We start from the raw sequence: 144179 nt of genomic DNA on the forward strand, positions 1-144179 counted from the left end.
ACATGTATATACAATCAGTCCATGCGGACAGATCTGAAAGAAGTTATGATAATGATGATAAGGAGTGGCGACCGCAACAGAGTAATTAAGTGGCTAAAACTACAGTTGTCAGAGCATGACGCCAGCTTGTCTATTTGATGCGCGTCGTTATATAATGGAACGTTTATTCGAATGCACAGTATACCTTGGCACATCCACATTTTCAAGGTATTACCGACCCCTTTTACACCTTTGATTTCTGATGCGGAAGTAACAGCTGAGGAAAGATGCACGCCAGATCCCAATTTCCTCCAGCCACACGCACAAGTATAGTTACATAATGCCGCGCATTGCCTGATTAAAAGACGTTCCTTGAATGCATATTATGACCTGGCATAGACGCACTTTCAAGGGCTTTCAGATGCATTTGAAACATTAAATTTTGGATGATGGATCGTGAAATTATAGGTGCCGTAACACTGACGGGAGACGTGCGCCAGACCCCCGACTTTACCCGCCATTAGCGCAAGTGCAGTTGCATAATGACGCGCATGTCTTGACTGTCTGAGGTGACACGAATGCACGTCACACCTTGGCACAACCGCACTTTCAAGATGCATTTTAAATCTTTCATTTTGGATGAAGGATAATGAAATAATAGCTGGCGGAAGGTACGCGCCAGATCCCCGTTTTTTACCTACCAGTCGCACAAGAACAGTTACGTAATGACGCGCATTGCCTGATTATCTCATGTTCCTCGAATGTCCGTTATAATTTGGCAGAGCCGCACTTTCAAGGGCTTTCAGATGCATGTTAAACATTAAATTTTGGATGGTGGATCGTGAAATAGCTGCCGTAACACGGACGGGAGACGCGCGCCGGATCCCGGACTACTTTACCCGCCATTAGCGCATTTACATAATGGCGCGCATTGCTTGACTCTCAGACGCGACTCGAATGCACATTACACCTTGACAGAACCGCACTTTCAAGGGCTTTCCACCACAGTAAAAGTTTATATATTAAAGACTACAGGCGTTGCTTTTATGGCTTTATTCCAATTCATTGCAACTTTAGCTCTGTCACGTATATTGATTCCTGTGTAGCGCGAATGTCTAATGTAGCACACCAGCTTGTTACACATTTTCAGAATCCCACATGAATCACCTTGCAAATGCTTTATAGTTGTAAATATTAACGACGCCGGTATAGCCGGTGAACAGATTCATCTAAATTCAGCCAATCTATATCACCTGCGGTATTTGTTGCATTTCGCACATTAATACCCATATAGCTCCACCACTAAATGCGCAACGTGTGCGTGTTATACACTGTCTGGCACACGCTTTAAATGGCTTTCAAACGCAGTATAGAAATGCATTTTCTGAGGTGAATCGTAAGAGTGGTTGCCATTACATCATGACCGGACCATGGTGGCATTGAAGTTCAACAAAATTACACAAACCATCATGTCGGAGATTCAATCTGGACTGGTTACCAGGGGCAGCATTAGAATTAAAATTTGCATTTTTGGAGGGAGCGTTGGATCGGGTTTCCAACCATGTATAGCATGCATAGATATCACAAAGTAAAAGGCTTCCAAAATACAATGGCGCGAGCGACTTCCACCGGAGGCTGGGTGGAAGAAAAGGCTTCCACCGAGACTTCTGTGGAAGAAATTCAGACGGCCTAAAATCACAGAAAGCTTAAATGCTCGGCTATACATTTGCCAAAAAAGAAACGGAAAAATTCTACGTGACGCGCAAGGGTCACGCTATCCAACGACATGCAGGATGCGCGTGTAAGGCGGCGAATGCAGTTCCCAAGGGAGCCGTGCTGAAATAGGTGATACAATCTGGGTGGATCGTAGCTCAACAAACCTTAACCCAGTAAAATCACACAGTAAATTCAGTTCAGTTTACATGTGACAGCATCACTACTGCAAGCGACATCAAGCCATTCATAATCGTCATCACGTGGTTCCCACCCAGAACACTCTCCGGAGTCTTATCATACTAGTAGTCCATATTTGTGAACGCTATTACCCGGGATATCGGTATCTGTCTTTATGAAGCCGTTATCACCCACCTACGTCACAAATTTACAGCTGGTTTCTGAGTGCCCAGTACGAGATTTGGGCAAAGCCTACCGATCCCAGATCAAACTGACATGTGCCTGCCTTTGTCATACAGAAAAACCACAACTACCAAGCTGATCAGTTTCAGGTATTTGACATAGCTGTCAACTAGTTTATTCGATAAACAACCTTGGACTTTATGGTCAGTTGATCCAGGCATAGGAGAAGAAGCCGTTCTGAAGCAGGAAGGAACACTGGTCTCGGTGGTAGAAGCTGATCACCGTCGTTGTCGCCCCCAGCAGGGCTGTGTTGATTTTCGTCGGTTTCCACGTCCTGGACGCTGGTTCCCGAGGTCCCGAGGATCAGTGGAGGCCGACACGTCGTACTCTCCCACTTGAAAGAACACAATGCCCTGAAAAGCTGCATCAAGGGCATCCACCTCTGCTTTCATCCGAGCGACTGTCGCCCCTCCGATCCCACGCTCGGTAGTGAGGATGCCATGTCGAGGGGGACAGACTTGAACAAGTCGCCGCACGAAACTATGCTCCAGGATGGCAAAGTGCAGTGGCTTTGAAACAGCAGCTTCAAAAAGTGCGCAGGCCATGACTTGTATGAGTTAGCCTTCACGAACGATTTCTGACAATGAGAAATAATATCTGACTGCTAAGTATATATAGCCTGGGTCATTGATAAGTGTTTGTACTGAGCTCTGCATTGAACTCACAGGATCAATCGTTCATGGATTAAGACCTGTTGTTAGCTTAAGCCTGACACGACTCACTCATCTCGTTGAGTTATGGGATAAAACAACGAATCAATGAAACTCACGGATTAGGCATTACTATCAGAGCCAAGCTTGTGTGTCCCACCCCAACAAGTGCTTCTGCAAACATGACACCAGTCACGGCACAATTCCAAACAATGTCGTGATGTGATGTGATTGTGTTTGTCTTGTGTGAGGGTGACCTTTAGTAACACTAAGAATCACAAAGGCAGTGTCTTCGCTTTCTCTCCAGCTGGAATTAAAGACAATACCAAGGCTACATTTCCATGCAACATCAAACAACTTCCATACAACATCAAACCATCGTCGGCAAACATGGAAACACGGAGTACGGATCACACCAGCTGGAATTAAAGACAATACCAAGGCTACATTTCCATGCAACATCAAACAACTTCCATACAACACCAAACTATCGGCAAACATGGAAACACGGAGTGGAATTAAAGACAATACCAAGGCTACGTTTCCATGCAACATAAAACAACTTCCATACATCATCAAACTATCGGCAAACATGGAAACACGGAGTTGAATTGAAGACAATACCAAGGCTACATTTCCATGCAACATCAAACTATCGGCAAACATGGAAACCCGGTATTAAGGATCACACCTGCTGGAATTGAAGACAACACCAAGGCTACATTTCCATACAACATCAAACAATCGGCAAACATGGAAACCCGGTATTAAAGATCACACCAGATGGAACTAAAGACAACACCAAGACTACGTTTCCATGCAACATCAAACAATCGGCAAACATGGAAACCCGGTATTAAAGATCACACCAGATGGAACTAAAGACAACACCAAGGCTACATTTCCATGCAACATCAAACAACTTTCATACAACATCAAACCATCGACAAACATGGAAACCCGGTACTAAGGATCACACCAGCTGGAACTAAAGACAACACCAAGACTACGTTTCCATGCAACATCAAACAACTTCCATACAACATCAAAGCATCGGCAAACATGGAAACCCGGTACTAAGGATCACACTAGCTGGAATTGAAGACAATTTTTCCGGTCACCTTCACCTGGTAACATATTGTCAATGCCTCGGCCGACCGACTGACTTTGTAGACCTTGATGCAAGTATAGCATTTCACTTGTGTCAAGGGTTACATCACCTACCCATTTGCACCTACTTTGTTTATTTCGCGCTTTTAGTTTTTAATAGTAGTGTTTTTGTTTTGAGTTGGTAATGTTTGAGTTTCGTAGTCACCTTCTCTCTGTTGGTATAATTTTCACGTTAATTTAATGTTTTTGGTTTGGGGTTAGTGTTTCAGGCGCGTTACTTTTAGTTTGGCATTTATCTCCAGTTTTACGTTCTGTCATTGTCAGTGTTTATTATTCAGTTATACACACCGCGGTATTCATGGTTTTAGCTTTAAATTTATGTCATTTAGTTTTGGGTTAGCGGTTTAGTTTTTAACATTCTCGGTTATGCCATTTAGGTTAATTCGGAATGGGTTAGTGATTTAGTGTAGAGAGAAGGACGCAGACTTCCCGTTTTAATTTTATGTTATTTTGATTGGAGGTTAATGGTTTGGATTAGAAGGGAACAGTGTTAGGTTGTTCTTTTAATTTAGCATGCACCATGATAACCATAGCTCACGAATTATTGAATACCCATACAATTGCCGTACATAATGGACAGATACCTCAAATATGTTAACACAAATGTATCATACAAATCATGAAACTTGGAAGGATACAACTTTCATTCCAAAGTCTGATTGCTGTGAAGGCACACTTGAGTCGACGTAGGAAGGAGGTCGTGGTTCTTCAAGTACTGTTGGCAGTTGAGCTGCTACACGTGAACGACACATACTACAGTTTACATCAACATACATAACAAAAGGTCACAAAACGCCAATAGCCGTCTGGCATGTCATGCCGTCGCATCTACCCATCAAGTAGACGTCTCACGTAAATAGCTCTAGACACTACAGCAGTAGACCGCTCATTTCCCATATGCCACACCTTAGGGAATCGCAAAGATTTGACACGGCAAATCATGAACAATTACAGCACTCTCCTCTCGGGATCGGCCCCTCGCCTGCTATGCAACACCAGCATGTCGCTCTGCTTCCGGCACTATCACCCATCTCTAGGCAAAAGACAGCAGAGTCTACACTTGCTCACGGGCAAATCAAGACTCGAACGGGTTTGCCTGTGCCAGCTACCGTTTGGCCAGATTTGAAAGGGCATTCATATGCATTATGGACATTTAGGATCGCAAAAACGATATAAAAATTATCAACGAACTTAACTTCCAATTACCGATCCGTTGAAACGGAAATAGCATGCGGCATTACATACGGACAGCTATAGACAACATTGTAGACGTGCATGTTATGCATCGCCAGAAACCCCATGGAAAGACCTTTCAAATGAATCGTAGAAATCCAAAGAGGGACAACGAAATTAGAACTAACATGCGGCATTACATTAAAAGTCGCATCAGGCATGTAGACATTATTAACCAACGAATCATACGCTGGTGGTGTTGGCGACGCACAGGACACGCGGCATAATACGCAGACGTTTGCATCTTGACATGTCCGTGGACTTTGTGTTTTGCATTTGAAAGCAGAGGATAGATAGAGAAAAATTTAGCTGAAAAAGATATACTATATTAGATATATAAAGAAATGTATGCTTGAACCAAATATCATGAAATAGGCTTTTGCGGAACCACAGAAACGAAACATCGTTTTAAATGCATTGCATTTGAAATGACTTTTATAGCGCAGAACGGATGTAGAAAAATATAGCTGAAAAAGACATAACACATTAGATACATAAAGAATTGTATAACTGAACCAAATATATGAGCTATTTGTGTTAACCAGCACTCACCACGTGGAGGTTGCTCTTTTAAGAGTGCCACCTTTCTTCTCCTGCACCATTCCCACAACAGCAAGTTCGAACAGCGAACCTCTTGACTATTGCTGTATAAACCTAATGGGTCGAAACTGACATTAGGTTATGGAATTACAGGCTATAACCTACTACTTCTATCCTACGGTTTTGGTTTGATCTACTCTCTGGTCTAGTGTCATGTGGCTTTTCCTGCACCATTCCCACAACAGCAAGTTCGAACAGCGAACCCCTTTACTACTGCTGTATAAACCTAATGGGTCGAAACTGACATTAGGTTATGGAATTACAGGCTATAACCTACTACTTCTATCCTACGGTTTTGGTTTGATCTACTCTCTGGTCTAGTGTCATGTGGCTTTTCCTGCACCATTCCCACAACAGCAAGTTCGAACAGCGAACCCCTTTACTACTGCTGTATAAACCTAATGGGTCGAAACTGACATTAGGTTATGGAATTACAGGCTATAACCTACTACTTCTGTCCTACGGTTTTGGTTTGATCTACTCTCTGGTCTAGTGTCATGTGGCTTTTCCTGCACCATTCCCACAACAGCAAGTTCGAACAGCGAACCCCTTTACTACTGCTGTATAAACCTAATGGGTCGAAACTGACATTAGGTTATGAAATTACAGGCTATAACCTACTACTTCTATCCTACGGTTTTGGCTTTATCTACTTTCCGGTCTACTTTCACCCTTCCCTTCCCCCTACTTTCCATGTTTCTCCATGTGTTTCTCACCTTTTGGGCTTTATGAGCTTGCCTTTACCTTTGCTTTTCCCTTCCCCCTACCTTCAGGGTGTTGGGGCTAGGGCTGGAGCTGGATGGAGGAATCTGTTGGAACTGACGCCGTTGCAGATTCCTCAGCGTTTGATGTACCCGCAGCTTGTTGGATAACATCTTGCACAAAAGCACACTCACTAGCAGCATGTAAGGGAGTCTTCTTAGCGTAGTACCCATTGACAGTCTTTTGGTCATGTGCAAGATAGTCACTGGCCATCTTACGTTTTGCAGCATCATTGGGATGCTGCCTTGTCACTTCAGTCTCCAAAGCTTTCCGAACATCCGTGGCCGTAAATGTCCTCCGTTCGTTTTCCAAGTTGGGTTTAAGGAAACCTCTTGTCCTCTGATAGCGGGCCAACTCGAGACACACGTTTCCCACTTCAGTGCTGTCCACTCTCCTGAAGAAAGGCGATTTGTCCGGTAGAACATGTCACCACGCACATATTGGCGGTAATCCCTGAACATGTCGTAATCTTCTTTGGACAAGCTTAGGGTGACCAGGAAGCTCACGGACGTCTTGTGGTCCATGAAAGAAAGTTGGTACCTCCCGGCAACACACCGTGCCTTATTGAAATCTGCCAACTTCATACACGACGCCACTGAAGGTCTTTGGGCATGTCCAAGTTGAATTATCCCACAAGACAAGTACTGCATCATCAGGCGCTGATCTTTCGTTAGAAACTTAGAAACTTGGCGACACGTGTCACCAGCATTACGCCCTGCTTTCTTAAGAATATTGGTTAAATATTGCTAAATCCCTGAAAGTGTTGGCTCACTTTCAGGGAACCCATCGTATAAGCCAGTGTTTGTAAGATTAGCCCTGATTGTGTTTGTAATTATACCGAGTACCACTTCTGGTAGACCCAGTTAAACCAGCACTGGTACTCGGCATTGGATTACTAGTTGAAGGAGAGGCTGCAGATGCGTCCTCTCCTTGAATTGTGTGGCCAAAGTGTTTTGTTGACACTGTATGTGCCACAAAATGTCAATTGACACAAGCTGTATAGCAGTATAGGACTCGCTACGGCGGCGAATTTGGGCGTGTATGGCGTGTAGACCAAGAGTAGAACTACCAGGATAACATTGCTTTAAATGCGCGATGCCTTTGTAATATGTCTTACACTTTTGACAAACGACCGATATGTTTGTGGAAGGCATACTTTATTATATTGCTGGGACACTTACTTTCTGGGAATGATTGGGCACTACAGAAGAGGGTCTGGATGTCACAGTCTTGGACAAATTAAGAAATAAACTGCTCAATACAATATGTCTATTTAGGCAATAAACCTACTAATGTTGAGTATCAGTTTGATAAAGTGAGCAACGTAAATGACTGAAAAATGCAGAAATTAAGAACAAACGAGAAGAAATAAAAGTAAAGTTCACTTGCCAGGTGATTGCCAACGCTGACTGGTAGTGATCCACCAAGACAGTTTGTCTGTGATGATGAAACTGCAGTGAAATGCATTCCCTTATATTACCATGTCGCGGTCAGACAACCAATGGAATGGTTTAGATGAAGTTCACGTGGCCAAGCCGGATGTTTCTACGAGGGAGGAGGAAACTGGAAATTGTCCATCTCCATTCCATGCGTGATGTCCATTTGGAGGGGCATGAGCATGCCAAAAGGTGTGAATTGCCCATGCCAAAGAAATTTTATACACAAAGTTGAAGTCAGTGGGGCGACGAGGTTTAAAATCACGAAGTAGCGGCATGTCAAAAGGAAGTGACCCAAGCTGAGTGATTATAACCATAAGAGAGCAAGGCAGGTGACGAAATTACACTTGCTGATAAGTAGCATCTCCAGGGTACGGAGATGTGAACACAGACGAGTGATATACAGCTAATCAGGTAATAATTAAGTTTACAGGAAGGGAGAGAAGAACATGTATATACAATCAGTCCATGCGGACAGATCTGAAAGAAGTTATGATAATGATGATAAGGAGTGGCGACCGCAACAGAGTAATTAAGTGGCTAAAACTACAGTTGTCAGAGCATGACGCCAGCTTGTCTATTTGATGCGCGTCGTTATATAATGGAACGTTTATTCGAATGCACAGTATACCTTGGCACATCCACATTTTCAAGGTATTACCGACCCCTTTTACACCTTTGATTTCTGATGCGGAAGTAACAGCTGAGGAAAGATGCACGCCAGATCCCAATTTCCTCCAGCCACACGCACAAGTATAGTTACATAATGCCGCGCATTGCCTGATTAAAAGACGTTCCTTGAATGCATATTATGACCTGGCATAGACGCACTTTCAAGGGCTTTCAGATGCATTTGAAACATTAAATTTTGGATGATGGATCGTGAAATTATAGGTGCCGTAACACTGACGGGAGACGTGCGCCAGACCCCCGACTTTACCCGCCATTAGCGCAAGTGCAGTTGCATAATGACGCGCATGTCTTGACTGTCTGAGGTGACACGAATGCACGTCACACCTTGGCACAACCGCACTTTCAAGATGCATTTTAAATCTTTCATTTTGGATGAAGGATAATGAAATAATAGCTGGCGGAAGGTACGCGCCAGATCCCCGTTTTTTACCTACCAGTCGCACAAGAACAGTTACGTAATGACGCGCATTGCCTGATTATCTCATGTTCCTCGAATGTCCGTTATAATTTGGCAGAGCCGCACTTTCAAGGGCTTTCAGATGCATGTTAAACATTAAATTTTGGATGGTGGATCGTGAAATAGCTGCCGTAACACGGACGGGAGACGCGCGCCGGATCCCGGACTACTTTACCCGCCATTAGCGCATTTACATAATGGCGCGCATTGCTTGACTCTCAGACGCGACTCGAATGCACATTACACCTTGACAGAACCGCACTTTCAAGGGCTTTCCACCACAGTAAAAGTTTATATATTAAAGACTACAGGCGTTGCTTTTATGGCTTTATTCCAATTCATTGCAACTTTAGCTCTGTCACGTATATTGATTCCTGTGTAGCGCGAATGTCTAATGTAGCACACCAGCTTGTTACACATTTTCAGAATCCCACATGAATCACCTTGCAAATGCTTTATAGTTGTAAATATTAACGACGCCGGTATAGCCGGTGAACAGATTCATCTAAATTCAGCCAATCTATATCACCTGCGGTATTTGTTGCATTTCGCACATTAATACCCATATAGCTCCACCACTAAATGCGCAACGTGTGCGTGTTATACACTGTCTGGCACACGCTTTAAATGGCTTTCAAACGCAGTATAGAAATGCATTTTCTGAGGTGAATCGTAAGAGTGGTTGCCATTACATCATGACCGGACCATGGTGGCATTGAAGTTCAACAAAATTACACAAACCATCATGTCGGAGATTCAATCTGGACTGGTTACCAGGGGCAGCATTAGAATTAAAATTTGCATTTTTGGAGGGAGCGTTGGATCGGGTTTCCAACCATGTATAGCATGCATAGATATCACAAAGTAAAAGGCTTCCAAAATACAATGGCGCGAGCGACTTCCACCGGAGGCTGGGTGGAAGAAAAGGCTTCCACCGAGACTTCTGTGGAAGAAATTCAGACGGCCTAAAATCACAGAAAGCTTAAATGCTCGGCTATACATTTGCCAAAAAAGAAACGGAAAAATTCTACGTGACGCGCAAGGGTCACGCTATCCAACGACATGCAGGATGCGCGTGTAAGGCGGCGAATGCAGTTCCCAAGGGAGCCGTGCTGAAATAGGTGATACAATCTGGGTGGATCGTAGCTCAACAAACCTTAACCCAGTAAAATCACACAGTAAATTCAGTTCAGTTTACATGTGACAGCATCACTACTGCAAGCGACATCAAGCCATTCATAATCGTCATCACGTGGTTCCCACCCAGAACACTCTCCGGAGTCTTATCATACTAGTAGTCCATATTTGTGAACGCTATTACCCGGGATATCGGTATCTGTCTTTATGAAGCCGTTATCACCCACCTACGTCACAAATTTACAGCTGGTTTCTGAGTGCCCAGTACGAGATTTGGGCAAAGCCTACCGATCCCAGATCAAACTGACATGTGCCTGCCTTTGTCATACAGAAAAACCACAACTACCAAGCTGATCAGTTTCAGGTATTTGACATAGCTGTCAACTAGTTTATTCGATAAACAACCTTGGACTTTATGGTCAGTTGATCCAGGCATAGGAGAAGAAGCCGTTCTGAAGCAGGAAGGAACACTGGTCTCGGTGGTAGAAGCTGATCACCGTCGTTGTCGCCCCCAGCAGGGCTGTGTTGATTTTCGTCGGTTTCCACGTCCTGGACGCTGGTTCTCCAGTCTTCACGAAGGTGGATATTTCTAGACGTAAGTTGGCAGTGAAATCCAGGTCCGACTGGGACGGATTGGGAATCACATCCTTTATATCTCCGAAAAAGGCGACAGCGTCCCATCCATGGAAGGCGTATCGTCGGTTCCCCTGAACAGGCTGTGAGGGCCACTGTGTTGCAACGTATCTGTAGGTGAACGACTTGAAATAACTGTCAGCAATGCCTGCTACAACGTCAACTGGACATATCACTCTCAGATCAGAGGTCAAGTCCGACAACTGCAGTTTGGGAGAGCTGTGTTGTGATTCCGGATAAAGCTGCAGTATTTTGTTTGGAATCTCACTCCCAAACGGGCCCAACTGTTGTATCACCTCAGACCTATATTCGCCCCACGTGGTCATGTTGAGCTTGTATTTGTCCGTCTCTTCAGCCACATTACCTGCCGGAAATATACATAGTGATGCATTTGTTGGTTTTTTCTCACTACTTTATTGATCGTCAGACAAACCCATTACTATCAGGTGTATACATCTCGAGGGCAATACAGTCTGATGTTCGCCTCGAGCCGGGAGGTGTTCATCAGACCGTATTACCCGAGAGAGAAGCATACAACGTGCTTATCTTACCGCAATGTTAAACGTATACAATATAACTGACATGTAAACAAAATGGTTCCTACCTCTCGACTGGATCTGTAACACCAGTGAAACATATTTTGACAAGCTTACAACAGCTACGAAAATGGTTAATTACGTTTAAGTGAAATGAGTAAACGATTTTATGTATAAAATAGCTTATACAAGGCAGTGAAATTGGGTAAAATAAACGTGTAGACAGTGAACTCAAAAAACAACTACAAGTAATCAAACAACGTTAACTCTGGCACAGCACTTGTCATATAGTGACGCCATACAATTGTTAGGAATACAATTTCTCGGCGGAGAGTTTGGCGGTTACCGTGGCAGCGGGTAATATTTTTTTCAGTTGCCATCCCTCCTAGGAGGGGTGACACGGGTGACACGGAAACTTGTTAACGCGACATTGACCAATGAAATTAAAAGGTCACATGCAACGTAAAACACAACTTTGCAGATTCTGGTACCTTCCGGTATGCACTTACCGAAACAAATCATAAAAAATGCCAATTCAGCCTATAAAGTTGAAAAAAACCGCGATGAAGCAAAAGCCCGCGAAATCGGAGTTCAAACGTTTCACTAAATTCCCCCCAGCGCTTGGGGGAAAACTGGTTCAATAGCTGTGCTGCGCTGCGTCCATAACGCATGCGCAGTGAATAGGTTCGCGGAGCTTGAAACAGTATGCATGCCCAGCGTCTGAGGTCGTGAGCAGTAGTCTAATCTTGGCTGTGTTCACAAACAAGTAAATAATTTACTCGTTACGTAAAAAAAACTTTTTGGTTGTGGTAAGCAGTCTCTGTCACAAAGAAAGCTCAGTGTCTGGTTTATTCACACCTATATGTCTGTCTACCTGTCTGCCCGTCTGCTAAAGACAACATGCAATACACAGCTTCAATCATTGACCACGTGCAATTTGAACTTAACACCAATCAGACTATACAACATAAAGAAAATAAGTTGGTTTATGACTCGTGCACCCGAGTCCCGTGTCTGCCACATTATGTAATTAGGCACGTGTGATACACATGCTTTTATGTCTGTGTGTTGCAAACAAACTACATTCATTTTTTTCGGATGACTGGATCTGACTGGTGCAAACTCTTGTCAGTTACAAGTGCTTTGTACTTTGACGAATGACAGATTCCAGCCACGCAGTAGTCTACCATCTCTACTGACATGATTTTTGATTGGATCGAGCGCAAATTCAGAGAACATGTATTTTCCAAACCCAACATCTCTATATACATTCTTCATGGATAACGACTTCCTTTAGTGTATATGATTTTGTTTGACAACAGTATATGAATCCATACTGAAACGACGCATCAAGTACACAAAAAGAAGTTGTTAGCCATAAAGAATCTTACTTTCTTGTGACTCGCCATACTTCTAAAATGCCCATCAAACAGATCATCTTTCTGTACACACAATGAACCCTCAGCATATCAGCAAATGAAACTGCCAATCGGCGGCCGTCGTTACACTTGAGTGCATATCCACCCGCTATGACTGGGTTCGGTCTCCCGAGGGCTTCGTTTCGGGGGCAGTAAGCCCAAGTACAAAATATTGCACTTTTGAATCGCGATTGTACGCTTATAATTTTGTTTATTTGTTTTTTTTAAAAAATGCAGCAATGTATATTATATGTCATGAATAAGTCATACATGTGTTTTAATTATGTTTGATTTTTTTGGTTGCATGTGACCTTAAAGTATTTTACATTATGGTAATATAATCCCAACTATTATACATGTTACATTATAAACATGGCTGACCATCGCTTAGTGGAAAGCGCTGTTACATAGCAATCTAACAAACCAAACTCACCGAAGACAGTTGGCACATCGACACCTTTCCCTTGTTGCCAGGCAACCATAGGTGGTTGAGGGACCACGTAACCTAAACACAAACATTGCACATGAAGAATTCAGAGACAATGGCAATGAGAGGTTACCTCCTTCACCACACCAGTCACAGAATACCGGGGCCAGCACCTGGCACTGAGTATTCCCCAACGAAAAGGTACGGGGAAATGGGTGGTTAAAGTTCACAGTATAGCAGAGCAGAGCTTTAGTATAGCAGAGCTTTAGAATCGCTGCCCCCCCCTCTCTCTCTCTCTGTCTCTCTCTCTCTCTCTCTCTCTCTCTCTCTCTGTCTCTCTCTCTCTCACACACATCGCCGCCACATAGCTGGAATATTGCTGAGTGCGGCGTAAAACTAAACTCACTCGCTCTCCCTCACACACACACACGTGCGCGCGTGCGTATGTTTACCGTCAACGACAGCCAGGGCACCGCTAAATCTTCCTTTGGTGGGTAGGTTGCTTTGATCTGCCATTGCCCAGCCCGGGTATACTGTCCAGGGACTGTCCTTGAAGATCTTCTCCACGCTCAGATCTAAAAGGCACTGGATGTCGGCGCACCCAGTTGTTGTCAGGAACACCTGGTTGTCTCGTGAGGCTTCTGATGACGTCTTGTTCAGAATAGCAGAAGAACTCATTAACCACGCCCGATGAAATAGCCCAGCTGCTAGTGGGGACGCCAAGAGAGCATAAATGCTGGTTCCACCGGAGCTTTGTCCAAAGAGTGTGACCTGATGGAAAAGATAGTGCCTCACTATATCAGCAGGACAGACTGCCTCAGGCCAATGCAATTCCTTGTAATAGTTAAGCTTTAAAATCTTACATTACTGGTCAATGTTTGTTGCGATTAACTAGATATATTGTTTCAGCTGTAAACACCAGTTTGTCATGGAAACATTTACCTTGCCTGGGTCGCCCCCAAAATTTCTGATGTTAGACTGAACCCACTTCAAGACCTGAATCTGGTCCATAAAACCGTAGTTCCCAGATGTTCCTGTCTCGGATGCCTTGCTGAGGAGGTCAAGGGTCATAAACCCCATTGGCCCAAGTCGATAGTTCATACTGACAAACACAAATTGTAAATCCTTAGCCACCTCTGGATTGGGCGAGTATCCGACCATACTGCCATTTCCGTCCACGAGGTCACCTCCGTGGATCCACACCATGACAGGCAGACTGCCATTTCCGTCTAAAGATGGCGACCATACGTTGAGATATAGACAATCTTCGTTTCCAACCGTTTGTGTAAAATCTGTATCATTTATAGGTTGTGTACATTGTGCCCCGAATGTCGTCGCATCATAGGTTCCCGACCAGCAGGTGCCCGTCGAGTTACTCAGAGGTACTGGGGCCTTCCATCGGTTCTGGTTTACAGGCGGCTCAGCGTAGGGGATTCCTTTAAACACGTTGACGCCTTGTTCCACACTTCCTTTGACGAGACCGCACTCTGTCATGACTACATGGCTGGTGGTTACTGCAGTCAGGGGTGCTCCGTGTTGCACTGGACCTCCTGTCGTTAGGGCAAGCCTCAAAGCCAACAGTGACAGCAGCGACAACATCATATCGTCTGAAACATATCATTTTGTTACTCAATCTGTCGTCAAGGTGACGTGCAGGAGCCACACGATTTTGCTTCACGAGCAAAAACACATGATAGACACATGATTATTATACAAAGTCAGTTGTACACTAACGGCACGGAAAATATTGAAGAAAGTGATGTTCAAATAATATCTTATACAGAGATATAACTTGAATAACGTAATATCACCTTAGTCTATGTCGAATGTAGAATAAATTGTTATCGCATTGCGAGCAGCACTAGACATCTACCTTTAGTTCAGGACACCGTTGGCGAGTGGGGTGGCCCGGATTCCTTTCCAGTCGAGATACCAATGAATGAAGACGATTGCCTCAGTGTCGATGACATTATGTATCATGGATCATAGGTGCGTGTCAAACAAAGATTGGGCAACTCTGTGAACCAGTAGATCGTGCCAGGGGAGTTATGTTCACTGGCTACTGTCACGTGCACGGTATGTGTTGTATGTCAGTTTACTGCGTGCTGAGAACCCATGAGGTCACATGTCGCGGTAGTTGATATAAAATGGAACAGTTCCATTTGAGATAGCTCTCCGTGCAACGTGTTTCTCAAAATAAACAAGCTGACATCGACAAATCTTCGTCTTTATTTGGTTCACCTGTGCCTTTAATGTACACAAGACATTTTTAAAAGCGTATTTGTTTACACTACATATTTCGGTTAATAGATTTACATAGTGTTACTACTTCGGTTCCAAAGAGGGTCACAATAGGATGCTACTTGCTATGTACGGGGGGATGTCAATACGTTTTGAGCCTTGAGCATTTTTCATACCCAGTTGTCACAGCCTATGGTACGACATTGAACCTCGGAGTGTAGCTGATGTGCTATATAAGTTTTGGTATCCTACTCTCAGAAGTTATTGAACAGCTCACATTGAGAGAAAGAGACCCCCCTCACGGCAGTGGAAATGAAGAAAATTGAGTATAGAGCAGTAATTAAGTTTTTAGTTCTCGAAGGAACCTCGGCGAAGAACATTGAAGAAAGGCTCTCAGCAGTTTATTGGAAGTCTTCCCTTTCATCTGCTACCGTCAAACGATGGGTCATTGAATTTAAGCATGGTAGAGTGAGTCTTGAAGATAACCCCCGTCCATTTCACCCAACAACAAGCACTTGACAGAGTGCATAGACTTGTGTTGGAGTTAGAGGAGACCACAGACATATCACACGGATCCATCGAGACAATTCTTCATGAACATCTCGTCATGTCTAAGGTGTGTGTCTAAGATGGGTGCCAAGAATGCTTACAGATGAAATGAAGCAAACAAGGGTCACCATAAACAACTCCATAATAACCAGATACAACACGAATCCAGAAGATTTTCACTTTAGACTAGTAACCTGTGATGAAACCTGGATCCACCACTATGATCCAGAGAGCAAACAAGAATCCATGGAATGGAAACATGTCACTTCTCCCAGGACCAAAAAGTTCAAAGCCTCCAGATCAGTATAGAAGGTAATGGCGACAGTCTTCTGGGATAGCAAAGGCGTCATCCACATAGATTACTTACCAAAAGGAAGAACAATGAATGGGGAATATTACGCTATCTTGTTGAGGCAAGTGCGACAGTCAATCAAGGAGAAGCGCCGGGGCAAGATCAGACGTGGTATTCTTCTACATAAAGACAATGCTCCAGTACACACCTCTCGCGTTGCAGCAGCTGCTGTCCAGGAATGCGGGTACGAAATCTTGCCGCATTCCCCCGACTCTCCAGACCTGGCACCAAGTGATTACCATCTGTTCTCAAATCTCAAGAAACACTTGCGTGGTCGTAAATTTCAGGATGATAATGAGCTTATTGCTACTATTGAGGCTTGGTTTGAGGACCAAAATGGCGCCTTCTACAGAGATGGCATCAGCGCCTGGCAGAAAAGATGGAACAAGTGTCTTGACTCACAAGAGGACTATGCTGAAAAATAAATGTGGTTCATACCAATATTTTGTGTTTTTCTATGCAAGGCTCAAAACGTCTTGACATCCCTCGTATCGTCAATGAACATGACATATTGCTTCTTTATTGTCATGGCTGAACACCACAGACAACTTGTTCAGTTGCATTCATCTTCATCACAGATTAGTTTTTGTTTTGTCTCATAGATTATGATTCAGTTGTATTACTTCTTTAATTTCATAGATTATTTGAGATGAGTGCCACGCGCAAGACACTGTACATGTGGTTAGTCAGTGAGGGACAGCAGTGTTATTCATTGTGTGACACTGTTCCCAATGCACGACACTGTACATGTGGCTAGCCAGTGAGGGACAGCAGTGTTATTTATCATGTGACACTGTTCTCAATGCACGACACTGTACATGTGGCTAGCCAGTGAGGGACAGCAGTGTTATTTATTATGTGACACTGTTCCCAATGCACGACACTGTACATGTGGCTAGCCAGTGAGGGATAGCAGTGTTATTCATAGTGTGACACTGTTCCAGATGCACGACACTGTACATGTGGCTAGCCAGTGAGCGACAGCAGTGTTCTGTATTTGGACTCGTGCTATATTTATACATGTATTTGATTTCGACAGAAAGAAGATAAAGGCGCAAGAAGGAGCGCTGTTTCATCCTGACGTATTGATACATTTGTGTCATGGCAACGTGCTATTTTAGAAAACAAGTGTTAATTATATCACATTTCGACGTTGTTTGTTGTTGTAACCTGTTTTTTGTGGATTGATACCTGGTTATAACTTGTTAGGTTAACTTGGGAATCGGCACGAACAACGTATTACTTGATTTTACTTGCTAGACAGGTGCTCGAGATGTTTTCTTCTCGACACAGATACACTTCACTCACCTGCAATAACACAACTACTACTCTGGGTTGTGGTAAGTTTGCAGTCATTGTGCATTTTCACGCTCATGGAATATTCTACATAACATTTGGTGCTTGCTTGAAAAGGGACGAACAATATTGACACAGCATTTTTATTTATTCAGAAGTTTGATTAAAGGGTTATCTTGAACTAACAGCTTGTTCAGATACGGGTATTTTGTAATGTATTGTATGTAGGAGAAGCTTCCGTTTACCGAAGGGTTACCAATTCCTGTATTCTATCAACAACCGCGGACTTTATGGTCAGTTGATCCAGGCATAGGAGAAGAAGCCGTTCTGAAGCAGGAAGGAACACTGATCTCGGTGGTAGAAGTTGATCACTGTCGTTGTCGCCCCCAGCAGGGCTGTGTTGATTTTCGTCGGTTTCCACGTCCTGGACGCTGGTTCTCCAGTCTTCACGAAGGCGGATATTTCTCGGCGTAAGTTGGCAGTGAAATCCAGGTCCGACTGGGACGGATTGGGGATCATATCCTTTATTCCTCCGAAAAAGGCGACAGCGTCCCATCCATGATAGGAATATCCTCCGCGACCAGGGACAGGCTGTGAGGGCCACTGCGTCACTACGCATCGGTAGGTGAACGACTTGAAATAGCTGTCAGCAACGTCTGCTACAACGTCAACTGGGCACGTGACACGTAGGTCAGAGACCAATTCCGAGTACTGGAGTTCCGGTGTGGCATTGTGAGACGCAGGGTAGAGCTCCAGCAGTCTGTGTGGTATTTGACTCCCAAATGAGGCGAGTTTTCGTGTGATTTCGGACCTGTAGTGGTCCCAACTCCATGATGCCACGTCACGTGGTGCCCATCTGTCCACTTCCTGGCCAGTGGTACCTGTAGTTAATAACAATAAGTCATCTTCTACAGCGAAGGTTATTGAAAGGTTATTGGTTATTGACCTGGGGGGAGAGGGTGGAGTCGGAGCAAATGAGGAAACAGGTTGAGGGGTGAGGAGGTAAGACTTCTTTCTGTACTTACTGAAGATGACGGGAACATCATTCGCATGCCTTGTGTGCCAGGCCGTTAGAGGTGCGAGGGGGATCACGTGACCTAAAACGGAAACGAAAGAATGTGACGAAGTGGAGTATCTGAGAAAGTGTGACACAGACGATGCTGACATGGCCTGAACATACCATCAACAACCGCCAGAGCGCCGTCGAAAACTGCCTTAATAGGGAGGTCTGTGATGTCCGGCATTGACCATGAAGGGTAATCTGCCCAAGGACTTGCCCGCATCACGTCTTCCACGCTTAGACCAAGGAGGCAGGCAATGTCCGTGCAACCAGAGGTCTTCAGAAATACCAGATTGTCTCGTGAAGCATCTGATGACGTCTTGTTCAGTATGGCTGAAGCACTCATCAGCCAGGCGCGATGAAACAGACCTTTGGCTGGGGGTGAAGCCAAGAGACCAAACACACTGGTACCACCGGAGCTGTGGCCAAATAGTGTTACCTGAAATAATGTGTTCCTTATTGAGCAGTATTCAGATTATAACTTGTTGGTTATCTGAATTATGTTACAATTTGTAGAACTTACCTTGCCTGGGTCGCCCCCAAAATTTCTGATATTAGACTGAACCCACTTCAAGACCTGAATCTGGTCCATAAAACCGTAGTTCCCAGATGTTCCTGTCTCGGATGCCTTGCTGAGGAGGTCAAGGGTCATAAACCCCATTGGCCCAAGTCGATAGTTCATACTGACAAACACAAATTGTAAATCCCTAGCCAGCTCGGGACTGGGGGAGTAGCCACGTATACTGCCATTTCCAAACACGAGATTGCCGCCATGGATCCACACCATGACAGGCAGGCTGTCACTTCCGTCTAAAGATGGTGACCATACGTTGAGATACAAACAGTCTTCACTCCCAGATGATCGTTTGTAGTTATCAAAGTTCAGTGGCTGCACACACTGTGCCCCGAATGTAGTCGCATCATAGGTTCCCGACCAGCAGGTGCCCGTCGAGTTACTGAGAGGTACTGGGGCCTTCCATCGGTTCTGGTTTACAGGCGGCTCAGCGTAGGGGATTCCTTTAAACACGTTGACACCTTGTTCCATACTTCCTTTAACGAGACCGCACTCCGTGATGACAGTTGCTCCAGATGAGGGCAGTATCTGCCCTATGTGCTGTGAGCTACCGGTCCCAGCAAGGAAAATTAAACTCACTAGTGTTACTGGGACACATCTCGCGGCCATTGCTTTAACTGAATATAACAATATGTCTAGTCATCAGAATGTGAAAGAAAAACTTAGAGGGTCGGGTTGTTAAGGACGGCGACAGACCAATAGGGATGTCTTACCAGGCCGATAGCCCGTGTGCCTGTTGACTAGGTTTACAGTACTTATTTTCGTTGTTGCTAGGAGGTTGGTGAATGTAGAAGTTGCTACAATCAGCCCACTGTATATAGTTTGACAGCCTTGTGTATATTTCCCTGTGACAGAATAGACTGACAATGCTTAGTATACAGTATATATATGTCAGGGTCATCACTTGCGACACAGTGACCAACCCTCCATCTATATACTCCATATAAATATCGAAGCGTCACACATGTATCATTTCAATATTATATACTTGATTATATTCTACTAAATAAAGAATGGTGGACAACTATAGGGGTGTACAAGAACGTATTAATACCATTGCCATTTCAGCACAGCAATATTGGAGACCATAAAAGATGCTGTGTAACACAGGTCTGGGGGGGGGGGGGGGGGGGGGGGGGGTAATCCGTGTGTCTTATGCCATGTGACACAGGTCTGGGGTAATATGCGTTTCTGATGTCATGTGACACAGGTCTTAGGGTAATCCGTGCGTCTGATGCCATGTGACACAAGTCTGGGGGTAATCTGTTTGTCTGATGCCATGTGACACAGGTTTGGGGGTAATCCGTGTGCCTGATGCCATGTGACTCGGGTCTGGGGGTAATCCGTGTGTCTGATGCCTTGTGAGACATGTATGGGGGTAATCCGTGTGTCTGATGCCATGTGACACAGGTCTAGGGGGTAATCCGTGTGTTTTGTGCCTTGTAACACAGGTCTGGGGGTAACCCGTGTGTTTTATGCATTGTAACACAGGTCTGGGGGGTAATCCGTGTGATTTGTGCCTTGTAACACAGGTCTGGGGGGTAATCCGTGTGTCTTGTGCCTTGTAGCACAGGTCTGGGGGGTACTCCGTGTGTTTTATGCATTGTAACAGAGGTCTGGGGGTAATCCGTGTGTTTTGTGCCTTGTAGCACAGGTCTGGGGTAATCCGTGTGTTTTATGCATTGTAACACAGGTGTTGGGGTAATCCGTGTGATTTGTGCCTTGTAACACAGGTCTGGGGGGTAATCCGTGTGTCTTGTGCCTTGTAGCACAGGTCTGGGGGGTAATCCGTGTGTTTTATGCATTGTAACAGAGGTCTGGGGGTAATCCGTGTGTTTTGTGCCTTGTAGCACAGGTCTGGGGTAATCCGTGTGTTTTATGCATTGTAACACAGGTGTTGGGGTAATCCGTGTGATTTCTGCCATGTGACACAGGTCTGGGGTAATCCGTGTGTTTCTGATGTCATGTGACACAGGTCTGGGGGTAATCCGTGTGTCTGATGCCATGTGACACAAGTCTGGGGGTAATCTGTTTGTCTGATGCCATGTGACACAGGTTTGGGGGTAATCCGTGTGCCTGATGCCATGTGACTCGGGTCTGGGGGTAATCCGTGTGTCTGATGCCTTGTGAGACATGTATGGGGGTAATCCGTGTGTCTGATGCCATGTGACACAGGTCTGGGGGGTAATCCGTGTGTTTTGTGCCTTGTAACACAGGTCTGGGGGTAACCCGTGTGTTTTATGCATTGTAACACAGGTCTGGGGGGTAATCCGTGTGATTTGTGCCTTGTAACACAGGTCTGGGGGGTAATCCGTGTGTCTTGTGCCTTGTAGCACAGGTCTGGGGGGTAATCCGTGTGTTTTATGCATTGTAACACAGGTGTTGGGGTAATCCGTGTGATTTGTGCCTTGTAACACAGGTCTGGGGGTAATCCGTGTGTTTTGTGCCTTGTAACACAGGTCTGGGGGGTAATCCGTGTGATTTGTGCCTTGTAACAGAGGTCTGGGGGTAATCCGTTGTGTCTTGTGCCTTGTAGCACAGGTCTGGGGGTAATCCGTGTGTTTTGTGCCTTGTAACACAGGTCTGGGGGTAATCCGTGTGTTTTGTGCATTGTAACACAGGTGTTGGGGTAATCAGTGTGATTTGTGCCTTGTAACACAGGTCTGGGGGTAATCCGTGTGTTTTGTGCCTTGTAACACAGGTCTGGGGGTAATCCGTGTGTTTTGTGCCTTGTAACACAGGTATGGGGGGTAATCCGTGTGATTTATGCCTTGTAGCACAGGTCTGAGGGGTAACCCGTGTGTTTTATGCATTGTAACACAGGTCTGGGGGGTAATCCGTGTGATTTGTGCCTTGTAACACAGGTCTGGGGGGTAATCCGTGTGTCTTGTGCCTTGTAACACAGGTCTGGGGGTAATCCGTGTGTTTTATGCATTGTAACACAGGTCTGGTGAGTAATCCGTGTGTTTTGAGCCTTGTAGCACAGGTCTGGGGGTAATCCGTGTGTTTTGTGCATTGTAACACAGGTCTGGGGGTAACCCGTGTGATTTATGCCTTGTAACACAGGTCTGGGGGGTAATCCGTGTGTCTTGTAACACAGGTCTGGGGGTAATCCGTGTGTTTTGTGCCTTGTAACACAGGTCTGGGGGGTAATCCGTGTGTTTTGTGCCTTGTAACACAGGTGTTGGGGTAATCCGTGTGTTTTATGCATTGTAACACAGGTCTGGGGGTAATCCGTGTGATTTGTGCCTTGTAACACAGGTCTGGGGGTAATCCGTGTGTTTTGTGCTTTGCAACACAGGTCTGGGGGTAATCCGTGTGTTTTGTGAATTGGAACACAGGTGTTGGGGTAATCCGTGTGATTTGTGCCTTGTAACACAGGTCTGGGGGGTAATCCGTGTGATTTGTGCCTTGTAACACAGGTCTGGGGGGTAATCCGTGTGTCTTGTGCCTTGTAACACAGGTCTGGGGGTAGTTTTTGCGTCTAATGCTTTTTAATACTTATTTGATGTAATCTGCGTGTCTGATGCCTTGTGACATCTGCGTGAGGTAATCAGTTATCTGATGCCTTTTTGACACCTATGGGAGGTTAATTTGTGAGTCTGTTGCCTCGTGACATCTGTGTGAGGGTAATCTGTGTACCCGATATCATGTGGCACCTGTATGAGGTTAATCCGTGATGGTTTGTGACGACTGTGTGAAGGTAATGTGTTACCTGATGCCTTATGACACCCATGGGAGGGCAGTACGCGTGCCGGATGGCATGTGACACCTGTGTGAGAGTACCCTCTGTGCCAGATGCTATCTGACACTGGTCTGGCGGTAGTCTGTGTATCTGATGCCATGTGACACCGGTCTGGGGGTAATCTATGTGTCTGGTGCCATGTGACACCTGTGTCAAGGATGGTTTGTGACTCCTGTGTGAATGTAATCTGTATTCATGATGCCATGTGATACCTGTGTGAATGTAATCTGTGTGCTTGATGCCATGTGATACCAGTGTGAAGGTAAGCTGTATGTCTGATGCCATGTGACACCTGTGTCTGATGCCTTGTGACACTTGTGTAAAGGTAATGTGTGTGCCTGATGCCATGTTACACCTGTGTGAAGGCGGTGTGTGTGCCGGATGCCATGTGACACCTGTGTAAAAGTAAATTGTATGCCTGATGCCATGTGACACCTGTGTGAAGGTAATCTGTGCCCCCGATGCCATGTGACACCTGTGTTTTGACGTGTGTGGCAGCACTGTAAAGGGGAAAGCAGCATTAAATGTCCGAATGTGAACATATTCCAGAGTTACCACATTTACATCTGACCTTCGATTCTTTAAGTGGGAAAATGTCTTATGAGCCCAAACTTCTACTGGCGAAAAAGAAGAGGAAAAGTACAGCATGACAACATTTTGGGACAATATTTTAGGCAGTTACCTCAATGGAAATGGATAAGGGGAAATGATATATATATTTTACAGTTGTATCGGTGAAAAAGGCGACCATGACATTATTTCACAAGAGCAAAGCTTTGTTATCTGATCAATCAGAATTTCAATGAGAACTGTACATACTGGACGTGGCTGCAACATGCAGTGTCATTACATGAGCATGGAACAAAACTCTACCACAGTTTGCAAGTATTTTGCAAGGAAGAGAACTTTAAGTTTCCTTTCGGCTACAAAGAAGACCAAGGTCTGTGGACAGTCAACTCATTTAAATTGTTGCAATTGAGTGCGACCTTTCAGCGTAGGCAGTAACGCCGTTATCAAGGAAACAAAACAAATAACTGAAAAAAGAAGAATATGGTAACTATAAACATAGTTGCATAGTGGGTGCAGTTGTTGGGATTAGAGACATTCTGATAGATAAATATTTTCTGTTTTGACACTTTTTCATGTAAAGAATGGTGCCATCTAGGGGATACTCTCCTTACAGAAATAAATAGCATACGCTGTTCAGCAATGACAATATGTTTTATGCTAAGTCTGAGACATTTGGTTTGATATCTGCCCCTTTCAATATCATGTTTTTTCGTTATAGTGTATTGTGTCCTGCATCGAATTGAATATTAGTCATGTGTCACCGTCCACTTCTTCACCTTTAGTGTCCTCATAGGGTTGTAGTAAAATGGCCGAAAGGGACAAAATTTGAAATGTCACATGGACCAAAGAAAAGTCGAAAGGCCCAAAAGAACCATATAAGTCAAAAGGGGCACAGATCAAATTCTAAAAAGACCATACAAACTAGTGTAGGTGCGTGTGTGTGCGCGCGCGTGCCTTTGCGTCTCTCTCTCTCTCTCTCTCTCTCTCTCTCTCTCTCTCTCTCTCTCTCTGTATAATGTACATATACACTATAATATACGTACTTCAAATCATAGGCGGATCCCATTCGTAACTACCCGGGTCATTCCGGCAGGTTACGGAAAGAGGCGAGTAGTTACGAATGAGGCGGATCCCATTCCCCCACCCCTGCCCCGCCCCCATCCTACAATTTATAAAATGACAGTTGAAAAGGGGTGAAAATGGAGTGTGCGCACACTCTTTCTCAAGAGTGTAATACTTCTCCGAGTAACTGTGCCTCTCCATATTATATTGCTGAAGAATAATGGGCTATAGTCGTCCATTGTCAAAATGTACCGTCTGATTGTGTGAGTTTGAGGATGGACTAGACCCAGGCATTTTTAGCGGTCTGAAATGCTTGTACTAGAGTTTGGTCCCTTGGTGGAATTCCAAGATGGCTTCCTAGCACCGCGTAAACAAAAAGGATTACTGAACGCTAGGACTGTGTTTTTGACGATGATAGTATCATGAATAAGAACTTGAAAACTCGGGTTGCTGCATCTTTGAAGAATACAATCGGACGACATGTCGGGGTTCTTCCTGTTGATCCAAGACCATGCGCGACAAGGAAAACTCCCACAAGGTGAAAAACACTGTTTATCCTTGTAGTCTCCTGTTACGAACGTTTGGACATCTTGCGAACATCCACAGTCATCGCATGGAATGTTGTAAAGGACGTCACTCACTTATGAAAGGCACTTTTATTTTTAACACAAGTCATCATCCGAATATTTACTATTGCAAAAATGGCGTAAACGCATGATCCAAACATTATTATGGACAATATCCACAAAGTCAGCACTATTTACTTTTTTCTTGATAGAATCAAAGTCTGTCACGCGTCTTATCCATGCATAATAATTTCAGTCCTTTACTGATATAAGTAGCTGACAATAATCTGTGATATGCAATTGAACTACTACAGCTTGTGAAAGTATAGCGTACTTTTAAAAAGAAGAATTTAAAAAATACGCCAAAATGAAAAACATGGAACGTAAAGAACATACTAAATTATTGCAAATGATATTAGATTTCTGATAGATGTATGGAGCTTTCATATACACTCTCAGTCAGGTTCATTCCCAGGATATGATGCAAATTACTGAAAGAAAAAAAAAAAATGTATATACCATGGTGTAACATGTTTTCGGTGTAATAGCACAAAAGATGATCATGAACATTGTTGCGTATCAGTACATTATCAAAACTGTCATTCCGTAAATAAATATCACCTCACCTTTTATAAATTTATTGTTAAAATGTTCTGTCGTCCACTGGTTTCCAATGCAACATACATTTTGTGTCTTGTCCGCAAGCAGGAGCGCTAGAAGTGACGTAACATGTTTTTGGTTATGCTACTTGTTATTGCATGGGGTATGCCCTTGTATGGAAGTGCATGTGATGCATTCTTCTCCACAGAAATCAACAAATACAATGCATCATTTTAATTAAAAGCCAAGCAAACTGGCAATTTTTTTCTTGATTATTTTAATGTTTTTTTTTTGTGAAATTTGTAAAAAATAAACATATTTACAGATAAGTTATTCAATCATTTGCACATTCATTCTTCTTGTCTGCATGGCGGGACAATAAAATGTGTTATGTCTGCTCAGTATCGTATCAATGCAGTAGTATTTTAAATGAACCCAAAGGTCACATGCCTGGTACGAATTTAACTTCTCCTACACGAAAAAAAATATATGTAAGAGAGATCCATCCAGTGTTCAATGTCTATTTTTATTACGTCTGCAACATTCCATTTGAACCATGTGATATTTATGTTGCGAGCATTATTTCAAAAGTTATGATCACATTTATGAATGTTTTCAAAGTGCATTACGTTTTATGTTAGAATTTTTGTACTTTGAGAGAAATTAGGCCACAACTTCTGTGAAAGCTGAACAATTCAAACATTTTGTGTTCCAATTGTGATGGAAGCTTCTGCACATGAGATGGTGTTTACAGGTGGCGCTGTCATCTCATTGTCTGCAAGAAATTACGGGAAAGGAAATACCCTGAAAACGTGGTTACCCTGAAAACATGGTACGGCATGGTATTGTCCCAAAACTTAACAAACTATACAAATATCTTTAAAATGAAATTGTGTTCATATACAGGATCCTGAAATAAAATGCACCACTACTGGTGATATTTAGTGCAATAATACTGAAAACTCCCAAACGCTGCTATCCATACTCAATGGCAATGTGTATAGAGGTGGCAGGGAACTGACAGGAGCACAGGCTTAGTAAGTCAACAGTAGTCTGATGTCACAAGGCACTATATTCTCCCACCTGTGGTTTGGGTGACATATTGTCACAAATTATGTCATAACGTATTGTGATGCAATGTGTACTGTTTGTGGTAGTGGATTCTAGGCCCAAATTTACATGTGCTCTGAAGGTCCTGTATATTTCCATTCACTCATGTGCCATAGTGATTATATGTGCCACAAAAATACAGTGCAAATGTACTCAAGTTTGTATTTCAAGATATTTTGTGTCAATTTACAGACATGCATAGCATGGATTTGCATCATTATTTTTTTTTTAAAAAACCAAAAGGCAAAAGAAAGAGTTCAAGCAAAGAACACACCAAGTATGTCAAAACATAAAACAACGTGGACCAGCATGCAATGGTTAAAAACTTTGCTACTGTAAGCGAGAATTTTGTGTTTAAGACATGATGGGTGATCCTAACGTTAAGAATGCTGCCATTTACAAGACTTTTGCTTCTGAAATGGAAGACAGAGGTTGATGTGCTCAGTTAGAAACAACTATTGTCTGTGTAAAATCAATTAAAAACAAGAGTTGTCCAGGTTATTCCTGTTACAAGATCTTTAACAAGCTCAATGAAACACGGTTCACAGACCTGCTTCTTGACCACTTCAGGAGATTGATACATTCACAGGAAGATAGTTGATTGCGATGGACAACACAATAATAATAAAGGTGAAATGAGAGGTATTGTGAAGATGACAACAGAGATGGCTAATGAATCCGTGAAACAGCAAATGAGAACATAGCTTATTCTGGACAGTGACAGACAATGTAAAGCCACCAAGTGTCATTATAAAAGCAAACAGTAGGCATCAAGTAGTTTTTTCTTCTGTTATGTCTGAATTTTGTACAACCAGTCATGCCATTGAAGACAAGTATGTGGACATTGAGAAGAAGCTGAAGACAGAACATTACCACGTTTAGTTCCATATGATGCAGATTATTTGCGAGTCATTGTACCATGTGGGGAATAATACATAGGTCTTAGGCTAGACAAACAAATGCTTTAACTTCTGGGCTACCTCATCGCCCATTAAGAAATGAGAACTCATCCTCAAAGATATCATTGTTACTTTAAAGATGAAGATTTTAGTTATGTAACCCATTTTGTATAATTTTTAAAGATAAAATGATACATTGGAATTCATTGACTTGTCAACACTGTAAACATGATGTTATTGAGAAGATATGACTGTTATTAAAGTCAGGATAAACATATTCCGTGTACTCAAAACACCTGAAAAATATAACAGCAGTATCTGATAAGCCTGTCACTGACAACTGGTGCTCATTTACCAAGCCATTTTCTCAGGGAAAACGTAAGTCCTCAAACATTCAAAGTAAATTCTAAATTTCCATGTTTTTAATAGTAGTATAAGTGTTTTATTATTGTATGGCTAAACCCGTGAAGGTCCCGGGGTAGAATAGGCCTTCAGCAACCCATGCTTGCCATGAAAGGCGACTCAGCTTGTCGTAAGAGGCGACTAACGGGATCGGTGGTCAGGCTCGCTGACTTGGTTGACGCGTGTCATCGGTTCCCAATTGCGCAGATCGATGCTCATGTTGTTGATCACTGGATTGTCTGGTCCAGACTCGATTATTTACAGACCGCCGCCATATAGCTGTAATATTGCTGAGTGCGGCGTAAAACTAAACTCACTCACTCACTCACTCACTATTGTATGGCTAGATTTCCGAAATTGCTGACGGCTGAGGGGATGATGTAAATCCAGGTAGCAAAGGTACTGTAAGTCCCCATGGTCCCTAGTATGGTGATCTACCTTCAGTTGTTGGCAATCTATAGCCCAGTTTTATATTGTATTGTCTACTATAGATAAATTGTTTTAGGCATAGCTACTAGTTTTACATTCATTTCTGTGATGTTCTAGTTGTTTTACTGTCCTTCGTCGACAGATTTTTATAATATTCATATATTCCATTTTAATGTTACGTTCCCGTCACGATATGGCTGAAATATTGCCGATGTGACGTTAAATTTTAACTCACTCACTCACTCACTCTCAGGGAAAATGGAAATTTGAGAAATGTTATGGAATTTCATTCCATAATGTTGACTGGATTTGTTGAAGGTAGTTAAAGCATACCCTTCCTTACCTGCCCCAAAGGGTTGTAAATGGGTGCCAAACCCTACAGATTGTATAGGGGTGCCAAACCCTACAGATTGTATAGGGGTGCCAAACCCTACAGATTGTATAGGGGTGCCAAACCCTACAGATTGTATAGGGGTTTCAAACTAAAAATAAATGAATGACAAGTTACTTTAGACTCTAATTGTGTCAGATGTGTCTTTAAGCTGTTACATTCCATTTTATCATTTTGTATCACTACCCATTATTACTGCCTCACATCTCTGTCTGGAATAGATAATTATTGTAAATGCTGACCAGTGCTCACAAGCAAATCAAGTTAAAAGGCTTTTTAAGATATGTTGATTATTTGAGGGCATGTCCAATGTTCTATTTCAAACAAACTTCATTGCAGGACGTTTAGTTTTCACAATGTTTCTATGTTACTTAATACTTACATTTATTTATATATTTATTTGTATTGCAGTGGTGGAGTAGTTGTCAGGAGGACAGGATCATGCACATCAGCTGCACAACCAGTGTCACACACGTCATCCCTCATCTCCACTAACCTTGACCTTTCTGATGATGAGGAGCATGACAATCCCAAGTTTTCAAGTGTTAATAATTCAAGACTTGGATCTTCAAGATCTGTGCATTCCCAGTTTGGGTCAGCGAGAAGTAGGTCTTCACGGATTGGGTCATCCTCTGCTGGGTCATCGCGCGCAGGGTCATCACGGAGGGCCTCTGCGGGCACAAGGTTGCACACATCAGAAGAGAAGGAAAAAGATGATCGCCCCAAAAAGACCATAGAACCTGGAGAAATTGTAACTATCCTGGCAGTCATCTGACAAACATCTTCTGATGTTTTCATACCTCATGAACTTTGAATGATGATTCTAATTTGTTATGAGATGATATTCAAAATGTGGGTTAGGTGTGACTAGGGCTACTTGTGATATGGGTTAGGTCTGACATGAGCTAGTTGTGACATATGTTGTAACAATGGCAAGGTGTGACAAAGGCTAGTTGTTAAAAGTACTAACTGTGATATATGCTAGGTGTTGTAACAGTGGGTAGTTGTAACAGGAGCTAGTTGTGACATGGATTAGTTGTGACAATGACTGGTTGTCACATGGGCTAGTGGTTGTGAAGGAAGCTATTTGTAACAGCTACTAGTTGTAAGCATCATTTGCATATTGTAATGTAACCTGAAATGTAAGTCTCACTGCTGCTTGTACTGTGACAGTTGGAGCAGTGTCAGGAACAAGACTACAACCGGGTGTACGAGATCAGCCTCCATGGCGAGGCCTTGACCCATGTGTCTGACCTAGAAAAGGTAGGTAACTCTCGCCACAGCTCATACTAGTGGTCAGGAAGGTGATGCCATGTTTTTACAAAGTATTCAAACTTATGTCACAAACGTTACTTTGTAATTTCATCAACTACATTCACAAACATTTATTTGAGAAATGATATCTTGGGAAAGAGCACTTTCCCAAACTTTTGTGTTAGTGACAGTTTTGAAGCTATGATTTATTTCAATAAAGATATCTGTAGTTTAGGCAGTGTTTGAACCCATAATCCAACTCCCTGCCGACCCATTCCCTGCTGCCTGGCGATTTCTCCCTGGTCCTCCCCAGTCTAAGTAAACTTAGTCTCAGTGTATTTCATTACACTACACCACTGAGTCTAACAAAACCTAGTAGAACAGCGCGTCAGGTAACCTTTGAGCTGCTTATAACCGTCCAATCAAACGTGAGACGGTTAAATAGATTTAACCAATCAAACAAAGGCTACTATTTAGGGATCGGAGGGACTTTCAAAATATTCAGGTTACCAACACAGATCTCTTCACAAACAAAAATCTGTATATAGCACAGTTATTCGACCAACTGTATATACGCTTTGGGGGTTCTGTTGACATGGTTACCATTAGCCAATATTTCCACAAGATGACATCCTTGAATATTGCCAGAAACACTATTTTCAGCAACTGTTTACTCACCGTTGTCATGGTTGTAACGTGTGCCGTGTGCATCACCCTGAAGGAAGAAGAAGAAGAAGGGTTTATTTGTATAAAGGCCATACGACCCATAGAACAAGATGGTACAATAGTGATTTTGGTTACCAGTTTCATGAAACAACGCTAACAGGAGCAGAATAAACATGTTCTAAGTACTTGACAAAGTTATTTATGATATTAATGTCTGATGATGTACATATGCTATGGAGGGAATAATAGTATCCATGGACCGTTTTTGGAATGTAACGGCGACGCATATCCTCATAGCGTTTACAAATATAAACAATATGAATTTCATCTTCGATACTTTTACAGTGTTTACATAACACAATGTCGTCATTGGAAGAGGCAATACTTCGTCTAGTATATTTGATACCAAGTGCACTAGATCCTGATCTGAATAACGTGAAAAGACGTTTAGATTTATTACTTATGTTCAATGATAGATATTTTTCACAGGTCAGCAGCGATTTATGTGATTTGTAAAACAACAGCGAAGGAGCATCTAGGGAAAGATGCCACTCTTGCATGGAGCAGTTGTTAATTCTTTCGGTAAACATATATAGAAACATTTTTGTATCGCCAACATCTTGGGAAATCCAAGCAGTACCAAAACCATAATGAAATAACAAATCACTGACGTGACGCGCCCATGTTGCACGTTTCCTGAATTCAACAGATAATAGGAATTGATAACATTGATATGGATATCTACTTGGATGCATTCTTAATAATCTCAGCCAGTATTTAATACATTTGACATAATAAACATTGCTTAAGGGTGTCCTCCCACATTCCCCATATGCAACAACATTAGATGATCTGTAACTAATCTGAAGTAAGAATTTGCAAAATTTTCGATGGATAATTTCAATACTTTCTCTCTTTTTAAAACCCCATATCTCGGCACCATATGTTAGAATTGGTACAATTTTTTTATCAAAGATGTACAATCCTTCTGAGGGTGACATGTCGTATCGTCTTATAAATGACTTGATCGGCCACAGTGCCTTATTAGCTTGATCGGATAATGTCTTACATGCCCTAGTCCAAATCAGTTTTGGAGTTATCATAAGTCCTAAATACTTATAAATATTGACAGTTTCCATCTTGGTACCATTATGAAACCATTTTTCATGTTTGGACAATGGGCCACCCATTTTAAAGACAATAATTTTACTTTTATCAGTATTAATATCCATGCCCCATTGGTGTGAATATATATGTAAGACGTCAAGGCGACGCTGTAATCTTACGACAGTATCGGCAATCAGAACCAGATCATCTGCAAATAAAAGAGCAATGATATTCAACATATTTTCAGAGATAAATATACCATCATCAAACTTGATTTTTAATATCGATACAAGTTCATTGATATATAAAGAGAATAGTACAGGACTAAGGACACAGCCTTGCCGAACCCCACAGGCGCTACCAAAATATTCAGTTAATTTCTTACCGTACTCACAGATTACAGTGGCCTTGACATTAGTATACATATTTTCAATCAACTTGAAAAATTTACCGTGGATCCCATTGTGCAAGAGAACATACAATAGTTTAAACCTATTCACCATATCAAAGGCCTTACGAAAATCTATGAATGCAACGTATATCTTCCCATTTTTGCGTGTTAAATATTTCTGAATGATTGTCTGGAGAATAAAGATACTGTCCACAGTCGAATGGTCAGTCTTAAATCCACCCTGATATTCTCCAATTATCTCATGAAGTTCCAAGAAGTACTCCAACTGTTTGTTTAGAACCGAAACAAAAATTTTGCTCATTACAAAATAGCATTCGGAATCGTTCGGGTACGAACCTTTTTGAGATAAAAAGTTCAAAAGATATGTGCGAATGTCCACTTTGGCGATTTGGTAAGCTGTGTTCTCATTGGTCAATCTCAAAGGTTACCTGACGCGACCACTCATAAGGTTTTGTTAGACTCAGCGGTGGAGTGTAACGAAAAGTACTGAGGATAAGTTTACTTAGACTGGGTCCTCCTCTTCCTCCTCTGGGACATTTCTCCCTGGTCCTCCCACTTATTCATCCAGGTCATTTTACCTTGTTCCCCCCTACCTCCACCCCCCACCCTTCCTCTTCCAGGCATTTTTCCCTGGTCCCCTACCTTCCTTCACCAGGTCATTTCTCCCTGTCCTGACGCTTCCTTCTCCTGGTCATTGCTTCTTGTCCCTGTCCCTCTCCCTCAACATGGCATTCCTGTGTGGCCCTTCCCTTCCTCCTCCAGATCATTTCTTCCAGGTCCTCCCTTCCTCCTCCAAACCATTTTCCCCTTGTCCTCCCCTTCCTCCTCAAGGCCATTTCTCCCTGGTGTCCCCTTCCTCTCCAGGCCATTTCTCCATGGTCCTCCTCCTCACTGGTCCTCTACCTTCCATCTCCAGGTCATGTCTTCCTGGTGCTCCCCGCTCCTCCTCATGCCATTTCTCCCTGGTCCTTCCCCTTCTGCCTCCAGGCCATTTCCGCCACGGTCCTCTTCTTCCTCTAGGCCATTTCTCCCTGGTGTCCTCTTCCTCCTCGAGGTCAATTCTCCCTGGTCCTCAACTGTCCTCCACCAGGCCATTTCTCTCTGGTCTTCACCCTTTGTCCTGTAGGCCCTTTCTTCCTGGTCCTCAACCGTCCTCCTGGTTATTTCTCCTTGGCCATCTCCCTTATACTGGCATTTCTCCAAGCTGCTTGCATTTCCTCTCCAGGTTGTGTTTCCTTGGTCCTCCCCGACTCTCATCTCCAGATCATTTTCCCCAGGTTCCCTTTACGTCCTTTCCTCTTGTTTTTATACCATACACAACTATAAGGGAGAATTAGACATTTTCACATGACAATACATGTAAGAATGATATATGTATAGGAGAAAACATGCCTCCAAGGTTTTGGTAGACAATGTAAAACCAGGGGCAGGGACTTCCCGACCCTGATGGTTTTACATTGTCTACTAAAACAGAGGGGAAGTGTTTTTAAAAAAAAACAAAAAAAAAACGTCAATGATGGGTAATTACAATGTAGTTGATCGTTTAATGAAGCTACATAACAATAACTGAAGTGCACGTAAAATCAATTTTATGACAGTAACTATAAGTAGATAATTTAACCCCACAACCTTAGTTGGCCCGGTGGCATCTGCCTACAGATCTGTGACTTGCGGTTCCAATCCCACTTGCAAAAACATTTGTGTTGTGTTTAATCTTAAACAATAATTTTCAGTTGATTTCAAACACTCATATATCATTTGAATGTTGATGTTCATATAGAGTTAGGAAAGATGACTGCCCAAAGTGAAACCTGGGAAGAGGTCTTACTAACAGTTACTCTGGGAAAACAAGAGATGACCTAATATATAGTGAGAAGCACACTTTAGGTTTATATTAAGTGTCCAAAGAGTTGGGAATATGACCAACAGGACCATTTAGAACAGGGTCCAACAGGGCCAGTTGTGGGGATCAGGGAGCAGAGTCTATTATGTTCTTGGTTGTATTGATGTATTTGAAGGTTGTTTTGTATTCCTTTCAACAGTTCCGGAAAGTTCGGGTCCTGGATTTGTCCTGCAATCACATCAGAAGAATAGATAATCTGGAGTTCAATCAAGTAGGTTCTAATGATCCATGTACACATTTGTGCTTATTTTGTCTGTTTCTACACAGATAGGTGACATTAAGGTGAAACATAGATTCATAATTACAAATAGTTGACGTTACTTACAAGCAACATTAAGGTGAAATATGTTGTCATTCCACACTGAACCAGATTCCCATGTACTTAAGACTCCTCATAGCACCATACTTCTCAGTATAAAAAGACTCAACTCTAGGATAGAATTTCCCTTTAAGACCAGACTCCACTGACAGAACACTCCATGACACTCCAAGACCAGACTCCTCCATGGGATCATATGTCCTTGTGGGGCCAGATTTCCCTGCAGATCCAAGCCCCACAGTAGGACCTTACTCCCTTGCAGAGCCAAACTCCACATTAGGACCACACTCAACAGTAGGACCACATTCCCCTGTAGGACCAGACTCCTTTATAGAACCAGACTTGCCATGGACCCGACTCCCCTGTAGAAGCACAAACCCCCTGTAGAATCAGCCTGCCCCACAGAACCACACTGACAAGTAGAATTAGACCCATGTAGACTCCACAGTTTGACCAGACTTACATCGGATGAGACTTCCCGGTAGAGCCAAACTCCACAATAGGACCACACTCAACAGTGGGGCCATACTCCGCTGTAGAGCCAGACTCCACAATAGAACCACACTCAACAGTGGGGCCATTTTCCGCTGTAGAACCAAACTCCACGGCACCAGACTCCCATGTAGAGCCAAACTCCACAATAGGACCACACTCAACAGTGGGGCCATACTCCTCTGTAGAACCAATCTCCACAGCACCAGACTCCCATGTAGAGCCAAACTCCACAATAGAACCACACTCAACAGTGGGACCATACTCCGCTGTAGAACCAAACTCCACAGCTCCAGACTCCCATGTAGAGCCAAACTCCACACTAGGACCACACTCAACAGTGGGGCCAAACTCCACTGTCGAACCAAACTCCACAGCTCCAGACTCCCATGTAGAGCCAAACTCCACAATAGGACCACACTCAACAGTGGGACCATATTCCGCTGTAGAACCAAACTCCACAGCACCAGACTCCCATGTAGAGCCAAACTCCACAATAGGACCACACTCAACAGTGGGACCATACTCCGCTGTAAACCAAACTTCACAGCTCCAAACTCTCATGTAGAGCCAAACTCCACAATAGGACCACACTCAACAGTGGGACCATACTCCGCTGTAGAACCAATCTCCACAGCACCAGACTCCCATGTAGAGCCAAACTCCACAATAGGACCACACTCAACAGTGGGACCATACTCCGCTGTAGAACCAATCTCCACAGCACCAGACTCCCATGTAGAGCCAAACTCCACACTAGGACCACACTCAACAGTGGGGCCAAACTCCGCTGTAGAACCAAACTCCACAGCACCAGACTCCCATGTAGAGCCAGACTCCACAATAGGACCAAACTCCTACAGAACCAGACTTCCCTGTAGAACCAACCTCCACAGTGGAATGAGACTCAAGAGTAGGACCAGACTCCTTTGTAGAACCAGATTCCAACTCCACAGTTGGACCAGACTCCCTAATAGGACCAGACTCCATAGTAGGACCATGCTCCATAGGACAGGTCAGACTCCCCTAGAGAAGCAAACTCCTCTTCAGAGCCAGACTTTCTTGTAGAACCCACAGTAGGATACAGCTTCCTGATAGAGTCAGACTCCCCTGTAGAACTAGACTCCCCTGTAGAACTAGACTCCCCTTTAGAACTAGACTCCCCTGTAGAACTAGACTCCCCTGTAGAACTAGACTACCCTGTAGGACCAAGCTGATGCTTTTGACTCAGCTGATGCTGGCTTATCTTCTGTTTTTCATTCCAGGATTTACGCGAACTGAAACTTTATGGGAATCAGATTTCAACGATTGAGAATCTTGACAAGTAAGTTGATGTGTTAGATTGTCATAGACTGCATATGTAGGCTGATATGAGAAAGTCACACAGTGTTCAGCAACGGTGTCAGAAGCTACAGTAAAATGTCAAATTATCTCTACTGATTGGCAGTGTGACCACTTATCCTACTCACAGGGCAGTCTGGAGAAAGCATTGTGGACCTCTGCTTGGTAACACCTGTGTGTGTGATACTGTATGTGCGTGTGTGCATGAATGTGTGCATGCATGCATATGTGTGTTTGGGTAGTCTGAGTTTGTGAGGGTAGTTAATGAATGTTTGAGTTGTTTGTGTGTGTTAGTGTAGGTTGTGAGTTTTATGGTTGTTTGTTGTGTCTGCCATGTACGTTAGTGTGTGTGAGGGGTGCCATTATAGAGTAAGTTCATCATCTAATTATGAAATGAATTTACCATAATTATCAATCATCATGTCCTCAAATACTCAAGCACATGCATTCTATGCCATTACTATCAAAAATGGCAACTGTCCCTCCATGATTATATGTTATCAGTTGTTTTTTCCTTCAAGCGGACACCACTTCACCCAAATCCGATTCATTTGAAATCATTTTCATACACACGAACAAATGTGTTCAAATATGTTAGGAATTGCATGTCAGTGTGTTGTCAGCATCGCTCATGTTGTCCATTGTTATGTATTGTATACATATAGGCATACTTTTCATATGTCCTGGGAATCCATCGACTGCTTATTATTATTAATAGCCATTGTTCATTTTTCATTTTATTATCTTTTTTTTATATCTTTACAATCTTTTTTAAACCTTTGATACACCAGTTACTAACTTCTTTAGCCCTTTGATACACCAGTTACTAACTTCTTTAGCCCTTGGATACACCAGTTACTAACTTCTTTAGCCCTTGGATACATCATGCACTAACTTCTTTAGCCCTTGGATATACCAGTTACTAACTTCTTTAGCCCTTGGATACATCATGCACTAATGTCTTTAGCCCTTGGATACATCATGCACTAACTTCTTTAGCCCTTGGATACGTCATTCATTGACGTCTTTAATCCTTGCAGTCATCACTCACTAACTACTTTATCTCTTGACATTTACTCACCTCCTATGAGAAATTTTATCACATATCTAACTAACTTTTTTAACCCTTGGATACATCATGCACTAACTTCTTTAACCCTTGGATACTTCATGCACTAACTTCTTTAGCCCTTGGATACATCATGCACTAACTTCTTTAACCCTTGGATACTTCATGCACTAACTTCTTTAGCCCTTGGATATGTCATTCATTAACGTCTTTAATCCTTGCAGTCATCACTCACTAACTACTTTATCTCTTGACATTTACTCACCTCCTATGAAAAATTTTATCACATATCTAACTAACTTCTTTAACCCTTGGATACATCATGCACTAACTTCTTTAACCCTTGGATACTTCATGCACTAACTTCTTTAGCCCTTGGATACATCATGCACTAATGTCTTTAGCCCTTGGATACATCATGCACTAACTTCTTTAGCCCTTGGATACTTCATGCACTAACTTCTTTAGCCCTTGGATATGTCATTCATTAACGTCTTTAATCCTTGCAGTCATCACTCACTAACTACTTTATCTCTTGACATTTACTCACCTCCTATGAGAAATTTTTACACATATCTCTATGATATATCCATGCCAAAAATCCAAACTGGAAAATGGAGGAACGAATGAATGGTCCAGCAATTTATTATTTACAAGAGAACATAAATGTTCAGTGCTTCTAACAGAAGCAAATACTGGGATGGCACTTTGCAATATCCTTTAGTATTGCTATGAAAAGATCTTCATCTTCATGCGCTTTGCTTCTATATGAATGTTGACAGGTAACCTGGAAGGTGTGCCTCTTTCATTCCAAATTTCTCTAACATTGTCTTCACTTTTCGCCAGTCATTTTCTATGCTGTTGGTGCAAGGACCTGTCTCCTTATCAACAAGTGATGCTTCTGAGAGGTTAACTGTGCCATGCAAAAATTTCCCTCTGTCAGTTCAGGTATGCCCACCAACAATCACTCCAGATAATGGATCTGGGAATTACCTTCAGCAGTATGCTGTCACTTTGTTCAGGAACACAAACCATGAAAACCTTTTTGTTACTGGCTATAGTATATTTTCTCTTTGCCAATTTGCTGTCATCAGTTTCTACAAGGATTCCTGTTCCTTCTATTGTCCTTCTATCTGGCATCAGAGTTAGTTCACACACCTGCCTGCAAACGTCTGCGTGTGAAGGAATAGCAACTTTGTGCTGTATGGTCTTCAAGGGCGTCCCACGAACCCGGAGGTAAACAAACTCTAGAATTTCTTCCAGTGTCATGCTACTCTTTCCAAAGAGTGTACCCACTCTCAAGCTAAGTCGCTTCTCTGGTTTGTTGTCTCTCTTCTGTACATGGCAGTAATATTTTCTTCTGATACAGATATATGTCCATGATTGTTGACATTAGGACCCAAGTCCCAACAGAAATCAAGTGTGCTCTCTTTCAGGAAAAATATGTCCAGTGGATAAAATGAGATACTGTTTTCTGATAACTCCCTTTCCTGTCATTCGACACTTGAACAGGTATGTTGGTCACAGCGTGTTGCTTCTTTTCAACAATGTTCTCTTTCACTCATATTACCCTTTCCAACGGATGTTTCTTTACTTTGACGAAACAAAAAGAACAAAATCCTCAAAGTAATCATCTAGATGCACTATGACCTGCAATTTCCTGGTGGCCTCAGTGGGAACCACCTTCAGACACACACAATATCTAAAGAAAGCATGTATTTATTCCGAATGCCATTCTGATATAATCAGAATGTTACGGAAGTTATTTATAGATCAGTCTCACAACGCATGACTAAAAGTTCCAACAGTGATATATTATTTGGCCCTTGTTTGCTCTGTGCCAGTGTGTAAGGTGAGATAGTGTGATTGTTGACCATATATACATGTGAATACATTACTAATCTTCCTTTCAGTTGCAAGTGTGTGTCTGGGAGGTAATGAGAAGCATGAGATGGTGAATAAAAGCGGTTGAAAGGGTGAGAAGGAAGGGAAGAAACCAGGGAAGCTTGGAGGGAAATGAGATCGAATCTTTTGCACAAATTCACTTTTCTTTCTTTCTTTCTTTCTTTCTTTCTTTCTTTCTTTCTTTCTTTCTTTCTTTCTTTCTTTCTTTCTTTCTTTCTTTCTTTCACCCACAAAAAACATGCTCCACTTTCTTATATATTCCCCACATAATAATCCCTCTTTAGTATGAACTCTTGAGGTGAATGCATCCAATAGCGGCTCCTTGTGAGGGCTCTGTGTGAGGGCTCTGTGTGAGGATATGTGGTCAGTTCGTATAAATATGTAGTGAATGTTGTCTGTGGTGTTTCTGTTTTAGTCTCAAGGAACTTTGCAGTCTACAGCTGCAGCACAACAAGATTAGATCAGTTGGTGAGTATCCCATTACCTCTGAACTGTCAGCTGTACTTCTGTTTGTGTGTGGCATGACACTGTGCAATCCAGCTCTACCCTTGATTTGTATGTGTCATGACACTGTCCAACCAAGCTGTACATTTTGTGTGTGTCAGCTGTATTCACGATTTGTGAGTGCTATGACACTGCTTTTGCACCCATTCACCATGGGTGCTGCCTCATCCCTGTTTCATTTACTTCTGGATTACAATACCTGCTGACCTTACAAAATGGACTGGTAGGTTGTGAACATAAAGTGAGGGAGGTCGGCCTGATGTGAGGGAAACAAAAAGTGAGGGAGGTCTGCCTGATGTGAGGGAAACATACATCTGTGAGGGAGGATGGCCTGATGTGAGGGGAACATGAAATGAGGGCGATCGGCCTGATGTGAGGGAAACATAAAGTGAGGGAGGTCGGCCTGATGTGAGGGAAACATAAAGTGAGGGAGGTCGGCCTGGTGTAAGGGAAACATAAAGTGAGGGAAGTTGGCCTGATGTGAGGGGAACATAAAGTGAGGGAGGTCGGCCTGATGTGAGGGAAACATGAAGTGAGGGTGGTCAGCCTGATGTAAGGGAAACATAAAGTGAGGGAGGTTGGCCTGGTGTGGGGGAACATACAGTGAGGGAGGTTGGCCTGGTGTGTGGGGGAACATACAGTGAAGAAGGTCGGCCTGGTATGTGGGGGAACATACAGTGTGAGGTAGGCATGGTGTGTGGGGGAACATAGAGTGAGGGAGACTGGCACTCGGCTGACTGTGTTAGGTCATCTAGTTCCCAGTAGGGTGTTATATTAAAGCATGTATTGTCATCAACAAGTCTTAGCTTACGTTTGACAAAATACCAAAACCCCATATGAAACTTCAGCAACATTTAAAAAACAAACTTTGGAACAACAAATACACTTTAATGTTTGCGTGAGGTTGTGCACCAGGATTCCTGTGCTGTTCTCTTGCTAACACTGACAGTCGGTCGGGGAACTGATGTTGGCATTTTTGTAAGCCTATGAAGTGCCATCACAGTCGGTCGGGGAACTGATGTTGGCATCTTTGTAAGCCTGTGAAGTGCTATCACAGACGGTCGGGGAACTGATGTTGGCATTTTTGTAAGCCTATGAAGTGCTATCACAGACGGTCGGGGAACTGATGTTGGCATCTTTGTAAGCCTGTGAAGTGCTATCACAGACGGTCGGGGAACTGATGTTGGCATCTTTGTAAGCCTATGAAGTGCTATCACAGTCGGTCGGGGAACTGATGTTGGCATTTTTGTAAGCCTATGAAGTGCTATCACAGTCGGTCGGGGAACTGATGTTGGCATCTTTGTAAGCCTGTGAAGTGCTATCACAGTCGGTCGGGGAACTGATGTTGGCATCTTTGTAAGCCTATGAAGTGCTATCACAGTCGGTCGGGGAACTGATGTTGGCATTTTTGTAAGCCTATGAAGTGCTATCACAGTCGGTCAGGGAACTGATGTTGGCATCTTTGTAAGCCTGTGAAGTGCTATCACAGACGGTCGGGGAACTGATGTTGGCATCTTTGTAAGCCTATGAAGTGCTATCACAGTCGGTCTGGGAACTGATGTTGGCATCTTTGTAAGCCTGTGAAGTGCTATCACAGACGGTCGGGGAACTGATGTTGGCATCTTTGTAAGCCTATGAAATGCTATCACAGTCGGTCGGGGAACTGATGTTGGCATCTTTGTAAGCCTATGAAGTGCTATCACAGTCGGTCGGGGAACTGATGTTGGCATCTTTGTAAGCCTGTGAAGTGCTATCACAGACGGTCGGGGAACTGATGTTGGCATCTTTGTAAGCCTGTGAAGTGCTATCACAGTCGATCGGGGAACTGATGTTGGCATCTTTGTAAGCCTATGAAGTGCTATCACAGTCGGTCGGGGAACTGATGTTGGCATCTTTGTAAGCCTATGAAGTGCTATCACAGTCGGTCGGGGAACTGATGCTGGCATCTTTGTAAGCCTGTGAAGTGCTATCACAGTCGGTCGGGGAACTGATGTTGGCATCTTTGTAAGCCTGTGAAGTGCTATCACAGTCGGTCGGGGAACTGATGTTGGCATCTTTGTAAGCCTGTGAAGTGCTATCACAGTCGGTCGGGGAACTGATGTTGGCATTTTTGTAAGCCTATGAAGTGCTATCACAGTCGGTCGGGGAACTGATGTTGGCATCTTTGTAAGCCTATGAAGTGCTATCACAGTCGGTCGGGGAACTGATGTTGGCATTTTTGTAAGCCTATGAAGTGCTATCACAGTCGGTCGGGGAACTGATGTTGGCATCTTTGTAAGCCTGTGAAGTGCTATCACAGTCGGTCGGGGAACTGATGTTGGCATCTTTGTAAGCCTATGAAGTGCTATCACAGTCGGTCGGGGAACTGATGTTGGCATTTTTGTAAGCCTATGAAGTGCTATCACAGTCGGTCAGGGAACTGATGTTGGCATCTTTGTAAGCCTGTGAAGTGCTATCACAGACGGTCGGGGAACTGATGTTGGCATCTTTGTAAGCCTATGAAGTGCTATCACAGTCGGTCTGGGAACTGATGTTGGCATCTTTGTAAGCCTGTGAAGTGCTATCACAGACGGTCGGGGAACTGATGTTGGCATCTTTGTAAGCCTATGAAGTGCTATCACAGTCGGTCGGGGAACTGATGTTGGCATCTTTGTAAGCCTATGAAGTGCTATCACAGTCGGTCGGGGAACTGATGCTGGCATCTTTGTAAGCCTATGAAGTGCTATCACAGTCGGTCGGGGAACTGATGTTGGCATCTTTGTAAGCCTGTGAAGTGCTATCACAGTCGGTCGGGGAACTGATGTTGGCATCTTTGTAAGCCTGTGAAGTGCTATCACAGTCGGTCGGGGAACTGATGTTGGCATTTTTGTAAGCCTATGAAGTGCTATCACAGTCGGTCGGGGAACTGATGCTGGCATCTTTGTAAGCCTATGAAGTGCTATCACAGTCGGTCGGGGAACTGATGTTGGCATCTTTGTAAGCCTATGAAGTGCTATCACAGTCGGTCGGGGAACTGATGTTGGCATCTTTGTAAGCCTGTGAAGTGCTATCACAGTCGGTCGGGGAACTGATGTTGGCATCTTTGTAAGCCTGTGAAGTGCTATCACAGTCGGTCGGGGAACTGATGTTGGCATCTTTGTAAGCCTATGAAGTGCTATCACAGTCGGTCGGGGAACTGATGTTGGCATCTTTGTAAGCCTATGAAGTGCTATCACAGTCGGTCGGGGAACTGATGTTGGCATCTTTGTAAGCCTATGAAGTGCTATCACAGTCGGTCGGGGAACTGATGTTGGCATCTTTGTAAGCCTGTGAAGTGCTATCACAGTCGGTCGGGGAACTGATGTTGGCATCTTTGTAAGCCTATGAAGTGCTATCACAGTCGGTCGGGGAACTGATGCTGGCATCTTTGTAAGCCTATGAAGTGCTATCTTTACTTTGTAATCTACTCCATCTATCATGGCCAGGCATGTATTTTCTGGGCTCAAAGCACTGACAGTACTGTAACCACTGCCGGACACATTTGCAAACCTTGATGCCATGTTTGTTTACACTGTAAAAGTAGTCCACAACATTTGCATATGACCTCTCCGATTTGCATTGATATCCATATATGACCCCAAATGGATACCGAAAATATCCGTTGGCTTTATCCTGCCGCGAACACTCTCCATTGCATGATAAGACCAGATAATAGAGAGATAGTGCCTGAGTATTAGACAAAATGCATCCCAGAGTAGCTCCAGTTCAGTTGGCTGATTTTCTTCTTTGCAGGTCGAGGTCTGTGCAGCCTCAAGAAGCTGCGTACACTGAGACTCGACAGCAACCACCTGCTACGTCTCGAGACAAGTGACCTTGTAGCATGTGTTCAGATCACTGTGCTAGACATCAGCTCCAACATGCTGGACAACCTCTCCGTAAGGATGTTTGCAAACATGTAAACTCTCTCTGGTCATGATTCTTTACTGAGTCTCAGTCTGAAGTCATCTAGGAACTTTCCACTTCAATAGCAGACCAGCTTCCTAGTCTGCATTTCTATAGGGTAAATCTGCTCATCTGTATAGCATACCTTGAACTACCTATATATATAGCAGGCCGTGAACTACCTGTATACACAACAGACCTTGAAGTACCTGTATATATTTCAACCTGTGACAACCTGTATTTATTGTTGGCTTTGATTTGCCTGTATGTTTGCTGGCCTTGAACTACCTGTGTCTAAAGCAGGCCTTGGACTACATGTATATATTGCAGGTCTTGAACTATCTGTATATATTGTGGTCCTTGAACTACATCTATATATTGCTGGCCTTTAACTACCTGTATATATTGCAGGTGTTGAGCTACCTGCATATATTGTGGACCTTCAACTACCTGTATATATTGCAGGCCTTGAACTACTTACCAAATCTGGAGGAGCTCTCTGCCTCCAACAACCGACTTCGCAAGGTTACAGATATGCAGCGATGTAAGAAGCTACAGGAGGTGGATCTTTCTGGAAACAGGATCTCTGATCTCAGTGGTCTTGCAGGTCTACCTCACTTACAGGTGAGATACTAGATGCAATTTGCTATAGATGTAGAACTGCATTATGTAACCCATTGTTTTAAATGTGAATATCTCCATGGAGGTGCAAGTACTTAAATGATATTGTTTGATTTTGATGACTTGAAGGTGCATGAGATGATGATGTTGTATTGATGTTTGTGACTGACAGATGATGGCAGTAGAGACAGATCTAGTTGCTTCATTACAACATTATGTTACGCTTAAAACCTACATTATGTCAGACTTGGTATTTGAGTTTATAAGGAAACCTGCTCACAGTGACTGCCTAGCTTCAGACCTGGAATTAGCTGTGAGTTTCACTTTCAGATTCACAGATCTAGCAAAAAATGAATTGAAATCCAATTTTATTGCGGGACTGGTTATGTGATCAGAAAATCACATGGCTTTGTTATAGGCTGCCTAAACATTCAAAGAAGCTCTAAATACAGTTCAAGGATTTGATGCCAGATTTGAGCTCGAATCTGAATTTCAACTGTGTAGCAGTGCCCCAGAGAAGATTGATTTATTCAAGGATAGGAACCTGTAATTCAGTGTAATGCCGGAAGCTTTGCCATTGGAAATGTTCTCCTCCAAGATGGAAAACCAGCAGCATACACCTCCAAGGCTTTCATCCCTACATAACAGAAGGTACCTGTACAAAGTCCCCACTACCTGCATACATGAGACAGCACACAGTGATGCTGAGCTAGTGTCATGAGACCTTACCATCACATACCAACGTGAGACCTCACCATCATATACCAACATGAGACGTTACCATTGTGTACAGTCATGAGACCTTACCATCATATACCAACATGAGACGTTACCATTGTGTACAGTCATGAGACCTTACCATCATATACGAACATGAGACGTTACTGTTGTGTACAGTCATGAGACCTTACCGTCATATACCAGCATGAGGCGTTACTGTTGTGTACTGTCATGAGACCTTGCCATTGTGTACAGTCATGAGACCTTACTGTTGTGAACAGTCATGAGACCATGAGACCTTACCGTTATGTACAGTCGTGGGAACTTACGGTTGTGTGCGGTCTTGATAGCTTACGGTTGTGTATGGTCATGAGACCTTACCATTGTGTACAGTCATGAGACCTTACCATTGTGTACAGTCATGGGATCTTACCATTGTGTATGGTCTTGATACCTTACCGTTGTGTATGGTCTTGAGACCTTACCATTGTGTACAGTCATGAGACCTTACCACAGTGTACCATCGTGAGATGAGACCTTACTGTTGTGTACAGTCATGAGACCTTACTGTTGTGTACAGTCATGAGACCATGAGACCTTACCATTGTGTACAGTCATGAGACCTTACTGTTGTGTACAGTCATGGGATCTTACCATTGTGTACAGTCACGAGACCTTACCGTTGTGTATGGTCTTGAGACCTTACCATTGTGTACAGTCATGAGACCTTACCACAGTGTACCATCATGAAATGAGACCTTACCGTTGTGTACAGTCATGAGACCTTACCGTTGTGTACAGTCATGAGACCTTACCACAGTGTACCATCGTGAGATGAGACCTTACTGTTGTGTACAGTCATGAGACCTTACTGTTGTGTACAGTCATGAGACCATGAGACCTTACCACTGTGTACAGTCATGAGACCTTACCGTTGTGTACAGTCATGAGACCTTACCACAGTGTATCGTCGTGAGATGAGACCTTACCGTTGTGTACGGTCTTGAAACCTTACAGTCATATACTGTCATGAGACCTTAAAATCACACAGTCATGAAATCCGGCAGCTAGAGAAAGGTAGGTCCACTTTTGGGCTGATTCTAACATCTGTCACACCTTCTGGATAACCAGACAAGTCTCTTGTTGTTCCTCCTTGATGTTTTCCTATATCTTATGTAGAAAGGTTGGATTGGTAGATAAACTTTTTTGCCGTCTTCTATGAACTTGCGAAAGCACAGCAAATAGAGTTCAAGAAATAGGCAAGGGATCTGGTATTGCCAGATCTCTCCAGGATTTGTTTTTCTTGGATGGAAAACAAGACACAGGGAGACTTCTCCAGCAGGGTCTTGAAAACTTCAGCCATGTTGAAAGTTGTCTTTGTTTGTGGCTCGGGGTCTATACTACCTCAGATTCTCTTATACCTGGCTTGCGATATATGGTATTTCCTACTCCTTTCCCAAGGGTACAAACAACCTGATCAGATGTTGTTTTTTTTGTATCATTACACCTGCAATATCTCGAATTGGAGTGCACTTCCAGCGGAATTTATAGAAACATTCTTTGTCCTCCGGAACTAGATTTGCACAAAATGCTGCCTTTTTTTTGTGGCTGTGGGGGGTTGCAGTGGCCTTTTGGAGGTTCTTAGGCCATGGAAGTGAAAGGCACTGCAGGATGATTTTCTATATTGTGATGCCATGGAGGTGAGGAAAGCCTGGAACTTTGATGTTCTCAACTGCCCATCCTGTTTTTGTATGAGTGGAAGTTTGAATGTCTTTTTATATTAAAGGTCAACTGTTTTATTTGTCCAGCTTGACACTTTCAGGGAGATTTGTTCAAACTGTTTTTCTAGATTAGGTGTTTAATTTGTATGACATCTGTATTTGTATGACATTTATGTGAATCACATGCCTCAACCAATCAAACATTTATGTGAATCACATGCATCAACCAGTCAAACATTTATGTGAATCACAACCATCAACCAGTCAAACATTTATGTGAATCACAACCATCAACGAATCAAACATTCATGTGAATCACATCCATCAACGAATCAAATGTTTATATGTGAATCACATGCCTCAACCAATCAAACATGTATGTGAATCACATGCCTCAACCAATCAAACATGTATGTGAATCACAACCATCAAACATACATATGTACTACATCCATCCACCAATCAAACATACATATTCACAATGGAGGATGCTAGCATCTACTCAGTAGCCAGAATGTGGTGCATGGTGGATCGACAGCTCAGCAGCTATAACCCTCACCCTAATGGTGGCTTTAGTTTATCAGTTCAGCAGCCATGATCCTCACCCTAGTGGTGGCTTTAATGTATCAGTTCAACAACTATGAACTTCTCCCTGATGGTGGCTTTAATGTATCAGTTCAGCAGCTATGACCTTCTCCCTGATGGTGGCTTTAATGTATCAGTTCAGCAACTATGACCTTCTCCCTGATGGTGGCTTTAATGTATCAGTTCAGCAGCTATGACCTTCTCCCTGATAGTGGCTTTAATGTATCAGTTCAGCAGCTATGACCTTCTCCCTGATGGTGGCTTTAATGTATCAGTTCAACAGCTATGACCTCCCTGATGGTGGCTTTAATGTATTAGTTCAACAGCTATGACCTTCTTCCTGATGGTGGCTTTAATGTATCAGTTCAGCAGCTATGACCTTCTTCCTGATGGTGGCTTTAATGTATCAGTTCAGCAGCTATGACCTTCTCCCTGATGGTGGCTTTAATGTATCAGTTCAGCAACTATGACCTTCTCCCTGATGGTGGCTTTAATGTATCAGTTCAGCAGCTATGACCTTCTCCCTGATAGTGGCTTTAATGTATCAGTTCAGCAGCTATGACCTTCTCCCTGATGGTGGCTTTAATGTATCAGTTCAACAGCTGTGACCTCCCTGATGGTGGCTTTAATGTATCAGTTCAACAGCTATGACCTTCTCCCTGATAGTGGCTTTAATGTATCAGTTCAGCAGCTATGACCTTCTCCCTGATGGTGGCTTTAATGTATCAGTTCAGCAGCTATGACCTTCTCCTTGATGGTGGCTTTAATGTATCAGTTCAGCAACTATGACCTTCTCCCTGATGGTGGCTTTAATGTATCAGTTCAGCAGCTATGACCTTCTCCCTGATAGTGGCTTTAATGTATCAGTTCAGCAGCTATGACCTTCTCCCTGATGGTGGCTTTAATGTATCAGTTCAGCAGCTATGACCTTCTCCCTGATAGTGGCTTTAATGTATCAGTTCAGCAGCTATGACCTTCTCCCTGATGGTGGCTTTAATGTATCAGTTCAACAGCTGTGACCTCCCTGATGGTGGCTTTAATGTATCAGTTCAACAGCTATGACCTTCTCCCTGATGGTGGCTTTAATGTATCAGTTCAGCAGCTATGACCTTCTCCCTGATGGTGGCTTTAATGTATCAGTTCAACAGCTATGACCTTCTCCTTGATGGTGGCTTTAATGTATCAGTTCAGCAGCTATGACCTTCTCCCTGATGGTGGCTTTAATGTATCAGTTCAGCAGCTATGACCTTCTCCCTGATAGTGGCTTTAATGTATCAGTTCAGCAGCTATGACCTTCTCCCTGATGGTGGCTTTAATGTATCAGTTCAGCAGCTATGACCTTCTCCCTGATAGTGGCTTTAATGTATCAGTTCAGCAGCTATGACCTTCTCCCTGATGGTGGCTTTAATGTATCAGTTCAACAGCTGTGACCTCCCTGATGGTGGCTTTAATGTATCAGTTCAACAGCTATGACCTTATCCCTGATGGTGGCTTTAATGTATCAGTTCAGCAGCTATGACCTTCTCCCTGATGGTGGCTTTAATGTATCAGTTCAGCAACTATGACCTTCTCCCTGATGGTGGCTTTAATGTATCAGTTCAACAGCTGTGACCTCCCTGATGGTGGCTTTAATGTATCAGTTCAGCAGCCATGACCTTCTCCCTGATGGTGGCTTTAATGTATTAGCTCAGCAGCTATGACCCTCACCCAGGTGCCCACCTTCTAAATGACATTGTGTAATTATAGCTCAGCCACTGCTACTACCAAGACAGTTGGTAGTCGAGACTGGTAACTGTGTGTATCTCTCTGATAAGTGTAAATTGGAATGGCTCTATATTTGTGATTACACTTTCTTAGTACAGGTTGGGGTTGAGTCCTATCTGAGATTCATACTTATGACCTCTGAATGAGACACCTGATCGCCAGCACACCATTTACAGACAAGTACACAAAGTCCATAGTCTAGCTGTCAGACTCACATTTTGGTGGAAGTCACTGTCTCTGAATTAGTTAGACAACTCACTGTGTGCTGGTACTCAACCCCAAAAGTACTAGAATCTGTACTTTACTAAAGTGTAATTCTAAATTTTACATATGTTAACACTTGACCACTTTCTAAATGGCATTGTGTAATCACAAAGCAGCATGTTGTGAGATTTTGTTATTGGTGCTGATCATGTGTTCTTTGTATTTTGAACCAGTGTTTTATGCAACAGAGGTGAGAATTTATATAAAGTTGGTACCTGCCACATTCTTTACATACCATATAGTTTGGTGTTGTAATGTTAACATTAAGGAACTTCATACATGCCAGTAAATAAATATATTTATTACAGCATTTCAGAAGCCTGAACACCCCATATTTCTGCCCCATACAAAAATATTGATTCAATCTGCGCATTGAAAAAACATCATTGGTGATATTGGTGCTAATGGGTAGGGTGATGAAAGAAAAAAATGTTTGTTTGCTTTTGCTGATATTAAGACGATATCATGTTCTACCCATTTTCAATGAACAGTGAAAAAGTACTCTGAATTATTTGTGTTTGGAAACTATTTGCATTGAAATGTCATTATGGGACCATTTTTCATCCTTATCGACTTGACCACACCTTCTAACTTAACACAGTATTTGACTTATCATTTTAACATCTAATTTCCATTGTTTGCACTAGTTGTCCAAAATGTCCAACTGGTTCTGCAGTCTAAGTAAACATAGTCTCAGTGTTATTCATTATACTCCTTTGCTGAGTCTAACAAACCCAAGAAGGAGATCTTGTCAGGTAACCTTGAGTGACCTATGTCCAATCATGGCTGAACAGATTTAACCAATCAGACAATGGCTACTGTTTAGGGTTTGGTGGGACTTACAAATTTCCCCAGTCACTGACACTGATCCCTCAAGAAACGCAAACTGTCATCCTTGAATATTGACAAAAACGCTATTTTCAGCAACTTTTACTGTCTGTTGACAGTTCTGTAGCGTGCTTCATGTGCATCACTCGATGTAAAAGTTCAAAAGGTATGTGAGAATGTCCCTTTTATGAATTTGGTAAGTTGTGTTGTGATTGGTCAGTCTCAATGGTTAGCTGACATGACCTCCTACTAGGGTTTAGTACACAAAGTAATGTGTGTAATGAATAATACTGACACTCATTTTCCTTTGACTGATTTGTTCTGTAAACCTACTACTGAGTCATTGCCAGCAAACAGTAACACCTCCAAAATATCAGGATATAGTTGTTCACTGTTTGCCTCTATGAATTACTTAATTTTATGATTAATTAATGAAGAAGAAAACATGAATAGGACTTAGCAAACACCCTTGCTGCACACCCAATGGGCACTCAAAATAGTCAGAGCATTGCCCATTGATACATATTGCAATTGCCTGCAATGAAATAATATGGTCAGATTTAGAATAAATTTCCTGACACCAACTAATGTTTCAGGGATTTTATCTCTAGTGTTTAATGTTTTTGTTGAGGATAGATGTAAACAATGTGCCAGTACTACTCATTAGAGATATGTCTTTCTCGGACGTGTAGCAACACTTCACAAAAAACATGATCTTGATGTTGTTTCAGATACTTGATGTTTCTAATAACCAGCTAACCAGTCTGCGCAGTCTTGGAAAACTCAGGTACATTTCATAGCATAGACTATCATGGTGTCTCCTGGCATGCCCAGGTATAGTCTACAGGTAACACACCTGTTGTCAGCTGTTTTACACCTGCACGTAACCATTCTTCAAAACAGTCAAACAAATCACATAGTAGTAATAACTGATGATGTTGGTTTGATGTTCCTACTTACAAAGATTTCCAGTTATTGAAGTTGTTTGAGATGTACACTTACTTGTTTTGTTTCAAATATCTGAGTCCTGATGTTGTTTCAGATCTCTGAGTACTGATGTTGTTTCAGATCTCTGAGTCCTGATGTTGTTTCAGATCTCTGAGTCCTGACATTGTTTCAGATCTCTCAGTACTGGTATTGTTTCAGATCTCTAAGTACTGATATTGTTTCAGATCTCTGAGTACTGATATTGTTTCAGATCTCTGAGTTCTGATGTTGTTTCAGATCTCTGAGTACTGGTATTGTTTCAGATCTCTGAGTTTGATGTTGTTTCAGATCTCTGAGTACTGATATTGTTTCAGATCTCTGAGTACTGATATTGTTTCAGATCTCTGAGTACTGATGTTGTTTCAGATCTCTGAGTCCTGATGTTGTTTCAAATCTCTGAGTACTGATATTGTTTCAAATCTCTGAGTTTGATGTTGTTTCAGATCTCTGAGTACTGATGTTGTTTCAGATCTCTCAGTACTGATGTTGTTTCAGATCTCTCTGTACTGATGTTGTTTCAGATCTCTTGAGGACCTGAATGTGTCCCATAACAAACTGAGTGAGCTGTCCTACTTTGGCCAGATCCTTCCTCGACTTCAGATTCTCAATATCTGTGATAATTCCTTGGACACCTGGCAGGATGTGGTAAGTGTCCCCTTATTTGACTCACCATGCTCACCTGACTCACTTGACTTACCTGATGCAGTTCTTGAAAGGAATGTAGGAGTCATCCTAATATACCACCTGACAAAGGGGCAAAGAATAGCCCAGAAACGTCGTGATAACAATAAAGAAGAAGTTGACATCCATAACATTTTGTCATATATTGACTTACCTGACTTACCAAACTTACACCAAAACTCACCAAATGTAACAGACACACTAAACTTACTAGACACTTTAGACTTCAGTTAGTGTATGTGCTCCCATGGTGACTTCTGTGTGTGTATGTGAGTTCCCATTGTGACTTCAGTGTGTCCATGTGTTCCTGTTGTGACTTCAGTGTGTCCATGTGTTCCTGTTGTGACTTCAGTGTGTGTATGTGGACCGATTGTGACTTCAGTGTGTGTATGTGGACCGATTGTGACTTCAGTGTGTGTATGTGGACTGATTGTGACTTCAGTGTGTGTATGTGGACCGATTGTGACTTCAGTGTGTGTATGTGGACCGATTGTGACTTCAGTGTGTCCATGTGTTCCTGTTGTGACTTCAGTGTGTGTATGTGGACCGATTGTGACTTCAGTGTGTGTATGTGGACCGATTGTGACTTCAGTGTGTGTATGTGGACCGATTGTGACTTCAGTGTGTGTATGTGGACCGATTGTGACTTCAGTGTGTCCATGTGTTCCTGTTGTGACTTCAGTGTGTCCATGTGTTCCTGTTGTGACTTCAGTGTGTGTATGTGGACCGATTGTGACTTCAGTGTGTGTATGTGGACCGATTGTGACTTCAGTGTGTGTATGTGGACCGATTGTGACTTCAGTGTGTGTATGTGGACCGATTGTGACTTCAGTGTGTCCATGTGTTCCTGTTGTGACTTCAGTGTGTGTATGTGGACCGATTGTGACTTCAGTGTGTGTATGTGGACCGATTGTGACTTCAGTGTGTGTATGTGGACCGATTGTGACTTCAGTGTGTGTATGTGGACCGATTGTGACTTCAGTGTGTGTATGTGGACCGATTGTGACTTCAGTGTGTATGTGTTCCCATTGTGACTTTACTGAATGTATATGCAGTGTTCACGATAGTGTTTCAAAGTAACAGGACATGAGGTCCTGTTACGTTTCAGATGTCGTCTGACCCACTGAAAATTCACAGGACCCACAGAATTCAGTTAAACAAATATTTTAGATTTGAAATTATTAACAGTATATAATAACAAACATAAGATTTGTAAACAGCAAACAAGTGTCACATGCCACAAATAACTTCACACAAAGACATTGTGAAATATTCAGTCAGACACTGGGGCTGGCGGGTTGGTGATTTCTGTCTGACCACTGGCAAATCTGCCAGATTTGTCAGAGGGTCAGACACTATTCGTGAACACTGTATATGTGTTCCATTGTGACTTCAGTGTGTGTATGTGTTCCATTGTGACTTCAGTGTGTGTATGTGGACCCATTGTGATTTCACTTAGTGTGTATGTGTGTTCCCATTGTGGTTTCAGTGTGTGTGTGTGTGTGTGTGTGTGTGTGTGTGTGTGTGTGTGTGTGTGTGTGTGTGTGTGTGTGTGTGTGTGTTCAGTTGTGACTTCAATGTATGTACATGCGTTCTCACTGTGACTTCAGTGTGTGCATGCATGTTCTCATTGTGACTTCAGTGTGTGCATGCATGTTCTCATTGTGATTTCAGTGTGCATTTGTGTGTTTCTATTGTGACTTTAGTGTGTCTATGTGTGTTCCCATTGTGACCTCAGTGTGTGTATGTGTGTTCCCATTGCAACCTCAATGTGTGTATGTCTGTTCTAATTGTGACTTCAGTGAGTGCAAGTATGCTTCACTGACAATTAAGTGAGTTTATATGTGTTCCCATCATGACTTCAGTGAGTGTAATATTGTGTGTTCCCATTGTAGCTTCAGAGAATGTGTGTGTTTTCCATTGTGACTTCAGTGTGTTTATGTGTTCCCACTGTGACCTTGGTATGTGTATGTGTTCCCATTGTGACTTCAGTGTGTGTATGTGTTCCCATTGTGACTTCAGTGTGTGTATGTGTGTTCCATTGTGACTTCAGTGAGCGTGTGTGTGGTCAAAATGTGACTTTAGTGTTTGGATGTGTTTCCGACTGGGGCTTCAGTGTAATTATGTGTGTTTCCATTGTGACTTCAATCTCTTTATGTGTGTTCCCATTTTAGCTTCAGTGTATGTGTGTTCCTATTGTTGTTTCAGTGTGTGTATGTGTGTTCTCATTGTGACTTCAATGTGTTTATGTGTTCCATTGTGGCATAAGTGTGTGGATATGTGTCCTTATTGTGATTCAATGTGTGCATATGTGTTCCAGTGTGACCTGGGGATGATGAAGGAACTTGTGGAGATCTCTCTGAGTGGAAACCCAGTAACTATGGAGGATGGAGAAATGCCCCATTACCACTACACAATACAAACAGTGGTGCCTAACATAGAGGTTGTGGATGGGGTAGGTTCATCCGTCTGTATCATTCTATTATATGGTCTCTGTTCCCAGTAGGTCTTTGATTACAAAATATATATGTTTTGTTCGTTAACTTCCAGGCACATGTGAAGCGCCAGAGTGTAAAGTCTGCTCCACTCATGCGACCAATGTCGGCATCTAGCAGTAAGTAGAACACATCTTCACTACAATGTAATACCCATGTAATAGTGATGATGATAACATTACACTCGTTTACGATGATAACATTAAACATGATGTCTTTATGATGATAACATTATACATGTTGTGTTGCTGATCATAACATTACACATGATGATGATAGCATGACACATGATGATGATAGGATGACACATGATGATGACAACATTACACATGTTGATGATAGCATTACACAGCATTACACATGTTCACGATAGCATTACACATGTCGATGATAACATTACACATGATGATGATAGCATTACACATATTAATGATAGCATTACACATGATGATGACAGCATTACACATGTTGATGATAACATTACACGGCATTAAACATGATGATGACAGCATTACACATGATGATGACAGCATTACACATGTTGATGACATCATTACACATGTTCATGATAGCATTACACATGATGATGATAGCATCACACATGATGATGACATCATTACACATGTTGATGACAGCATTACACATGATGATGATAGCATTACACATGATGATGACATCATTACACATGTTGATGATAGCATTACACATGATGATGATAGCATGACACATGTTGGTGATAGCATTACACATGATGATGATGGCATTACACATGATGATGATGGCATTACACATGTTAATGATAGCATTACACATGATGATGATGGCATTACACATGATGATGATGGCATTACACATGTTGATGATGGCATTACACATGATGATGATAGCATTACACATGTTGATGATAGCATTATACAGCATAACACACGTTCACGATAGCATTACACATGTTGATGATAGCATTACACATGATGATGATGGCATTACACATGTTGATGACAGCATTACACATGATGATGATAGCTTTGCACATGTTGTGTTTATGATGATAACATTACATATGTTGTGTTTATGATGATAACATTACATATGTTGTGTTTAAGATGATAACCTTACAAATGTTGTGTTTACTATGATAACATGATACATGTTATGTTGATGATGATAACATTACAGTTGTGTTGCTGAAGATAGCATTATACATTATGTGTTGATGATGATAACATTGTACATGTGGTGTTGGTAGTGACAAATTACACGTGATGATGATAACAGATGTTTTGTTTGGTGAAGATGTGTACATAGTGTGTTGATGACGATATCATAAGTTATTGTTACTCGTGTTGTAGTTGTCAGTGTGCGACAGATGGACACACAACTGAAGGCATATGCTGAGGAATTCAAGTCTCTTGAGAAGAGTATTGCAGACAAGTAGGTCAACTTATATCAGGATAATTTCTTCCTAACTACATACTGACGTCTTCAAATACTTGACTATGTATAGACCGACGTACACATTGTGAACACACTTCTGACATGATTCAGGATGTCGTATACATTATACTGGGTTTTGGTTATAAACTTTCAACCTGCTTAAGTTTAAAGTAACTGGCTTTTTTGTATAAAAAGACTTGGATGGACATGTAATATTTTCGTAGATTTGAGTCCCTGCGGAGTACCTGTGAGACGCTACCTGTATCAGTGCCTGAATCGACATCTAGTCTCCAGTCTCCCACCAGTTGCCGCCCAAACAGCAGAAGGTAGGTCTTGTTGCTTCCATTCATAGTGCAACTAACAAGAAACATGGAATGAACACTTTAGGTCACCAAAATAAAATTAGTATAATAACAATTAGTGCAGTAAGATATGCTGATGTTCCTTACGATACTGAAACAACAACACAGAAGTTGGAGGAATCAAACTAAAAGTGCTTTATGGTTCAACTTGCCGAACCCAGGTGCCTCCAGCCACACTCTTCGGGCGATAGGGAGAGAGTGATTATCATGGCCAAACTACTGACCATGTGCACGGGAGGGGAGGCTACTCGTGGCTGAGTTTAATTTTTATGTTCGCTTCTTTTAGAAGGGAACTTGAAGGGATTTCAGGTGTTCCACTACCTTCGCTAGGAAGAGGAGAGAAGAAATTAAGCATGAGTCAGGATAAGGACAAAATCTATATACTACTGTACTTCAGAGACTGTAACTGTCCTATATGGTGAAGTTATTGAAAACTAATTGCTAAAGCAGAATTTATTTATTATTTACTGAAATACTCATTAAACTGAATTTGCTGACATACATGAAATACTGAAACATCCTAATTATCTGAAATATTTAAAATACAGAAGTTAGTTAGTATCGTTAAACTACTACAATAAACAAACTGTTCAAACTGCTGAAACCTCTTCAAATACTGTCGATATGGTCAAATTTCTGAAAGTAAAATGAAAAAATAACAGCAAGAAAGTGTTGCAGAGCATTGCATAGGGGTTTAACAAATTATCATATTTTTAATCTACCTTATCATAGGGCTTATGCATATTACCTCAAGCATCGCTTAGAAGAGATCAGACAGTCGTTGATATGCCATTCTACCGAATGGCTACCTCATGTATCGACGAGTGTATAGGAACGGAAGTGACGTCATCTCTTTGTCTGTGCATGCACAAGGAATCCAAAACTTCACTTTTGCTTCAAGCGTCTTACCTGTCAGACGTGATTTTTGTTTGATTATGCTATTTTGCTACTTACTTTGTCTTAAAGTTGTTTTTTGCTCTGGTAGGTATGGTTTTTCTACCTTTTCTCTTATTGATGGTGAAGATTACAGTAATTTATCTTCACTTACCTGGCTACCTCGTGTTTTTGCCTCGTGGCGATATCTCCCAGTTTCCATGTTGTTTATCCATTCTTCCTTGCACATGCTGGACCCCAGTCTGTCTTCCTTGCCAGTGTGTGTTGTTGTGCACATAACATTGCTTAAATATCCGTTTGTCGCTAGTTTTTTACGCTCTGTGTAATTCAGTGGGGGCAGCCATTTTGGTTGTGTACACTATGCTGTCTCATCTATGCGTGTTGCAGCTTTGCTATGACCTGGCATTTTTGCACACTCTGCAAGGTGCAGAAGTCTGCAAAGGATCCCCACTCCTGGTGTCCGGACTGTGCTACTGGTAATTGTACTTTTGATGATCAATGCCATCATTGCTCATCTCTCCATATTCAGGAATTCAAGGCCTATCTGTTGGCAAAAAGGAAGCAATTCACTCAGAGGAAAAGGAAAATGTCGTCCCCTGCTTCATCTCTGGGATCACGGTCATCGCTTGCTCGGATGCCGGAGAACCACTCATCAACATCAGCGACTCCGGTGCCCCCATCGACATTTCCTCTACCTACTACGGAGCCGACACTTTCACCACAGCGCTCCTCGGATTCTTTCATCGATCTCTCCCACCCGGACGCTCTCACTCACCCTGAGGTGCAGATGCTTTTGAGAACTCTTTTGCTACCAAGCACTGATCCAGTGCCATCACCAGCATGGCTCTCTATGTGTCATCTACTCTTCCGACGCTGACGCTGATGCTGACGCCTGTGGCTGCTCCCTTGGATGCTTAATTTTCTACAGCAGCAATGTTCCTATGCCTGTTCCGATGCTAACATCATCGGCACCTCCATCCACCGCTCCTTTGTCAGTGCCTACATCTATACCGGCACCTATGGGGTCTTACAGAATTCCCAAGCGCATGCCTACTGCTACACTCTCTAGGTAAGTATGTTACAAAAACTTATGGAAAAGCATGCTAGGCGCTTAGAAGAGGAACGCTTCTGGTGTGATAGGCGGTCTCGCTCCAGTACTCTAATTCCCGTCTACGCTCCGCTTGGCACTGTCGTCGTTTTTGCCTTGTCAGTCGTCGGATAAGGATAGGCATTCCAGATCGCCGGCTTACTCCAAACACATACGCTGTTCTCGCTCCCGGACACTGCCATCTCACCATTCACCATGGCGTCTCAGATCGCACTCCCCTGACACTCGTCTTGGTTCTGGTGTGGAGCCTCGGAGGTTGACTTTTGCTGCTGGCCTTCAACATCAGAGTCATACAGTATCATGGGACGACATGGAGGAAAGATTCTTCTCACCTGATTACAACGAGGAGGCACCTGAGGACTCGGATGACGGGGTCACCTATCTACCTCCAGCTGCGGTGTATGATTGGATTGCTGACAGGCTCCCGGATTGTCCCTCTCCATCTCCTGGCATGGATGATCAGAAAGCTATTCGTTTTTCACCAGAATTACTGATTCCTCCGCATCCGATGGTGGCAGACGCGATTGCTTCTCTTGATGCGGACTTTGCCAAGCTATCTCTCTCTTCCACAGTCAAGGCTTCGAAGTCTAAGAAGGCGACTGTAAGATTCGCCGATAACGGGCAGCTCATGACGAATCTCTTAAATGCCTGGCTAGTTCTCCATAGAATTCATACAGAGTCCAGGACTCCAAGATGTTGGCCATTGACTCGAAGTTAAAGCGTATGCTTAAACCCATCTCAGCTTTAGCTTTGGCTACGTCAGCAGCTGCCTCACTGGGACCTCACTGAAGACAACACCTCTAGGGTGGATCATCTCTCGACGCTGTTCCAGTGGCAGGGGAAAGTATTACATGACTTGCTGGCACATCTGAGAACAGTGCTATGACTACGGCAGTTCGGCATTCAGGCTTCCTCGACCCTGTACATGGCAGGAAGAATTTATACGCAAGCTATTTAGGGTGCCTTTCTCATCATGTTATCTCTTCGATGACATGATCCCTGAGGTATATAGACAGCACACAGAGTTGACTAACACAGAAGTGTCGCTTTTAACTTTCGAAGCTCTAGGATCTGCTTTTCGTGGCCGTTCAGTCTCCAGAGGAAGAGGGAAGCGCTGTTACATCCCGAGACATGAATCAGTACGTTCAGCATAGGCAGAGGACGCGGCCGTGGTAGGGCCGACAATGATGGACAGCGCTGTGCGTGTGAGCGAACCCGGGAGCCTCCTACCATGGCAAGTAGGGGCAGAGGCAAGCGCCCCTACTCAGCTCGCTGAAGATTCCGTACCTCCCGCTCCCAGTTGTCCCGAATCTACCCACTCCTGTAGGTGGGAGACTAGAGATCTTCTGGAGAAACTGGATTTTTCTAGGGGGTCCATTCGTTACCAACATACTTCAGACTGGTAACAAGCTCCCCATTACCTCCAGAGGAAGAGGCATAATATGCATGCCCCCATTCAAGGAAGTCATCACTGTCAGCTGTATCATCTCTACATGTTTGGATGAGGCACATTCCATAGACTCGCTGAGTGCCAACACTCATGGATCCTGCGACGACAAACATTCATTGTTTGCATGCCACATTTATCAAAGACGCTGTCATTGTTCTTCCTCTTCATCAGATCTCATCATCATTTGCCATCTTTGGTGTATGTGGAGTCATTTATGAAATGACAACCTTTCCAGGGATGCACACAGATAGGAAGATTAGAGATCATTCATTGGACAGTGGCTGGCCTGTATCAGAGGGGATTCCTGCACTTCAGCAGGAAGGGTTGCCTACATGCTTCGTCAGACTACAGCTTCAGACACAGGTCATTATCAGTGTTGAACACAGATCTACATTCTTCACAGGATCATGCATACCTGCACAAAAGCATTCAGGGACTACAAACTATTCTACCAACGCATGCAGAATCTGTATACCAACATTCGCCGTTTGGAGCCAGAAGATTCCAACTTCAAAGAGGATACAATGATCTTATCTACACTACATACTTCGAAGAAGGATCAACAATTCATCTCCAAGTATCTGGCACTAACATCAAGTCGTCGTGCACCAGCAATGGAATTAACAAGATTATTTGTGACGCTTCATTGAACCCGGTGACTACAGTCACAGTCGTTTTACTGAGTTATCTATGCACGTGCTCATTCATGTATCTCCGGGACAAGCCAAACAGCAAAGTTCAGACAAGCCAGAATGCTAGCGAGGGAATCACCGACTGCACTAGATTTTACGATGATATTTTGGTGCAACAGATCTGCAATCTGATTTGTCCTTGAAAGACAACGTCTTGCACCAAATGCGGCCATTGGTCGCGTGTCAGGAAGTCATCTACAGATGTGAACAAACCTTTCAATGTTTGATTGTCTTCATGATGCAAAGAGATCTTCTTACAGCAGATTCAACATTGTTTATCTGGAGGCCTGCAGCAACATATGACAGTTCTGCTGTGACAGCCAGTCAGCTATAAATAGACGAGACATGGAGGACACCTCGGTCATAACTTACATCAACTAGTGGATGTCCAGGAGAAATACACTTTATCTCAACTAATGAATGTCTAGGAGAAATCACAGGAGAGTTTTAACTTGTCCCCCTCTATCTCAATAATGAATGTCTAGGAGAAATAACAGGAGAGTTTTAACTTGTCCCCCTCTATCTCAATAATGAATGTCTAGGAGAAATAACAGGAGAGTTTTATCTTGTCCCCCTCTATCTCAATAATGAATGTCTAGGAGAAATAACAGGAGAGTTTTAACTTGTCCCCCCTCTATCTCAATAATGAATGTCTAGGAGAAATAACAGGAGAGTTTTAACTTGTCCCCCTCTATCTCAATAATGAATGTCTAGGAGAAATAACAGGAGAGTTTTAACTTGTCCCCCTCTATCTCAATAATGAATGTCTAGGAGAAATAACAGGAGAGTTTTAACTTGTCCCCCTCTATCTCAATAATGAATGTCTAGGAGAAATAACAGGAGAGTTTTAACTTGTCCCCCTCTATCTCAATAATGAATGTCTAGGAGAAATAACAGGAGAGTTTTAACTTGTCCCCCTCTATCTCAATAATGAATGTCTAGGAGAAATAACAGGAGAGTTTTAACTTGTCCCCCTCTATCTCAATAATGAATGTCTAGGAGAAATAACAGGAGAGTTTTAACTTGTCCCCCCTCTATCTCAATAATGAATGTCAAGGAGAAATCACAGGAGAGTTTTAACTTGTCCCCCTCTATCTCAATAATGAATGTCTAGGAGAAATAGCAGGAGAGTTTTAACTTGTCCCCCTCTATCTCAATAATGAATGTCTAGGAGAAATAACAGGAGAGTTTTAACTTGTCCCCCTCTATCTCAATAATGAATGTCTAGGAGAAATCACATGCGAGTTTTAACTTGTCCCCCTCTATCTCAATAATGAATGTCTAGGAGAAATAACAGGAGAGTTTTAACTTGTCCCCCTCTATCTCAATAATGAATGTCTAGGAGAAATAACAGGAGAGTTTTAACTTGTCCCCCTCTATCTCAATAATGAATGTCTAGGAGAAATAACAGGAGAGTTTTAACTTGTCCCCCTCTATCTCAATAATGAATGTCTAGGAGAAATAACAGGAGAGTTTTAACTTGTCCCCCTCTATCTCAATAATGAATGTCTAGGAGAAATAACAGGAGAGTTTTAACTTGTCCCCCTCTATCTCAATAATGAATGTCTAGGAGAAATAACAGGAGAGTTTTAACTTGTCCCCCTCTATCTCAATAATGAATGTCTAGGAGAAATAACAGGAGAGTTTTAACTTGTCCCCCTCTATCTCAATAATGAATGTCTAGGAGAAATAACAGGAGAGTTTTAACTTGTCCCCCTCTATCTCAATAATGAATGTCTAGGAGAAATAACAGGAGAGTTTTAACTTGTCCCCCTCTATCTCAACTAATGGATGTCTAGGAGAAATAACAGGAGAGTTTTAACTTGTCCCCCTCTATCTCAATAATGAATGTCTAGGAGAAATAACAGGAGAGTTTTAACTTGTCCCCCTCTATCTCAATAATGAATGTCTAGGAGAAATAACAGGAGAGTTTTAACTTGTCCCCCCTCTATCTCAATAATGAATGTCTAGGAGAAATAACAGGAGAGTTTTAACTTGTCCCCCTCTATCTCAATAATGAATGTCTTGGAGAAATCACAGGAGAGTTTTAACTTGTCCCCCTCTATCTCAATAATGAATGTCTAGGAGAAATAACAGGAGAGTTTTAACTTGTCCCCCTCTATCTCAATAATGAATGTCTAGGAGAAATAACAGGAGAGTTTTAACTTGTCCCCCTCTATCTCAATAATGAATGTCTAGGAGAAATAACAGGAGAGTTTTAACTTGTCCCCCTCTATCTCAATAATGAATGTCTAGGAGAAATAACAGGAGAGTTTTAACTTGTCCCTCCTCTATCTCAATAATGAATGTCTAGGAGAAATAACAGGAGAGTTTTAACTTGTCCCCCTCTATCTCAATAATGAATGTCTAGGAGAAATAACAGGAGAGTTTTAACTTGTCCCCCTCTATCTCAATAATGAATGTCTAGGAGAAATAACAGGAGAGTTTTAACTTGCCCCCCCTCTATCTCAATAATGAATGTCTAGGAGAAATAACAGGAGAGTTTTAACTTGTCCCCCTCTATCTCAATAATGAATGTCTAGGAGAAATAACAGGAGAGTTTTAACTTGTCCCCCTCTATCTCAATAATGAATGTCTAGGAGAAATAACAGGAGAGTTTTAACTTGTCCCCCTCTATCTCAATAATGAATGTCTAGGAGAAATAACAGGAGAGTTTTAACTTGTCCCCCCTCTATCTCAATAATGAATGTCTAGGAGAAATAACAGGAGAGTTTTAACTTGTCCCCCTCTATCTCAATAATGAATGTCTAGGAGAAATAACAGGAGAGTTTTAACTTGTCCCCCTCTATCTCAATAATGAATGTCTAGGAGAAATAACAGGAGAGTTTTAACTTGTCCCCCTCTATCTCAATAATGAATGTCTAGGAGAAATAACAGGAGAGTTTTAACTTGTCCCCCTCTATCTCAATAATGAATGTCTAGGAGAAATAACAGGAGAGTTTTAACTTGTCCCTCCTCTATCTCAATAATGAATGTCTAGGAGAAATAACAGGAGAGTTTTAACTTGTCCCCCTCTATCTCAATAATGAATGTCTAGGAGAAATAACAGGAGAGTTTTAACTTGTCCCCCTCTATCTCAATAATGAATGTCTAGGAGAAATAACAGGAGAGTTTTAACTTGTCCCCCCTCTATCTCAATAATGAATGTCTAGGAGAAATAACAGGAGAGTTTTAACTTGTCCCCCTCTATCTCAATAATGAATGTCTAGGAGAAATAACAGGAGAGTTTTAACTTGTCCCCCTCTATCTCAATAATGAATGTCTAGGAGAAATAACAGGAGAGTTTTATCTTGTCCCCCTCTATCTCAATAATGAATGTCTAGGAGAAATAACAGGAGAGTTTTAACTTGTCCCCCCTCTATCTCAATAATGAATGTCTAGGAGAAATAACAGGAGAGTTTTAACTTGTCCCCCTCTATCTCAATAATGAATGTCTAGGAGAAATAACAGGAGAGTTTTAACTTGTCCCCCTCTATCTCAATAATGAATGTCTAGGAGAAATAACAGGAGAGTTTTAACTTGTCCCCCTCTATCTCAATAATGAATGTCTAGGAGAAATAACAGGAGAGTTTTAACTTGTCCCCCTCTATCTCAATAATGAATGTCTAGGAGAAATCACAGGAGAGTTTTAACTTGTCCCCCTCTATCTCAATAATGAATGTCTAGGAGAAATAACAGGAGAGTTTTAACTTGTCCCCCTCTATCTCAATAATGAATGTCTAGGAGAAATAACAGGAGAGTTTTAACTTGTCCCTCCTCTATCTCAATAATGAATGTCTAGGAGAAATAACAGGAGAGTTTTAACTTGTCCCCCTCTATCTCAATAATGAATGTCTAGGAGAAATAACAGGAGAGTTTTAACTTGTCCCCCTCTATCTCAATAATGAATGTCTAGGAGAAATAACAGGAGAGTTTTAACTTGTCCCCCCTCTATCTCAATAATGAATGTCTAGGAGAAATAACAGGAGAGTTTTAACTTGTCCCCCTCTATCTCAATAATGAATGTCTAGGAGAAATAACAGGAGAGTTTTAACTTGTCCCCCTCTATCTCAATAATGAATGTCTAGGAGAAATAACAGGAGAGTTTTATCTTGTCCCCCTCTATCTCAATAATGAATGTCTAGGAGAAATAACAGGAGAGTTTTAACTTGTCCCCCCTCTATCTCAATAATGAATGTCTAGGAGAAATAACAGGAGAGTTTTAACTTGTCCCCCTCTATCTCAATAATGAATGTCTAGGAGAAATAACAGGAGAGTTTTAACTTGTCCCCCTCTATCTCAATAATGAATGTCTAGGAGAAATAACAGGAGAGTTTTAACTTGTCCCCCTCTATCTCAATAATGAATGTCTAGGAGAAATAACAGGAGAGTTTTAACTTGTCCCCCTCTATCTCAATAATGAATGTCTAGGAGAAATAACAGGAGAGTTTTAACTTGTCCCCCTCTATCTCAATAATGAATGTCTAGGAGAAATAACAGGAGAGTTTTAACTTGTCCCCCCTCTATCTCAATAATGAATGTCTAGGAGAAATAACAGGGGAGTTTTAACTTGTCCCCCTCTATCTCAATAATGAATGTCTAGGAGAAATAACAGGAGAGTTTTAACTTGTCCCCCTCTATCTCAATAATGAATGTCTAGGAGAAATAACAGGAGAGTTTTAACTTGTCCCCCTCTATCTCAATAATGAATGTCTAGGAGAAATAACAGGAGAGTTTTAACTTGTCCCCCTCTATCTCAATAATGAATGTCTAGGAGAAATAACAGGAGAGTTTTAACTTGTCCCCCTCTATCTCAATAATGAATGTCTAGGAGAAATAACAGGAGAGTTTTAACTTGTCCCCCTCTATCTCAATAATGAATGTCTAGGAGAAATAACAGGAGAGTTTTAACTTGTCCCCCTCTATCTCAATAATGAATGTCTAGGAGAAATAACAGGAGAGTTTTAACTTGTCCCCCTCTATCTCAATAATGAATGTCTAGGAGAAATAACAGGAGAGTTTTAACTTGTCCCCCTCTATCTCAACTAATGGATGTCTAGGAGAAATAACAGGAGAGTTTTAACTTGTCCCCCTCTATCTCAATAGTGAATGTCTAGGAGAAATAACAGGAGAGTTTTAACTTGTCCCCCTCTATCTCAATAATGAATGTCTAGGAGAAATAACAGGAGAGTTTTAACTTGTCCCCCTCTATCTCAATAATGAATGTCTAGGAGAAATAACAGGAGAGTTTTAACTTGTCCCCCTCTATCTCAATAATGAATGTCTAGGAGAAATCACAGGAGAGTTTTAACTTGTCCCCCTCTATCTCAATAATGAATGTCTAGGAGAAATAACAGGAGAGTTTTAACTTGTCCCCCTCTATCTCAATAATGAATGTCTAGGAGAAATAACAGGAGAGTTTTATCTTGTCCCCCTCTATCTCAATAATGAATGTCTAGGAGAAATAACAGGAGAGTTTTAACTTGTCCCCCCTCTATCTCAATAATGAATGTCTAGGAGAAATAACAGGAGAGTTTTAACTTGTCCCCCTCTATCTCAATAATGAATGTCTAGGAGAAATAACAGGAGAGTTTTAACTTGTCCCCCTCTATCTCAATAATGAATGTCTAGGAGAAATAACAGGAGAGTTTTAACTTGTCCCCCTCTATCTCAATAATGAATGTCTAGGAGAAATAACAGGAGAGTTTTAACTTGTCCCCCTCTATCTCAATAATGAATGTCTAGGAGAAATAACAGGAGAGTTTTAACTTGTCCCCCTCTATCTCAATAATGAATGTCTAGGAGAAATAACAGGAGAGTTTTAACTTGTCCCCCCTCTATCTCAATAATGAATGTCTAGGAGAAATAACAGGGGAGTTTTAACTTGTCCCCCTCTATCTCAATAATGAATGTCTAGGAGAAATAACAGGAGAGTTTTAACTTGTCCCCCTCTATCTCAATAATGAATGTCTAGGAGAAATAACAGGAGAGTTTTAACTTGTCCCCCTCTATCTCAATAATGAATGTCTAGGAGAAATAACAGGAGAGTTTTAACTTGTCCCCCTCTATCTCAATAATGAATGTCTAGGAGAAATAACAGGAGAGTTTTAACTTGTCCCCCTCTATCTCAATAATGAATGTCTAGGAGAAATAACAGGAGAGTTTTAACTTGTCCCCCTCTATCTCAATAATGAATGTCTAGGAGAAATAACAGGAGAGTTTTAACTTGTCCCCCTCTATCTCAATAATGAATGTCTAGGAGAAATAACAGGAGAGTTTTAACTTGTCCCCCTCTATCTCAATAATGAATGTCTAGGAGAACTAATTGTTGTAATTGTTAAGGTTGAAGTAATTTACTTAGAATTTTCATGAAGGGATGTTAGGAATCAGTTACTTAGCAACTCTTTACTTTTGATTTGTAGTTTTCTGAACCTCACCAAGCCAAAGGAAAGAAATGATGACTGTGACTATAGAATAAACTTTTGGTGTGAGTTGAGGATTTTTGTGTCTTGCATCCACATCAGTTCAGAAAACTTTTCTACCATTGTCATATGATGCTGGGGCTGAAGAACGTTGACCATGGAGAACTTTTATGTCAAGTAGCATCACTTGTACTACCCTGTGTTGCATTTAGTGAATATTTGTGGACATTTGTCTCTTGCATATTTGACCATCAGAGTATTGTGTAATGTGTAGTATGAGATGATGGCAACGGTAGGGGATAGTATGTTTTATGTGCAGGATGAAACATGTGATTTGGCATTGACTGGACAGGCTGATAATGTAATGAGCAGACTGTAGTGGCTTCTGGTGAAGATGCATCTCCTGTTGACCAGTCTGAGACTGACCACACTAAAGTTAAGGTCAGAGAGTCGGGAAGAGTCAGAACTCATACTGAGAAAGCGAAAGTTGAAAGGTAGTGACAATTTACATTCAGTGAAATTGCCTTCAGTAAACAGTATCACACTTACTTTGCTCCCTATTATGAGCAGCTTGATTCAGAGGCAAATAGAGAGTGTGAGAGAAAACGTCATGAAGAAAAGGAGATTTCCATTCTTAGCTTCAGAAAAGTAGTTGAAAGTTGGATTTCAAATGAGAGACGTTTGTTAGATACAAGTGATAGTATGTCAAATAGGGGTTCCCAAGCTTTGGGTAAAACTACAAGTAAAACTACAACAGGGATCGGCTCTAGCTAAGGAAAAGGCAAAGTTGGCAGAACTTCTTGCAGATAAGAACATGTTGGAAGAAACATGTAAAATGAAGGAGCTTCAGTTGAATATAGAAATAGCTAAGACTAAGGCAAGAGAGAAGGTTTTGACCAGTCTGAGACTGACCACACTAAAGTTAAGGTCAGAGAGTCAGGAAGAGTCAGAGCTCATACTGAGAAAGGGAAAGTTTAAAGGTTACAAGTGTTGAAGAATAGAGAAATTGCAGCCCTTTCAGCCATAACTAAGAAGAGAAATGAACTTTCCAGATTAATGTTGAACAACGGTAGTGACAATTTACAATCACTGAAGTTTTGTTTTGTCAAGTTGATTGATTTGTGTAAACAATATTACACTTACTTTGCTTCCTATTATTAGCAGCTTGATTCAGAGGCAGATAGAGAGTGTGAGAGAAAACGTCACGAAGAAAGGGAGTGACACATGGAGGCATTTCAGTCTGCGACAGGTGACACAATGGGACAGAATGTTGCATTTGCTCTTATGACCCAGTACTTTTCTCGGAGCTTTGACAGTACATGATTTCGTCCAACATGGCCAAGCCATTTGTGTATGTCTTGTACAATCAGGCTTGTGACATGATGTTTGCTGGGTAGAAGAACCTGATGCTTCATTTCATTTGGAATCTGTGACCTGCTGAGTCTGCCACCTACTTTGAGAATTCCATTCTAGATGAATGGATCCAGCTTGTAGACTGGCCTGTGCTTCAGCACTCGACCTCGTTCAACTACACAGATTTCCTCATCAAAACTTTTGGACTGCACAAACTTCAAGATGATATTATCTGCACATTCAAGTCTCGCAACTGTGAAAAGAGGTTTACTGCTACAGATATCTGATTCAACTTCACCTTTTCTTTTCCTGATGTGAGTGTGGAGATTGTTGATGAGTTTGAGATAGATAACTACCACCCGCTTCAGACGATACCAACTGGAATAATAAATGATCAAAGTGTTAAGCCCCTCACATTCCATCTTACTTGGTGAAACGCATGTAGTTGCAGCTCTTTCCTCTTCAGTGGACTCTGCAGGACTGGGTTGTGTCAGCTTCCATTCCGATTCAGACCTTCAGAGAAATTTTGGTCCTTCAAACCAGTCAGGTTGCCCCAGTAGTTGTGCTGTGCTTGCTCCTCGAGATGCCATATCCGCTGGGTTCTCTTCAGATTCTACATATTTACAGTCTTTTGGTTCAGGGTAGTCTCTTATCATTCTCACATGATTAGCAACAAATACTGGTCATCGCTTCTTCTCACTACTGATATAATGTAGGACAGTAGTTGAGTCTGTGAAGTAGGTCACACTCTCTATATCTGTGCCAAGTTCTTTCAGCATGAGTTGAGCTATTTGAACAGAGACAGTAACGGAGGTCAGTTAGAGACGTGGAATACTGACAGGTTTCACAGGATTCAGTCTTGATTTCCCCATTAGAAAAGAGACAAGGACATTTTGCTCAGCATCAGAAAGCCAAAGATAAGCTACACAGCCGTACCCTACTGAGCTGGCATCAGAGAACACATGAATCTGTTTAGATACAACCTTACCAAATTCAGAAGGCTTCAGGCATCGTTCAATCTTCGTTGTTTCAGTTAGTTTGAGCTCCTTCAGCCAGCTTTCCCACCAGACTTCATACTTTTCTGGTATGGCATCATCCCAGTCCAGATCATTGTCAGCACACAATTCTTGAAGTATTCGCTTGGTGGGAAGAATGATAGGTGCAACAATGCCAAGGGGATCATACAGAGATGAAACCGTTGATAGGAGGCCACGACGTGTGACTGGTTTCTCAATGAAATCAGTGGAAAATCCAGATGTGTGTGTATTTACATACCATTTCATTCCAAGAGCACGTTCAGTTGGTAGTTCATCATAATCCAGGTCTTGGATTTGAATCTCTTTGGAATGATCACCAACCTGGATTGACTTCAACACTTCTCTGCTGTCTCTGCTGGGAGAAGAGACTGCTCCAAAAATATGTACTCCCATTCTATATTCCTCTAATTCAGCATTAGATCACTGTTGGGCCACCACAGAAATCTTAGGTTGTCATGTTGAGTCACTGGCACCTGGTAAAACATGGACTCTGTTCAGCTCTGAATCTAGTCAAAACACCTATCAAAGAGTTTGTGAGGTCTGGAACCTGCAGAAGTCTGTCATGCAACCATGTTCCTCCATACTTTCCGCTGCAGTCGAAAACCACACGGATCTTTGTTGGCTTTTGGGGATGATATATTCCATGGTGTTGAAGATACCAAATACTCTGTGATTCAGCTGACAGTTGATCTTGAGGTATCTTGTACGCAAAGCCCTTTTCTAGGAGATTATCAGTAAAACGTATATAATCCTTGTAGTACTGTTCATTCTTGAGCATTTTCTTTCTTTGCCATGTTGCTCTGCTCTCTGCCTGAGTTCTGTTGTTTGGACATGACATATCGAGGTCTCTAAATTGTAATGGAAGCTCATAATGACCATTGATATATTTCAGCTGTTCCTCTGCTGTCTCCATAAACCTCCTGTTTTCCCTCGAATAACCTTTCTCACCTTGTACTTTGCCAGTATCCTGCTCACTGAAGTCACGTTCGAAGATCTTCACTATAGTACTCGGGGCCAGACATTCCTTCACAGGGCTCTTTTCACAAAGGATCACTCTGTTGCATACAGGAGTGTTTCTCTCGTTACTAAACTTCATACGCCATTAATTGTCCAGCCATGTTTATACAACACTGCAAATGGACCATCCCCATCTGATGGAATCACCTTTTGAGGCTGTAAAGCTGAAGGACAGTTACTTCCAATAAGGAGACCAACTTCAAGTTCCAGGTAAAATTCAGGTAATTTACTTGCCATATCTTCAAGATCAGAGAATTGCTCGAGAAACTTTGAGTTAGGAATCTGATTGTGATTGACTGGTATTTCTTTCGCAAATGTTCTTGGAAGACAGACTGGATGATTTCCCTGATTATCAGTTACAGTGAGACCGGTTACAGCTGAGGTTTCTACTGTTTCTCTGCCATGCATAGTCTCAGTAGTCATAGCTTCAGAGTTGTTGCAGTTTTCGATGCACCAAGTTGATCTTTGAGTGTCTCTGTGATAAAGCAACCAGTACTTCCGTTATCTAGGAGTGCATAAGTCTTCACTGCCTTACTGTTACCTTGCTGGCTCACGATGACAGGTAGAATGGACTGTAGCACGGAGTCAGACTTGGTACTGTTACAAGAAGATGACACTGTTTCTGTTACGTCCTTCTGGTTGCCTTTACTTTCTTTTTGATACTTGGTGTCTGTTGAATGTTGACTGCTGAGTTTCATTTGAAAGTTATTGTCATGTAGTGCTGTTGGATGACGCTTTCTGCACTTCCCACATATTCTCTTTCTTAGACATCCTTTGATGGTGTAGTTATATCCTTAGCATCCATAGCACATGTGTTTCTCTCTCAAGTAAGTATGTTTTTAGTTCAGTGACTTTTGCTTGAATGCTTCACAGTCGTCAGTGTCATGAGACTTCCAACAGAAATGACAGGATACTTTCTTATGATCAGTGTAGTTCTGTTCGACATTTGTTGGGAAAGTGCTGGACCTTGGTTTGCTAGAAATCAGCTTGTCCTTCCTAAATTCTCTGCTTGGAGCATGTCCATGGTAAATTCAGTTTTACTCATAACTTCTTTACTGAAGATGAGCTTATTTGCTGATTTGGCTGCAAAGTCAATGAACTCCACAAGATCTTTAAATCCAATTATCCTGTTGCTTTGGATCCTACACTTGGTAATATGATCTCGCCATTTGTTCTGGAGGTATGTAGGCAACTTCTGTACAAAATCCTGCAAGTTGGGTGCATGTTTCAGGATGGTCATATGAGATATATTATTCAAAGCATGTGAACATTTGGTGAGAAAGTATGAGAACTGTTTCAACTTCTAACTATCTTCTTGTCTAATATCTGGCCATGAAAGTACTTGATTGACGTACTCTGTAGACACCTTATATGGATCACCGTATTCTTGAGCCATCAGCTCCCAAGCCTTCATATATCCCTCCACTGTTGACATGTACAAGCATCCAGCTATTAACTCCTTTGGTTCTCCCTCCAGCTGCTGGTCTAGATAGTACCATCTGTCTATACTGTTTGTGGTGTGAGGAACTATCCTGGCATCAAATGGCATCATAAATGAGCTATATGCTGTTAGGTTACCTCTAAACTTGGGTACCTGACAGGCTGTGGTAGAAACATGGCAGTTGTCATCTGTTTGTGGGTTTGCAGCAGCACATCAATCTGGGTAGACTGCAGTGTTTGCTGAACAGCTGAATCCATAGTATTCATAATCAAAGGATGGTTATCATGTATTGAAGCAGTGAAATAACTTGCAGCTGGGTTCAGACCTTGGGTCTTGTATTTTGTCTGAGGCTCTTCACTGTTAACATCATGTTCAACAGAACCTACACCCTGACTAGTGACATTGAGGTGTGAGTCACCCTGTATCTCAGATTCGATATCTGCATGAACCTTCTCTCTTGCCCTTGTCTTAGCTATTTCTATATTCAACTGAAGCTCCTTCATTTTACATGTTTCTTCCAACATGTTCTTATCTGCAAGAAGTTCTGCCAACTTTGCCTTTTCCTTAGCTAGAGCCGATCCCTGTTGTAGTTTTACTTGTAGTTTTACCCAAAGCTTGGGAACCCCTATTTGACATACTATCACTTGTATCTAACAAACGTCTCTCATTTGAAATCCAACTTTCAACTACTTTTCTGAAGCTAAGAATGGAAATCTCCTTTTCTTCATGACGTTTTCTCTCACACTCTCTATTTGCCTCTGAATCAAGCTGCTCATAATAGGGAGCAAAGTAAGTGTGATACTGTTTACTGAAGGCAATTTCACTGAATGTAAATTGTCACTACCTTTCAACTTTCGCTTTCTCAGTATGAGTTCTGACTCTTCCCGACTCTCTGACCTTAACTTTAGTGTGGTCAGTCTCAGACTGGTCAACAGGAGATGCATCTTCACCAGAAGCCACTACAGTCTGCTCATTACATTATCAGCCTGTCCAGTCAATGCCAAATCACATGTTTCATCCTGCACATAAAACATACTATCCCCTACCGTTGCCATCATCTCATACTACACATTACACAATACTCTGATGGTCAAATATGCAAGAGACAAATGTCCACAAATATTCACTAAATGCAACACAGGGTAGTACAAGTGATGCTACTTGACATAAAAGTTCTCCATGGTCAACGTTCTTCAGCCCCAGCATCATATGACAATGGTAGAAAAGTTTTCTGAACTGTTGTGGATGCAAGACACAAAAATCCTCAACTCGCACCAAAAGTTTATTCTGTATTCACAGTCATCATTTCTTTCCTTTGGCTTGGTGAGGTTCAGAAAACTACAAATCAAAAGTAAAGAGTTGCTAAGTAACTGATTCCTAACATCCCTTCATGAAAATTCTAAGTAAATTACTTCAACCTTAACAATTACAAAATATATCAATAAAATATGCAATTAACAAAACCTTCAAACATTATCTCCATATTATGCATTGAAATGTCTTATAATAACAAACAATGCTACTCACATTTGTGTCCATGCCCACAACCACATCTTGGTACAACATGGAGGCAGTGACAAGCCATGTGCTTTGAAGAGCAACACTAACAATCAAGGGAAGTAATCTGTTTTTACAATCATGATAATACTTTTAGGAAAACTAATAACAGTTATAGCCTAGCTAGATTTCCTGAACCTCATCTGAACTAAATTTTACATTGAAAATTACCACACAATTTTAATACTTCGTACTTTGCAACATTAAAAGTATAATCTTTAGTCAACAATTATCTTTAATGTATGAAATTATAAATTAATTGAAGAAAAAATGTTTTCTGCATCAACATTGGCGCTCTGAGGAAGGAGCGATTCAGGTACGAGCAACTTCATCACAGCTGAAGTGTGTACCTGTTTGTACTACCTCTCCAACTGTCTTTATGAATATTCATCTGATTGAAACGTTACGTCAGCAACTAGCATGGCGTACACAGAATGGTATCACATTACCAGAAGATTTGGAGTTCTACATTCTGGGAAGGAAACACGAAAGTGTTGAGACATGATGCAAGTCATGATACCCCAAATTCAACACACTCTATTACCACTACGACAGTAGCTGTGTTTTCTTGGTCTACTCACCTCAGTGCAGCATTTGATATGAAGGGAAAGACTTCCACTATGTTACAGTATTGCAGAGACTTATTTGACAGCGCTGAACTGCAATAGTCATCTCTACATACTTGCGTAGCCACAAGGTTGGGGTGCCCACCTGGACAACAAGTTGCAGCAAGAATTTGGGCGAGTGACAAATGCACTCTGCATGTCAACCACCTGGAGATGAAAGTTGTGATCAACGAAGTAAGTCAATGGTGGACCACATTTAGGAACAGTCTCCTCATCGACAACTCCACAGTAGCTTTCTACATAAACAGTCAAGGGTCAGTATGATCTCACAGGCAGCTACAGCTAACCTTTCAACCTTGAGACACCATCGATAACTTATCCCAGGTGCATGCAACACACATCATGGCAGACGCTATATTGCATCCTCTACAACTATCTCCAACAGAGTTGATACATCAGGTGACATTTCGACTCGTCGGGCAGACATTCGGATCACCGCAAATAGACCTATTTGCTAGCAGCTTCAACAGATACCAACATTCGTATCTCCAGTGCTGGATGCATTTGCATGGGCAACACTCACTCAGCTCTGTCAACACAAGGAGATCTGGAGTCAAGTCGATTTATGTACCAGTTTTACTTGCCCTACTACTCTCAAGCTGGAAGACTAACAATGCAGATTTAAGGCACCAGCTTCGGACTTGAATGTTGTACTTCAACATCTCACCAGTGAACACTTATGAGCCTCTAGATTGGACGTCCTTCCAACTGTTCACACAGACAATTCTGTTTCTACTCGCCATAGCTATGACAGAATGGATATGAGAATACATGCTCTGGACTCCAATCTCACTGATCATCATGAGATTACGCACTATGGATTGCAATGGGGATTTATCACCAAAACTCAACTGCCTGGACAACTGGTACAACAATTCCACATCCCAGCATTATTGACATGATAAACAAGATTTATCATTATGCTCAGTCAGAGCATTGAAAATACATCTTCATGGAACTAAGTCAAGGAGACAAAAGTTCAAGCGCTTATTCATCCCACTACATGTCTACTGAGACACCTACGGAAGTATCCCGCAACACCATCTCAGTATGGATAAGAACCAATATACTGAGGGCCTACAAAGCAGCAGGACTCGAACCTCTGTAAGCTTCCAGACCCCCAAAGGTGTCGTAGATACTTGCTCTACATGGATACTTGTACATAAAGAAGGTTTGCAACTGGTCTTGATAGAAATCTTGGCATACACTTGCATTAGACACTAGCAGGACACTAGCAGGACGCTAGCTGATCTATATTTCATCACGTTCCAGGCAACAAATGCTTCACAAGAAGACTAGTTTGACTGGATGTGTCAAGCAGATGAACACTGAAAGAACGGGACAGAACTACTGCCATTATAGTTCCTGTAGGGTAAAGTACTGGACGTACTTAGATGGCAATCAAAAGAATCTAGCATGGCCTGACCCACCGCTGTTTCTGTCGGATTCTGTACGCATAATAAGCTTGAGTCAGGATAAGGAAAACTATGTAATTTTCTGAATAAAATTGATATTTTATACTTATCTTGACTCATGGCATCGAAGCCTCCCAGCCGCCCCTCTCTGGCACGCTGAATTCCCAGTAGTTCTCATGTCCTGCTTGTGAGATTTCAGAGAGAGTAACAGGCATGGGTGGTCATGTGACTGTATTGACGGGAAAGGGGTGGTCATGTGACTGTATTGACGGGAAAGGGGTGGTCATGTGACTGTATTGACGGGAAAGGGGTGGTCATGTGACTGTATTGACGGGAAAGGGGTGGTCATGTGACGGGAAAGGGATTCGTCTGGTGGATGAGTCTATTGTATGTCCACTTCAAAAAGAAGGTAACTTCAAGGGATTTCAAGTGTTCACTATCATCACATAGAGGGAGGAGGCAAGCATAATAAGCATGTGTCAGGATAAGTATAAAATATCAAATTTGTTCAGAAAATTACATACTACAATTGGAAAAAATCTTATTTGTTCATGAAATCTTCGCATTAAGCATGACATTTGAATCATGTTTCGAAGAAATAGCAAGAATGATAAATGTACCTGATGGGTGAAGCAGTTCATTTTTTCTGCTTCAAGCTTTTCCTCAGTCAATGAGGAAAAAGTAATCTTTGTATTTGACTGGATGTGTGTGTATTTTGACATATATACTTGTTGGCAAGTGAGGGAGTGAGTTTAGTTTTACGCTGCACCCAGTAGTATACCAGCTATATGTCAGTGGTCTGTAAATAATTAAGTCTGGACCAGACAATCCAGTGATCAACAACATGAGCATCGGTGTGCGCAATTGGGAACCAATGACATGTGTCAACCAAGGCAAGCCTGACCACCCAATCCCACTGATCGCCTCTTACGACAAGCGTAGTAGCCTTTTATGGCAAGCATAGGTTGCTGAATTCCTATTTTACCCTGAGACATTCACGGGTCAAAACTGGTTGGTACTATGTAGGCTGTAGATCTATGGCACACAGTGGAGCTGCATGTCTTTTCACTCATTTCTTGGATGTTGCATTTTAATGTTGAAACAAAGATTGTAGTCTTAATATAATTCCAGCCAGCATTGCAATTTGAGGAAATGCATCCGAAAATGAAGAGGTTTGTTTGTGAAAACTTATACAACACCGAGTCTCTGAAGGACATTTAGAAGTGAAATACATAAGAATGAAGATTTTTATGGATATCAACTTCTTTATTATGAGAACACAACGTCTCAGAGTTAATGCTTACTGACCTGATGAAGGAGTAAGCATTAACCTGATGAAGGAGTAAGCATTAACCTGATGAAGGAGTAAGCATTAACCTGATGAAGGAGTAAGCATTAACCTGATGAAGGAGTAAGCATTAACCTGATGAAGGAGTAAGCATTAACCTGATGAAGGAGTGTAAGCATTAACCTGATGAAGGAGTAAGTATTAACCTGATGAAGGAGTAAGTATTAACCTGATGAAGGAGTAAGTATTAACCTGATGAAGGAGTAAGTATTAACCTGATGAAGGAGTAAGTATTAACCTGATGAAGGAGTAAGCATTAACCTGATGAAGGAGTAAGCATTAACCTGATGAAGGAGTGTAAGCATTAACCTGATGAAGGAGTAAGTATTAACCTGATGAAGGAGTAAGTATTAACCTGATGAAGGAGTAACTATTAACCTGATGAAGGAGTAACTATTAACCTGATGAAGGAGTAAGCATTAACCTGATGAAGGAGTAAGTATTAACCTGATGAAGGAGTAACTATTAACCTGATGAAGGAGTAAGCATTAACCTGATGAAGGAGTAAGTATTAACCTGATGAAGAAGGAGTAAGTATTAACCTGATGAAGGAGTAAGCATTAACCTGATGAAGGAGTAAGCATTAACTCCGAACCGTTGTGTTCTCACATAAAGAAGTTGATATCCATAGAAATCTTCATTCTTATACAACAGCAGTCCTTCATATTCGAAACAATGAAAATGTATGCTGTGGTGGAATTTCGACAACAGCACTAACTGCCATGTGACAAGATCAAACTCCAGTCTTACCTATACTTGTGTTGTTTCAGCCATGCCAGACTTAGAGAAGCCATGGACTTTGCAGCACAAAACTCCTAGAGGTGCCAAGCACAATGCTGTCCTCTTGAGCTACTGCACTCTGTGATTTCACCACAGTGACAGCCACAGTATGTTTGGCATATTTTTGTGTATTCATCACATTTGAGGAAAGTGTTGAGTGTGTGGGATCATCAGCGGCAAGATTATGGTTCAGACTTCATGTAACAAGAACATAAGAAGTCTGTACTTGGTGTCTCGGTAGATCGTCTCACATGAACTTTGAGGTCTCCATGTTTACTTGGTGTCTCAACCCACAGTGGCGTAATTGAAGTGTATATCCAGTCTCATCCAATCTGATCCAGCAATTGCCAGCATCTGGAGCTGAATTTATAGTCATATCTGACAATTGTGTGCACACAGACTAACAACTTTTATAGCACATTTGTTTTCTGAAGGGATTATGTCCTGGAGACCTGGGACTACAGAAATGTTTACCCTGCTATTTGCTGTAGTTCCTGTGAACACTGAATGGACATTTAGGTGAAACAAGATTTCATAGACATTGGTTCTACCATTTTCCTTGTGAAACTTGTGCAGGCAGTCTTCATATGTGTGTCAGTTCATTAGCTTCTTGTGATGCATGGAGCCAGTTACGTCATAGGATTTCAGTTTGTGAAATGTCACATGCATAGAACTTCCATCTATACTTGACATCTTGATGAGTAACTTTTCTCCTTCCTGAAGTAAGAGAAATGGCAGCTGAAAGGTGTGAGTGTAAACAGTGATGAATGCTGTCATGGGGGTGGGGATTCTGAAGTGATGAATGATGGCGTAATGGATGAAAGTGTTCCTACCAGAAAATATAAAATGATTCTTTCTTTTGAACTGTAAATTATAAAAAGGAAAGGTTGCACTTTTGTGGACCCCAGCTATCTGGAAACCTGGCCTAACAGACCATATTTACATGAAACAAAATACGTATGACATACGTATATATGAATCTTAATTTATCCTGAAACCTGTTTTCTCTATTTGGACAAATTAATTTCAATTACCAACAGCAAAATATATACCCTTTAGTGTCCCACTTTCTGGACAGCAACCACCATATGGACATAACAGTTATCATGAAATAACAGTGTTACATAGCTCCTGATGTAACATATGCCAGTCATGTAAAGTATTCATTGTACATCTGAATTGATCTGTGTGATTCATATATTGTTTATGGAAACTACTGATACCTTCAAGTGAGCGTCTATTGACAGAAATAGATACATGTATCATAATTATCTTTGGTATTAAACTTTCTATTTGTATAACCTGAATAATATTTGCCAACATGACTTATTGTGAACTGAATGGTGACTGATTACATTGTTCCTTGCTAAAACAATATCCAGCAAAAGGAATCATTTGGTTGATTCATTTCGTCCTTCACATATGATCATGTTTATTTGCTTGATCAGCATTGTGTAATATGGTGAGTCAAGAAGAAAGCATACAACTCATGGATAGCAAGAGTTGTGCAAGAATCTGCACTGAAACATTGCACTGAAACATTGCACTGAAACATTGTACAGACACATTGCTTTCTGCAAGAAATAGGAATTTGTTAACCACTGACATGTTAACTTTATAACTTGTCATTTTTAGATAAATGTAATGTATTATTTGTGACAAATTGATAGTATTAGGTACAATTTATTCTGGACCTTGAAGGAAATGCTCTGAACATACCTTGATATGTACTTTCTAAGTAAATCAACCGTAGATCGGGGGAAAATGTGCTCAGCTGATTGATACTTCAAGATTAGTTTCTGAGTAAATACACATGGTAATCTTAATCCCTGCTTGTGAAAAATGCCTAGCAAAGCAGGAAACACACTTAAAAGTTTGTTATCACCTGTTTGTACACCCGAGGATAACTGACGGATTATGATAATGTAGATTTTGACTTCACAAAACACTGACATGATTTCAAGTATTATACAGCAGACGTTTTTTCTTCCATAGATTTAGGACAAGTGGGTTAACAGTTGAGATTTAGATATCCGGAAACAATTAATATAGTATAAATGAGAGAATATTCAAGTATCCCAATAAACAAGGTTCACAATATTCATATCTGAAATGTGTCCTGTGAATTTTGTGTGTTGCTGTTGTTACGGTTAATAATTTGCTGTGACAAGAGGTATAAGAAATCCTCTCAAAACTAGCAAAATATAACATAGACAAGTCTGAAATATTTAATATTATGTATTGAGCAGACAAGAGCAAGATGCAGTGATTCACAATAGAGGTTTCTAGTACACTGCAACAGTGTCAAACCTAAAGTAATGGGTCACAAGCATAATATCAACTCACCAAAGTCTTGGTTTGCAATGAGAAACAGTTCTACTAAATCTTTCATGGCAAGCGGTCGGTCTTGGATGTAAGTCGATGCTGATAATCAGACGAAGAGGCAGACAGATTATTATAGGTCGATTGATGAAACAACTCCAGTGTAAAATCTGTGTGTGTGTTTCTCCCGTCAACACAACCTCGCCTTAGATATGCAGTCACTGATTCTTGATCATTCCAGAGAAAAGGCGAAGCTTCACAATCAGCTCATTTTTACCAACAGTAAAAACACACAGCAAAGGGAGGCAACTCTAAAGCACTACCTTAAAGGCATTCCGCTAAGACACTATTGACATCAGATACGAAATGTGACCCATAATAACTACCACTCAAAACTCTAAACATTTTGACCTAATAACAACCATCACCTTATAAATAATAATACAAATTACAGAAAATACACTCTCATAAGACTCTCCCCTTAAAGGAAAAGAAAGTTTCAAAGTAAACTTTCTGTTACAATCACAGCAAGATAGCTAAAAAAGATAGTCTTGTTCTTCATTTTATGAAGAAAATTCAACCGATTGTAATCAGTTCTTGAATTGAATCATTTGCAACTTAAATGCTTTCTCAAAATTGGTGCCTGCAATTAGTATGGCTTTGACTTTTTCACTGGAATTTAACTTTATCTTTTCCCTGAAAGTTTGGTAAGAGGTGATACAACATCTGATTTTGACTTTCTATAATAGCCTGCTATACCCAAGAATCTCATGAGTCCTCTCTTACACTGAGGCACTGGAAAATGCACAATGGTATGAACTGGCAATACCCGTCCGTGCCCTTCAACATGCCCTAAAAATTCAACTTGTGCCTTCCCAAATTCACATTTGGTTAGTGAAGTTTGCTCCAGTCTCCATGTCGTAATTGAAGACATCATCCATGTAAGCACAAGACGACTTTGACACTATCAAGAATTTCACATTTCACAGAATTCATATGATGTAGGTGTTGTTTCACTGGCACAGTATCACCAACGTCTATATCATGGCTAACAACATCAGTTTGACCAGACACATCAGGAAATAAATGAAAGAACTCAAAAATCAAATCTGACATTTGAACATTCTGCTCAGGGGAAATGTGATAGTTTCTGATCAAGGAGAGCTAACACATCAGAATTTCTTAACTTTGGTGAAACATTATCATTAAGGTCATCAAACTTCACATTGCTAACACTATCATCAATGTTCTCAACATGTTCACCATTGTCTTTAGTACAATCAGTAACTGAGGAGGGTGTGGCAATACAGTTAACCAGTTTGGTTTCTAACCTGTCATGATATTTCTGAATCATGTTTAATCACAACCTCTTTCGTTTGTGACGGCCAGGCGTCAACAACATATGGACTGTGTTGACTTTTGACTTTCTGTTATAGTTTTGTTTCAGTATTGCTTGTTAAACTTTCAAGTTTTGTCTGGCCAACTCACATGTTTTTGAAAGTCTGCCTCGAAATGTAGACACACAGTCTAAAAAGACTGATCTCAGGGTGGTCATTGAACCATTGTTCTTTTACATGTTTTAGTGGCCCACGCACACTGTGACCAAGTACAAGCTCAAAGGGGCTAAACTCTAAACAGCAAACAACAACAAATGTATCCCAATCCCATCCCAATCTTTCTCTGTCTCAAAACAACAGGTTGTTGATGAAACCTCTCTAAAGCTCCCAGCATCTCTGGATGATAAGCACTAGACTTAACTTGCTTAATTTGGCATGCATGACAGGTCATGCAGCCACATCTTCTCTCAAAATGAGTCAAAAGAAATGTGCCAAAATCTTCTCACATGTTTTGTCTACACACATATGACCTGCCATAGGACTTTCATGTTCCAATGAAAGTATAATTTGGGTACCACAGTTTGATGATACAATTTCCATGCTCCTCTGCAGGAACATCTGGTGACCTATATTTCCTCATCAGAACACCATCCTTGTAGTAATAACAAAATGGAACCTTGCTAACCTCCTCAAAAGAAACAGCCTTACTGGCCAACTTCTGCACTTCAACATCCCCACCCTGCGCACTAATACGCTGCTCTCTGGAAAGATTGTGATCACCACCTGACAAACTATCAGACTTATCAAGAAGACCTGAAGCGTTACTACTCTCTGAAGATAAGTCATCAATCTGTACCTCAGACAAAGAATGATCCATGAAAGTATCTGACATATCATAAATGGAATCATTCAGCAAAGAAGTCTTTGAGAAATGCCTTGAAATACACTGAACGAGTCACTGCAAAAAAAGGAAAAATATCCAGAAATTCATCCTCCAACTTTTCTGTACTAACTGAACCCTCCAGAGAAACAGTGACAATTGGATCAGCATCAACTTTAGGTCCCCATAAGATCATTACCAATCAACCAATCAACATCCGGAAGAACAGCAACTTTCACCTCACCTAAAATCAGATCTGAACTCAATTTCACAAAGTGGAGAGGAGCTGAAGAATTGTCACCTATACCCTGAAGCAAAAAAAATCTGAGTTCCTCAAGATAATGGGCCGTGGGGTAGAATTTTCTCCCATAAACGATATGAAAACAATATTTAACGATATTTAGAAACAAAGGGTGAAAACACCTTCCGAACTACAGAATCTGGGGACTTACTCTCACAAAAAAAACTCCTCAGAACCCCCTGGAAAGACAGGCTTAGGTGCAATGGACACAAAATCATTTGGGGAACCCGTAGTCTTATGTTTAAGCGGAAGTGTGTAACATGCAGAAATCAGATGGCCGGCTTTTTACGATATGCACAAACAGGATCAGAACCACTGGTAGTCTTAGGCTTAGACTGAAAAGTGTGTGACTGCTTGTGACAAAAACTTGAATCTGTTCTAACGCCACTGAGATTTTCAGCAACTTTTTCAAAATGTAGAATATTTTTGTCTACTTCTTTCTCATTAAAAGGGGGTACCAGTCTAGCATGCCTTGCAATATCAAAAGAGGAAGAATTTGACGGTGAAGAAGGGTTTTCAAGCTTTTCCAGTTCAGTTTCTCTGTCAACTTCCAATTTTCTCAATTCTATTTTTCTTTCTACCTCTGTCTCTTCCCAATTCTTTTTCTTTTTATTTCTCCATTTCAATCTTTCTCATTTCTTTTTCTATACCGAACCTTTTCAGTTCTCCCTGTTTTCTATTTTCTTCTTTTTGAATTGGTAACTGAATTTCAAGTTTCTTTACTTCCAATTGAGCTGAACATTCTTCTTGAACCATTTCCAAAACATCATGCTCGAAAACTCTCTCATCAGTATAGTCATTCAACACAATTTTCAAAATAAGAAATTTTCTCATTGCAGGTTTGGTATCAAGTTTGAGATCTGAAGATATTTGCAACAATCTGATTTGCACAATTGACTGACTGTTTCAGGTCAGGGGACAATACAAACTTCTCAAGTTCAAACAGCATTTTGCTGGTTCCACAACTGACAAAAGTGCTAAAATTTGGAATAGATTATTGATTATTATGTATTGACCAGACAAGATACGAAATGTGACCCCTAATAACTATCACTCAAAACTCTAAAGACAGTGACCCAATAACAACCATCACCCAATCGTACCCACAAGTAATGATACTTGTCTATTCACCAACAATCCATGTAATAATTAGGTTTGAGAGCAAATAAATATATCCACTTTCACATGAACTGTAAGTGTTGAATGCATGGGATTTATTACTGGGAAATGAAACATTTTCTATGGATAAATGAGTGGGTATTTCTTGTTACATATTTCGGTGTTACAGGTGAGCCACAGTAACACAGTAACATACACACCACCATCACCCTCTACTACTTACGTCAGACAGTACACACACCACCACCATCACCCTGTACTACACACATCAGTCAGAACACACACCACCATCATCACCCTGTATTAGACGCATCAGACAGTACAGCCATCATCACCATCACCCTGTACTACATACTTCAGACAGTACACCCATCACCACCATCATTCTGTACTACACACTTCAGACAGTACACCCATCACCACCATCACTCTGTACTACACACTTCAGACAGTACACCCATCACCACCATCACCATGTACTACACACTTCAGACAGTACACCCATCACCACTATCACTCTGTACTACATACTTCAGACAGTACACCCATCACCACCATCACCATGTACTACACACTTCAGACAGTACACCCATCACCACTATCACTCTGTACTACATACTTCAGACAGTACACCCATCACCACTATCACTCTGTACTACATACTTCAGACAGTACACCCATCACCACCATCACCATGTACTACACACTTCAGACAGTACACCCATCACCACTATCACTCTGTACTACATACTTCAGACAGTACACCCATCACCACTATCACTCTGTACTACATACTTCAGACAGTACACCCATCACCACTATCACTCTGTACTACATACTTCAGACAGTACACTCATCACCACCATCACTCTGTACTACACACTTCAGACAGTACACCCATCACCATCATCACCAAGTACAACACACTTCAGACAGTACACCCATCACCACTATCATTCTGTACTACACACTTCAGACAGTACACCCATCACCACCATCACTCTGTACTACACACTTCAGACAGTACACCCATCACCACCATCACCATGTACTACACACTTCAGACAGTACACCCATCACCACCATCACTCTGTACTACACACTTCAGACAGTACACCCATCACCACCATCACCATGTACTACACACTTCAGACAGTACACCCATCACCACCATCACTCTGTACTACACACTTCAGACAGTACACCCATCACCACCATCACCATGTACTACACACTTCAGACAGTACACCCATCACCACTATCACTCTGAACTACATACTTCAGACAGTACACCCATAATTGCCATCACCCTGTACTACACACATCAGACAGTACACTCATCACCACCATCACCATGTACTACACACTTCAGACAGTACACCCATCACCACTATCACTCTGTACTACACACTTCAGACAGTACACCCATCACCACCATCACTCTGTACTACACACTTCAGACAGTACACCCATCACCATCATCACCCAGTACTACATACTTCAGACAGTACACCCATCACCACTATCATTCTGTACTACACACTTCAGACAGTACACCCATCACCACCATCACCATGTACTACACACTTCAGACAGTACACCCATCACCACCATCACCCTGTACTACACACTTCAGACAGTACACCCATCACCACCATCACTCTGTACTACACACTTCAGACAGTACACCCATCACCACCATCACCATGTACTACACACTTCAGACAGTACACCCATCACCACTATCACTCTGTACTACACACTTCAGACAGTACACCCATCACCACCATAACTCTGTACTACACACTTCAGACAGTACACCCATCACCACCATCACTCTGTACTACATACTTCAGACAGTACACCCATCACCACCATCACCATGTACTACACACTTCAGACAGTACACCCATCACCACCATCACTCTGTACTACATACTTCAGACAGTACACCCATCACCACTATCACTCTGTACTACATACTTCAGACAGTACACCCATTACCACCATCACCATGTACTACACACTTCAGACAGTACACCCATCACCACTATCACTCTGTACTACATACTTCAGACAGTACACCCATCACCACTATCACTCTGTACTACATACTTCAGACAGTACACCCATCACCACTATCACTCTGTACTACATACTTCAGACAGTACACTCATCACCACCATCACTCTGTACTACACACTTCAGACAGTACACCCATCACCACTATCACTCTGTACTACATACTTCAGACAGTACACCCATCACCACTATCACTCTGTACTACACACTTCAGACAGTACACCCATCACCACTATCATTCTGTACTACACACTTCAGACAGTACACCCATCACCACCATCACTCTGTACTACACACTTCAGACAGTACACCCATCACCACCATCACCATGTACTACACACTTCAGACAGTACACCCATCACCACTATCACTCTGTACTACATACTTCAGACAGTACACCCATCACCACCATCACCATGTACTACACACATCAGAAAGTACACCCATCACCACTATCACTCTGTACTACATACTTCAGACAGTACACCCATCACCACTATCACTCTGTACTACATACTTCAGACAGTACACCCATCACCACTATCACTCTGTACTACATACTTCAGACAGTACACCCATCACCACTATCACTCTGTACTACATACTTCAGACAGTACACCCATCACCACCATCACTCTGTACTACACACTTCAGACAGTACACCCATCACCATCATCACCCAGCACTACATACTTCAGACAGTACACCCATCACCACTATCATTCTGTACTACACACTTCAGACAGTACACCCATCACCACCATCACTCTGTACTACACACTTCAGACAGTACACCCATCACCACCATCACCATGTACTGCACACTTCAGACAGTACACCCATCACCACCATCACCATGTACTGCACACTTCAGACAGTACACCCATCACCACTATCACTCTGTACTACATACTTCAGACAGTACACCCATAATTGCCATCACACTGTACTATGCACATCAGACAGTACACTCATCACCACCATCACCATGTACTACACACTTCAGACAGTACACCCATCACCACTATCACTCTGTACTACACACTTCAGACAGTACACCCATCACCACCATCACTCTGTACTACACACTTCAGACAGTACACCCATCACCACCATCACTCTGTACTACACACTTCAGACAGTACACCCATCACCACCATCACCATGTACTACACACTTCAGACAGTACACCCATCACCACCATCACTCTGTACTACATACTTCAGACAGTACACTCATAATTGCCATCACCCTGTACTACACACTTCAGACAGTACACTCATCACCATCATCACCATGTACTACACACTTCAGACAGTACACCCATCACCACTATCAATCTGTACTACACACTTCAGACAGTACACCCATCACCACCATCACTCTGTACTACACACTTCAGACAGTGCACCCATCACCACCATCACCATGTACTGCACACTTCAGACAGTACACCCATCACCACCATCTTTCTGTACTACACACTTCAGACAGTACACCCATCACCACCATCACCATGTACTGCATACTTCAGACATTACACCCATCACCACCATCACCCTGTACTACATACTTCAGACAGCACACCCATAACTGCCATCACTCTGTACTACACACTTCAGACAGTACACCCATCACCACCATCACTCTGTACTACACACATCAGATAGTACACCCATCATCACCATTACCCCATATTACATACATCAGACAGTACACCCATCACCACCATCACCCTGTATTACACACATCAGACAGTACACCCATAATTGCCATCACCCTGTACTATACACATCAGACAGTACACTCATCACCACCATCACCATGAACTACACACTTCAGACAGTACACCCATCACCACTATCACTCTGTACTACACACTTCAGACAGTACACCCATCACCACTATCATTCTGTACTACACACTTCAGACAGTACACCCATCACCACCATCACTCTGTACTACACACTTCAGACAGTACACCCATCACCACCATCACCATGTACTACACACTTCAGACAGTACACCCATCACCACCATCACTCTGTACTACACACTTCAGACAGTACACCCATCACCACCATCACCATGTACTACACACTTCAGACAGTACACCCATCACCACCATCACTCTGTACTACATACTTCAGACAGTACACCCATAATTGCCATCACCCTGTACTACACACATCAGACAGTACACTCATCACCATCATCACCATGTACTACACACTTCAGACAGTACACCCATCACCACTATCAATCTGTACTACACACTTCAGACAGTACACCCATCACCACCATCACTCTGTACTACACACTTCATACAGTGCACCCATCACCACCATCACCATGTACTGCACACTTCAGACAGTACACCCATCACCACCATCTTTCTGTTCTACACACTTCAGACAGTACACCCATCACCACCATCACCATGTACTGCATACTTCAGACATTACACCCATCACCACCATCACCCTGTACTACATACTTCAGACAGCACACCCATAACTGCCATCACTCTGTACTACACACTTCAGACAGTACACCCATCACCACCATCACTCTGTACTACACACATCAGATAGTACACCCATCATCACCATTGCCCCATATTACATACATCAGACAGTACACCCATCACCACCATCACCCTGTATTACACACTTCAGACAGTACACCCATCACCACCATCACCCTGTACTACACACTTCAGACAGTACACCCATCACCACCATCACTCTGTACTACACACTTCAGACAGTACACCCATCACCACCATCACTCTGTACTACACACTTCAGACAGTACACCCATCACCACCATCACCATGTACTACACACTTCAGACAGTACACCCATCACCACTATCACTCTGTACTACATACTTCAGACAGTACACCCATCACCACCATCACCATGTACTACACACTTCAGACAGTACACCCATCACCACTATCACTCTGTACTACATACTTCAGACAGTACACCCATCACCACTATCACTCTGTACTACATACTTCAGACAGTACACCCATCACCACCATCACCATATACTACACACTTCAGACAGTACACCCATCACCACCATCACTCTGTACTACACACTTCAGACAGTACACCCATCACCACCATCACCATGTACTACACACTTCAGACAGTACACCCATCACCACCATCACTCTGTACTACATACTTCAGACAGTACACCCATAATTGCCATCACCCTGTACTACACACATCAGACAGTACACTCATCACCATCATCACCATGTACTACACACTTCAGACAGTACACCCATCACCACTATCAATCTGTACTACACACTTCAGACAGTACACCCATCACCACCATCACCATGTACTGCATACTTCAGACATTACACCCATCACCACCATCACCCTGTACTACATACTTCAGACAGCACACCCATAACTGCCATCACTCTGTACTACACACTTCAGACAGTACACTCATCACCACCATCACTCTGTACTACACACTTCAGACAGTACACCCATCACCACCATCACCATGTACTACACACTTCAGACAGTACACCCATCACCACCATTACTCTGTACTACATACTTCAGACAGTACACCCATAATTGCCATCACCCTGTACTACACACATCAGACAGTACACTCATCACCACCATCACCATGTACTACACACTTCAGACAGTACAGCCATCACCACGATCAATCTGTACTACACACTTCAGACAGTACACCCATCACCACCATCACCCTGTATTACACACATCAGACAGTACACCCATAACTGCCATCACTCTGTACTACACACTTCAGACAGTACACCCATCACCACTATCACTCTGTACTACATACTTCAGACAGTACACCCATCACCACCATCACCATGTACTACACTTTTCAGACAGTACACCCATCACCACCATCACTCTGTACTACATACTTCAGACAGTACACCCATCACCACTATCACTCTGTACTACATACTTCAGACAGTACACCCATCACCACTATCACTCTGTTCTACATACTTCAGACAGTACACCCATCACCACCATCACTCTGTACTACACACTTCAGACAGTACACCCATCACCATCATCACCCAGCACTACATACTTCAGACAGTACACCCATCAGCACTATCATTCTGTACTACACACTTCAGACAGTACACCCATCACCACCATCACTCTGTACTACACACTTCAGACAGTACACCCATCACCACCATCACCATGTACTACACACTTCAGACAGTACACCCATCACCACCATCACTCTGTACTACACACTTCAGACAGTACACCCATCACCACCATCACCATGTACTACACACTTCAGACAGTACACCCATCACCACTATCAGTCTGTCCTATATACTTCAGACAGTACACCCATAATTGCCATCACCCTGTACTATACACATCAGACAGTACACTCATCACCACCATCACCATGTCCTACACACTTCAGACAGTACACCCATCACCACTATCACTCTGTACTACACACTTCAGACAGTACACCCATCACCACCATCACTCTGTACTACACACTTCAGACAGTACACCCATCACCACCATCACCATGTACTACACACTTCAGACAGTACACCCATCACCACCATCACTCTCCACTACATACTTCAGACAGTACACCCATAATTGCCATCACCCTGCACTACACACATCAGACAGTACACTCATCACCATCATCACCATGTACTACACACTTCAGACAGTACAGCCATCACCACTATCAATCTGTACTACACACTTCAGACAGTACACCCATCACCACCATCACTCTGTACTACACACTTCAGACAGTACACCCATCACCACCATCACCATGTACTGCACACTTCAGACAGTACACCCATCACCACCATCTTTCTGTACTACACACTTCAGACAGTACACCCATCACCACCATTACCATGTACTGCATACTTCAGACATTACACCCATCACCACCATCACCCTGTACTACATACTTCAGACAGCACACCCATAACTGCCATCACTCTGTACTACACACTTCAGACAGTACACCCATCACCACCATCACTCTGTACTACACACATCAGATAGTACACCCATCATCACCATTACCCCATATTACATACATCAGACAGTACACCCATCACCACCATCACTCTGTACTACACACTTCAGACAGTACACCCATCACCACCATCACTCTGTACTACACACTTCAGACAGTACAGCCATCACCACTATCAATCTGTACTACACACTTCAGACAGTACACCCATCACCACCATCACTCTATACTACACACTTCAGACAGTACACCCATCACCACCATCACCATGTACTGCACACTTCAGACAGTACACCCATCACCACCATCTTTCTGTACTACACACTTCAGACAGTACACCCATCACCACCATCACCATGTACTGCATACTTCAGACAGTACACCCATCACCACTAGCACTCTGTACTACACACTTCAGACAGTACACCCATCACCACCATCACTCTGTACTACACACTTCAGACAGTACACCCATCACCACCATCACTCTGTACTACACACTCCAGAGTGTACACCCATCACCACCATCACCATGTACTACACACTTCAGACAGTACACCCATCACCACCATTACTCTGTACTACATACTTCAGACAGTACACCCATCATTGCCATCACCCTGTACTACACACATCAGACAGTACACTCATCACCACCATCACCATGTACTACACACTTCAGACAGTACAGCCATCACCACTATCAATCTGTACTACACACTTCAGACAGTACACCCATCACCACCATCACCCTGTATTACACACATCAGACAGTACACCCATAACTGCCATCACTCTGTACTACACACTTCAGACAGTACACCCATCACCACCATCACTCTGTACTACATACTTCAGACAGTACACCCATCACCACCATCACCATGTACTACACACTTCAGACAGTACACCCATCACCACCATCACTCTGTACTACATACTTCAGACAGTACACCCATCACCACTATCACTCTGTACTACATACTTCAGACAGTACACCCATCACCACTATCACTCTGTACTACATACTTCAGACAGTACACCCATCACCACCATCACTCTGTACTACACACTTCAGACAGTACACCCATCACCACCATCACCCAGCACTACATACTTCAGACAGTACACCCATCAGCACTATCATTCTGTACTACACACTTCAGACAGTACACCCATCACCACCATCACTCTGTACTACACACTTCAGACAGTACACCCATCACCACCATCACCATGTACTACACACTTCAGACAGTACACCCATCACCACCATCACTCTCCACTACATACTTCAGACAGTACACCCATAATTGCCATCACCCTGTACTACATACATCAGACAGTACACTCATCACCACCATCACCATGTACTACACACTTCAGACAGTACACCCATCACCACTATCACTCTGTACTACACACTTCAGACAGTACACCCATCACCACCATCACTCTGTACTACACACTTCAGACAGTACACCCATCACCACCATCACCATGTACTACACACTTCAGACAGTACACCCATCACCACCATCACTCTCCACTACATACTTCAGACAGTACACCCATAATTGCCATCACCCTGTACTACACACATCAGACAGTACACTCATCACCATCATCACCATGTACTACACACTTCAGACAGTACAGCCATCACCACTATCAATCTGTACTACACACTTCAGACAGTACACCCATCACCACCATCACCATGTACTGCACACTTCAGACAGTACACCCATCACCACCATCTTTCTGTACTACACACTTCAGACAGTACACCCATCACCACCATCACTCTGTACTACACACATCAGATAGTACACCCATCATCACCATTACCCCATATTACATACATCAGACAGTACACCCATCACCACCATCACCCTGTATTACACACATCAGACAGTACACCCATAACTGCCATCACTCTGTACTACACACTTCAGACAGTACGCCCACCCCCACCATCACCCTGTACTACACACTTCAGACAGTACACCCACCACCACCATCACCCTGTACTACACACTTCAGTCAGAACACACACCACCATCATCACCCAGTACTAGACACATGAGACAGTACACACACCACCACCATCACCCTGTACTACACACATCAGACAGTACACACACCAGCACCAGCACCCTGTACTGCACACTTCAGTCAGAACACACACCACCATCATCACCCAGTACTAGACACATGAGACAGTACACACACCACCACCATCACCCTGTACTACACACTTCAGACAGTACACCCACCATCACCATCACCCTGTACTACACACTTCAGTCAGAACACACACCACCATCATCACCCAGTACTAGACACATGAGACAGTACACACACCAGCACCATCACCCTGTACTAGACACATCAGACAGTACACACACCACCACCATCACCCTGTACTACACACTTCAGTCAGAACACACACCAGCACCAGCACCCTGTACTACACACTTCAGTCAGAACACACACCACCATCATCACCCAGTACTAGACACATGAGACAGTACACACACCACCACCATCACCCTGTACTACACACTTCAGTCAGAACACACACCACCATCATCACCCAGTACTAGACACATGAGACAGTACACCCACTATCACCATCACCCTGCACTACACACTTCAGTCAGAACACACACCACCATCATCACCCAGTACTAGACACATGAGACAGTACACACACCACCATCACCCTGTACTACACACTTCAGTCAGAACACACACCACCATCATCACCCAGTACTAGACACATGAGACAGTACACCCACCATCACCATCACCCTGCACTACACACTTCAGTCAGAACACACACCACCATCATCACCCAGTACTAGACACATGAGACAGTACACACACCACCATCACCCTGTACTACACACTTCAGTCAGAACACACACCACCATCATCACCCAGTACTAGACACATGAGACAGTACACCCACCATCACCGTCACCCTGCACTACACACATCAGTCAGAACACACACCACCATCATCACCCAGTACTAGACACATGAGACAGTACACACACCACCACCATCACCCTGTACTACACACTTCAGTCAGAACGCACCACCATTATCACCCAGTACTAAACACATGAGACAGTACACCCACCATCACCATCACCCTGTACTACACACATCAGACAGTACACCACCATCACCATCACCCTGTACTACACACTTCAGTCAGAACACACACTACCATCATCACCCAGTACTAGACACATGAGACAGTACACACACCACCATCATCACCCTGTACTACACACTTCAGACAGTACACCCACCATCACCATCACCCTGTACTACACACTTCAGTCAGAACACACACTACCATCATCACCCAGTACTAGACACATGAGACAGTACACACACCACCACCATCACCCTGTACTACACACATCAGACAGTACACACACCGCCACCATCACCCTGTACTACACACTTCAGTCAGAACACACACCACCACCATCACCCTGTACTACACACATCAGACAGTACACACACCAGCACCAGCACCCTGTACTACACACTTCAGTCAGAACACACACCACCATCATCACCCAGTACTAGACACATGAGACACTACACCCACCACCACCATCACCCTGTACTACACACTTCAGTCAGAACACACACCACCATCATCACCCAGTACTAGACACATGAGACAGTACACCCACCATCACCATCACCCTGCACTACACACTTCAGTCAGAACACACACCACCATCATCACCCAGTACTAGACACATGAGACAGTACACCCACCATCACCATCACCCTGTACTACACACTTCAGTCAGAACACACACCACCATCATCACCCAGTACTAGACACATGAGACAGTACACCCACCATCACCATCACCCTGCACTACACACTTCAGTCAGAACACACACCACCATCATCACCCAGTACTAGACACATGAGACAGTACATCCACCATCACCATCACCCTGTACTACACACTTCAGTCAGAACACACACCACCATCATCACCCAGTACTAAACACATGAGACAGTACACCCACCATCACCATCTTCCTGTACTACACACTTCAGACAGTACACCCACCATCACCATCCCCCTGTACTACACACTTCAGTCAGAACACACACTACCATCATCACCCAGTACTAGACACATGAGACAGTACACACACCACCACCATCACCCTGTACTACACACTTCAGACAGTACACCCACCATCACCATCACCCTGTACTACACACTTGTCAGAACACACACTACCATCATCACCGAGTACTAAACACATGAGACAGTACACACACCACCACCATCACCCTGTACTACACACATCAGACAGTACACACACCACCACCATCACCCTGTACTACACACTTCAGTCAGAACACACACCACCATCATCACCCAGTACTAGACACATGAGACAGTACACCCACCATCACCATCACCCTGCACTACACACTTCAGTCAGAACACACACCACCATCATCACCCAGTACTAGACACATGAGACAGTACACACACCACCATCACCCTGTACTACACACTTCAGTCAGAACACACACCACCATCATCACCCAGTACTAGACATATGAGACAGTACACCCACCATCACCATCACCCTGCACTACACACTTCAGTCAGAACACACACCACCATCATCACCCAGTACTAGACATATGAGACAGTACACCCACCATCACCATCACCCTGCACTACACACTTCAGTCAGAACACACACCACCACCATCACCCTGTACTACACACATCAGACAGTACACACACCACCATCACCCTGTACTACACACTTCAGTCAGAACACACACCACCATCATCACCCAGTACTAGACACATGAGACAGTACACCCACCATCACCATCACCCTGCACTACACACTTCAGTCAGAACACACACCACCATCATCACCCAGTACTAGACACATGAGACAGTACACCCACCACCACCATCACCCTGTACTACACACTTCAGTCAGAACACACACCACCATCATCACCCAGTACTAAACACATGAGACAGTACACCCACCATCACCATCACCCTGTACTACACACATCAGACAGTACACCCACCATCACCATCACCCAGTACTAAACACATGAGACAGTACACCTACCATCACCATCACCCTGCACTACACACATCAGACAGTACACCCACCATCACCATCACCCTGTACTACACACATCAGACAGTACACACACCACCATCATCACCCTGTACTACACACATCAGACATTACACACACTACCATCATCACCCAGTACTAGACACATCGGACAGTGCACTCATCAGCACCGTCACCCAGTACTAGACACATGAGACAGTACACCCACCATCACCATCACCCTGTACTACACACATCAGAGGGTACACAAATCACCACCAATTTCCACTTTCAAATAATTAATAAGAATTTTCTCCGAAAATGAAAATGATAACTTTCACGCCATTTATCTTCAGCAACGTAACTGGATGTGTAATTCTAGTTTCCTTGAGACTTGTACTATCTGCACTAAATATCCTTCACTCCCAGTGAGCTTCCAACAGCTATCGACAGATTTTCTTTCATTTATACACCCGTGTTAAACCCGTGGTTAAGAAAGATCCAATCACACCTGATATTTTGTTAAAGTTGGTAAATACCTTTGGCGGAAGCAATGCTACTTTGCTAGATTTAGGTTCTTGTCAATGTCTTTGCTCTCATATTCAGGATTTTTCAGATTTTCCAAAGTTGTGACTATTAAAAGAAATGACATTACCCGTGAAAAGGATAAAAAAAATGGCTGTATAAGCAGTGCAAGTAAAACTGACGTTTACAGAGACGGGAGAACTGTTTTGATCTCTGTTACTAGTTCTCCGACATGTCCAGTTACTATGTTAACGAGGTACCTAAAGGCAGCAGATATTGTAGATTATATATTTAGACAGCTGTGTTAGTAAATCAAAATGCAAATTGAAAGGGAAATCTCCGCTCTCCTACACTAGAGCTAGAGAAATATTCCTGGAAAAAATAAAGTTCATCGGTGTAGATACTTCCAAAATCGGACTGCACGGGTTTCGCTCAACGGGAGCCAGTGCGGCGGCTGACGCCGGTGTACCAGACAGACCGTTTAAGAGACACGGCCGTTGGGCCTCGGTGACAGCGAAAGACAGTTACGTGAAAGGCGATATCAATTCATATCTCCTAGTGTCTGCGAATTTGGGAATTTGAATGTTTTTGGTGTGGCAATGTTGAAAGTGCAGTTGGTTTTGCATCAACAGGCCCGTTCGTTTATATCGAGGCGCGGTAGACAGCTCCCTGTATTACGAGTATGTGTACTTGGGAAATAACTTATGTTCGTTTGAGCGAAGCGAAGTAGAACACAAATAAATTTGTCTAGGGTAAATACGGTAGTCAAAGCCGACTGCCGTGGATGCAGGTGACGCGTTGCTAAGGCGAATAGCTTTGCCTTGGTTTTCATGTTGATTTGACCAAACCTGGGGCGATTTGACCTAAAATCTGGGGTATTTTGACCGAATTTGCTGGGGCGTTTTGTCGCTGGGGCGATTTGACTGGCGCCCGTTAGAACTTGACTGTCGAGAGGTTGTCTTTTTGACATACTATCGGTATATTTGAAATATAACTCGCTAATTGGTAGGCTGCATTTGCAACGCCTATTGATAGTTTGTTGCTTTAGGCATATATATACCGACTATACTGTTGCGAACAGTGTATCAGCTGTATACGTTTGTGCAAAACAAAAATAGAATTAAAGTGAAAATCGATTGGTTACAGTGTTGAGTGTTTACATTAAAGAACACTGCGCAACATAAGTCTCTCTACTGTTCACACTGACATCACACTACACAAAAACACTACACTATACCTTGTCACTATATTACACAGTGTCTGTAGTGTTCACACTGACATCACATTACACACAAACACTGCACTACACTTTGTCACTATATATTACACAGTGTCTCTAGTGTTCACACTGACATCACACTACACACAAATACTACACTACACCTTGTCACTATATTACAGTGTCTGTAGTGTTCACACTGGCATCACACTACACACAAACACTACACTACACCTTGTCACTATATTACACGGTGTCTGTAGTGTTCACACTGACATCACACTACACACAAATACTACACTACACCTTGTCACTATATTGCACAGTGCCAGTAGTGTTCACACTGACATCACACTACACACAAACACTACATTACACCTTGTCACTATAATGCACAGTGACTGTAGTGTTCACACTAACATCACACTACACACAAACACTACACTACACCTTGTCACTATATTGCACAGTGTCTGTAGTGTTCACACTGACATCACACTACACACAAACAATACACTACACCATGTCACTATATTGCACACTGTCGTTCCACTACCAACACTAATGATATTGTTCGTGCTGCTCCAGAAGGAAGCAAGACAAGGAAGAGACACACGTGTAATGAATGTACACAGTATATTGAGGGCTTCTGGTTGCATGTTGTACTTGGCTGTAAAGCAAGGAAGTATCCCAGTTGTTCGCAAGTCCAACCCAACCTCATCTATCAAACCCTTAACCGGCAGTCTCGTGTCGGCTACAGGAAGAAGGCGAGTGCCCTGGATAATGATTACTGAAAAAGCTACAGTCCTACGTAAGCTCTGCAGCATCAAATTGTTTTATTAAGAGATTATTTACGGCTGTCCTTTTGCAGAGCAGTATGATCTATCTCATGCCACACTCCACATCTTGGAGGGACTAAGGAAAGAAATACTAATCTAATTCCATTCCTCGGTGTCTTTGTGATGTAATGGAGGTCAAGTTCCCACCAAGTCGTAATTGTGATGTAATGGAGGTCAAGTTCCCACCAAGTAGTAATTGTGATGTAATGGAGGTCAAGTTCCCACCAAGTAGTAATTGTGATGTAATGGAGGTCAAGTTCCCACCAAGTAGTAATTGTGATGTAATGGAGGTCAAGTTCCCACCAAGTAGTAATTGTGATGTAATGGAGGTCAAGTTCCCACCAAGTAGTAATTGTGATGTAATGGAGGTCAAGTTCCCACCAAGTAGTAATTGTGATGGGAAAGCATTCATATATCCCGACTGTTCATATCAACCTCAGACAATCTGATGATAACGGTATATATGTATCCTTTGTAGTGTGCATACCAACCTCTAGCAATGCGATGATAACAGTATATATGTTCCCATTGTAGTGTACACATCAACCTGTGTTTTTGTTGATGTGATCACCGTCGCTTTACCCCTAACCTCTGACCTCATGGAAGATCGATACTTCTGATCAACTTTACAGATCAATGAATGAATGCATCAGCGGCCGGTGCTGTCTGTGGCAGCGGTCATAGTCCGCGGAGTTTATCTGTGCTGTTGAGGAAGAAATACTCCACTTGAATTATCACAGACAAGCAGCTCACACTAACCATCTGGTCGACATAAATAATGTTTTTGGGAAACACAAAGGAAGAAGAATTAAGCTATGGTTTATAGTTATGGGATTCAACACGTCTGGCATGCTGTCTTGTTAGCTGCTGAAATAATCCGGGAAGGCAGTTAGTTGAAGAGAACAGTAACTAATTGTGGCGCTTCTCCTCCGTCAACTGTGGGGGCTGGTAACATTGGCCCCATCTGAGACGTCATCCCTCAGCACCACAAGCATTGCTCCATTGTGATATCATTCTCTGCATTACAAGCCTTGTGCCGTTTCGTGATATCATTCTCTGCATTACAAGCATTGTGCCGTTTCGTGATATCATTGTCTGCATTACAAGCCTTGTGACGTTTTTCTCAGGACTGCAAGCATAATGTTCCGTGTCATGATATCATTCTCATCATTGCAACCGTGATACTGTGTCATGATATCCTTCCCATGGCAATGTGAACCTTCTGTGGTTGATTTCCCGGTACTATCCCACCCAGGGCAATGTGAACCCTGTGTGGCGGATCTCACGGTACTATCCCTCCCATGACAATGTGAACCCTGTGTGGCTGATCCCACGGTACTATCCCTCCCATGGCAATGTGAACCCTTTGTGGCTGATCCCTCGGTACTATCCCTCTCATGGCAATGTGAACCCCGTGTGACTGATTCACCGGCACTGTCCCTCTCATGGCAATGTGAACCGTGTGTGGCTGATTCCACGGCACTGCCCCTCCCATGTTACAGTGTGAACCCTGTGTGGCAGACCCCCCGGTACTATTGGAAACTGAACCTTGTATTGCTGAAGCCCCGGTGCTACCCCTCATATGGTAATGTGAACCCTGTGTTTCTGATTCCTCAGTAATATCCCTCCAGTTGTCATACAAGTCCTGTGTTTAGCTGATCCTGGAGAGGCCAGCTGGAACAGCCCACACAACACAGTACTGATCATATTTACACATTACAGTCAGAAAACACACAGCTTCAAACGTCTCTATCAATAAGTTCCCCTCTAAATCACACTTGGGATATAATTGGTTGTTTTTCTGCATTCTCATAGATATGGAGGGATATTTATCAAGTTGGCCGTCTAACGGCTGAAACTGATACCTCTCTCCAAGAGGTCGCTCAAGAGAAAGAACGATCACTTTTAATAATCACAAAAATATCTCGTAGCCCAGAGACATCGATAACAAGGAAAACGTATTTTCATACGACTTAGTTCCTGTCTCCAACGCGTCAGTTATGTAGTTGAAGATGTGGCTGCCAAGACAGGCTGTCGCTGCGTCATCTATCCTGTCTTAGAACAACGCATTGTCTCCAGTTCGCTTGTCGTTTTTCTTATGTGAGCAAGTTTTTCACGTTAAAGATCAAAGGGAATCCCACATGTAGATCATTAACTCTCACCCATCTCATTCGGTTGGCTCAGCAAATTGAAACCTTAATGTCATATATCTCTCCGGGAGTAGGAACACGTACCTTCCTGCAGGAACCATTGTCTCGGGAATCTTAGTCCCAGGGTAATGGTTACCAGTAACTGACATAATAGGGCAGTGTAAGAGGACAACCGTACCGATTAACCGATGCCCTAAGTAGCACAAAGAATATCCTTAGGCCAATTGTGTTCAGTAACTAGTTTTCTTGAACAACAGAGCTCACTAAGTAGTTCTCTGGGATAGTGGAGATCAGTAACTAGTTCTCTAGATCAGTGGAGATCAGTAACTAGTTCTCTAGATCAGTGATCAGAAACTAGCTCTCTAGATCAGTGTAGATCAGTAACTAGTTCTCTAGATCAGTGGAGACCAGTAACTAGTTCTCTAAGATCAGTGGAGATCAGTACCTAGTTCTCTAAGATCATTGGAGATCAGTAACTAGTTCTCTAAGATCAGTGGAGATCAGTACCTAGTCCTCTAAGATCAGTGGAGATCAGTACCTAGTCCTCTAAGATCAGTGGAGATCAGTAACTAGTTCTCTAGATCAGTGTAGATCAGTAACTAGTTCTCTAGATCAGTGGAGATCAGTAACTAGTTCTCTAGATCAGTGGAGATCAGTAACTAGTTCTCTAAGATCAGTGTAGATCAGTAACTAGTTCTCTAGATCAGTGGAGATCAGTAACTAGTTCTCTAGATGAGTGGAGATCAGTAACTAGTTCTCTAGATCAGTGATCAGAAACTAGTTCTCTAGATCAGTGTAGATCAGTACCTAGTTCTCTAGATCAGTGGAGACCAGTAACTAGTTCTCTAAGATCAGTGGAGATCAGTAACTAGTTCTCTAAGATCAGTGGAGATCAGTAACTAGTTCTCTAAGATCAGTGGAGATCAGTACCTAGTCCTCTAAGATCAGTGGAGATCAGTACCTAGTCCTCTAAGATCAGTGTAGATTAGTAACTAGTTCTCTAGATCAGTGGAGATCAGGAACTAGTTCTCTAAGATCAGTGGAGATCAGCAACTAGTTCTCTAGATCAGTGGAGATCAGTACCTAGTTCTCTAAGACCAGTGTAGATCAGTAACTAGTTCTCTAGATCAGTGTAGATCAGTAACTAGTTCTCTAGATGAGTGGAGATCAGTAACTAGTTCTCTAGATCAGTGGAGATCAGTAACTAGTTTTCTAGATCAGTGGAGATCAGTAACTAGTTCTCTAGACCAGTGGAGATCAGTAACTAGTTCTCTAGATCAGTGGAGATCAGTACCTAGTTCTCTAAGATCAGCGGAGATCAGTAACTAGTTCTCTAGACCAGTGGAGATCAGTAACTAGTTCTCTAGACCAGTGGAGATCAGTAACTAGTTCTCTAGATCAGTGGAGATCAGTACCTAGTTCTCTAAGATCAGTGGAGATCAGTAACTAGTTCTCTAGATCAGTGGAGATCAGTAACTAGTTCTCTAGATCAGTGGAGATCAGTAACTAGTTCTCTAGATCAGTGATCAGTAACTACATCTTTGATAGGCATTCTAGAAGTTGAGTAGATGAACAATGAGGACTATGATTTATGGATATACAACTTCTTTTATTCAGTGAGTGCGACGTTTCGACATAGATACTAATGTCGTTGTCAAGCAAATGGTACAGGGTAATGCACTGTGGAGGAATATATACATGAATTGTTGGTACAAGGATGAGAAGACGATGAGTTGTTTATACAATTGGGAATGCCAGAAGTAATAAGGAGTGGTGGGCGGTAAGGTCTTTGTTCAGCTGCTGGTAGGTGTCACTCAGCATGTTGTTGGTGAGAGTCAGGAAGTCTGAAGCGTAAAGTATGACAGCGACTCTTCCTTTGTCGGCTGGGGCGAGTGTGATTTTAGGGTCAGCTCTCAGTTACCTCAGGATCTCCCTTTCCTACTCGCCCCACTAGGAACGACAGCCAAATCGTTCATAGCAGACTCCACCGAATTCTGCAAGAAGATCAGCACCCTCCAGGAACCCGGCCAACTACTCAGCTATGACGTCGTGGATTTATTCACCAATGTTCCCCGTGGAGAAGCCCTCACCATAATCAAGTCCAGAGTACAAGATGCCCACTCCACCCTTCACACCCACCTTTCTCCAAACAGTATCATCGACCTCATCAACGCCTGCATCAGCTCTACATATTTCACCTGGCAAGACAAGATCAACCAACAGACCCATGGCCTCCCCATGGGTTCACCCCTACCACCACTCATCACTGAAATCTGCATGACCCCCCTTGAAGAGTCAGCACTCCTGACATCCCCCATCCAACCAACCTGCTGGTACCGAAAAGTTGACGACACCTTTGTCATCCTTCCCCGATCTGACGACCCCACCATCCTTCTCCATCATCTCAATGCCCCAAACCCCCGGATGCAGTTCACGATGGAAACAGAGACAGACATGTACTGGATGTACTGGTCCAGAGAGAAAACCACACCCTCACCACAAGCGTATACCGCAAGCCAACGCACACCGACCAATACATCCACTTCTCCTCCTGCCATCCCATCCAAGTCAAGAGCGGCGTTATCACAACCCTGACCCGTCGTGCCAAACCCATCTCCTCTACACCTGAACTACTCGAGATCGAGCTGGACCACCTCAGCCATGCCTTTACAACCTGTAACGAATACCCACCGTCCTTTGTCAACCTGACCATCAAGAGCGCCCTCCATCCAACCACCAAGAGCCCCAGTCAGCAATCAGTTCCCTTCACCATCAGCATCCCGTACATTGGATCAACTAGCCAGCACATCCGCAGACTCCTGAAACAACAGGCCAGCATCGACGTCACCTTCCAAACAGGCAACACCATCCAAAACCTCCTGCAAGTAACCGGCAGGCCCGTAGCTTCCCAGAAACCAGGACCAGCAGGTGTAGTGTACCACACTGAATGTGACTGTGGCGACTTCTATGCTGGTGAAACCTCCAGACCCCTCATCAACAGACTCAAGGAACACCAGACCTCAGTTACTAAACAGGACTCCAAATCAGCCATTGCCGACCACATCAGAGACCACCCAAACCACCCAATCAACTGGAACAACTTCAAGATCTTAGAAAAGAACCAGTCAGACGACAAAATCCGCAAGCTACTAGAGACACTCCACATCATGAAGATTGAACCAGCGATCAACAGAGACGAGGGCTACCAAATCCCACTCGCATATCATCACTTGATAAAATAATTCTGTACTTCAATCCACTTTGTTATAACAACACTCTACTGGCTTCCAATCCCCTGTACACCACTCCTTATTAACTTCTGGCTTCCCATCAGCTTGTGTACATCAACCCCATTAATTGTATAAACAACTCATCCTTGTATCAACAATTAATGTATATATTCCTCCACAATGCAATACCCTGTACTATTTGCTTGACAACGACATTAGTATCTATGTCGAAATGTCGCACTCACTGAATAAAAAAAGTTGTATGAACCATAAATCATAGTCCTCATTGTTGATCAGTAATTAGTTCTTTATGACAATAGTGCTCAGTAACTAGTTCTCTAGGACAGTAGAGCTCAGTAACTACTAATCGAGGACAAAGGTGCTCATTGACTAGGTCTCCAGGACAGTGGAGCTTAGTAACTCGCTCTCGTGAACAGTGGTTCTCAGTAGCTAGTTCTCTATGGCAATAATTCTCAGTAACTAGTTGTGAAAGAAAATGGTGTTCAATAGCTAATTTTCTATTAACTAGGTAACTAGTTCTCTGGGTTGGTGTCCAATAACTGGTTTTCTAGGAAACGGGTGCTCAGTAACGTGTTCTCTAGGACAACTGTTCTTTGAAACAGTTCACTGGGACAATGATGGTAAGTAACATGTAAGCCATTACACAGTCACTAATTAACCAGGAAATAGGAAATGTTTTCCTGAAAAACAGTGGTATTGGAAAGGATTTCCCATGTGAAATTTCAGAATGAGACATTCTGGCATTTGCTTGATGGTGTGTTTCGCTATCATGCGAGTTCAGTTGAAAACAATGGGATATGCGAAAGGTGTCAAATTGTAAGAATGAAGATTTTATGGATATCAACTTCTTTATATGAGAACACAACGTTTCGGAGTTAATGCTTACTCCTTCATCAGGTGATTGAGAATGGGGTACAGAGCTATATTTATATGTACAGGTAAAACAATAAGAAAGTAACAAGTGAAATGAATTAACGAAAGCTGGAAGCCAGTATAAACAAGCGCTGATTGGAACCCGACAGTTATGACAACAATGATAGAAGCCAATGGTAATACATTACAGATGATGGGATATGTTTACATGACACAGGTAGGGGGTAAGGACGATGTACATGATTGGGGAAAAGGATGGAAGCCAATGGTGGATGATGTTTACATAACACATAATTGGGGATTAAGGATGATGTACATGACTACATGAGGGTTGATGGGCATGTTTACATGGGGGTTGATGATGTACAAACACAAGTAGATGAGGACGTACACGGGTAGATTGGCCATCTCTGAACACATTCTCAAGAACCCTGGACATTCAATCCGATGGGAGGACACTAGGATACTATCTACCAACAACAACTGGCGCCAAAGGAAACTGCAAGAAGCCATCGAGATCCGGAGACAGAAACCAGCAATCAACCGTGACCAAGGAGTGTACCTACCAAGTGCCTGGGACTTATTGATAAATTAATTTCATCTATCTGTGTACATTCTATCTATGTAATTCATGTATAGCCAATCTACCCGTGTACGTCCTCATCTACTTGTGTTTGTACATCATCAACCCCCATGTAAACATGCCCATCAACCCTCATGTAGTCATGTACATCATCCTTAATCCCCAATTATGTGTTATGTAAACATCATCCACCATTGGCTTCCATCCTTTTCCCCAATCATGTACATCGTCCTTACCCCCTACCTGTGTCATGTAAACATATCCCATCATCTGTAATGTATTACCATTGGCTTCTATCATTGTTTTCATAACTGTCGGGTTCCAATCAGCGCTTGTCTATACTGGCTTCCAGCTTTCGTTAATTCATTCCACTTGTTACTTTCTTATTGTTTTACCTGTACATATAAATATAGCTCTGTACTCCCATTCTCAATCACCTGATGAAGGAGTAAGCATTAACTCCGAAACGTTGTGTTCTCATATAAAGAAGTTGATATCCATAAAATCTTCATTCTTATGCATTTCACTTCTAAATGCCCTTCAAAGACGTGTCAAATTGTAGCTTCTCGTGTATCTCTGAGAGAATATAAGCTCCTCAATAAAGAGACAGACGATTCATAACACTGTGTGATTCCTTTAGCTCTGTCGAAGCTCAACCGATTGGGTTGGAATGGTTAATGTGTGATTTAGCTCACTTCTTTACACTTCTACTGTGAATATGTGCCCCAGCCCATTGGTTTCCACGCCAACTGTGAATGTGTGGCCCACCTAATGGGTTTCCACATATTCTGTCTGTGAATGTGTGGCTCACCTAATGGGTTTCCACATGTTCTGCCTGTGAATATGTGGCCCGCCTAATGGGTTTCCATGCTTACTGTGAGTGTGTGGCTCACCTACTGGGTTTCTACATATTGTTTCTGTGAATGTGTAGCTCATCTCATGGGTTTCCACATGTTCTATCCGTGAATGTGTGGGTTTCTACATGTTATGTCTGTGAATGTGTGGCCCACCTAATGGGTTTCTATGCGTGCGAGAGCCAGGGTAGTTTCGTAAACACCATGACTGGTGATGGTGATGTGTTCGCACATATGATTATCATGTTATGATAATTGTAGTCTGACTTGGTTACGGTGCATTTTCTCCTACAATGTCGATGCAGACCACATCGACAGCTAACATTGCGCTTACTGACCTCGACACAAGTGCTTGCTGTTTTCCAGCAGTTCATTCACTCGGCTCAAACACCATGATGTCGACTGTGCACCCATGGCTCCTTCATTTATACATTTAGGAGATAGGGCTCCTTTGTGTTGGTGGGCCACTGCCATCTGCCTGCACTGAAGTAAGCGAGACTGGGAGTGTTGAGCAGACATTATCTCCGACCCTCATTCATCTTATCAGCGGTTGTGTATCTGTCACATAACGCGCATTTTATGTGTAACCATAGTGATGATTAAGACAGATAGATGCATGCTTGATTTCAAGGAACAGCAGCGACTGGTATTGGTTGCTCTAGAATCTGGGACTGAAATTTGAGTTCAGATATTAGATTTCCCTTGCAGCAAGTAAGTCACGGGATGCTCTGTGCAAACGATTGCAGGGATGCAATGTAATTTGCCATTGAATCCTTCCCTTTATCGTGTCATTGGTCTATGTTGTTTTCTGTTCTGAGTTGAGTCTTATGCTGGATTCGGACCCGTACCCTCAGAGTCAGGCACAAAGTCAGCCGCCTAACCCGCTCAGCCACCGCGACTTGTACAAAAATAGAAGTCGGACAACTGATAGTCTAGTCCGCAGTGTAGGTTGCAAGTTGTCAGACTTCCATTGTTGAACTAAGTATTAAGTATAATACAATACATATTCTCATCATAGATTTTTGGCTACATGTTACTTTATATTGCAAATCAGAAATGAATGGATTTCTTTTGGCTTGTTCCCCCCTTTTAAGCAATAAATATATAGTTTCAAAACTCATTAACTATGTTATATTGTAAAACTCATTTTTACTCAAAGTTCAAAGTTTCGTATATTCAGAATTTTTTGAACATATTGAATTTATTTCAAAATAATACAAGGAAACAAAATTTAGAATTTCTACGTACTCTGTCACAACCACTACCACCATTAACATCACCTACACTAACATCATCACTAACACTGCCACAACCATTACATCACCGTCACCCTAAGCAAGCCACGCCACGTCTGTGGCTCACTTAGGATTCAGCACCCAAAGTACCCCACGTCCAGATATCACTTTTTGGTGATATGTAAGTACAGCAAGTGTATTTACCAGGTAGGTGGCACTTGTTAGGGATCGAACAGCTTTACTGAGGTCTGAGGACAGACCAGGCTCCTACGAGCCAGTCATCTGGTCTGTGTTTCATGCCGATGCTATATTAAACTCGCCCCAGTGTTGATAATATAACTCTTGCACACCCTGTCCTCATCCCGTCAATAAATACTAAATCTGGATGTCTCAGTCCCTCTCTCTTGAATGCAGGACAATCCACGTGGTACACCTTGTGCCGTTAGGCCCTTCATCAATTAGTCATTGTATTTGACTTGACGGGAGAGAACAAGTCACAGGGGACCGCCACAATTTGACGAGCCAATCAGAGGTAGTGAATAATTAATAATCGCCGAAGGCTCACGATTTCGCAAAACCACATCACGAAAGCAAACGTGGGACAAGTTGCATCTTTACAGTACTAGCATCAATACATTGTTGTAGTAAGTAATATGTATGATTACATTGCTGTAGTGGACGTGATACACACCAATACATTGCTGTAATGGACGTGATGCACACCAATACATTCTTGTAATGGACGTGATACACACCAATCCGTTGCTGTAATGGACGTGATACACACCAATACGGTGCTGTAATGGACGTGATGCACACCAATACATTCTTGTAATGGACGTGATACACACCAATACATTGCTGTAATGGACGTGATACACACCAATACGGTGCTGTAATGGACGTGATGCACACCAATACATTCTTGTAATGGACGTGATACACACCAATACGTTGCTGTAATGGACGTGATACACACCAATACGTTGTTGTAATATACGTGATACACACCAATACATTGCTGTAATGGACGTGATACACACCAATACATTGCTGTAATGGACGTGATACACACCAATACGGTGCTGTAATGGACGTGATGCACACCAATACATTCTTGTAATGGACGTGATACACACCAATACGTTGCTGTAATGGACGTGATACACACCAATACGTTGTTGTAATGGACGTGATACACACCAATACATTGCTGTAATGGACGTGATACACACCAATACATTGCTGTAATGGACGTGATACACACCAATACGTTGTTGTAATATACGTGATACACACCAATACATTGCTGTAATGGACGTGATACACACCACTACGTTGCTGTAATGGACGTGATACACACCAATACGTTGTTGTGATATACGTGATACACACCAATACATTGCTGTAATGGACGTGATACACACCAATACATTGCTGTAATGGACGTGATACACATCAATACGGTGCTGTAATGGACGTGATGCACACCAATACATTCTTGTAATGGACGTGATACACACCAATACATTCTTGTAATGGACGTGATACACACCAATACATTGCTGTAATGGACGTGATACACACCAATACATTCTTGTAATGGACGTGATACACACCTATACATTGCTGTAATGGACGTGATACACACCAATACATTGCTGTAATGGACGTGATACACACCAATACATTCCTGTAATGGACGTGATACACACCAATACGTTGCTGTGATGGACGTGATACACACCAATACATTCCTGTAATGGACGTGATACACACCAATACATTGCTGTAATGGACGTGATACACACCAATACATTGCTGTAATGGACGTGATACACACCAATATATTCCTGTAATGGACGTGATACACACCACTACGTTGCTGTAATGGACGTGATACACACCAATACGTTGTTGTGATATACGTGATACACACCAATACATTGCTGTAATGGACGTGATACACACCAATACATTGCTGTAATGGACGTGATACACATCAATACGGTGCTGTAATGGACGTGATGCACACCAATACATTCTTGTAATGGACGTGATACACACCAATACATTCTTGTAATGGACGTGATACACACCAATACATTGCTGTAATGGACGTGATACACACCAATACATTGCTGTAATGGACGTGATACACACCTATACATTGCTGTAATGGACGTGATACACACCAATACATTGCTGTAATGGACGTGATACACACCAATACATTCCTGTAATGGACGTGATACACACCAATACGTTGCTGTGATGGACGTGATACACACCAATACATTCCTGTAATGGACGTGATACACACCAATACATTGCTGTAATGGACGTGATACACACCAATACATTGCTGTAATGGACGTGATACACACCAATACATTCCTGTAATGGACGTGATACACACCAATACGTTGCTGTAATGGACGTGATACACACCAATACGTTGCTGTAATGGACGTGATACACACCAATACATTGCTGTAATGGACGTGATACACACCAATACATTCCTGTAATGGACGAGATACACACCAATACATTCCTGTAATGGACGTGATACACACCAATACGTTGCTGTAATGGACGTGATACACACCAATCCGTTGCTGTAATGGACGTGATACACACCAATACATTGCTGTAATGGACGTGATACACACCAATACATTGCTGTAATGGACGTGATACACACCAATACATTGCTGTAATGGACGTGATACACACCAATACATTGCTGTAGTGGACGTGATACACACCAATACATTTTGCAATGGACGTGATACACACCAATACGTTGTTGTAATGGACGTGATACACACCTATACATTGCTGTAATGGACGTGATACACACCAATACACTGCTGTAGTGGACTTGATACACACCAATACATTGCTGTAATGGACGTGATACACACCAATACATTGCTGTAATGGACGTGATACACACCAATACATTGCTGTAGTGGACGTGATACACACCAATACATTTTGCAATGGACGTGATACACATCAATACATTGCTGTAATGGACGTGATACACACCAATACATTCTTGTAATGGACGTGATACACACCAATACATTGCTGTAGTTGACGTGATACACACCAATGCATTGCTGTAGTGGACGTGATACACATCAATACATTGCTGTAATGGACGTGATACACACCAATAAATTCTTGTAATGGACGTGATACACACCAATACATTGCTGTAGTGGACGTGATACACACCAATACATTTTGCAATGGACGTGATGCACATCAATACATTGCTGTAATGGACGTGATGCACACCAATACATTCTTTTAATGGACGTGATACACACCAATCTGTTGCTGGAATAGACGTGATACACACCAATACGGTGCTGTAATGGACGTGATGCACACCAATACATTCTTGTAATGGACGTGATACACACCAATCCGTTGCTGTAATGGACGTGATGCACACCAATACGTTGCTGTAATGGACGTGATACACACCAATACATTCCTGTAATGGACGTGATGCACACCAATATATTCTTGTAATGGACGTGATACACACCAATTCGTTGCTGTAATGGACGTGATACACACCAATACATTGCTGTAATGGACGTGATACACACCAATACATTGCTGTAATGGACGTGATACACACCAATACATTGCTGTAATGGACGTGATACACACCAATACATTGCTGTAATGGACGTGATACACACCAATACATTGCTGTAGTGGACGTGATACACACCAATACATTTTGCAATGGACGTGATACACACCAATACATTGCTGTAATGGACGTGATAAACACCAATACGTTGTAATGGACGTGATATACACCACTACGTTGCTGTAATGGACGTGATACACACCAATACATTGCTGTAATGGACGTGATACACACCAATACGTTGCTGTAATGGACGTGATACACACCAATACGGTGCTGTAATGGACGTGATACACACCAATACATTGCTGTAATGGACGTGATACACACCAATACGTTGCTGTAATGGACGTGATACACACCACTACGTTGCTGTAATGGACGTGATACACACCAATACATTGCTGTAATGGACGTGATACACACCAATACGTTGCTCTAATGGACGTGATGCACACCAATACATTGCTGTAATGGACGTGATACACACCTATACATTATTGTAATGGACGTGATGCACAACAGTACATTTTGTAATGGACGTGATACACATCAATACATTCTTGTTGGTGGATGGGATACACACCAATACGTTGTTGTGGTGGGTGTGGTACACATCAATACATTCTTGTTTGTGGACGTGGTACACATCAATACGTTGTTTTGGTGGGCGTGGTACACATCAATACATTCTTGTTGGTGGACGTGGTACACATCAATACGTTGTTGTGGTGGGTGTGGTACACATCAATATATTCTTGTTGGTGGATGTGGTACACATCAATACGTTGTTGTAGTGGGTGTGGTACACATCAATACATTCTTGTTGGTGGACGTGGTACACATCAATACGTTGTTGTGGTGGGCGTGGTGCACAACAATACATTCTTGTTGGTGGACGTGGTACACATCAATACATTCTTGTTGGTGGACGTGGTACACATCAATACATTCTTGTTGGTGGACGTGGTACACATCAATACATTCTTGTTGGTGGACGTGGTACACATCAATACATTCTTGTGGTGGACGTGGTACACATCAATACATTCTTGTTGGTGGACATGGTACACATCAATGCATTCTTTTTGGTGGACGAGGTACACATCAATACGTTCTTGTTGGTGGACGTGGTACACATCAATACATTCTTTTTGGTGGATGTGGTACACATCAATACGTTGTTGTGGTGGGCGTGGTACACATCAATACATTCTTGTTGATGGACGTGGTACACATCAATACATTCTTGTTGGTGGATGTGGTACACATCAATACGTTGTTGTGGTGGGTGTGATAGATATCAATACATTCCTGTTGGTGGACGTGGTACACATTAATGCTTTATTGTGGTGTGCATGGTACACATCAATACATTCTTATGGTGGGCGTGTGATACACATCAGTACTTTGTTGTGGTAGTTGTTTGATAGTCGACTGTTTTATCTCAGTATGCTTGTAATTCTTGCTGGTATAAACTGGCCTACAAATGCAGATGTGTATGGTTTGAAAACGCGGCGGCCTGAAAACCAGAATCTGTTGACCACTTTTTCCGGGAAGCGGAGATGGGTCTTTGGTATGTAACCATTGGAACTAATTGGTACGGTCATTATGGTGATGTTGAATATAAACCTGGTGAGAGAGGCAGGAAGCTGCGTACACTGTAGTGGTATCGATCTCTGGAGTCGTCCCGTGTGTCGTCACTCAGATTAGGTAATTAATTAGGGTCGTTTATAACATTCTTCATGATTGTAGTGACACGAGATTGATGATGACATTAGGAAGTAAGCAAGATTAATGTCATCGCGTGGAGACTACTTCCTGCTGAAAAATAAATTGAGTTTTAAAATCAAATGAACTCAAGTGAAAATATGAATTTCAGTACATATGACAGTAATTAAAGTGACAATGGAATTCATCATGCAACTACAAGGTGGGGATATTCAGATTATATCCCCGAAACCCTTTTGGACGTATAGCATGTTCCGATTTAAAGAAGACATCACAGACAGAGACGTAACAGGCCAGATGAGTGCTGACCATGCCTATGCTTAATATGTGTAGACTCTCCTTCAGGCTCCAAGTGGGGAGTTCATTCGGACTAATGCATATATGGAGTGAGATGAGATGTGTCCTTTTGAGCCATTCAGTCATGGTGCAGAGATGACGAAAGTCACTTTCTGAATTATGTGATCATAATGTGACGCTTTTGTCATCTTTCTGTGAAAAGTATCCAGGATGTGCCGTCCAAAACATGAAATATGACATATCTTGATCAGCAGCCCTCAGACATGACATATCGTGATCAACAGCCGCCAGACATAACATATCGTGATCAACAGCCGCCAAACATGACATATCGTGATCAAACGCCACCAGACGTGACATATCATGATGAACAGTCGCTAGACATGACATATCGTGATCAACAGCCGCCAGACATAACATATCGTGATCAACAGCCGCCAAACATGACATATCGTGATCAAACGCCACCAGACGTGATATATCATGATGAACAGTCGCTAGACATGACATATCGTGATCAACAGCCGCCAGACATGACATGTCGTGATGAAGGGCCATCAGACATGACATATCATGATGAACAGTCGCTAGACATGACATATCGTGATCAACAGCCTTATCATGCACGTGAAACACTCGCACGGGGAAAACTGTATTGATGAAAACCCAGATGCATCTCAGTTTTAATGACCCCATGGCAGTCTAAGTAATTTCTTGCAGACTATAAGTGAAATCTTATTTCGTTTTATAGTTTCCCTTAACCAAACAGCATTTAACTGAATACTTTTACCATTGTCTGGCTTCCTAAGTGAGTCTGCAACATGCTCACTCTAGATTACGTCAAACATCCGGCTCCATTTCAACTTGTAATTCCATCTCTATTCCAGTAAATGGCATTATCTCCTGTGTACTTTTGTGCAGTCTCGTTACAACGACCGTCTGCCGCATTCTGTTAGCCGACCACTCGTCTCGCAGTTCCCGCCATTACAATTTGATGAGTTCACATGAAAGAAATATTTCAGTTGTACCTTGAGCAAACAGCTGTTTGCCCAGTCGTCAGACAATCCAGATGTCTTATTGTCGATTTGCTCGCCACCCAGTGGTCCAGATAACTTTCTTTTGTCCAAACATGCAGATAACCTTCTATCCAGGAGTTTAGGAATTATTCTACCCCACTGTATATCTTTGTCTGTTCAGGTAATCTTCTTTGCAGTGACCTGTCCAGGTGTATTTGTCCTAGTTGTTGACAGATCTAGGTGTCTTACCTTGCTGTTCACCTGTCCATGTGTATTTATCCTAGTTGTTGACAGATCTATATTAGCTAGGTGTCTTACCTAGTTGTTCACCTGTCCAGGTGTATTTATCCTAGTTGTTGACAGATCTATAGGTGTCTTACCTTGTTGTTCACCTGTCCAGGTGTATTTATCCCAGTTGTTGACAGATCTAGGTGTCTTACCTAGTTGTTCACCTGTCCAGGTGTATTTATCCCAGTTGTTGACAGATCTAGGTGTCTTACCTTGTTGCTCTCCTGTCCAGGTGTTTTCTTCCCAACTGTGCGCCTATGCGTTCTCAGTTTATGGTCTAGATGTTCACTCCGGGTCTTCGTGGAATCCCAACGGAATCAATTCCTGACAGTTTGGTAGGAAATTCCTCCCAAACCGTGCGTTGTACACTCTCCACGGCTGTGACGCAGGTGCACAAACTGGATATAACGGTTCTGTCCGTGTTTGGTATCGCTTCTCGAACCATATCTTGGGCGGATCTTGCCAGCAGGAACCATCACAAAGGCAAGATATCTTTATCTGAAGAACATTGAAATGTCGAGCAACTGCATACTACGATCAAAGCCACCAATACATTTGCTGTGCCAGTCCTCTCCTATTCCTTTGGAGTGGCTGATTGGAGAAAACAAAACATCCAGAGTCTTGACCGCCTGACCAGAAGGATCATGTCAGATAACAGAGCACACCACCCCCGTTCCTCTCTTAATCGTTTATACATGCCAATCAATGCAGGAGGTCGGGGTTTGATTGATGTGGAAGCTCTTCATGATAGAATTTTATTGTGTACTTTTGCACATTTATTTGTCGGATGATCCTCTGGTGATGCATGTCTAGACTCATGATGTAAGCAAGGAATTCCACAGCTATATTACGTGTCCCAAGTTTGTTGGACACAATTTAAAATTGGAGGTTGATTTTGCTCATGGTGATGTATTGCTGGACGGTACAGCGATGGGAGTAAACCAGGTGAAGTCCTTCACCAAGTCTGCCCAGAGTCGGTCCTTTGTGGAGAAGCTGTCTGAGAAGCCATTGCATCGTGTTTACATGCAGTGTGTGGAACAGAACTGCAATCCAACCGACTCCTTCGCCTGGATGAAGTCGGCTGGTCTCAAATGTGAAACTGAGGGCTTCCTTTTTGCTGCTCAGGACCAGTCACTTCCCACTCGCAATCGTCAAAATGTGATTCTTAATCAAAATGTGAACATGAAATGTCGTCTTTGCAATGAATTCACAGAGACTGTCCAACACCTTGTCAGTGGATGCCCTTTCTTGGCACAAACAGCATATCTTAAAAGACATGATGGCATGGCTCGCTGCTTTTACTATGGTCTCCGCCATGCCTGTGGTTTTGACCCCGAGGTCCATCCATGGTATGACCATGAACATGTCCAGGGCGCCTTGGAAAATGATGCTTTCAGACTTTTCTGGAATAGGCCAGTATACAGCCAGAGACGAATTCCAGCCAACAAACCTGATCTTGTCCTTTTTGATAAAACCAATGAAATTATTTATATCATTGAATTTTCTGTCCCTTTTGACAGCAATGTGATTGGCAAGATTCAGGAAAAGCATGATAAATATGCGGACCTCGCCTTTGAAACGTTTCGCTTGCATCCCAAGTACACTGTCGTCAGGCTCCCCATTGTTCTCGGTGCCCTTGGTTTGGTACCTCCTGATCTCTTGGCGCAGATCAGGAGAGTGCCCGGGTTCTCCACCGAGAGCACAGTCCTTCTGACAATCTGGGTAATGTAGAAGGCTGCAGTGTTGGGGAGCCTCCATGTTCTCCGGAAGGTTCTTGTTGGGTTCGACTAGGCAGTGTTTCCTGGGAGAAGTGACCGATGTTGTGGAGTTGACCGAAACAGCCTCGGACAATGTGAAAGACATGGTTGTCAAGTGAAAGACTAGAGTCAAGGATAACACGCAGGTCTTTAACTGTGTCTGAGACTGCAATCGATGCATTGTCAAATTCAAGACAGTTCGCCTCTTCACAGGTCCCAGGGTCATACACCCCGTCTTTGAGCAATTGAGTTTTAGCTTGTTGTCATGCATCCAAGTCATTGTTTCTTCACAGCACACAGAAAGTTCAGTTAGAGCAGAGCTGGCCAGAGTGGAGGTTGGATTGAAGAGATTATATAACTGCGAGTCATCTGCATAATGGTGGCGATAGACATGGTGTCTATCAATGACACTTCCCAGCTCTTTTACATAAAGAGTAAAAAGTACTGTTGCACACCCCAAGTAAGATCAATTTGATCGGAGCGATGGTCATCTATGACCATGCACTGAGATCTGGTGGAGAGGTATGATTGGAACCAATCTAAGGCGACCCCACCGATGTGAAAGTCATGTTTGAGACGGTGAAGGAGTTTGTTGTGGTCTATAGTATCAAAAGCACCGCTTAAGTCTAGGAGAACTAAAATCCCAAGCTGCTTCTTGTCAATTCCAAGGCGTAAATCATTGACCAACAAAGCAGTCTCAGTACTATGAAATTTGCGATATGCTGATTGGAAGTGAGCGTGGAGGTCTAGTTCTTGAAGATGATCAGACAGATGAGTGCAAACTGCTCGATCCACAGTCTTGGAGAGAAAGCTGAGGTTTGATACCGGACGGTAGTTATTCAATGTGTCTTGATCTAAGTCAGGCTTTTTCAAAAGTGGCTTTACGAGTGCTTCTTTGAGAGCAGAAGGAACTTGTCCAGACGAAAGACTTGCATTGATGTGAGAACTGACAGAAAGATATCAATGTATTCAAGAAGAACGGATGTAGGTACAGGGTCTAAGTGACATGTGGTAGGGTTTGATTTTCTGACAGAACCTCATCACAATCACGCGCATATGACGTTTTGGAAAAACAACGTTGTGTTTGTCGCAGCTACATGAGTCCAATGGTGAATATCTCAAAATCATCTAAACGGTTCATGTTTTTTATTGAGGCAGCTCATTCAAATACTTGGTGAAACAGAGGGATGATAAATATATTTTGGTATCTGCTAGAAGGAACTATTAGGATTTGGGCAGCACAAAGGTGATGAAGCATTTTCTGTAGTTTACGCACAGTAAAGAAACGAAGAACGTTCAAGACAGAAGGAAGAAGGGTGAATGTTCCAGTCGGTAGGACAGAGACTGATATCTACAATAGGAACAGTGACACATTCTTTACCGGTAGTGAGGTCGAGAACAAGACCATTTGATTCCCAGGATTGCATTTGTAGATGAGACGGAGGAGAATATGATAGCGGTAAAATCAGCGGTGAGAAAGCATGGACTAAAAGTTGTTTGTGGATTATAATTTAGTCCTGGAGGCCGCATTGCAGTAAGGCCGTATTTCCTTAACAGGAGTATGTTATTATTGGGAGTTGAATTTCGCAACTGTGCTTGTTAGTGGCTGTATCCACAAAGGGGGTTAAAGTACTTTAAAATTATTGTCCTCCAGAGAGGGTACGTAAGTCCACAAACATTCAAAGTAAATTGAAATTTCCACATTTTTAATCGTAGAATATATGTCTTTTAATGTATGGCTAGATTTCCTAAACTGCTAACAGCTGAAGGGATGGTGTAAATCCAGCTAGGGTCCATGCATGCAGCAAATGCGCTGTACGTCCCCATGGACCCTAGTATGGTGATCGACCTTCAGTTGTTGGTGATGTATATTTTATATTGTATTGTCCAAATAGTGATATTAATTTTAACTTTCCACACTATCTGTGACATTCTAACCACTGTCATTTGACAACAGGTTTTGGTGGTGTATGCACATCTCATTTCAAAATCAAGCATGTTCTCGTCACGATATGGCTGAAATATTGCCGATGTAACGTTAAATATTAACTCACTCAATTACTAACTTTAACAGGAGTAGTACGAGCAATGAGAGTGGTCTTTGAAGAAAAAACCCATCCAAATGAAGAAAAAGATACAGAGAATTGAAGTAACCGAAGTATTTGAGCGTCAAACAGAGGTTCTGTGATGTGAATATAGACTGTGCTTTCCTTACACTTTCAGCAAAACGTTTAAGACTGAGATTAGATTTTGTATCATTGGCCAAGACATTCGAATTGTCATGACCATAAATATCAAACTTTGAAAGAGATATCACCGGTAATTCTAGACAGGGTAGAGTTATCAAAGAAGTGATGCAGGAGAGCAGGGTGAAGGCGCCTGATCTGTTGGAGTGAAGCTGCAATACTACAGAAGGCAGAGTCATGACACGGCACAAAAGGAACCGAAGGGTGCAGGATATTCTAGATTTTCAGTTCCTAGAGAACAGTAACATGGAGTGACAGAAGTTAAATCCCGAAGTGACACCACGAGTACCAGGACAGTGGAGAGTAGGGAGCGATAATCTATAGATGAGAAGATTTGAGGCATCAGAGACAAGCTGAGGTGGCTGAGATTTGATGAGATATTGAAAATCACAATAAAAATTCAGTAAAATTATTCCAGCACTGTTATAGTAGTAGACCTGTAAATTTATTTATGTAGTTATAAATAGGCAGATGAGCGGTATATCTGTGTAAAGTAAATAGGCAGATGAGCGGTATATCTGTGTAAAGTAAATAGGCAGATGGGAGGTATATATGTGTAGCAGTAAATAGACAGATGGGAGGTATATCTGTGTAGCAGTAAGAAAGCAGATGGGAGGTATATCTGTGTAGAGTAAATAGACAGATGGGAGGTATATCTGTGTAGCAGTAAATAGACAGATGGGAGGTATATCTGTGTAGCAGTATATAGACAGATGGGAGGTATATATGTGTAGCAGTAAATAGACAGATGGGAGGTATATCTGTGTAGCAGTAAGAAAGCAGATGGGAGGTATATCTGTGTAGCAGTAAATAGACAGATGGGAGGTATATCTGTGTAGCAGTAAATAGACAGATGGGAGGTATATCTGTGTAGCAGTATATAGACAGATGGGAGGTATATCTGTGTAGCAGTAAATAGACAGATGGGAGGTATATATGTGTAGCAGTAAATAGACAGATGGGAGGTATATCTGTGTAGCAGTAAGAAAGCAGATGGGAGGTATATCTGTGTAGAGTAAATAGACAGATGGGAGGTATATCTGTGTAGCAGTAAATAGACAGATGGGAGGTATATCTGTGTAGCAGAAATAGACAGATGGGAGGTATATCTGTGTAGCAGTATATAGACAGATGGGAGGTATATCTGTGTAGCAGTAAATAGACAGATGGGAGGTATATCTGTGTAGCAGTAAATAGACAGATGGGAGGTATATCTGTGTAGCAGTATATAGACAGATGGGAGGTATATATGTGTAGCAGTAAATAGACAGATGGGAGGTATATCTGTGTAGAGTAAATAGACAGATGGGAGGTATATCTGTGTAGCAGTAAATAGACAGATGGGAGGTATATCTGTGTAGCAGTATATAGACAGATGGGAGGTATATATGTGTAGCAGTAAATAGACAGATGGGAGGTATATCTGTGTAGAGTAAATAGACAGATGGGAGGTATATTTGTGTAGCAGTAAATAGACAGATGGGAGGTATATCTGTGTAGCAGTAAATAGACAGATGGGAGGTATATCTGTCTGGCAGTATATAGACAGATGGGAGGTATATCTGTGTAGCAGTAAATAGACAGATGGGAGGTATATCTGTGTAGCAGTATATAGACAGATGGGAGGTATATCTGTGTAGCAGTAAATAGACAGATGGGTGATATATCTGTATAGTTGTATATCGGCAGATTGACAATATATCTGTGTAAGTGTAAAAAGAAGATGGACGATATATCTGTGTAGCAGTAAATAGACAAATGAGTGGTGTATCTGTGTAGTGGTAGATAGGCAGATGGGATGTATATTTGTGTAGCAGTAAATAGACAGATGGGTGATATAACTGTGTATTTGTAAATAGGCAGATGGGAGGTATATCTGTGTAGTTGTAAATAGGCAGAACTGTGATATATCCGTGTAGTTGTGAACTGGCAGACGGGCGGTATATCTATGTCGTTATAAATAGGCAGGTTTGACTTATATCTATGTGGTTTTAAAGAGACATAAATAGGCTATATAGTACACAAGTTGAAGGTGCTTTGGGAATAGATTTAGGTGTTATTCTATAATGAATGTTTATGGAAAACCAATTTTTCCTTGTCGTGTAACGACTTCTTTTTATCTGTAAATGTGTCACGTATATATAGAACATTAGCGTTACAATTTGTTCAAATTGTCCACAGGTCTGTGCAACAGGCAATTTTCCTATGTACTCCTGTGCCGAAGTGTAAGAATGAGACATGAGATGCATTTCTGAGGTATCACTGAGTCAGTTCTACCAGGGATACTCTACAAAAGGGATAGGTCACTCGCTTGCTTTTTTTACCATTTGTACACATTAACGTGTGCCTCGTCATGCTCCAACGCACACACCGATTTGGCTCGTTCCCAGTGCAACTTCAGTTGTGTTTAACCAGGGAGACTATATCGAGTATATACGTTGTAGATTATCCATGGTTTAACAGAACTTCAGCCAGTTTATTGTATCAGTCGGAATTTTACAATGAAAATGGATTATAGTAAGAACAGCAAGAATTATGTGAATGAATGAACGAAATAAAGAAAAAGAATAAAAGAAAAGAAGTACATATGTGAATGAATGAAAGAATAAATGATACACTTCGACCTTCCCTCCCAAAACATGTTAAAGAACTCAAAAGTATCGCGAGAACACGTGTTAGCATCAGCTGTCCTTTTAAAAAATCTACTTTGAGACATTTTTGTTTACATTAATAATCAATTCAGATATCTTATTGCATGTGGGGAATGGAATGGACATTAAGAAACTGTTAACTGACACTGTCACACTGCCCCCAAAAATAAAGTGTAAAACGTTCACAAAGCGTTCTAAAACACCTTTACAGTTTTTGTCAAATAATAAGATCAGTAAGAAAGAAAGAAGTTATGGAACTATAACCCTCAAGCATCAATGGCGAATCAGATCAGATCGGCGATATGTCACATGTTTCACACACCTCAAATACACCCTAACATTCTTTTTGAGATTATGAAACTATCACTATTACTTCGCAAACACATTTCACATGATATTATATTCCCCTCATATGAATTAAAGGTGTATGTGAAAGATGTTTTTGAGGAAGTAACTAGGAATACTCAAACAACGGCGTATAGCATTTCAATGGCGAAATGTCATATTTGTCACACACCTCAGTTACACCCTAACAATTTTTAAGTCATAAAACTGTCACAATTACTTGCAAATACCTTTCAACTAAAGGTATGTTCTCCTTCTAAAAATTAGACGAATGTGTGAAAGACGTTTTTATCGGCACATTTTAGTCTATCTTCGCGGTGAATCGAGAATAGAAGCCAGTGAGCTATAACTTACCAACTTGAAACATTACTACAAATCTACTGTCCCAATGCGGACACTAATACCAATTATTTGACCTAAACTGAATTGACAAAATAGTTAACCTATCTCCTACATGTTGGATTTCAGTTGTTAGAACACTCAGCGAACTTAATCAGCTGTTGAAAATAAACGGGCTCAATCTTAAATACTACGCTGCCACCATATTGGCTACAGTGGTTACGTAATGATCCGAGATATACGTTCAGCGGCTTTTCGAGGAGTTTCTTCTCCCCCTCTATATAGGCTCCCTGGTTCTACCGGCCTACTTTCCGTGAAACCCAGCACGATCACCTTTAAAAAGCACTCTGACGCACGCAGAAAGTCACCTGACTATCACGTTCAACGACAGATGGCACATTATATACCTACTCAAATAGCTGTCACTATCTGCCGCTGTTTCATAGCGTGGGTGATTTCATTCTGGCTAAATGTTAATCATTATTGTTTTCAGAATTTTGTATTTTCTTTTTGTGTAAATGTTAATTTGATGCTTTGAAATCTTTTTGCATTTGATTCCTTTGTTTCCGTGCTTAATTAGATTCCTTGACTTCAGCATCCTTCTAGTACCACTTCCCAGCACTTCCCAGCACTACACAGTCTCTCCATGCACACCACTGCTGGACCAGGTCATGGTGTCTGTCCATATCTCCCTACACACCTGTCTACCTGTGTGTGTGTGTGTGTGTGTGTGTGTGTGTGTGTGTGTGTGTCTGTGTGTGTGTGTGTGTCTCTGTGTGTGTCTCTGTGTGTGGCTGTGTGTGTGTCTCTGTGTGTGGCTGTGTGTGTGGCTGTGTGAGGGAGAGTGAGAGTGAGTGAGTGAGTGAGTGAGAGAGAGAGGGGGGTAGGGGTGTGGTGGTGGTGAGCAGACATAAGACAGAAAGATAAAATGTTTAGTAACTGTTGTCCTGGATCCGTCGTCATGTGTGGCATCAGATTGCCGGTGTTTCCCTCTTACGTCAATTAATTACATTAACACATCGCTTTGCATAGAAACGTAATGTCATCAGGACAATAATTTATATATACATTTTTAAAGTGTCATTTTGTTGGAAACAAATGTACCAACTTGTGTTGACTATTTTTAGCTCTGGACGTGTATCTCTGTAATTATTTCTAGGTCTCTTTTCATGAAACGGAACCAAGTCAGTGCTTGGGAATATCAGAGAAAAGACTGTGGAAATCGCTGGGCACGTTACAGAAGCTGCAGAAATCATTAACCATGCAACAGCGTGACAGTTTTGAAAATCAATAAACTTTTCTGCCATGGAATACCCATAAAACATGCATGTTTTTAGATTATTACTGTTAAATAGATAACATCAAAAGGTCCATCCATGTAAAATTCACATAGTACCGTTTTTGACAAATATTATACGATACACTCATTACAAACGTCGCCTTGTCATGACATCCTCGTCAGTGATAGCCCTAACATTGATCAGCACACTATCTACTCCAATCACACTTGTGTGTAGAGGTGCTGCATGGAGTGATGACTGTTGTGCCTGTAGAGGTGCTGCATGGAGTGATGACTGTTGTGTCGATAGAGGTGCTGCATGGAGTGATGGCTGTTGTGTCTATAGAGGTGCTGCATGGAGTGATGACTGTTGTGTCTATAGAGGTGTTGCATGGAGTGATGGCTGTTGTGTCTATAGAGGTGCTGCATGGAGTGATGACTGTTGTGTCGATAGAGGTGCTGCATGGAGTGATGACTGTTGTGTCGATAGAGGTGCTGCATGGAGTGATGACTGTTGTGTCTATAGAGGTGCTGCATGGAGTGATGACTGTTGTGTCTATAGAGGTGCTGCATGGAGTGATGGCTGTTGTGTCTATAGAGGTGCTGCATGGAGTGATGACTGTTGTGTCGATAGAGGTGCTGCATGGAGTGATGACTGTTGTGTCTATAGAGGTGCTGCATGGAGTGATGACTGTTGTGTCTATAGAGGTGTTGCATGGAGTGATGGCTGTTGTGTCTATAGAGGTGCTGCATGGAGTGATGACTGTTGTGTCTATAGAGGTGTTGCATGGAGTGATGGCTGTTGTGTCTATAGAGGTGCTGCATGGAGTGATGGCTGTTGTGTCTATAGAGGTGCTGCATGGAGTGATGGCTGTTGTGTCTATAGAGGTGCTGCATGGAGTGATGGCTGTTGTGCCTATAGAGGTGCTGCATGGAGTGATGACTGCTGTGTCTATAGAGGTGCTGCATGGAGTGATGACTGCTGTGCCTGTAGAGGTGCTGCGTGGAGTGATGGCTGTTGTGTCTATAGAGGTGTTGCATGGAGTGATGGCTGTTGTGCCTATAGAGGTGCTGCATGGAGTGATGACTGTTGTGTCTATAGAGGTGCTGCATGGAGTGATGGCTGTTGTGTCTATAGAGGTGCTGCATGGAGTGATGGCTGTTGTGTCTATAGAGGTGCTGCATGGAGTGATGGCTGTTGTGTCTATAGAGGTGCTGCATGGAGTGATGGCTGTTGTGTCTATAGAGGTGCTGCATGGAGTGATGACTGTTGTGCCTGTAGAGGTGTTGCATGGAGTGATGACTGTTGTGTCGATAGAGGTGCTGCATGGAGTGATGACTGTTGTGCCTGTAGAGGTGCTGCATGGAGTGATGACTGTTGTGCCTGTAGAGGTGCTGCATGGAGTGATGGCTGTTGTGCCTGTAGAGGTGCTGCATGGAGTGATGACTGTTGTGTCGATAGAGGTGCTGCATGGAGTGATGGCTGTTGTGTCTATAGAGGTGCTGCATGGAGTGATGACTGTTGTGCCTGTAGAGGTGCTGCATGGAGTAATGACTGCTGTGCCTGTAGAGGTGCTGCATGGAGTGATGGCTGTTGTGTCTATAGAGGTGCTGCATGGAGTGATGGCTGTTGTGTCTATAGAGGTGCTGCATGGAGTGATGACTGTTGTGCCTGTAGAGGTGCTGCATGGAGTGATGACTGTTGTGTCGATAGAGGTGCTGCATGGAGTGATGACTGTTGTGCCTGTAGAGGTGCTGCATGGAGTGATGACTGTTGTGCCTGTAGAGGTGCTGCATGGAGTGATGGCTGTTGTGCCTGTAGAGGTGCTGCATGGAGTGATGACTGTTGTGTCGATAGAGGTGCTGCATGGAGTGATGGCTGTTGTGTCTATAGAGGTGCTGCATGGAGTGATGACTGTTGTGCCTGTAGAGGTGCTGCATAGAGTGATGGCTGCTGTGTCTATAGAGGTGCTGCATAGAGTGATGGCTGCTGTGTCTATAGAGGTGCTGCATGGAGTGATGACTGTTGTCCCTGTAGAGGTGCTGCATGGAGTGATGACTGTTGTGCCTATAGAGGTGCTGCATAGAGTGATGGCTGCTGTGCCTATAGAGGTGCTGCATGGAGTAATGACTGCTGTGCCTGTAGAGGTGCTGCATGGAGTAATGACTGCTGTGCCTGTAGAGGTGCTGCATGGAGTGATGGCTGTTGTGTCTATAGAGGTGCTGCATGGAGTGATGGCTGTTGTGTCTATAGAGGTGCTGCATGGAGTGATGACTGTTGTGCCTGTAGAGGTGCTGCATGGAGTGATGACTGTTGTGTCGATAGAGGTGCTGCATGGAGTGATGACTGTTGTGCCTGTAGAGGTGCTGCATGGAGTGATGACTGTTGTGCCTGTAGAGGTGCTGCATGGAGTGATGGCTGTTGTGTCTGTAGAGGTGCTGCATGGAGTGATGACTGTTGTGTCGATAGAGGTGCTGCATGGAGTGATGGCTGTTGTGTCTATAGAGGTGCTGCATGGAGTGATGACTGTTGTGCCTGTAGAGGTGCTGCATAGAGTGATGGCTGCTGTGTCTATAGAGGTGCTGCATAGAGTGATGGCTGCTGTGTCTATAGAGGTGCTGCATGGAGTGATGACTGTTGTCCCTGTAGAGGTGCTGCATGGAGTGATGACTGTTGTGCCTATAGAGGTGCTGCATAGAGTGATGGCTGCTGTGCCTATAGAGGTGCTGCATGGAGTAATGACTGCTGTGCCTGTAGAGGTGCTGCATGGAGTAATGACTGCTGTGCCTGTAGAGGTGCTGCATGGAGTGATGGCTGTTGTGTCTATAGAGGTGCTGCATGGAGTGATGACTGTTGTGCCTGTAGAGGTGTTGCATGGAGTGATGACTGTTGTGCCTATAGAGGTGCTGCATAGAGTGATGGCTGCTGTGTCTATAGAGGTGCTGCATGGAGTGATGACTGTTGTGCCTGTAGAGGTGCTGCATAGAGTGATGGCTGCTGTGTCTATAGAGGTGCTGCATGGAGTGATGACTGTTGTGCCTATAGAGGTGCTGCATAGAGTGATGGCTGCTGTGTCTATAGAGGTGCTGCATAGAGTGATGACTGTTGTGCCTGTAGAGGTGCTGCATGGAGTAATGACTGCTGTGCCTGTAGAGGTGCTGCATGGAGTGATGGCTGTTGTGTCTATAGAGGTGCTGCATGGAGTGATGGCTGTTGTGTCTATAGAGGTGCTGCATGGAGTGATGACTGTTGTGCCTGTAGAGGTGCTGCATGGAGTGATGACTGTTGTGTCGATAGAGGTGCTGCATGGAGTGATGACTGTTGTGCCTGTAGAGGTGTTGCATGGAGTGATGACTGTTGTGCCTGTAGAGGTGCTGCATGGAGTGATGGCTGTTGTGCCTGTAGAGGTGCTGCATGGAGTGATGACTGTTGTGTCGATAGAGGTGCTGCATGGAGTGATGGCTGTTGTGTCTATAGAGGTGCTGCATGGAGTGATGACTGTTGTGCCTGTAGAGGTGTTGCATGGAGTGATGACTGTTGTGCCTATAGAGGTGCTGCATAGAGTGATGGCTGCTGTGTCTATAGAGGTGCTGCATGGAGTAATGACTGCTGTGCCTGTAGAGGTGCTGCATGGAGTGATGACTGTTGTGCCTATAGAGGTGCTGCATGGAGTGATGGCTGCTGTGTCTATAGAGGTGTTGCATGGAGTGATGACTGCTGTGCCTGTAGAGGTGCTGCATGGAGTGATGGCTGCTGTGTCTATAGAGGTGTTGCATGGAGTGATGACTGCTGTGCCTGTAGAGGTGCTGCATGGAGTGATGACTGTTGTGCCTATAGAGGTGTTGCATGGAGTGATGGCTGTTGTGTCTATAGAGGTGTTGCATGGAGTGATGACTGCTGTGCCTGTAGAGGTGCTGCATGGAGTGATGGCTGTTGTGTCTATAGAGGTGCTGCATGGAGTGATGGCTGTTGTGTCTATAGAGGTGCTGCATGGAGTGATGACTGTTGTGCCTGTAGAGGTGCTGCATGGAGTGATGACTGTTGTGTCGATAGAGGTGCTGCATGGAGTGATGACTGTTGTGCCTGTAGAGGTGCTGCATGGAGTGATGACTGTTGTGCCTGTAGAGGTGCTGCATGGAGTGATGGCTGTTGTGCCTGTAGAGGTGTTGCATGGAGTGATGACTGTTGTGCCTATAGAGGTATTGGATGGAGTGATGGCTGTTGTGTCTATAGAGGTGCTGCATGGAGTGATGACTGTTGTGCCTGTAGAGGTGTTGCATGGAGTGATGACTGTTGTGCCTATAGAGGTGCTGCGTGGAGTGATGGCTGCTGTGTCTATAGAGGTGTTGCATGGAGTGATGACTGCTGTGCCTATAGAGGTGTTGCATGGAGTGATGGCTGTTGTGTCTATAGAGGTGCTGCATGGAGTGATGACTGTTGTGCCTGTAGAGGTGCTGCATGGAGTGATGACTGTTGTGCCTATAGAGGTGCTGCATGGAGTGATGGCTGCTGTGTCTATAGAGGTGTTGCATGGAGTGATGGCTGTTCTGCCTATAGAGGTGCTGCATGGAGTGATGACTGTTGTGCCTATAGAGGTGCTGCATGGAGTGATGGCTGCTGTGTCTATAGAGGTGTTGCATGGAGTGATGACTGCTGTGCCTGTAGAGGTGCTGCATGGAGTGATGGCTGCTGTGTCTATAGAGGTGTTGCATGGAGTGATGACTGCTGTGCCTGTAGAGGTGCTGCATGGAGTGATGACTGTTGTGCCTGTAGAGGTGCTGCATGGAGTGATGGCTGTTGTGTCGATAGAGGTGCTGCATGGAGTGATGGCTGTTGTGTCTATAGAGGTACTGCATGGAGTGATGGCTGCTGTGTCTATAGAGGTGTTGCATGGAGTGATGACTGCTGTGCCTATAGAGGTGTTGCATGGAGTGATGGCTGTTGTGTCTATAGAGGTGCTGCATGGAGTGATGACTGTTGTGCCTGTAGAGGTGCTGCATGGAGTGATGACTGTTGTGCCTATAGAGGTGCTGCATGGAGTGATGGCTGCTGTGTCTATAGAGGTGTTGCATGGAGTGATGACTGTTGTACCTATAGAGGTGTTGCATGGAGTGATGACTGTTGTGCCTGTAGAGGTGCTGCATGGAGTGATGGCTGTTGTGCCTGTAGAGGTGCTGCATGGAGTGATGGCTGTTCTGCCTATAGAGGTGCTGCATGGAGTGATGACTGCTGTGTCTATAGAGGTGTTGCATGGAGTGATGACTGTTGTGCCTGTAGAGGTGCTGCATGGAGTGATGACTGTTGTGCCTGTAGAGGTGCTGCATGGAGTGATGACGGTTGTGTTTGCAGAGGTTCTGTATAAATGTTCAAGTGGTATGTGTTGCCTGTTCATGTGCTATGTCCTCTACGTTTATGTGGTATCTGTTGTATATTCGTGTGCTGTGTGCTGTATATTTTCATGTGCTATGTGCTGTATATTTTCATGCGCTGTGTGTTGCCTGTTCATTTGCTATGTGTTGCATATTCATGTGATATGTGTTGCACGTTAATGTGCTATGTTTTACATGTTCCTGCGCAAGGGGTTGCAGTTTCATGTGCTGTCAGCTACCAAACATACTGGAGTATCAATTACAGTGTATGCACCAACGTCTTCTGCTCTGATTCAAAAGACAGAACACTGAACCACGGCAGTTGTGAGAAAGCACGTGAAACAGCCATCGGTGAAATAAGACATAGTCTAAGATCTCTACCTCGCGGCCACACACGACACATTTACTGTCGCAGCTAATCCAAGGAAGGGTGGTTAGCACCTCTTTCTTACCATTTCATTAATGTTATAAAGGCAAAGTATACGTTACTTTTAGAGAAGGAACAGTCTAGTTTAGCAGTTTTGAGACACAAAAGGCGTCCTCATGCGTTAACAGTCATGTTCAACATTGGCATCTACGGTAATATTTCATATCAGCTAACATAACGTGATCGTAGGAGCAATGCTTAAATGAGAATGACAGTATAAACATGGGGCGTGTCGCAGAGTTGTGGTGAGATGCTGGTGCAGCCCATCCAAGGGTAAATGATGGGCTGATGTCCAGTCAGTTGGTTTGGCTGGAGCATTTCAAGCAGTGTAGGCCAGTGTAGGTCAGCAGAAAGTGAAATAGATACGTGAACAGGCTACTGAACATTATCATTTTATGCATGGTGTTGCCTTAAGGTCGCCGATGACTTCAAGCAGGAGGCCACCCATTCCCGGTTCTCTCTCTAACATGTCTTGCACCGAGTTTGTCAGAACGCGTTCTGTAGAAGTTGCCGCATATGTTTCTGAGTGCAAGTTGGTCTCTCTTAAAAAGCCTCATTCTTCCCCAAGAGGTTTTGGCGAATGACTTTTGTAGGCCAGTCATCAAAGTGTTTTGTTGTGAGAGAGAGGAATATGTATCTCTTGTTTGTGAAAAACTGTAAGTGCCAGCTGGCGGCGACAGTTCCAATATTAACCCCATTACCGATTCTGTTTTTTCTTGAAGCTTACACTTTCTTGAGGAGTCATCAGCTAACTCTGGGTTTTCTTTCAGACTGTTAATGCTATTGTACGCAGCGTTTTTCAATGTTGTGAATTTAAATTCGGTGTTCAGGTGAAGATGTTTAAGTGATAAGAGTATTCATAGCTTTAGGCCGCTGGAGCAGTGCCAATTACACTTATCAGTGAGGTACGCTAAGTCCGCGGTTTAAGTCCGTGGTGGCAGAGGGGGTTAGAGACCTCACTCGCCCCTGAGTACTAGATTCCAGAGGTTGGCTGTGCACAGAGTACACAACATCTGCTACAGACTTTGATCCTCACTTCATCTTCTCCAGATACATGGCAGTTTCGTTACTTTCTTCATCATAACAAAACACGCACAAGTATTCAATATGGACATGTCTTATTCCCAGGGTTGTCTGTGACTTCCACTGCGAGGACGGATGTTGAAAGTGTAGAAGACATTGTTGCAATTACCATCCACATTATTTCTTTGTCTGTTATCATCAGATGTCATTTTTCCATATCACTATTAAACTAACTGAATGCACATTTCCATAACCTCTGGTTGGCTGTCAAGAGGCAGGCATCTGGCAGTGTGTACATGTAGTGCCAGGTAGCGGCCAGGCAGACCACATGGGCTTCATGCTGTCCGTGGGCAATGAATGTGTTGACTGGTTAACTTTAAATTGGACTGATATATACCAGGCTGGCATTTCACACACACGTTTGAAACTTTACTTTTGATGTGTGTGCTTGAACGAGAGACTTGGAGACATACACCATGCCCCGCCCGATCGATATCTTGCTCATCGCATCTTACCCTCTCCTCAGCAGTCGAATGCTTCCCTTTAATAACATGGCTTTCGGAAAAGTATGAAATAGACTTGAAACGATTGTTGACAACGTACAATCACATTACTTGATGCCCTGCAATTTGAGCGGATGTTCTGCTTAGACTGTATCGGGCACTGGCTGCACAGTAGACATCAGGATTGTTGGTAATTCGGACTGTTTCAGAGATTAAAATTATCCGCGCTCCCTTAGATAGAAACTGGACTTTTGAAATACTTTGGTTTGGTTTAACCGGAGCGTTGAAACAAATGCAAAGCACTGATTGCTGAAGACAAAAACTATTCGAAGTAGAGAATGCAAACATCTCGCTATACTTGCTCGTGTCGCCATTCCTTGTTATTACAATATCTGAATATGTATACACGGACCCGTTTGTGAACCTTGATGGGTCGAACATATGGCTCTTTTCAAAGTAAGGCTTGTTCTCTGCGTATTCCTTATTTAGAGATTTATTTGCGGTTGTGTTGAACATCGGTTAACTCGACCAATTGACGTAGGTGCGGTCAACTACAATGCAACGGTGTCCACCTGAAGTTCAGTTGTGTTTAGTGACGGAGACCTCGACATACTAACGTAGATGGGGTCAACTACAATACATCTGTGCCTGCCTGTATATCCAGTTAGGTATAGTGAGAGACAACTCGACGTGTTGACGTAGGAGCGGTCAACTGCAATACAACGGTGTCTGAATGTGTGTCAAGTCGTGTATAATGAGGGATAGCTCCACATACTAACTTAAGTGCTTTCAACTACAATACAATGGTTTCAGGTTGTATGTCCAGTCGAGCAGCTAAAGATATTGAAGTTGGTGCGTTCAGCTACAACAGAACGGCGTCTACCTGTAAGTTCAGTTAGGTATGTCTGAGAGATAACTCGACGTATTGACGTACGTGCGGTCAACTACAATAGAACGTTGTCTGCCTATTTTTGCAGTCGGGCGTAGTGAGGGATACCCGATATACTGACGTAGGTGCAGACAGTACAAGGGTGTCCACCTGCGTGTCCAGTAGTGTATAGGCAGAGAGATAAAACGACGTATTGACGTAGGTGCAGACAGTACAAGGGTGTCCACCTGCGTGTCCAGTAGAGTATAGGCAGAGAGATAAAACGACGTATTGACGTAGGTGCAGACAGTACAAGGGTGTCCACCTGCGTGTCCAGTAGAGTATAGGCAGTAGAGTATAGGCAGAGAGATAAAACGACGTATTGACGCAGGTGCAGACAGTACAAGGGTGTCCACCTGCGTGTCCAGTAGAGTATAGGCAGAGAGATAAAACGACGTATTGACGTAGGTGCAGACAGTACAAGGGTGTCCACCTGCGTGTCCAGTAGAGTATAGGCAGAGAGATAACACAACGTATTGACGGAGGTGCGGTCAACTACAATAGAGCGGTTTCTGTCTGTATGTCCAGTTTGGTATAGTGAGAGATAACTCGACACATTGACGTCGGTGCTGTCAACTACGATATTACGGTGTCTGTCTGAATATCCCGTTTAGTAGAGTGAGAGATAACTCGATGTACTAGAGTAAGTACGGTTGTGTTCGCCTGAATATCCAGTCGTGTATAGCCCAAGGTATACACGTCGGTGCGGTCAACTACAATACAACGGTGTCCGCTTGAATGTCAAGTGTATAGTGAGGGATATCTCGACGTATTGACGCAGGTGCGGTCAACTACAACACAACGGTGTGCGCCTTAATGCCCAGTCTGTTATAGTGACTGGACTACATTACAATATTACCCAGGGACAGTATTACAGAAGCACTGGAATACACGTACAATATTACCCAGGTACTGCACCAGGCGTACAATATTATCCAGGCACTGACCACACGTACAGCATTACCCCAGGTTCAGGATCAGGCGTACACAATTACCCAGGTTCTGACCACACTTACAGTATTACCCAAGGTACTGGACTCCACAATTTCCCACCTAAGAATCTAGTTGGGACAAGCGCTCTGAAATGCGTTCACTTAATGTCGTCGAGGAGAAATGTTTTGGTAGATGACAGATCAATGCAATCACGTGATGATCCACACAAAAGTATATCTAGGTCACGCGACCACACATGCCATCGGCTTACAATCAACGTCAATAAAACTATAAATTTAACAATTCTTGCTATTTCTTTCAAGTTAGACGCCTCATGTTCTCTTTATAGTGGGGATTTATTAAAAATCAATATTTAATACAGCCGACGCTAATCCAAAATTTCTCTAATTTCTCCCATAGGAGAAAGATGTGGGGCATTATGTATCATTGATTTCATGGCTGAGGGTAGCGTTGGGTGTAATGTCTGCCATACCAGTAGTGGCACATTGACGATCTCTTTCTATATAAAGATTGTATGTAGGTTTAGGAAACCAAATCAATTTCTGTATCAGCAGACTGTCAAACGGATGAGCATGATATTATGTATAAACCAAACACTTAACCCGGTGAACAATCAGACTTATGCCAGCGTATGAAGTGCATGTTAAACTCCTGTCAAGATACACCGAGTTCCAAGGATAACTAATGATATTGTCTTCCCATCAGATGACCCTGCAGACTTAACGTATACACCGAGGAACACCCGGACAGACTGTCGTTAGAATATGTCAAACCATGGCTTCTGGTTTATCATCGAAGGAGATTGTCGTTAGACATGTCTAATGATGGCTTCTGTGTAAACTTGCAGAGAGACTACAGTTTGAACATGGCAAACGATGGCATCTGTATAAACATCCATTGTGTGTCTTCTGTGAACTCTTCCCTGATATCGTGTCATCTGTCAGCTCTTCCTACTTCAGTGTATCTTCTGTCCGCTCTCCCCTTATCCATGTGTCTTATTTCAACTCTTCCTATCTTAATGACAACTCTTCCCTTATTAGGATGCCCTCTGTCAGCTCTTCCCTTATTAGGATGTCCTCTGTCAACTCTTCCCTTATTAGGATGTCTTCTGCCAACTCTTCCCTTATTAGGATGTCTTCTGCCAACTGTTCCCTTAGCAGGATATCTCCTGACAACTCTTCCCTTATTAGGATGTCCTCTGTCAACTCTTCCCTTAACAGAATGTCTTCTGTCAACTTTTCCTTTATTAGGATGTCTTCTGTCAACTCTTCTCTTATCAGGATGTCTTCTGTCAACTCTTCCCTTATCAGGATGTCTTCTGTCAACTCTTCCCTTATCAGGATGTCTTCTGTCAACTCTTCCCTTAACAGGATGTCTTCTGTCAACTCTTCCCTTAACAGGATGTCTTCTGTCAACTCTTCCCTTATTAGGATGTCTTCTGCCAACTCTTCCCTTAAAAGGATGTCTTCTGTCAGCTCTTCCCTAATTAAGATGTCTTCTGTCAGCTCTTCCCTTATCAGGATGTCTTCTGTCAGCTCTTCCCTTATCAGCATGTCTTCTGTCAACTCTTCCCTTAACAGGATGTCTTCTGTCAACTCTTCCCTTATAAAGATGTCTTCTGTCAACTGTTCCCTTAGCAGGATGTCTTCTGTCAGCTCTTTCCTTATTAAGATGTCTACAGTCAGCTCTTCCCTTATTAGGATGTCTTCTGTCAACTCTTCCCTTATCAGCATGTCTTCTGTCAACTCTTCCCTTATCAGGATGTCTTCTGTCAACTCTTCCCTTAACAGAATGTCTTCTGTCAACTTTTCCTTTATTAGGATGTCTTCTGTCAACTCTTCCCTTATCAGGATGTCTTCTGTCAACTCTTCCCTTATCAGGATGTCTTCTGTCAACTCTTCCCTTATCAGGATGTCTTCTGTCAACTCTTCCCTTAACAGGATGTCTTCTGTCAACTCTTCCCTTAACAGGATGTCTTCTGTCAACTCTTCCCTTATCAGGATGTCTTCTGTCAACTCTTCCCTTATTAGGATGTCTTCTGTCAACTCTTCCCTTATCAGGATGTCTTCTGTCAACTCTTCCCTTATTAGGATGTCTTCTGTCAACTCTTCCCTTATCAGGATGTCTTCTGTCAACTCTTCCCTTAACAGGATGTCTTCTGTCAACTCTTCCCTTATCAGGATGTCTTCTGTCAACTCTTCCCTTAACAGGATGTCTTCTGTCAACTTTTTCTTTATTAGGATGTCTTCTGTCAACTCTTCCCTTATCAGGATGTCTTCTGTCAGCTCTTCCCTTAACAGGATGTCTTCTGTCAACTCTTCCCTTATCAGGATGTCTTCTGTCAACTCTTCCCTTAACAGGATGTCTTCTGTCAACTCTTCCCTTAACAGGATGTCTTCTGTCAACTTTTCCTTTATTAGGATGTCTTCTGTCAACTCTTCCCTTAACAGGATGTCTTCTGTCAACTCTTCCCTTATCAGGATGCCGGTCAACTCTTACCTTATCAGAGTGTCTTTTGTCAACTCTTCCCTTACCAGTGTGTCCTTGACAACTCTTTCCCTTGTCAGGGTACCCTCTGTCAACTCCTTGTAAGGGAAGACATGTCAGAAGACTTACTGAAATAGGAAGAGCTGACAGAAGACTCCATGATAAGAGATGATAAGAATACATATTAAGATAGAAAGATTTGACAGAAGACACAAGGAGATAGGAAGAACTGGCAGTACAAACCCTGACAAGGGAAGAGTTGTGTGAAGACACATTGAGACAAGAATAGTTGACAGAAGACACCATAGGACATCCATAGGAGCTCTACATCCACAAGCCGCCACACCCACACAGTCACTACATCCATAGGAACTCTACATCAACAAGTCGCCACACCCACACAGTCACTACATCCATAGGAACTCTACATCCACAAGTCGCCACACCCACACAGTCACTACATCCATAGGAGCTCTACATCCACAAGTCGCCACACCCACACAGTCACTACATCCATAGGAACTCTACATCCACAAGTCGACACACCCACACAGTCACTACATCCGTAGGAACTCTACATCCGCAAGTCGCCACACGCACACAGTCACTACATCCGTAGGAACTCTACATCCACAAGTCGACACACTCACACAGTCACTGCATCCATAGGAGCTCTACATCCACAAGTCGCCACACTCACACAGTCACTACATCCATAGGACCTCTACATCCACAAGTCGCCACACTCACACAGTCACTACATCCATAGGACCTCTACATCCACAAGTCGACACACTCACACAGTCACTACATCCATAGGAGCTCTACATCCACAAGTCGCCACACCCACACAGTCACTACATCCATAGGAACTCCACATCCACAAGTCGACACACTCACACCGTCACTACATCCATAGGAGCTCTACATCCACAAGTCGCCACACCCACACAGTCACTACATCCATAGGAGCTCTACATCCACAAGTCGCCACACTCACACAGTCACTACATCCATAGGAGCTCTACATCCACAAGTCGCCACACCCACACAGTCACTACATCCATAGGAGCTCTACATCCACAAGTCGCCACACTCACACAGTCACTACATCCATAGGAGCTCTACATCCACAAGGCGCCACACCCACACAGTCACTACATCCATAGGAGCTCTACATCCACAAGTCGCCACACCCACACAGTCACTACATCCATAGGAGCTCTACATCCACAAGTCGCCACACCCACACAGTCACTACATCCATAGGAGCTCTACATCCACAAGTCGCCACACCCACACAGTCACTACATCCATAGGAACTCTACATCCACCAGTCACCACACCCACACAGTCGCTACATCCATAGGAACTCTACATCCACAAGTCGACACACCCACACAGTCACTACATCCATAGGAGCTCTACATCCACAAGTCGACACACCCACACAGTCACTACATCCATAGGAGCTCTACATCCACAAGTCGCCACACCCACACAGTCACTACATCCATAGGAACTCTACATCCACAAGTCGACACACCCACACAGTCACTACATCCATAGGAGCTCTACATCCACAAGTCGCCACACTCACACCGTCACTACATCCATAGGAGCTCTACATCCACAAGTCGCCACACCCACACAGTCACTACATCCATAGGAACTCTACATCCACAAGTCGCCACACCCACACAGTCGCTACATCCGTAGGATCTCAACATCCACAAGTCGCCACACCCACGCAGTCACTACATCCATAGGAACTCTACATCCACAAGTCGCCACACTCACACAGTCACTACATTCACAGGAACTCTACATGCACATGTCGACACACCGACACAGTCACTAAATCCGTAGAAGATCTACATCCACAAGTCGCCACACTCACACAGTCACTACATTCATAGGATCTCTACATCCACAAGTCGCCACACTCACACCGTCACTACATCCATAGGAGCTCTACATCCACAAGTCGCCACACCCACACAGTCACTACATCCGTAGGAACTCTACATGCACAAGTCGCCACACTCACACAGTCACTACATCCGTAAGAACTTTACATCCACAAGTCGCCATACCCACACAGTCACTACATCCGTAGGAACTCTACATCCGCAAGTCGCCACATTCACACAGTCACTACATCCGTAGGAACTCTACATCCACAAGTCGACACACTCACACAGTCACTTCATCCATAGGAGCTCTACATCCACAAGTCGCCACACTCACACAGTCACTACATCCATAGGACCTCTACATCCACAAGTCGCCACACTCACACAGTCACTACATCCATAGGAGCTCTACATCCACAAGTCCCAACACCCACACAGTCACTACATCCGTAGGAGCTCTACATCAACAAGTCGCCACACTCACACAGTCACTACATTCATAGGAACTCTACATCAACAAGTCGCCACACCCACACAGTCACTACATCCGTAGGAGCTCTACATCCACAAGTCGCCACAAACACAAAGTCACTACATCCGTAGGAGCTCTACATCCACAAGTCGCCACACTCACACAGTCACTACATCCATAGGAGCTCTACATCCACAAGTCGCCACACCCACACAGTCACTACATCCATAGGAGCTCTACATCCACAAGTCGACACACCCACACAGTCACTACATCCATAGGAACTCTACATCAACAAGTCGCCACACCCACACAGTCACTACATCCATAGGAACTCTACATCCACAAGTCGCCACACCCACACAGTCACTACATCCATAGGAGCTCTACATCCACAAGTCGACACACCCACACAGTCACTACATCCATAGGAACTCTACATCAACAAGTCGCCACACCCACACAGTCACTACATCCATAGGAGCTCTACATCCACAAGTCGCCACACCCACACAGTCACTACATCCGTAGGAACTCTACATGCACAAGTCGCCACACTCACACAGTCACTACATCCGTAAGAACTCTACATCCACAAGTCGCCACACCCACACAGTCGCTACATCCGTAGGAACTCTACATCCGCAAGTCGCCACACTCACACAGTCACTACATCCGTAGGAACTCTACATCCACAAGTCGACACACTCACACAGTCACTACATCCATAGGAGCTCTACATCCACAAGTCGCCGCACTCACACAGTCACTACATCCATAGGAACTCTACATACACAAGTCGCCACACTCACACAGTCACTACATCCATAGGAACTCTACATCCACAAGTCGCCACACTCACACAGTCACTACATCCATAGGACCTCTACATCCACAAGTCGCCACACTCACACAGTCACTACATCCATAGGACCTCTACATCCACAAGTCGACACACTCACACAGTCACTACATCCAAACGACCTCTACATCCACCACTCGCCACACCCACACAGTCACTACATCCATAGGAACTCTACATCCACAAGTCGACACACCCACACAGTCACTACATCCATAGCAACTCTACATCCGCAAGTCGCCACACTCACACAGTCACTACATCCATAGGACCTCTACATCCACAAGTCGACACACTCACACAGTCACTACATCCATAGGAACTCTACATTCACAAGTCGCCACACCCACACCGTCACTACATCCATAGGAGCTCTACATCCACAAGTCGCCACACCCACACAGTCACTACATCCATAGGAGTTCTACATCCACAAGTCGCCACACCCACACAGTCACTACATCCGTAGGAACTCTACATGCACAAGTCGCCACACTCACACAGTCACTACATCCGTAAGAACTTTACATCCACAAGTCGCCATACCCACACAGTCACTACATCCGTAGGAACTCTACATCCGCAAGTCGCCACATTCACACAGTCACTACATCCGTAGGAACTCTACATCCACAAGTCGACACACTCACACAGTCACTACATCCATAGGAGCTCTACATCCACAAGTCGCCACACTCACACAGTCACTACATCCATAGGACCTCTACATCCACAAGTCGCCACACTCACACAGTCACTACATCCATAGGAGCTCTACATCCACAAGTCCCAACACCCACACAGTCACTACATCCGTAGGAGCTCTACATCAACAAGTCGCCACACTCACACAGTCACTACATTCATAGGAACTCTACATCAACAAGTCGCCACACCCACACAGTCACTACATCCGTAGGAGCTCTACATCCACAAGTCGCCACAAACACAAAGTCACTACATCCGTAGGAGCTCTACATCCACAAGTCGCCACACTCACACAGTCACTACATCCATAGGAGCTCTACATCCACAAGTCGCCACACCCACACAGTCACTACATCCATAGGAGCTCTACATCCACAAGTCGACACACCCACACAGTCACTACATCCATAGGAACTCTACATCAACAAGTCGCCACACCCACACAGTCACTACATCCATAGGAACTCTACATCCACAAGTCGCCACACCCACACAGTCACTACATCCATAGGAGCTCTACATCCACAAGTCGACACACCCACACAGTCACTACATCCATAGGAACTCTACATCAACAAGTCGCCACACCCACACAGTCACTACATCCATAGGAGCTCTACATCCACAAGTCGCCACACCCACACAGTCACTACATCCGTAGGAACTCTACATGCACAAGTCGCCACACTCACACAGTCACTACATCCGTAAGAACTCTACATCCACAAGTCGCCACACCCACACAGTCGCTACATCCGTAGGAACTCTACATCCGCAAGTCGCCACACTCACACAGTCACTACATCCGTAGGAACTCTACATCCACAAGTCGACACACTCACACAGTCACTACATCCATAGGAGCTCTACATCCACAAGTCGCCGCACTCACACAGTCACTACATCCATAGGAACTCTACATACACAAGTCGCCACACTCACACAGTCACTACATCCATAGGACCTCTACATCCACAAGTCGCCACACTCACACAGTCACTACATCCATAGGACCTCTACATCCACAAGTCGCCACACTCACACAGTCACTACATCCATAGGACCTCTACATCCACAAGTCGACACACTCACACAGTCACTACATCCAAACGACCTCTACATCCACCACTCGCCACACCCACACAGTCACTACATCCATAGGAACTCTACATCCACAAGTCGACACACCCACACAGTCACTACATCCATAGCAACTCTACATCCGCAAGTCGCCACACTCACACAGTCACTACATCCATAGGACCTCTACATCCACAAGTCGACACACTCACACAGTCACTACATCCATAGGAACTCTACATCCACAAGTCGCCACACCCACACCGTCACTACATCCATAGGAGCTCTACATCCACAAGTCGCCACACCCACACAGTCACTACATCCATAGGAGCTCTACATCCACAAGTCGACACACCCACACAGTCACTACATCCATAGGAACTCTACATCAACAAGTCGCCACACCCACACAGTCACTACATCCATAGGAGCTCTACATCCACAAGTCGCCACACCCACACAGTCACTACATCCGTAGGAACTCTACATGCACAAGTCGCCACACTCACACAGTCACTACATCCGTAAGAACTCTACATCCACAAGTCGCCACACCCACACAGTCGCTACATCCGTAGGAACTCTACATCCGCAAGTCGCCACACTCACACAGTCACTACATCCGTAGGAACTCTACATCCACAAGTCGACACACTCACACAGTCACTACATCCATAGGAGCTCTACATCCACAAGTCGCCGCACTCACACAGTCACTACATCCATAGGAACTCTACATACACAAGTCGCCACACTCACACAGTCACTACATCCATAGGAACTCTACATCCACAAGTCGCCACACTCACACAGTCACTACATCCATAGGACCTCTACATCCACAAGTCGCCACACTCACACAGTCACTACATCCATAGGACCTCTACATCCACAAGTCGACACACTCACACAGTCACTACATCCAAACGACCTCTACATCCACCACTCGCCACACCCACACAGTCACTACATCCATAGGAACTCTACATCCACAAGTCGACACACCCACACAGTCACTACATCCATAGCAACTCTACATCCGCAAGTCGCCACACTCACACAGTCACTACATCCATAGGACCTCTACATCCACAAGTCGACACACTCACACAGTCACTACATCCATAGGAACTCTACATTCACAAGTCGCCACACCCACACCGTCACTACATCCATAGGAGCTCTACATCCACAAGTCGCCACACCCACACAGTCACTACATCCATAGGAGTTCTACATCCACAAGTCGCCACACCCACACAGTCACTACATCCGTAGGAACTCTACATGCACAAGTCGCCACACTCACACAGTCACTACATCCGTAAGAACTTTACATCCACAAGTCGCCATACCCACACAGTCACTACATCCGTAGGAACTCTACATCCGCAAGTCGCCACATTCACACAGTCACTACATCCGTAGGAACTCTACATCCACAAGTCGACACACTCACACAGTCACTACATCCATAGGAGCTCTACATCCACAAGTCGCCACACTCACACAGTCACTACATCCATAGGACCTCTACATCCACAAGTCGCCACACTCACACAGTCACTACATCCATAGGAGCTCTACATCCACAAGTCCCAACACCCACACAGTCACTACATCCGTAGGAGCTCTACATCAACAAGTCGCCACACTCACACAGTCACTACATTCATAGGAACTCTACATCAACAAGTCGCCACACCCACACAGTCACTACATCCGTAGGAGCTCTACATCCACAAGTCGCCACAAACACAAAGTCACTACATCCGTAGGAGCTCTACATCCACAAGTCGCCACACTCACACAGTCACTACATCCATAGGAGCTCTACATCCACAAGTCGCCACACCCACACAGTCACTACATCCATAGGAGCTCTACATCCACAAGTCGACACACCCACACAGTCACTACATCCATAGGAACTCTACATCAACAAGTCGCCACACCCACACAGTCACTACATCCATAGGAACTCTACATCCACAAGTCGCCACACCCACACAGTCACTACATCCATAGGAGCTCTACATCCACAAGTCGACACACCCACACAGTCACTACATCCATAGGAACTCTACATCAACAAGTCGCCACACCCACACAGTCACTACATCCATAGGAGCTCTACATCCACAAGTCGCCACACCCACACAGTCACTACATCCGTAGGAACTCTACATGCACAAGTCGCCACACTCACACAGTCACTACATCCGTAAGAACTCTACATCCACAAGTCGCCACACCCACACAGTCGCTACATCCGTAGGAACTCTACATCCGCAAGTCGCCACACTCACACAGTCACTACATCCGTAGGAACTCTACATCCACAAGTCGACACACTCACACAGTCACTACATCCATAGGAGCTCTACATCCACAAGTCGCCGCACTCACACAGTCACTACATCCATAGGAACTCTACATACACAAGTCGCCACACTCACACAGTCACTACATCCATAGGACCTCTACATCCACAAGTCGCCACACTCACACAGTCACTACATCCATAGGACCTCTACATCCACAAGTCGCCACACTCACACAGTCACTACATCCATAGGACCTCTACATCCACAAGTCGACACACTCACACAGTCACTACATCCAAACGACCTCTACATCCACCACTCGCCACACCCACACAGTCACTACATCCATAGGAACTCTACATCCACAAGTCGACACACCCACACAGTCACTACATCCATAGCAACTCTACATCCGCAAGTCGCCACACTCACACAGTCACTACATCCATAGGACCTCTACATCCACAAGTCGACACACTCACACAGTCACTACATCCATAGGAACTCTACATCCACAAGTCGCCACACCCACACCGTCACTACATCCATAGGAGCTCTACATCCACAAGTCGCCACACCCACACAGTCACTACATCCATAGGAGCTCTACATCCACAAGTCGCCACACCCACACAGTCACTACATCCGTAGGAACTCTACATGCACAAGTCGCCACACTCACACAGTCACTACATCCGTAAGAACTTTACATCCACAAGTCGCCATACCCACACAGTCACTACATCCGTAGGAGCTCTACATCCGGAAGTCGCCACATTCACACAGTCACTACATCCGTAGGAACTCTACATCCACAAGTCGACACACTCACACAGTCACTACATCCATAGGAGCTCTACATCCACAAGTCGCCACACTCACACAGTCACTACATCCATAGGACCTCTACATCCACAAGTCGCCACACTCACACAGTCACTACATCCATAGGAGCTCTACATCCACAAGTCCCAACACCCACACAGTCACTACATCCGTAGGAGCTCTACATCAACAAGTCGCCACACTCACACAGTCACTACATTCATAGGAACTCTACATCAACAAGTCGCCACACCCACACAGTCACTACATCCGTAGGAGCTCTACATCCACAAGTCGCCACAAACACAAAGTCACTACATCCGTAGGAGCTCTACATCCACAAGTCGCCACACTCACACAGTCACTACATCCATAGGAGCTCTACATCCACAAGTCGCCACACCCACACAGTCACTACATCCATAGGAGCTCTACATCCACAAGTCGACACACCCACACAGTCACTACATCCATAGGAACTCTACATCAACAAGTCGCCACACCCACACAGTCACTACATCCATAGGAACTCTACATCCACAAGTCGCCACACCCACACAGTCACTACATCCATAGGAGCTCTACATCCACAAGTCGACACACCCACACAGTCACTACATCCATAGGAACTCTACATCAACAAGTCGCCACACCCACACAGTCACTACATCCATAGGAGCTCTACATCCACAAGTCGCCACACCCACACAGTCACTACATCCGTAGGAACTCTACATGCACAAGTCGCCACACTCACACAGTCACTACATCCGTAAGAACTCTACATCCACAAGTCGCCACACCCACACAGTCACTGCATCCGTAGGAACTCTACATCCGCAAGTCGCCACACTCACACAGTCACTACATCCGTAGGAACTCTACATCCACAAGTCGACACACTCACACAGTCACTACATCCATAGGAGCTCTACATCCACAAGTCGCCGCACTCACACAGTCACTACATCCATAGGAACTCTACATACACAAGTCGCCACACTCACACAGTCACTACATCCATAGGAACTCTACATCCACAAGTCGCCACACTCACACAGTCACTACATCCATAGGACCTCTACATCCACAAGTCGCCACACTCACACAGTCACTACATCCATAGGACCTCTACATCCACAAGTCGACACACTCACACAGTCACTACATCCAAACGACCTCTACATCCACCACTCGCCACACCCACACAGTCACTACATCCATAGGAACTCTACATCCACAAGTCGACACA

General features: G+C 43.1%; 5 protein-coding genes across 6 annotated transcripts; 2 read left to right on the forward strand and 3 right to left on the reverse strand.

Annotated features, from left to right (window-relative positions):
- Nucleotides 1–9434: 9434 nt before the first annotated feature.
- LOC137284338 (para-nitrobenzyl esterase-like) lies at nucleotides 9435–15214 on the reverse strand. Of its 2 annotated transcripts, none has more exons than XM_067816109.1 (5): nucleotides 15141–15214; nucleotides 14210–14874; nucleotides 13720–14038; nucleotides 13274–13345; nucleotides 9435–11250 (listed from the first exon to the last, which is right to left on the reverse strand). In XM_067816109.1, exons 2-5 carry the CDS (start codon nucleotides 14867–14869, stop codon nucleotides 10673–10675), a joined length of 1629 nt encoding a protein of 542 aa, XP_067672210.1. In that variant the 5' UTR covers nucleotides 14870–14874; nucleotides 15141–15214; the 3' UTR covers nucleotides 9435–10672. The 2 variants fall into 2 exon arrangements, with proteins under 2 accessions (XP_067672210.1, XP_067672211.1); XM_067816110.1 differs by having other exon boundaries at nucleotides 15079–15172.
- Nucleotides 15215–17834: 2620 nt separating this feature from the next.
- LOC137284345 (para-nitrobenzyl esterase-like) lies at nucleotides 17835–20052 on the reverse strand. Its single transcript, XM_067816120.1, has 4 exons — nucleotides 19289–20052; nucleotides 18886–19204; nucleotides 18731–18802; nucleotides 17835–18586 (listed from the first exon to the last, which is right to left on the reverse strand). Exons 1-4 carry the CDS (start codon nucleotides 19946–19948, stop codon nucleotides 18000–18002), a joined length of 1638 nt encoding a protein of 545 aa, XP_067672221.1. The 5' UTR covers nucleotides 19949–20052; the 3' UTR covers nucleotides 17835–17999.
- Nucleotides 20053–25051: 4999 nt separating this feature from the next.
- Nucleotides 25052–78906, forward strand: LOC137284342 (uncharacterized). Its single transcript, XM_067816116.1, has 15 exons — nucleotides 25052–25254; nucleotides 29525–29864; nucleotides 30287–30376; nucleotides 34595–34666; nucleotides 36532–36590; nucleotides 39997–40049; nucleotides 43857–43999; nucleotides 44472–44630; nucleotides 51241–51296; nucleotides 52018–52141; nucleotides 54498–54632; nucleotides 54728–54791; nucleotides 56022–56103; nucleotides 56331–56432; nucleotides 77599–78906. The coding sequence occupies exons 1-15, from the start codon at nucleotides 25139–25141 to the stop codon at nucleotides 77645–77647; spliced, it is 1644 nt and encodes a 547-aa protein (XP_067672217.1). The 5' UTR covers nucleotides 25052–25138; the 3' UTR covers nucleotides 77648–78906.
- Nucleotides 78907–98593: 19687 nt separating this feature from the next.
- Nucleotides 98594–103857, forward strand: LOC137284052 (uncharacterized). Its single transcript, XM_067815707.1, has 3 exons — nucleotides 98594–98849; nucleotides 102570–102958; nucleotides 103093–103857. Exons 1-3 carry the CDS (start codon nucleotides 98594–98596, stop codon nucleotides 103855–103857), a joined length of 1410 nt encoding a protein of 469 aa, XP_067671808.1.
- A 29400-nt stretch (nucleotides 103858–133257) lies between these two features.
- LOC137284053 (probable inactive protein kinase DDB_G0270444) lies at nucleotides 133258–135401 on the reverse strand. Its single transcript, XM_067815708.1, has 2 exons — nucleotides 135385–135401; nucleotides 133258–134719 (listed from the first exon to the last, which is right to left on the reverse strand). Exons 1-2 carry the CDS (start codon nucleotides 135399–135401, stop codon nucleotides 133258–133260), a joined length of 1479 nt encoding a protein of 492 aa, XP_067671809.1.
- Between the last annotated feature and the right edge of the window lie 8778 nt (nucleotides 135402–144179).

Source organism: Haliotis asinina, chromosome 5, assembly GCF_037392515.1.
Source record: "Haliotis asinina isolate JCU_RB_2024 chromosome 5, JCU_Hal_asi_v2, whole genome shotgun sequence".
Classification (NCBI taxonomy): Eukaryota; Metazoa; Mollusca; class Gastropoda; order Lepetellida; family Haliotidae; genus Haliotis; species Haliotis asinina.

Coding starts and splice junctions, on each gene's coding strand:
- LOC137284338 (XM_067816109.1), bottom strand. CDS start 14,869: ATGATGTTGTCGCTGCTGTCACTGTTGGCTTTGAGGCTTGCCCTAACG. Junction 13,346..13,719: donor TGCCCTGGCTGTCGTTGACG/GTAAACATACGC, acceptor GTTTGTGTTTAG/GTTACGTGGTCCCTCAACCA. Junction 11,251..13,273: donor CGATGTGCCAACTGTCTTCG/GTGAGTTTGGTT, acceptor TATTTCCGGCAG/GTAATGTGGCTGAAGAGACG.
- LOC137284345 (XM_067816120.1), bottom strand. CDS start 19,948: ATGGCCGCGAGATGTGTCCCAGTAACACTAGTGAGTTTAATTTTCCTT. Junction 18,803..18,885: donor CGCTCTGGCGGTTGTTGATG/GTATGTTCAGGC, acceptor TTTCCGTTTTAG/GTCACGTGATCCCCCTCGCA. Junction 18,587..18,730: donor TGATGTTCCCGTCATCTTCA/GTAAGTACAGAA, acceptor TATTAACTACAG/GTACCACTGGCCAGGAAGTG.
- LOC137284342 (XM_067816116.1), top strand. CDS start 25,139: ATGAATAAGAACTTGAAAACTCGGGTTGCTGCATCTTTGAAGAATACA. Junction 29,865..30,286: donor CCATAGAACCTGGAGAAATT/GTAACTATCCTG, acceptor GTACTGTGACAG/TTGGAGCAGTGTCAGGAACA. Junction 52,142..54,497: donor TGGACACCTGGCAGGATGTG/GTAAGTGTCCCC, acceptor TATGTGTTCCAG/TGTGACCTGGGGATGATGAA.
- LOC137284052 (XM_067815707.1), top strand. CDS start 98,594: ATGGAGGTCAAGTTCCCACCAAGTCGTAATTGTGATGTAATGGAGGTC. Junction 98,850..102,569: donor GGAGGTCAAGTTCCCACCAA/GTAGTAATTGTG, acceptor TCGCCCCACTAG/GAACGACAGCCAAATCGTTC. Junction 102,959..103,092: donor CAACCTGCTGGTACCGAAAA/GTTGACGACACC, acceptor GTACTGGTCCAG/AGAGAAAACCACACCCTCAC.